We start from the raw sequence: 119115 nt of genomic DNA on the forward strand, positions 1-119115 counted from the left end.
TGAAGAGGAGGAGGCACACGAAAAGTGTCGAGACTACTTACGACCGTCAATACAGTCCACAACAAAATTATTTGATGATGAGAATGTTGATATTTCTGTGCTGGCCGATTTGGCAAGGATACAACTAGAGAATATCAAAGTCTACAATTCAGAAGGATTGGCTTTACTGAAAGCTGAGAACTTAAACGAGGCGAGGTTGCAGGAGATGTGCCATCATTACTTAAGATTCTACAAGGGAATAAGGAGTTTGAACTTGAAAATCGAAATTTTGAAATTTCACTTGACACACTCGCGGCGTGAACTTAAGAATTTGGTAGACAGATTTTCAGCAGCACTCGAAGGTGAACTCCGACAATATAAGGAGGAACTAGAGACCACCAGGTGCAAAGTGTATGAAATGATTACGGAGCAAACTCTAAGTAAGTCGCTTTCATGGTTACCTAATTCGTGGAAGAATATTTGTTTGTCTGCTATTATGAAGCCAATAATGTTGGGTGCGAGAGCAGAAGGATTAGAGAGATATATTAAGCTTCTTGATAGTCGCCGGAGCTATGTGAAAGACAAAAGCATCTAAACTTGTTTAAGTAGCTCGATGCTTATTAGTTCATTTCATTAATATTTTCCGTAGCTTTTCATGTATGATATTTTATTAACTTTCTTTTAATTGGATTTTTTATTTAAATGAAATTTTCTCTATTGTTTGATTGGATTCTCAGATCTAAATCTAATGGCTTGGGATTTTGCTCAAAGTTCATATTCACTGTGCCATATACTCCAGCTAGTTTCAACGAACACTACAATTTTTTTTTTGGAGCAATCAACGAACACCTTAATAAGTTTGTAGTGGTCAAAACTATTTGCATTCCTTTTACCAATTTGCGATTAATGGCACAAGTAAAAACCAATTTCCTTTGGGTATTTACAAAACTTGTTCCCAAATATATATATATATATATATATATATATTTCATTTCCTTAAAAATAAAAAATATATAAAAAATATATTAAAAGACTAAATTTTAAGAACAATAGATGAAGTAATGCCCACTAAGAACTAATGTTACTCAATTTTTGAAATTATAATGGTACATGAAGTTGAAAACTAGATCAAATATGAGTACATTCCGTTATCTACTCCGTTAGTTTCTATGTTTCCGTCATATTTCTAGGGGCAAACTCGTCTCCTCAATTATGATGATTTTTGTTTCCGATGGGTTCAATGATGATGATTGCCAAAAAAAAAAACATGCGAGATCGTCTCAAGTAGGAAGACACCAATCTGGAATCGGTATGTGGATTTGTTGCTGAGAGTATATCATACCTGGATTTTGATAAAATCGAATAATGAGGCACTGCATCAGATTTTCTAGTAAATTCTTATTTTCTTTTGCAATGCTCTCTATCGATTTTGAATTGAAGACAAAGATTGAAAGCATGGAAGGATAATAAGAGGGATGGAACTGACCTGCATTACCACCTATACAATCCACATACAACTCCATCAAGATTCAGAAATATAGATTGAAATATTGAAGTATGCTTTAAGCTTCCAAACCGCAATTGAAAAGGTAACAGTAACATAAAGTCCAACTCCAGTCAATGGGTGTTAACTCTTCCCGATCCCCAATCTGTAAAACACAACAACGCGACAATGAAGAGAGATCAGAGATTCTAAAGATTGATCATGAAGCGGATGAGGATATGAAGGAGGAGTGTTGTGAAATTTTAATTAAAACTCGCAAGCGCATAAATCGTGCTTAGTATAGTGTGCAAGTACGAGGTCGTTCTAACTAGAGATTCAGAATCGATTTAATCATAATTTAATTGATCTAAACTAAGAACATAGATTTTAGGTTTTCAAATAACAAATTATAAAAGAAACAAACAAGATAGAACCTAGGATATTAGAATCAACCACTAACAATCATATTTATGTATCAATGCAACTAATTGGATTATTTTGTATCTCTAGATGACAATTCCCGTATCTAAGTTCAAGTACGACACTTAAACCATAGTTTCCTTAAGTGTATGATACTCTCTAGGTACGGCAGATGTCGTATATCCTAACATGCAGTCTATCCAGGTACGTCATAAATTTAACATGAAAGACTCATTACGTTCTAGAAAACAAGAAAATCATGCAAACCATTACTTCATGTACGACAATAATGTAATTCACAACTCTTAATCACAAAAAGCTAAGTTAAATTATATTGCATGTATGCCTCAAATTCATCTTCTAATTACTATATGCAAAGCCCTAAGGTGGTCAATCAAAGAACTTAAACATAAAATATCAATTCAAATAGTGACTAATAATTCATATAAAGAAACTATAAATACATCAATTAAAACATTAAACTACACAAACAATCATGATAGAGCATTATCTTATCCCTAGAGAAAGGTTTAACAAATTACGACTAAGAAAAACATAACAAAAATAATAAAAGAATGGAATGGGAAGATAGATGGTCTCTGCTCCTTAGGCGTCTACATTGGACTCTCGAGACCTCATCTCATATGAAATTTGTGCTCCTTTATATAGAGAAGATTATTGCTCATCTTTAACTTCAGTTTCCTTGTAAGACTTGGTTTCTGACTCATATCTTGATATGGAATAAGAAAACTTTGAAATATCTTTTGTAAAAGTAGGAATCCATATAATATTTGCATATCCATCTGAATCATTGAACTTGATGTACTAAAATTGAATGAACTATGCAACCTCCATAAATGTTAGCAACCCCGGGTAGATTTCAGCTATGACCTCTCGTCACTCAAACGATCATAACTTCCTCTTAGAATATCGCAATTAAGATCCGTAATATCCTACATAAAATAGACATTCGTATATTTCTAATTGTATAAGGCTCATGGTCTGATTTGATCTGGAACTATCACAGTAGCTGAGCAAAGTTGGACGTTCTGCACTGGCAGATTCTGACAATGAAAAACATAATCGTCATTTAATCTTTATTAGCTCATTTTAGCATATTTTCTTCTCTTTTTGATACAAACCTATAAACACACTAAAATAATATAAATCAATCACAAGTTTGAAAACTAAAAAATAAACTAAGGATATGATGAATAAAAATATAAGATAATACGAACACATCAAGGAGCTGAGACGAGGGTTGGCGTCAATGACCTTGGAGGTCATGAAGATGTGAATCGTACATGGTCGGTGCGAAAACTAGTGAGGCTAGAGTTTAAAAGAGGATTACATATCTGGTGTCGGAGGAGATCGATGATCTTGAACTCCACTTGAGAGATTTGCTTGGTCGGAGCATTGTAAAAGATTAGGAATAAGGGTAATACATTTTTACCCTGCATTAATGGCATACTCTGTAACTCCTTGGTTAACGGCATGTATATAATCTTAGGGTTGGATTGGTTGGTATACCAGTCATAATTTTCTAATACCATATACCAACCAATATATATTTGGTATGAAAAATCCACAATTTATACCAACCAATAACGTTGGTATACCAATTAAGTGGTACAGTTGGTACTCGGTTGGTACGGTTGGTAATGGGCTTGTACCAACATATTTAAGGCCCAAAAATTTAAAGGCCCATTCCAAATAAGTGAATAAAAATTTACTAAATATAGACTCATAAATTAAACATTCCAAAGTCCGAATAGCCAAACTGTCAAAGTACTAACAAATTCTTAAAACGATTGAAAGTACTAACAAAGTTCATGAGTGTTGACATCTTGTAGGTGGTGGTGGTGGTGGTGCTACTGTTAGGCCATAAACCCCTAACGCTTGATGCCTAAGCATTTGTCTGACCAGAGCTGTTGCTACTTAGGCCGCCCCTTCCTGCCTCAAAGCTTTGTGTCAAAGCATTATCTACAACAATAGTATAAATATATAATTAAATCCAATAACAAATCAAAAACACCAACAAGTTTCTCCTCATTATGCAATAACATTCATTGATCCTATGCAATTTCATTAACAACAAACCATTTAGTAGCAAATTCAAAAGCATAGATTCAACTAAACTATATACTAATAATAATATATTACTTAATTTAACAAAAAATGTACCTCTCTCAAGATCCTCCAGCTCGTGGTAAATTATCAGATCATCTTCTGTTGGAGGTTCGTATAGGTTGAAATTTGCAGGTGCACATCTTAACCAATCTAAGGTGCAAACAAGGGCCTCAACTGTTTTTGGTGTCAAAGAAGCTCTGAATGGATCTACAACTCTTGATCCTAAGCTAAAAGCATTCTCCGAAGCCACAGTTGAGCATGGAACATCAAGTATGTCTTTTGCTAGCTTGGATAAAATCGAATAAGTTGTTTCTGCTCCCTTCCACCACTTGGCAATATCAAAATTTATGCCCGTAAGGCTGACATGCCTATCTGCTAAGTATTGATCAACCTCATTCCGAATGCATTGTGATTGCTCCGACATCCTCTCTCTAGCTATCTCCTTACTGACTTCATCAAGGTCCTCATAAGCAACTCCATCCAACGCTAAATCATCTTCGAGAGGCTGCTCAGCTTGCTCCATGCCCTCACAGCTTTTATACTCTTCATACATACTCAACAATATTTTCCTTAAATCCTCTTCTATCGACTGGATTGTAATTGGGCTTGCATTAATCTTTCTCATAGCCATCTTAGCATATTGAAGCTTGTACCTTGGGTCCAACACATTCCCTACCAAAATGATCTTGTTGATAGACTCAAAGCTACCCCAATACTTGTCAAATTTTGTCTTCATTGAGGCTGCGACTTTCTTCATAATAGGATCTTCTGAAATGCAAGCCTTGTTGATCTCACATTGCAAGGTGATCATCTCCATAAACAATACATTTGAAGTGATTGATTTCCAAGCACTAAGCTTTATGGTTGCAACATAAAACTTCTTCAAAAACACACAAAATGCTGCTGCATACCTCTAGTTTTCAGAAGTTGGAGGTCCAACTTTGTCCACAAAATAACTCTTGAATGCCTCATCCTCTTCGCCCATTTGGTTAAATGTCAACTCATACTTCAATGCAGCTTCAAGCATAAGATATGTGCTATTCCATTTTGTAATAACATCTAACGGGACATTGGCATTTGGCTTGCACTGTTCCAGAATTGCAAACTCCCTAAACTTGTCAAGTCTTTGGGATGAATTCCTCACATATTTGGCACAATTCCAAATGGCAGCAACCCCACTCTCTAACTCCTTCAAACCATCCTTCACAATCAAGTTGATAATATGACAAGCACATCTTAAATGTAGATACTCTCCATTAAACATTAAGGTTTGATAACTAGTAAGCCTCCTCTTCATATATTGGACAACCACATCATTTGCGCTAGCATTGTCTACTGTAATGGTAAATACTTTGTTGATCTCCCATTGTCTCAAACATTGCTCAAGTGTTCTCCTAATGTCCTCACCTTTGTGACTAGTAATATTGCAAAAGTTGATGATCCTTTTGTGTAGCACCCAATCGTGGTCCAAAAAATGCACAGTCACCACCATGTAATTAATATTTTGAATCGATGTCCAAGTGTCGGTGGTGATAGAGACTCTTGTGTCACTCCCCTTAAACTGACTCAACAAGATAGCCTTCTCCATGTTGAACCTTTCTAGCACGCCCTTAGCAACTTGCTTCATGTCCAAGACTGTCCATTGTGCTTCTAACTCATTGCATAAAGCCCTAAATCCCTCCTTCTCTACAAACCGAAATGGAAGCTCATCTTTGATAATCATCTCAATACACCTATCATCACACCTTTTCTTGTTCCACCTTCGGTATCCAGTGCCTCCACTCACATTATCTCGACTCAACCTCGCCTGAGTGGGATCACTTTCCTTTGTTTTTTGATAACATGGGTGCTTCTCACATTTCTTGCTATGATACAACATGGAGCTAGTCCCGTTCTTCTCTGCGAGGCACAACACTGTTTCTTGACAATAGTTGCAGGTGCAATATTTATGATCAATTTCACCATTTGGAAGTCTGCACCTTGTAAAGTACTGCCACATAGGGCTTTTGTTTGAGGGCTCTTTTCTCTTCCGAGATCGGCTGCCTTCATGAGTCCTTTCATTTGCACTGGATGAAAATGATGGTGTAGTTGGTGGCATAGGTGGCAAAGGTGGCAGAGGTGCAGCATATAAACTAGCAGTGGTATTTGCACTTGTACTGGATGTAACTGATGGTGTTGAACTTGAATAGCCCATAGTACCATCTTGTGACATGAAACAATCCATAGCCTACAATGTAGCAAGAATAAAACATCAATTATAAAGTTCACAAAACAGAAACTGATTTTACACAACACATATATTGAAATATACATGTACATTAATAAACCAATAGCTTGATATCAAGCAAACTAGTCTAGTTGCATGGACGGCTGTATAAGTTGGTTTCCCAGTTGTATAAGTTGATGAACCAGCATATGTTTTAGTTTCCCACTTGTATAAGTAAGATATAATCATAACTTAGTTCAGTTAGTTTTGATGTCATTACAGTAGCTAGCTAAGTGAGGTATTCTATGTAATGTAAGGTATTACTTCTAAGAGATATCATTGGATTAGTCAAGACACATGCATATAAAGAAATACTGCACCTAAATCGAAAGAAAGACACAATTGCTTTTGAAACTCAGACAATCAGTAATGTATACCATCACAGCAAAAGATGGTTCAAGTCACACGACATTGACATTTTAGAAATATACCATGCATGAATAGAACAACTTAGTACATCTTGCACAAGTCTTGCACAAGGACAGTCTAACACAGTTTAATACCATCCAGAGTTAGTACATCTTGCAGAAGGACAGTCTAACACAGTTTTAAACTTATTGACTTAAAACAGCACTCGGGGCCTCACAGTTCCTAGAGTTAGCAGACTCTTATTAATATAGGATCCTTCTTTTCGTCTGACACCAATAGTTTCTACTTTCGAGTTCTCAAAACCAGCGAGATCAATGAGGTTATGCACATATAATAGAAACATAGTAAGAAAGTTGAACTGAAAGTGAAAGATACAAGTATGAGTCCTCAATTTTGAATACTTACTAACTGCGATAGATTTATAGCTTCACCTTCACTATTTTCCCCACAAGGGCTACTCTCAATTTGCTGACAGTACTGAGTAAATTGAAATTTGTTGATCCAACATGCTTGTGCTCTGTTTTTAGCAACGATTAAGACTTGATCAGAAGTGAATGAACATTTCATGGAAGCAACAGAGGGATGAAAAAGATTGAAACTAAAAAAGTAAACACCCATTATCCCTTTAGTCAACTGAACAAATTAAAAGGTTCATTGAAACAACTCTATCTGAATCATATTTTTAGTTTTATATGTACTACTAAATCTAATTATTTATTGAACAATCTCAAAAAAAAAATTGAAGACCAAGGCTGACGATGGTTTGATGACCACATTGCCAACCTACATGTTAGTTGGCTATTAACAGATGATGATTTTGAAACATGCAAAGACTAACTGCAAGTATCAATGATGTACATTACTACATTACACTCCGACAGTGAATATTGTGTTAGGTTGGCAACATAAAACAGAAGTTGCAGTTTAGTTCATTGTTTTAAACCATTTCTACCACACTCTAGTGAAAAGTGAAAACCCTAAACAGGATTCCACTTTCTTTACTGAATCATATACTCATCTTTGATATATTATACACCACATTACAAACAGAGAAACCACACAAGATAATCAAATGGGGGTATTCATTTCAAAAAAATGAAAACAAAACCCATAAAATAATAAACCAGTACCTCTATCTCTGTATCAGTAACATCATACTCCAAGTTAGAGATGTATAACATGGTTCTCTCATCCACCTTCCCTTGAGGTTCAAATCCGAGGACACATATTTCATTTTCCCTGTTCCAGGCTGTCCTAGCATTAACTACATCAAAATCACCAACTCATATCAAAACCAAGCCTACTTTGATGTCCAACAAGACAATAGCAGAATGCCAGAATCTAAGCAATTATCAGAACCAATTTCTTATTACTTGAGTTAAAGATTGGCAAATTCTATAATACAATTTGTAGGCAGAATTAACAGAAATCAGCAACCATACTGTGGTATCTATTGTCTCATTACATCCAGCAGACTCCAAAGCAGCTTTCAACTCCTCAATAATTTGGAAAAGAGATATAAAAACACATATCAAAAGGACAAGAAGATTGAGTAGAAAATCCAAGTAACACTATCACACTCTCTCAGAGATCACAAATCACATATTATGCAACAGAAACTTGAAATCAAACTCACAGTGGTGACTCCATCACAAACTACTATCTCAAAACTTGTAATGAGAAACAGATATCAAATTCAACTAAGTCTAGGGCTCTAGGCAGAGATGTTTACCAAGTTTGGAATTGGATCTTGACCGGGTTTCTCTTCAAGGTTCAATCACTTGCCCCATAGTTGATGTCTGCAAAAGACAGAGACTTTCTTCATAGTTGACATCTTCGATTTATTCAAAACAAATTGAAGAAATTGAGATGAGAACATGACTGTACCTGACGAAGAAGACGGGAGAATGAGTGGGCGACGAACCAGAGAACGATAGAAGGGAGAGACCGAGATGACTGAGAGAGAACTCAAAGAGGCTGAGAAGGGAAGTAGGGATAAGGGATTAGGAAAAGTGTGAAACGAGTCTGACGCTGCAAGCTCTGGGAGGCTGAATGGCTGATCACCGATGGTTGATTCACTTGATTGTCTCTGAGAGTGGGACTGTGCGAGGCTGCGAGCTCTGGGAGGCTGAATGGCTTAGGGCTGGATTGAGATTAGATTAGGTTAGAAGATTTTCTACGGTTAGGATCTATTTCTCAAATAATCAACGGTTGGGCTTAAACGATATATATAAGTCGGTAGGTACAGTATACCGTGGTATTTAGAAAATCTATACCACATACCGTACCAACTTTAACATATGGTACAGTATATCGTACCGCGTACCGAGTACCAAGTATTTAGTATACTAACGTATTTAGTACGGTTGGTATACATATTGGTTGGAATGGTAATTTGTACCATTGCCACCCCTATATAATCTAAGTCGAATTCGTTAGTTCATGAATAATTGTGATAGTTTTAGAAATTGAATAATCATAACTTTTAGTGGGCAATACTACATGTGTTGTTCTTAAATTTTTCTCATAAAAAAAAATTGTGGGTACCAAACCACTGTCCTTCTTCTGTCAGCTCTGGTCTCCCTCCAGTCCACACCAATGGGAACCCAGTTCTCAATTTTTCTTCTTCATCATCCTCTAGGGTTAGGGTTCCCACAATGTCTCCTTCAACGACTTATAATTTCCTCTTCACTTTATTCCTCATCGTCTTGATCATCACCGCAGCCTCAGCCTTCTGCCCAGAATCAACCTTCCCCTCCAAGTTTCACCACCACTGCAGCGACGTCGTTCCCAACTCCCACGCCCCCAACTCTGAACTTGGCATCGATAATGGCTACTTCACCGGCGGCGACAGTCTTTTCAGCCAAACCCCAAACACAACCGCCTTGAATTTCCAGAGAAAAGTCTACTTCCAAGCCAAATACGACGGCCCAATCCTCAGAGGCTACTTAATTAATTCTCGCAAAAAATCCGCTCCGGGGACAACATGACTGTTTTCGCTCAACGACCACTATTCTGATTCCCTTAACAGGCTTTGTTTGGTTGGAGGCGGTTCTGTAGGTGTTGTTCTAAAGCTTAAATATCCCAAAAACTCGAGCATATTCGATAGTTTAGTGACGGGGACTCTAGAGTTCGTGTCTAGTGATGTGAGCTCTTTGAGACTTTGTCTCAATATTGGGGTTATCTCACAAGTCTGGTTATCAGTCCACATTCATTGGAGCGGTCGGATGAATAATGGCTCTTTGGTTGGTTCTGATAGAGGGGAGAGTTTGGGTATGGATAGCTTATCTCCGGAACCTATGGGTGGTTCGATGCATTGTCACAATCCCAAAATTTCGAATGATAAAAATCGAAATATAAGCCATGATTAAAATCATCTTATAATAATAATGTATTGAAACTGAGTTCATAGTACGACTTAGTTGACTTGATTAATACATAACAAGTTTGAAATTCAAGTAATATAACAAATGGAAATGTAAAATTCTTTAAATCCTCACCACAAATAGAAGAAATAAACTTCGACAATCTTCAAAGTAAGTCTTCTAATTCTGCTACACATGCAGAACTATTGCCTACACCATCGAATAAGTGTACCGGGATTGTAAACACAAACCCGGTAAGCTTTACAGCTCGTATGAGTAAACCAATAGTATAAAACACATCGCATACAAAAGAAAATACTGATGACATTTAAAGATAAATGTACTCATAAGACACTGGACGACCCATCTGGTTGTCAAATAATATCTGAAAATATGTGTACTCGTGAGACATTGGGCAACTCATCTGTTTACCCAAATTACATTTAAAATACGGGTACTCATGAGACCTAGGTACTCATATGTTACCCCTCATACAGTACGCCGACAGATACTGGGCAACCCATCTGTTACCCAATATCATACTAGGGGGATTATTCTCATAATATTTTCTTTTTCAGATAAAAAATAATTACTGAGCCGGTCCAAATTGACCGGAACAAAGAAAAATAAACCCGGTCCTTACTCCACAACTCTGAGAGTGCAGACAAAAGAGTAAAGCTCTCTCATTTGTCATCTAAAATAATCAAAAACATGGGTACTCATGAGACCCAGGTAACCCATCTTTTACCCCTCATGCAGTACACCAGTAGACAGACTAGAGCTCTAACTGAATCGTAACCGACACCTGGCAAGGTTTGGTTCCAATTACTGCCAACAACGTCCGAAGACCAGAAAACGTTTTAACAAAACTCAATGTTAAAACCACGTACAATATAACAATCATCACATATTTATTTTACTACAATCAAGCGACTCTTGCTCAATAATATAAATATAGTTGCCACAGTACAAACTCATTTGGAAATAAAAACGTAATAGTATATAATATAACAACCCATATATATGTATCGTATTTACCATTTTATACACTTACACAACCCACTATATTATATACATGTCATAGTTCGATCTTTTTAAGAAATCATAAATATGTGTCACCGCTAAGGGTAGACTCGTCATAGTGAGATTTACTCACCTTATTTCATACGTGCAATTTCCATGACACCGAGAGCGATTCTCTCACTCGTTTCATCGGTAACCTAATAGCATGATAAAGTGCTTAGAAAACAATACATAAAATCTTAGGTGCCGATTCAATACGACTGATTACTGTTCACGAAATTACTGTTCATAAAATTATTGTTCATGTATTTACTGTTCGCGACGACGAGTGGCGCTCACGCGACACCCACAGTAGCCGCGCGTGGGGCTCACGCACCGCCCAAACCGGCGCGCGTGACCTTAAACCCAGCCCCTAAAACCCCGTAATTTTTCCTTCTACACCTTTCTAAGTTGTTAGCCTAGCCCCTAGCACCCTCACCTCCTCCCACACGCCGCCACAGACGGCGACACGCACACCACCACCACCTCCGTCCAAACCTCACAAAATCAACAAACATTCAACATCAAAGATGAAGAGCATGAGGAGGAAATCACAACCATACCTTCAATTCGTCCCATGCCGGTCGGAAACCGCTGAAATTGCCGCCGCAAGATTTCGGATTGGGATTTGAAGATCGAAGTAGCTGCAGCTTGATTCAAGCCTCACCGCCGGTGGAATCGTGTTGAGGAGGAGGAGAGAGGAATCACAGTCGTGACCCTGAGCTCCAGCGTCGCTGGTGACGCCGCGTTTGCGATGCAGAGACTGTCCTCTCTCGGTGGCGCCGTGTCACGGCGCGGGGTGGTTCGCCGTTGCACTGGATTAGAGCGCCTTGGCCGTGCGATTCTAATGACACCGGCGGTGTCGTGCACGGTGGCTTGAGAATGGAGATCACCAGCATAGAAGAATCAGAGAGAAATGAGGGTCAGGGAGGGGAGAGAGAAAGTTGCGCAGGGGAGGGGTTTCCGTTTTGGGAAAATTAGGTTTTCCCAAAATTTTCTTTTATAGCCTTCTAAAATCGGAAACCAACTTTCGTCGATAATAACTTTTACATACGACATCCGATTAAGGTGCGTGGTGTGTCCACAAACTCGTATCGACGAGCTCTACAACTTCCGTGAATGAAGTTTTCAGAGACGAGCGACGAAATAAAAGTCGACTCTCGAGTCACTGAAAACGTAACGTTTTTCAATTAAAATTTCCGAGAAGAACGAAAAATGCGATTTTATTCAAATTCTAAGTTTAATAATCTACAAGAATTTATACGAATGAAACCCGAAAATTCGGGGTATTACATGCATAGTGTATGCAAATTTATTGGTGGTTTTAGAGTTGAAAATTATGAACTGGAGTATGAGAGTGGTTATGGAAATCTTGTTGGGGGAGATGTTGGATATGTATCTACATTGTTGGTTTCGGAGACTTGGTGTGAAGATGGGAAGATGCAGATGTTGCTGAGGTTCCTCAACTCGAGCGTTAGTGAAGGGTATAGTTTTCCCCTTTGAACCTAGAACAACTTTGATCGCTGAAGGGGATCGGAATGGATTGAGAAAGAGAATCGTGTGTTAGTTGTTGCGTGCCGGATTTTGAACTCATTAACTAATGCTGTTGTGGGAGATTGTTCGACAAGACTCAACTTTACTTTTCCTGCAAGGTTGTCTCTAAGAAATGGAGCTAGAATTGTTGGGCATATTTGGAGCAATAGAATAGTGGGTAATATTGGATTTCACACACTATCCGAACAGTCAACGGTGTTAAGTTTTTGATAAACTCATGAAGATGAAAGTTACAAACAAAGAAGAAGCAAAGAGAACGAAGAACCGGTATTGATAATATTGATATTTTTACAAAACGATTTGCAGTTGCATTGATTCTAGTGAGTATCTCTACTTATACTAAGTTGGACTAATATGAATTGGGACGTTTTATCTTAACATCCACCCCCCCCCCCCCCCCCCCCCCCTCCTCAAACTAGTGTTGGGATCCCCAAGCACTAGGTTGCAGCAAGAGAATAATGCGTTTCTAGAACAGTACATTAACCAGGAGGAATGAGAGGATATGATCGCCACAAACTGGTAGAAGCACACGCTTGCCTGCAATTCATTAGATGTCTGCTCTGGTAGTGATTCAAACCCGGCATTCCATCATTGCCGCGAACAGTTCGGAGTGCATCCCATCTTACATCATTCCTTTTCTGGGGCTTACACTGGTTATTGCTCAATACACTGGAGCAATCAACATTATCATCTATTCCAATGCTGCCACTACAGATATTGGTGTTTCTGCTTGCAGTAATCCCACAAAGATTAGTGGCCACACTTTCAGGTTCAATATAGTTCTCAATCATGGTTGAAGAAACTCTGTTTCTCCTCACAATTGAGAGTGGGGACAGAAGAATATATACTGTGCTGAGGGCTTGGACAAAGGGCAGTAGCAACTAAGTGAACATCTTTTACCTCATTAACTTTGACTTGACTGCACTCAACCTTATCCATGAAGTTGTCCTCAACAGACAAATGACAATGAAGTGGCAAAATATTTTTTTCCTTAGAGCAGCAGGCTGGATGCAATTTTAAATCATCAGAGATTGACTATTTTCCTCCCTCCCTTGGTTTGATAATTAGAACATGAGAAAGAGATGTCTGCGCAGTTTATCACACTGCCATTGGAGTAGCTTGTATCTGTAGGTGGAGAGAAACCAACTGATGGAGCAGGGTAATTGAACTGTGATAAATTAGAAATATGTGCATCCTTGCACCCATCATAAAATCCAGAACTTGAACCATTTGAGAAAACACAACCTACTAGCAATGTGTTTAAAGGAGATACAGACCCACAATCGGTGGTTGCAGATGTGGGAGTAGCATTGAAAAGACTTGTATGATTCATCTTAGTATCATCATTCATGTTAGAGAACACACCAGATGGCATACAACATCCATTTACAGAAAAGGGTTATATATGCTCTGATGTTGAGCAGCAATATGCATAGGCATGTAATATGACACAGTATTCTCATTCATATAGCCGTAACACAAACCTTGATTTCGAGTGATGTTAGGCCCACTAAAATGAACGTTTGGAAGAGCAGAATTTAACTGAACCACATCGAGGTATCATTGAAGTCAAAGATGATAATGTCATTGAACGCTGTAACTCGATCTCCATTTCAGCAGATAATAACAAAGATCTGACCTCTTCCATATGAATATTTATATTCTTATCGCCTCTGATAATTTGTCTAGTGGGACCATATTCAACAGGGAGTCCAAAAGAATAAAAATACTATACAAGAGGAGATATTTTGATGAGATTGATCATCAGTACGAGGACTCATAAATGTTTGTAGGAAGCAGCGTCTTGTAGTACATATGAACGATTTGATCACCAAATGTTCAATAAATTTGTTTCAAATTTTGCAAACCTTACATTACTGGACAACAATATGTTTTTCTGGACATGACTGGGCAACAATATTTTTATGCTGCGGTGGCCGATTTCATTTTTAATCTACGACATCACAAATTCAACCTGTTTGATGAGGTAATTGGATGTGCGTTAAAAGTTACAAGAAGATGTACTGCTCAATCTAATGTGTCATTTTCAGGCACTGATTGATGGAGATCGGCACAGTGCTGCTTAAACTCTTCCACGTCATGCTCGTACACAAAACGGTAACGAGCCTCACAACAGTCAGCACTTATCCCAGCATATGCAGAGAGGTCAGCAAAGAGGGCAGACTCACCATTTAACTGATGCAGAAACCAGCTTCGTGGTATGTAGGACAGCCAAAGGAATTTTCTAGATCGATGATGATGTGCGGCCAACGAATGCCACTTTAATTCTTCAGGAGTCATTAGAATTCGATACTCATTATTAGATGTCAAATCATTGATAATGGTGCGCAAACGACAGCCAAAGAGGTAAGAGGCAGAATTCTGAGCTGGAGAAAAATTATAAAATGATGCACAGAGAGCCAATCCTATCCAACTTTTGTCACTGCGTAGAGATGGTGCAGGTAGCTGGAGTTTCAGCTCCCACTCCCGCATCCACTCAAAGTACGAGCCCTGTCTCCGGGTCAGCGGAGTGTAACACCCAAACCAGCTCGGGATACTCAGACAAGTACGGGGAATTGCATTATATATAGAGTCCCGATCAAATTCCTATAATAATAAAAATAAATGAGAGAGAGAGAGAGAGAGAGAAAGAGGTACATCACCTTGATCTGTCCTTCAAGCATTGGAAAATTGCCACCTTTCCATTTACGTCCAATTTGCAACGTTTCTGGTACAGCAATATCCCGAATGCGAGGTAAATCATCAAAAAAAGAGGTACAGCATCCAGTTATTACTTTCCTGAAGCTCTCCTCCTCTTGTCGGTGCAAAAGATGGATACCACACGAACCCGCTTTCAAGATCGGGCAATTACTATACATTCTGGCCACCACATCACTAATCGCATTGAACTCCAACAGAAAAACACGGGGTATGTAGGTTACCCACACGAATCCACCACGATACAAATGCTCCAATAATTTTACTTTAGTGATGGAACACATTGGAATAGGGTTCAAGCAATAATCCTTCGATCTCAAGTGACACAGAAGTTTCACCACGGAGGGAAGTGGCACCCTGTCATTAACTGTGAATTTAGCACATATAACAAGTCCTCTCCAATTGTTATCATCACATAACTTCGGAGGTAAACTCATTTCTACCCTGGAACCATTAGAATAACGTCCACTGATGAAAAACAGTGGAAGTTCATGAGAGAGACAAATATTGTATGTGGAAGAAGGATTGAAATGCTTCAAAGCAGGAAGTGCATATCGTCTGTTACTGATACTGGCTGTCTTGGAATGCTGAAGCAACAACTCCAGACATCTTCTCCACTCTAGTGAAGTATAGGTTCCATACACTAGAGTCTCAACCATTACACATAAATGATTCAACAACGACGTTGTATCTTCTTCGGCAGCATACTCCTGGTTATCCCTGTTTTCAAAAAGACAGCCTCTGGAGTGGAATAATATGTTGAACTCAATAGAACCTTGATTTTGCTGGAAATAGCCTTTGTAATTCTGTAGCCGCTTTACTGATGAAGTAGAAGCTTGTTCTGGTAGTACTTGTATTGATCCCTCCACTCTATTGTCAGAACTTTTGGCAATTCCCTTCTTGTTCTCTGTTGTTTTTTTTATTTCACACCGATCGACAACTTGAGCTTCATTAATAGGATCTTCAACGACACGTATATGAGCCCCGGAACAAGGTTGAGCGACGACATGCTTTTCCCCTAATGTGCCTGCAGCAGCAGCCAATGAATGAATCAAGTCTGGCAAATCTCGCTCAAAGAGTAAACGGCTCCCACATACTTGAACCTCCATTTCCTGGTCAATAGATCTAAACAATGCACTAATACCCCGACATTGATTCAACCTTTGTTGAAAACATACACGTGGTAGATGTATTACAACAAGTTGATCTGATGTCCCAAGAAAACTGTCTAACTTGAGGGATCCTTTCAATACTATACTTGCATGATCATGACCACACAAATCAACATGAAACGGGTACTTTTAGCACCATCATTTGAAGCAGAAGCATGCCGAGTTAACATCACATATAGTTCCAGTCCCACCCATGTCTGATCATCAAGCAAGTTTCCAGTAAGTTGACAAATCGTTACATCCCCTGCATGGCCAGGAAATGAAATTACTGGAGCAGGAAAACCAAGATAGAAACAATTCTCACGTGCATTGCCTCCCTGTATAGATAGCATTATAATAGTAAATTATTTGGTCATCTATTCACAGAGGCTAGTGAAATAAAGCATTTTAAATTAGTTATAGGAAAGGAAATGAGACCTCATAGAGTATCAACAACTCTTCTCTGGGTTGGATGTTAAGGTTGTGTCTGCTCGAGCTAACTTCATTGAACGTTGAAGGAGAGCCTAGTTCCATCAATTCACCAGTCATTGTCTCATTCAATATGTACTTGCAATGATGATCAAAATTGGAATCGAGGTGTTGCATGGCAATCTGATTTCCAATTCCTTCTAAAAACTCTGCAGCGCCTTCCTCTGATATGAGAAGTATCCCACAACCTCTCACTTTTAAATTCGGTCTCTTTGTTGAAAATGTAGCTTGAAGTTGTGTGCTTAGCTTATCAAAAATCCCACCACATTTCCCCTCTCGTGGTTCATAGTGACAAAGTGCATATGATCCGGCCTTGAACCCTATGAAGTTTTGGAAAACTAGGCAATTATAATTTTCATGACCAATATCAGTGTCAAATTCACAGATAATTTCCACCAGTTCCCATGTCTTATTGAAATCGCCTTTCTCAAGGACTTCAAAAACAACAAACAAAGCAAATCCCATATACAAACTGTTACTGTCAGATAGCGGGATTGTTACCGAAGGGCCACTCATCCAATGACTCCATAGTTTTGGAATTCTCGCACTGTACGGAAAACGAATTTCAAATGGCTTTCTGGCATAAACTCGACTCTGTAAAGAAAGCGAGTTAAGAAACTCGATCAGTAAGATATGTGTGTGTGTGTGTGTGTGTGTGTGTGTGTGTGAGGAGAGAGAGCGAGAGACTGACCGCAGTGTATATAGGAAAAAGTAGTTCAATAGTCTTTGGGAACTGGAATTGGAACGTGGCTTGACTGATCATGATCCTGCTCAGATTTTTCGCAATGGATAAACCAGAACCCTTTTCCATAAGGGCGTACTGTTAAAATATCTGCATTATACTTCAACAGAGGACATTCTTGTGCGTGAACATGTTTTAGACTGAGGGGAAGATCATTTGGCAAGGACTGTAGATTACTACATCCAAACAAATGAAGTTCTTCGAGCCTAGAAAGGTTAGAAATGCTCTCAGGTAAACTCGCAAATTTGTTTTCACTCAAATTTAAAACCTGCAAATAGGTTAAGTGCCCAATTTCATGTGGTATGCTCAGTAGACTGTTTCCACCCAAATCCAATCGGTGCAAAGAGGATAAGCGACGAATGCCATCAGGAAAAGTCACCAAATTGTTCTCACCGAAATCCAAAATCTCCAGAGAGGATAAGTCACACAGGAGATCAAGGGCGTCCTTTGCTAGACCACACCTCCGTAGATTTAATGATGTCAAAGAGTTTAAATTTGAGAACCAAACGGGCAGCTGCAGACCTTTACATCCACAGAAAGATAACACTTGAACCTGTTCCAGGAACAAATACGACTGATGTATTCGTGTTATAGAAGTTTCAGAGGCATTAAACTCCTCCATATGTACCATGCGTTGCTGGTCAGATGGCAATCTTTTTATATCTCCGCAACCAGACAGATTGAGTGATTTCAGACTTGATGGGACTGGAATACTCCGAAGCCACCTGCAGCCAGACAGATTAATCGTAATAGGGCATTTCAAATGCGTACTCGGTATGGCCAGATACATTAACGCCGTTCCATCTAAATGCAATTCCGAAAAATGACTCATATCTCCATTGATATCTGGAAATCTTTCCAGTTTTGAACATCCTGAAAGAACAAATACTTCTAGAGATTTCAGGCTGATAGAATGAGGAAGGATCTCTAGATCTACACACCCTTTTAAACTCAAAAAGTTCAGATGTTGGAGACGCCCAACTGTTGAATGAACCTCATATAACTTTTCACAACCTTCAAGGTTCAGTTTCTTAAGATTTGGAACCCCATTCAAGTCAGGGATCTTCTTCAAGTCTTGGCAGTAGGAAAGATTGAGTTCTATCAGGTTTCTCAAACAAAACTGCATGCACGTGTAAAAGAGAGTAATTAGATAAATATCCAAAAGAGAAGTTCTTGAAACCACTATTGAACTCGACAATCAAACACAACGCATGTATATACAGGTAGACATTAAAAAAATCGATTGGTCCTTAACATGAGAGAGAGAGAGAAACCTTAAGAAGTTCAGGAAAGATTCCATCCTCCTCTGATTTTCGACAGTTTATAAAACTCAAGCCCTTCTGAGGCGAACGACCACGTACATCCAAATTTCTAAGACTTTCTGGAAGATCTCTTGACAACAACTGCAACTTGATACACTTATACAGAGAAATTTCTGTAAGCTCAGAAAGCTGAGAGATGCTCTTAGGTATGGTGGAAAAGTTGTTCTCGCTTAAATCCAGACTCTGTAGTGAGAATAAATCACCAATGTCATCAGGGATTGCTCCTTCTGCAAGATTACATCCACCTAGGTTTAGTGTTGTCAGAGATCTCAAACCTGAGAACTTTTTTGGCAACTCTAAACCTGTGAATCCAGTGCAGCCATGAAATACAATAATTTAAGATTCTTGAGGAGACAAATGGACTTGGGCACTTTTTTTATAGCAGTATAACACGCATCAAGCTCCTCCAGGTACTCCAAGCAGCCTATGTTATCCGGCAGATTCTCCATACTTGAGCACAGTGACAGATACAGAAATTTCATTGATGTCAAACTACTACATAGGATGCTTGGAAGTTCGTGAAGGTTCCTACAGCCACTTAGATTTAGCAAAACAAGGCCCTTCAAAAACTGGATTGATACAGGAAGCTCCTGTATAGCCGTGCCATTTAAATAAAGTTCTGCTAACGCATCCATGTTCTCCACAAACTCTGGAAATTGTTTGAGTTTTGAACATCCAGAGAGAATAAAAATTCGAAGAGATGTCATGCTGATGGAGTAGGGAAGGCTCTCTAGACTTGCGCAACCCTTCAGATTCAATAAATCCAGTTTCTTGAGAGCCCCAACTGATGGGTGAACTACTGATAACTCAGTACAACCTTCAAGGATCAATCTCTCAAGATTTGGAACCTTACTGAAGTCTGGGGTCGTGGCTAAAGATTGGCAGTGAGAAAGATCCATGAGTATTAGCTTTTCAAGAGATAGCTGTTACATAATACGAAAAGGAAAAAGTGAGAGACATTGGAAAAATTAACACATCGATCTTGGAAGAAAAGTCAACAGGTGTAAAAAAACATAGAGGACAAACCCAAAGCAAGAATATACCGTGCCATTCCATAGTTGTTTAATGCGGCTGTTAGGCATCTTGATTTCAACCAGATTCTCTGATGTAAACTCAGATGGCAGAAATTCTAGAGGACACTCGTGCCATTCCAGAAGTCGTAACTTTTTAGAGACGTATCTAAATTGCACATCGGGAAAGTTCACATTATAAATCTTCAGCAATCGCAAGTTGCTCAAGTTTGAGAACGGGTCATCCTTTAAAGACATTATTTCTTTTTCAGGCAAGCTTAAGAATAAGCCTTCAACAGCATTTGTCCCCTATACAAAAAACAGGGGAAGTTGATTAAATTATAGTTTGTAACATATATTTATCCTATAAGCAATGATATATTTAGAGGCGTAAATAAACTACGCAAACAGACTATTGACTCTTATCTCTTACCTGATTGTTCACGACCATGTTACAGGCATCTTCAAAACGCCATGAACTTCTGCCTGCGTTGTCGTCAAGCCACAACCTGCAGCGTTCACCCGGAGTATAAGATTTGTTACAAACAATATGCCAACCCAACCACCGTAGTAAATCATGCATCCACAGTTTACCCCTTTGAATTTTAATCAGAGACTTCTCGACGAGGTGTTTCTATTCCATATTCGAAAGTAAAGCCACAACCATTTAGTATCTTTCCTACACGAGACTTATCCTCGCCATTGAAGAAGCAAGCAATGTCTAGAAAGATCTCTTTATCTGTATCCTCTAATCCATCAAAACTTATTTGAAGCACCTTTAAAATGCCTTTATCCAGATCTTTATCATGTCTATCCAGTACCTCTGACCATATTTCTGCCTTTCTCCCAGACAAGTGTGACCCTAAAACTTTAAGAGCTAAAGGAAGGCCATCAGCATACTTTAGAAATCTCTTGGACAGCTCTTCAAACCCATATGGTGGATCGTTTTTCTTGAAGGCTTTCTGACACAATAGCTGAGAAGCTTCCTCCTCATTCAGTTTTTCAATCTCATATATTTTATCTTCTCGAACAAGGCACTCTGTCAATGTGCGCCTATCTCTAGTTGTTATAATGAGCCGGCTCCCTGAAGCCCAGGAATTCTCTTCATCCTGCATCCCCGGTGCTAAACCTTTGAGTTCATCGAGTTCATCAACATTATCTAGAACGATTAGCACCTTTTTCTTGTACAGTACCCTCTTTAACATCTTGATCCCTCTTCCAACAGTGTCTATATTGATGTCGCTGTCCCCGAAAAAGGATCCACAGAGAAGTTTTTGCAACTCGACTAGAGCTTCTTTTTCAGAATACGAGCTACCGTTGGAAATGGAAACAAAACCGCTAACATCAAATCGTTCATCACGCTTCATCTTATAGAAGACTTCTTTTGCCAGAGTTGACTTACCACTGCCCCCCATCCCCCAAATTCCAACGGCAAAAACATCACTTGACCTTAGATCCAAGTAAGACTCCATCATCTCAATACGCGCATCCATTCCAATTAAATCTGTGTCCGGCTCGTATAACACTGAATAGCATATGTCCCAAATCCTTTTAGCTATTTCCTGAATAACTTCAGATTCTCCCCTAAAAATTGACAAACAATTGCGTACTATTACTTAACAGTTCCTCACCTATAACTGGAAACATAGAACAATTGTATATTGATACTAGAAATCAACACGTCAACGTATTTCCTACTATGGCTATATCAAACTAACTTCAGTTAAACAAGAAAAGTGACTATAGAATTACCGATTATATGTCACATGCCATCCGGAGAGATTGACTACCTCCTTCAAAGCTTCCCTCCAATTATCAACCTTGGTGATATTGTCCTTGAAATTGGTCTGGTGCTCAGCAAATGCCTCGCCGTAGTTCCCAGTCTGCTTCCTGATCTCAGATGGCTCCACATGATAAAAAACAGGAAGAACTTCCAGTCCCCTCAGCTTATTGCATTTAACAATATGAGCCAGCTCATCAAGACACCAACTTGAAGTTGCATAGTTAGGCGAAAGAACCGCAACCACAAATCTGGACTCTTCAATTGCTTTCAGAAGCTCCGGCGAGATGGATTTCCCTTTCTGAAGCTTCTCCGTATCTCTAAATACGTTGATTCCTCTCTGATTCAACGCATAGTGCAAATGGTCCGTGAAACTATTCCGGGAGTCCTCTCCCCTAAAACTGAGGAACACGTCATATTTCCAAGTAGAGGGTGAAACAGATGATGATGAAGAAGGCACTGTTTGGGTGTTGGACGAAGATGACGAAGGCATATCCATATCAAGTTAGATGATGAAGCTACTAGCTTTGGTATTGTCTAGGTGGAACTGGTAGATGCACACTTTCATGTTCCGCTGGATGAAGAACAAAGGAAGACGAATACGCGTTTACCAGGAAATCAATAAAAACTTTCATTACTAGCTAGGAAGCAGATCTACTCAATCAAAATGAGTTGACCTTGACGTGCTAGCCAGCACATTCCAAAGCTGTAACTAAGTCAGTACTTTGGAAATGTAAAAATATATAAATAAATATCCATGTTCATAATAATTATAACAATCATTAAATTATCATTGCAAGCCCTTCATTCTACCAATTTTTTAAGATGTAGGTTGCAGCCGGGACTTTTATATGTAAATTGTTTTTCTATTACAAAAAAAAAATATATATATATATACGGATATAGAACCACCGATTTACAGAAATGCCAACTGAAGCTGATACATCAAATCCCAAAAAATCTCTGAATGATATATACCACTTCACCAGCAGTAATACTACATATTGCACCCTACTTACAAAAGAACATATTTACCGCGTAGATGCAAACTTCTGTACAAAAAAAAAATGTAAACAAGAACCACAGTGACAAAAGCTAATTACATGATGAGAATGAATTAATAGGTGATCGAGATTGGAGAGTTAAACTACTTATGTAGAGTCAGAATCACTAAAATAAAGTACTAAACTAGCCCAATGACTAATTCTCAGAAAAGAAATCCTGCTCGAGGGATTCACACCCATACCTAAACCACTCGGACGTTTCATTTCCGCAATCGTAAATCTAAATCCAATACAAAAGAATACGAATTTCTGGGGGCATAATAGAAGGGTTAAGATGGAACCTTCTTTCTCCGCGGTGGCGATCAATCGCGTTCCGGCGTTCGACTGTGGCGGGCGGCTGATTTGAGATTTGCATATAACCTGGGTATTTATAAGCAAACTACCTGCTTTAAACTAGAGCCGTTGGATTCACTTCTCTCCAATCTGACGGCCCCGAGACAAATAAGGTATGAAGCTACCACCACATACGGACAGTAACAATCACAAAAGAACACGGCGGTAAACACAGAGGGGCAAAATTGCCTTTTAAAGCATAGCTAATATTACTTATTGCCGTAAGTACAGCTGCTGAGATAAATGGGTGGTAACGTTACATTACTCGACATGTGAAATTGGATTGTTCACTACATCACAGGATCTATAACTGGCCAGTGGAATTGAACGCGCACCATTTAACTGATGCAGAAACCAGCGCCATGGTATGTAGGAAAACCAAATGAATCCTCCATGCCGATGACGACGGCTCTCGGCCCTCTTAGATTCTTCATTGCTCAGTTGATACTCGTGGAGGGATGATAAATTATTGGTTTCAGTGCGAAAACAACAGCCGAAGTAGTAAGAATCAGCTTTCGGTCATTTTCCATCGTTATCTGGATCAAGAACAACATATGATGCACATAGAGCCACTCCTATCCAACTTTTGTCACTGCATAGAGATGGTGCAGGTAACTGGAATTTTAAGTTCCGTAGGCGGGTCTCAAGGTCGTACTCAAACCAGCTTGGAATGTTCCTAGTAGGGGAAGTTGCATTATATACAAAGTCCCGATCAAAGTCCTACAAAAATTTATACAAATGAATGAATGAACGAGTGCTCAGTGAGAGAGAGAGAGAGAGAGAGAGAGAGAGAGACCTTGATTTGTCCTTCAAGCATCGTAAACTTGCCGCCTTTCCATTCATTTGCCAAATGACGAATGAGAGGTAAATTATCAAAGAAAGAGATCCAGCACCTGTTAATTACATTCCTAAATTCCTCCTCCTCTTGCTGGTGCAAAGAACGGATGCAACAGTTGGCCACTCTCAAGCCTGGGCAATTTACATAAATTCTGGCCTCTATTTCAGAAACAACACTGAACTCCGATAGCAAAACACGGGGTATGTAGGTCACCCAAATGAATCCACCAAGATAAAACGGCTCCAGTAATTTCTCTTTGGTGATGGAAAACATCGGAATAGAATTCAAGCAATAGTCCTTGGATTTCAAGTGACACAGAAATTTGACCATGGAGTCAAGTGAATGCTGATCATGAACTATAAAGGCAGCACATATTATAACTCCCCTCCAATGGTTATCATCAGACAACTTAGGAGGCAACCTCATTCCTACACTGGAACTAAACGACATGTGACCTCTCAACCACAGTGGAATTTCCTTGGCAGAGAGACAAATATTGTATGGGAAGGAAGGATTGAAATGCTCAAGGGCAGAAACTGCATGTTCATTTAAACTGATAGTGGTCACCTTGGAATATTGAAGCAACAACTCAAGACGTCTTTTCCAAAGTTGAGAACTGTCTCCGCAATTATACTACTACGTATATGATTACTAGCCAACAATGACCCCAAATCTTCTTCTGCAACATACTCTTGGTTGCTAGAACTGTCTTCTGAGAGACAACCTTTCGAGTGATGTAATATAGAAGGCAGCCCAACATAATTACCTTGATTATTCTGGAGATAGCATCTACAATTCTTTCATGATCATGAGCACACAAATCAACATGAAAGAAAAACTTATTATGCTCCTTACTCAAAGAAGATGTACACCGACCAAATACAACATATAGTTTCAATCCCACCCATCTCTGATCATCAAGTAAATTCGCAGTAATGTTACAAATGGTTACGTAGCCTGCATGGTGATAGATAAACCAGGTGGGAATTGAAATTACTGGAGAAGGAAAACAAAAGTGATAACTCTTCAGTCTCTTCGCATGTCCATTAAGCCCCTGAAACAAGCACAGAATCTAGTCATAAGTACTATATGACGAACCAAACTAGTGACCCTAGTGAAGTACTGAATGATAATGGGGGAGAAAAACAGACACAGACCTCATCTGGTGTTGATAGCTCTGCTCTGCATTGGATTTCAGAGTTACGATCCTAGTTCCCATAGATCCTGGTCTAGTTCCATCAGATCATCGGTTGTGGTCTCATCTAATATCTCCTCACAATGTTGAGCAAAATTGGCATCCAGGTGTTGAATAACAATCTGATTTGTTAAATTTTGAACAAATTCTGCAGCCTCTTGTTGGGATATTAGATGCATCCCACACCATCTCACTTTCAAATCTTTTATCTCAGCCAAATTGCAGGAATGAGCACTCTTGATTGTCAATGGATACAGCCTGTTTGGAGTCATCTTCACATGAGCAATAAGACCCCTTTGAGGATCATAAACTTCACAAACACCATCCCTCATTGTAGACACATAACCCTTCTCTTGAAGTTGACCAATACTCAATAAATTGCTTTTCAAGGCAGGAACATAATAGATATTTGAGATTGTTTCAACATGATCAGCTTTAGTTCTAATACGAATATCACCCTTCCCCATAACATTGACAGTAGAATTATCACCAAATCTCACAGCAGTACGAAATTCTTCATCCAAAACTGAAAAAGAGGACTTACTACCACACATATGATTGCTGCACCCGGAGTCTAAGTACCATGTATAAGCTTCAGGCTCCTCCTTCTCAAGATACGCCATTAATAGTGTCGCCTCTTCATCTTCCTTTTTCTCTGCAAAATGAGACTACTCACCGAACTTTTGTTTCTCTCTGTGAAACTTCGCATTACACTCATCCCGAAAGTGACCAAACCCATGACATCTGAAGCATTCCACCTTGGACTTATCAAAATATCCTCTACCTCTGCCTGAGGATTGATGTTCATGCTCTGATACCAACTGTCACGGGCTGACTTACTACGCAGCGGAATATGACCCGTGCGGCGCCAAGGTTACTCTTAACCAATGCCAGCCTAACTCAACATGCATCCATGATGCCAACTTTCTTTTCTCACTTGTGCGCTTCCCGTGTCATTCCGGTCTTTATCTCTTACATTTCTTTCTTATGAGGTTCCACCAATGAAAGCTACTCACGCATGAGTCTCACAACTTGTGACTTATCGATCGCTTCCTCGTGTCATGGTACTCCCATGCCACTCGCCCAACCGATAGGCTTCCATACCATCCACATATCGATCGCTTCCTCATGTCATGGTTTTCCCACGACACTCGCCCAAACGATAGGCTTCAATGCCAACCCCTTACCGATCGCTTCCTCGTGTCATGGTGCTCCCATGACACTCGCCCAACCGATAGGCTACCATGTCAACCCCTTACTAACAAGCGTGCACCTTGCACCTTGTAGCAGGCGGCATGACAGTAGGCCGAGACATTGATGGTCCTCGCTTCCATTCTATCTGACCGTCCCTCGGAAGCATACACACGTTACTTGCCTCATGAGCATCCATCATCGTGCTCACTCGGCATATAGGCATCATTTGTCACACTTCACCCATGGGGATAATCATATGGCCAACCCGGCCCTAGGGTGTTAACTTGTTGGGCGAGGCTCGCCTCCACAGCTTGCATCCCACATATCATCCCGACACATATCCGTCTTGCCAGCATACTCTTTCATAGGCCACTTGCCCGCATATGCCCATTATAGGCTTCCTTCCTTCTAGCACGAATGTCAGAGTATAAGAACTAGAAAGCAAGATAATTATAGAGAGTATTGGAGCTGAACTGCATTGATATTATTGACTGAAAGCAAAGCTCTCTTAAATAGAACGTACAAAACAAACTAAGCATAAATTCTGGAACGGCTAGCTGCTAACAAACCCTATTATAAAGGGATTCCTAAAGACTTGGTAAATCAACAAACTCCCAGTAGACTAGGACTAGGACTTATTCAATACTAATCCAAACTAAAACACTAACATTTCCCCCCTTAAACTGATAGCCATCAGCATATCAGTTTACACAAAAAACTCCAGCAACTTAGTCCACGTGCATCAGTAGAATAACCAATGACTTCCTTCAATGAACACACACCAAGTAGTTCCCGCAGCTTCAAGAAATTAGTAATCTTGAGTGGCTTGGTTAGGATATCATCAACTTGATCTTCACTTCTACAATGAACCAACTCAATAACACCATCTTTTGTCAAGTCACGAAGAAAATGATACCTTACATCAATGTGTTTGCTTCTCCCATGTAACACTGGATTCTTCGATAACTTGATGGCTGAGATATTATCACAATAAACAGCAGTAGATTCCAACTGAGGAAAATTTAATTCACCAAGCATTCTTCTTAACCACACTGCTTGACAAGCACATGCAGCTCCAGCAATAAACTCAGCCTCCGTCGTCGACAAAGAGACAACTTGCTACTTATTTGATGACCAAGAAACAGCTCCACTACCCATCATAAACACATAACCAGAAGTACTTTTTCTGTCATTCACATCTCCAGCATAATCACTATCAGTAAACCCCATAAGCTCTGACTTCTCTCCCTTCTTATAAAAAACACCATAATCAATTGTACCTTGCAAGTAGCGCATGACCCTTTTTGCAGCTAGAACATGTTTCTCAGATGGCTGCTCCATAAGCCTACTAATAACACTCACTGCAAACATTATATCAGGCCTTGTTGCAGTGAGGTACATCAAGCTACCAACCATTTGCTTGAAAAATATGTTGTCAGCTTTCTTGCCTTTAGGATCACTAGCCAACTTCAAACCCGGTTCTGCTGGGGTTGTTATTGAGTTGCAGCCATTCATCTCAAATTTCTCCAGTACCTCATGTGCATACTTCTTCTGTGTAATAAAGATCCCCGCAGCTGACTGAACTACTTCAATGCCAAGGAAGTAATGCATCATTCCCAAGTCTGTCATATCAAACTCCTTCATCATAGACCTCCACAACTCATCAAACATCTGCTCATCATTGCCGGTGTAAATCAAATCATCAACATACAAGCACACAAACAAATATTTCCCTGCAGCTCCGTTTTTGACATAAAGAGTATGCTCATATGGACACTTCTTGAACCCAACACCAGCAAAGTAGGCATCTATACGACTATACCAAGCTCTAGGTGCCTGTTTTAGTCCGTAAAGAGCTTTTTTCAGCTTGTACACCTTCTTCTCACTCCCCTCTTGCACATAACCAGTAGGTTGCTCAACATAAACATGCTCTTGCAACTCTCCATGTAAAAATGCAGATTTAACATCCAACTGGTATATAGGCCAATCATTTTGTGCTGCAACTGAGATCACCAACCTGATTGTGTCAAGCCTCACAAATGGAGCAAAAATCTCTTTATAATCAACACCAAACTCTTGCTTGTATCCCTTTGCAACCAGACGAGCTTTGTGCTTCTCCACTTCTCCCTTTGCATTCACCTTAGTCTTGAACACCCATTTCACTCCAATAGACTTCTGCCCTTTTGGAAGATCAGTAAGCTCCCAAGTATCATTCTTCTCTATTGCCATTATCTCAGCATCCATAGCATCCTTCCACTTCTTCTCTTTCATCGCATCCTCAAAAGTTAGAGGATCACAGTCTGCAAATAAAATCAAATGCGCAAGCTGATCATCATCAGAACCATCAGAAGCAGAAGTAAATTCACCTCCACTTTCATAATCAATCATCCATGCTGGCCTCTTTCTAGAACGAGGACTGGGAGGATCTGATGTCTGAGCTTCACTTTGTACAACTGGAACAACTGATAACTGAGGTTGCTATGGTGGCACTTGCTGCGGTGACTGAGGTTGCTGAATTTCATCTTCTTCAAGAGGCATAGGAATTTGCTGCTTCAAAGAACCATCATCACTCCACTTCCATATCTTTTCCTCATCAAATACCACATCCCGGTTGATCACAATCTTCTTAGTTACCGGATTATACAACTTGTAAGCTTTGGACTGCTCACTCACACCAAGAAATATGCACCTCTCACCCTTGTCATCAAGCTTCTTTCTTTTCTGATCTGGAATGTGAGCATAAGCAATACAACCGAAAATTTTGAAATGATCGACTGCAGGTTTACCTCCATGCCATGCCTCCTGAGGAGTCATGTTTTGAACAGCAAAAGTAGGGCTTCTGTTCAATATATGAATACTCCAATTCACTGCCTCCGGCCAAAAAGTCTTCTCAACACCTCCTCTTGCAAGCATATTACGTACCATATTAATGATAGTACGATTCTTCCTCTCACATACACCGTTTTGCTGCGGTGTATACACCGATTCTTCCTTATGCCATGCAACGCACAGAAACTCACAAACTCATGTGAGTTGTATTCTCCACCACGATCAGTCCATAAGATCTTAATTGGTCTGCCAGCCTCCTTCTCAACTAAAGCTTTAAAGCTTCTGAATGTAGCAAGAGCCTCTGACTTCTCTAACAAAAAATAAACCCAAGTCTTCCGGCTATAATCATCAACAAAAGAAATAAAGTATCTCTTTTTACCATTTGATTCTGGAGTGATAGGCCCACAAATGTCAGAGTGAACAAGCTCAAGTGGTGCACGGGCTCTCCAAGCTTTTCCTTTTGGGAATGACTCACGGTGTTATTTGCCAACACAACACTCTTCACACACCTTGTTGGAAGGAGAACTGATTTGGGGAAGACCAGTAACCATCTTCTTCTGATATAGTGTCTGCAAACGATTAAAATTCAAATGACCATAGCGGTAATGCCACAGCCATGTTGAATCTTTTATCTCAGCCAAATTGCAGGAATGAGCACTCTTGATTGTCAATGGATACAGCCTGTTTGGAGTCATCTTCACATGAGCAATAAGACCCCTTTGAGGATCATAAACTTCACAAACACCATCCCTCATTGTAGACACATAACCCTTCTCTTTAAGTTGACCAATACTCAATAAATTGCTTTTCAAGGCAGGAACATAATAGACATTTGAGATTGTTTCAACATGATCAGCTTTAGTTCTAATATGAATATCACCCTTCCCCATAACATTGACAGTAGAATTATCACCAAATCTCACAGCAGTACGAAATTCTTCATCCGAAACTGAAAAAGAGGACTTACTACCACACATATGATTGCTGCACCCGGAGTCTAAGTACCATGTATAAGCTTCAGGCTCCTCCTTCTCAAGATACGCCATTTATAGTGTCGCCTCTTCATCTTCCTTTTTCTCTGCAAAATGAGACTACTCACCGAACTTTTGTTTCTCTCTGTGAAGCTTCGCATTACACTCATCCCGAAAGTGACCAAACCCATGACATCTGAAGCATTCCACCTTGGACTTATCAAAATATCCTCTACCTCTGCCTGAGGATTGATGTTCATGCTTGAAACCTCCTCTACCACCTCTGCTATGAAAATCAGGGGATTGACCATCATGCTTTAGTCCGCTCCCACTGCCATATCTCATACTTCTGCCTTTTCCTCTCCATACGCCTCTGCCTCTGCCTCTAGCTGGAAAAGCACCATTTGTTGATATTTTTAGGGCTGCTGGCTCCTCTCCTCTACTCCGATTGAGTTTTTGCTCATGAACAAGCAATGAACTTTGTAGCTCATCGACTGACATCTCATCAATGTTCTTCGACTCTTCAATGGAGCAGGCTATATAGTTGAACTTCTCGGTCAAAGATTGAAGTATCTTATCCACCACAGTAGCATCATCCATCTGTTGACCGTGAGTCCGCATTCTATTTGCCACAGACATAACTCGAGAGTAATAATCTGTGACAGACTCACCAACTTTCAACTCAAGAATTTCAAAATCCTTGCGAAGTGCTTGAAGTTGAAAGCATTTCACCCTTGCATTCCCTTCATACTTCTTCTTCATGGAATCCCATATTTGCTTCGCAGTATCCTTTTGAAGGATTGTATCTAAGATCGTGCGGTCAATCGCCTGAAAGAGATAATTCTTCGCCTTTAGATCTTTCAGCTTCAACTCATCCAACGTCTTCCTCTGTGCTGCGGTTATCACCTCCCCCGCAGCAGGCTCAGTGAAGCCTGTCTCAATTAGGCTCCAATACTCCTTCGATCTCAGGAAGTTCTCCATTAATAAACTCCAGTGATCATAATGCCCATCAAAGCGTGGAATGGAGGGCTGCACATAGTTGTTATTCTCTGCCATTACCCTTGCTGCTGCAAGACACTCACACACAATACTGCTGCTTTTCACCTCAGGCCCAGTAGGGGCTCTGATACCACAATGTCAGAGTATAAGAACTAGAAAGCAAGAGAATTATAGAGAGTATTGGAGCTGAACCGCATCGATATTATTGACTGAAAGCAAAGCTCTCTTAAATAGAGCGTGCAAAACAAACTAAGCATAAATTCTGGAACGGCTAGCTGCTAACAAACCCTATTATAAAGGGATTCCTAAAGACTTGGTAAATCAACAAACTCCCAGTAGACTAGGACTAGGACTTATTCAATACTAATCCAAACTAAAACACTAACACATCCCAGACCATCTCAGTTTCAAATCCGGTCTCTTGGTTGAAACTGAAGCTCAAAGCAGTTGGTTTGCTTCATCCAACAACCAACCAAATTTTCCACTACGTGGTTCATAGCAACAAAGTCCATATGATCCGACAGTGAAATCTATGGAGCTTTGAAAAGCTAGAGAACTGACAGGACCAACACTGGTATGAAATTCACAGATAGTCTCTTTAGATTCAACTCTTGTCAAAATTGTCTTCCGGAAGGATCTCAAAAGCAATGAAGAGAGTGAGTCCCATCCATGTACCGTTTAGTCGGATTGTCACAGAAGGGCCACTCCTCCAACGACTGCAGATCTTCGGAATTCCTGTACCATGTGGAAAACGAATTTCAAATGGCTTTTTACCATAAATTTCATCTTGTACCATGAATTTCAAACGAATTTCAAATAACTATGCTCTCACAATTTCAAGCCTTTTTTCATAGAAGTATTTGTCACAGCGGCCCCTAATAATCCTGCATCTTCATTAATCTCCAAGGCATATTTACGTTGACTGATAAAGATGTCACGTTTCGAAGTTAAAACCTCGATGCCAAAAAAATACTTTAAGTCTCCAAGATCCTTGAAATGAAATTAACTATGCAAGAAAGTCTCAAGTGTATCACTTGTCTCCAAGTCATTCCCAGTAATCAATATATCATCAACATAAATCAAAAGTGCAGTAAATAAATTTCATTTCTGCTTATTGAACAATGAATAATCAGCTTTAGATTGACCATACCCGGCTGACTTTACTGCATCAAAAAACTTCTCAAACCACTGCCTTGAAGCTTGTTTCAAACCATACAGAGACTTGTGCAATCGACATATCAGATTCTCCTCCCCCTGTCGCGGAAGACCTGGCGGAGGAGATATATATATTTCCTCTGATAAATCACCATGAAGGAAAGTATTATCACATCCAGTTGGTGTAATTTCTAATGACGAGCAGCTGCTAAAGATAAGAGACAACGAACAGTAGTAATTTTAGTAGTAGGGGAAAAAGTCTCATGATAATCCACACCTTCTAACTGAGTGAAACCATTCGCAACCAACCGGGCTTTATAACGTTCAACAGAGCCGTCTGCTTTGTGCTTGATCTTATATACCCAACGACAGGCCGGAAGTATGGTAAGAGTCCATGTGCCATTAGCCTCGAGGGCTTGCAATTCAGAAAACATGGCTCACTGCCATGCCGGATGAACAACTGCCTCAGAGTAGGTGCGTGGCTCAATGACATGACTTATCTGAGCCAAGAAAGCCTGATGATGGGGCACACACCGATGGTAAGAGAGATAGCTAGCCAACGGGAAACGAGATCCTTTAGTCGGACCAGGTAACAAGAAAGACGACAGATCTGAGTGAATGGAGCGAACATTGTAAGTGAGGCGGTATGGTGGTGCGATTGGCGGCTGGAGCGACGGAGGGGGATGGGTACGGTGGTGGGTGGGGCGATTGATGTGGGAGGATCAAGCGGAGGTTGGGCAGAGAGTGGTGGACGGCGGGAGTATGTGCGGAACATAGGTGGTGGAGGCGGAGGTGGTGGCGGGGAGGGTGAAGGAGAGGGTGAAACTGTCGTGGATGGACATGGAGGAGAGTGAGGTGGTGAAGTTTGTGGCTCAAGTAAGGCCATATCGAAAATGAAGCCATTGATATCAGATGAAGGAAGGACCGGGTCGGGTTCGTGTATTTAAGCAAAAATTGGGCCGGGTTGGTGGCCCAAATGGTCTAAGGCTGTATAAGGGAAGATATCTTCATGGAAATTAACATCCCAACTGGTAAAAACTTTTTTTGTAGAAAAATCATAGAGCTTAAAAGCCTTTTGACCAACTAGATACCCGATAAAGAGGAATTGAGTAGCACGTTGATCAAACTTATGTGAAGGATGAACATTTGTGGCATAAGCTAGACACCCAAAAACACGAATATGAGAAAAAGAAGGAGGTTTGGAGTAGAGTAGTTCGAAATGAGTTTTGAAGGAAAGAAGAGGTGTGGGTAACCTATTGATGATGTGAACAGTTGTAAGTGCACAATCACCCCAAAATTTTGAGGGAATGTGAGCTTGGAATTTTAATGCCCGAGCAATTTGGAGTATATGACGATGCTTACGTTCCACAACCCCATTTTGTTGAGGTGTGTAAATGCAAGAATGGTGGAAAACAACTCCATTGTCAGAAAAGAAATGACGAAGTGAGATAAATTCAGCACCATTGTCATTGCCAAAAATTTGAATGCGAGAGTCGAATTGCGTAAGAGCATAGTTAAAAATGTTTTATGAGAGGTTGTGCTTCACTCTTATGTCGCATTAGAAAAATCCAAGTAAAACGTGAAAAGTCATTAACTATTGTGAGAAAATAATGAGCACCCAAAAGTGAAGGATGTTGATGACGACCCCAAATGTCACAATGAATAATTTCAAAAAAATTATTCGAGGAAATTTTGCTATTATAGAAAAGTAAACGATTCTGCTTTGCCATAGGACATATGTGGCAAGCTTTATTTGATTGAATGGGAAAATTCATAATATGTTTAACGATGAAACCTAAGCATGGTGAAGACACATGTCCGAGCCTATTGTGCCAGAGATCAGTGGAGGGTATAAAGAGGTTGTAAGTAGACTGTTTGGTTGTGGAGGTAGGTTGTTCATGGACTTCTCTGTTGCTAAGGCCACCAAATAGTATAATCCATCACGTTGTTCACCCAAACCAATCCTCCTTCTTGTAGTCAGATTTTGCAATATGCACCAATAAGGATAAAAAGTCACTGAACAATTCATGCCTCTTGTCAAACGACTAACTGACATCAAATCAACTTTAAATTTTGGCACAGATAACACATTATGGATGTAAAAATTGGAACTTAAGGGCAGTGATCCTTTTGCGACAATAGCAACTTTATCCCCACTTGGTAATAAGACCGGAGGCAAGAAACATCGATTATCAGCATGAATTAATTCAGTTGATGATGAAATATGATCGGTTGCCCCGCTATCGATGATCCAATTGCGGGAAGCAATCTTGGACAAACCTGGTTTAGTTGTAACATTAGTTTTCGGAGTTGTATTGGCATGAGAGTTGGATCTTGGAGACATACTGCTCACGGCTGCCATAAATTGATTAAATTGGGATTCAAATAAATTGACTGAAGGCCTATCATGAAAACTTACAACGCTAGAAACGTTGTTGGCAGATGGAACTCTAAAATCAGTGTTTGGATTCGACTTAGGAGTGGAAGTCTACTGAGTTTGCTTCACCTTTGGGTGACCAAGAGGATAACTGATCAGTTCAAAACAAGTCTGAGCCCAATGTCTAGGGTCTCCACAATAGACACATTGAGGGCGGCCTCTCTCTGATCCTTATCGCCGTTCTTGAGAACTAAATCTTCCAGAATGTGGTCGGGGTTTGGCTCAGATCTCCCCCTACCCTGATTGAAACTGGGCCTGCTACCTTGTTCTTAATTTGTGAATTTGCCAAAGTTTCGGACCGCCATGGCCGCACTACTGCTGGACTCCGCTGGATGTGTAGCACTGAGGAGACGCTGCTTTTCTTCTTGGGCAACAACAACGTAAGCTTGGCGGACTATAGGTAAATGGTTCATCAAAAGAATCTGACTATGAATAGAACTGTAAGTATCATTCAAACCCATCAGAAATTGCATTAGTCTTTGTTGATCTCCTTGGGAGCTGTGTGGAACCTCAGAATAGGAAGTCAATTCATCCCAAAAACCTTTGAGTTTTGTATAATAAGCTAAGATTGATTGTTGCTCTTGCTTATGACAAGCTACATCTCACTGAATCTCAAAAATTTGAGAGGCATTACCTTGTGAAAATCGTTCATGTAAGTCCTTCCATACCTCTTGAGCCGAAGAGTAATAGGTGAGACTCTTAGCAATGTCTTGACTGACAGTGTTGGTGATCCACTGCTGTACCAAGTCATTGACCCGAGTCCATGTCTTGTAGCCATCTGGATCAGTCTTTTCTGAAAGAGACTCAATTGTGTCATTGATATGCCTGGTGAAAAAACATCATCATCACCAGCCATGACGAATGTATCTAGGACAACAGGTTTGTGTATCTAGGAGGTTGATGTATCTAAGACAGTAGGTTGGTGTATCTAGGAGGTTGATGTATCTGGGACAGCATGTTGATGTATCTATGAGGTTGATGTATCTAGGACAACAGGTTGATGTATCTATGACGACATATGGCAGTGAGACTAGAAGTTAATGGACAGCAGATGGCAGTGAGACAGGAGGTTAATGGACAGCAGATGGCAGTGAGACAAGAGATTGATGTATCTACTGTTGGTACTGCAGCTTCACAATGCCAAAAGTGTTTCCAAACCGAGCATTGGACATATGAATATAAGAACGAACGTGTTTACATCTCAAGGCCATCTAGGACTCAGCAACTGAAAAATGTATGAAGAGAAGATGTTTTCTTGGCTCTGATACCATATAAAAGAGAAGAAGAGAAATGGTTGAAGTGTTTCTCATTGGTATTGCGCTATGAGCTTTATAGAGCAGTATGAATATTCAGATAACTCATACACAACATATTATTACACATAAGAAAATTTTACAACTCATACACAACTTATTACTACACATAAGGAAACTTTACAACTCATGCACAACCTATTACATTCAATATGACAGATTTGTTTCTCAACATAAAACCCCATTTCCTCCGATCATGTGAAGAATTTGTCAGCATAGGAGAGTAGCATAAATTTACATGTTTCAGATTCAATGGAACATCTTTTGGCAGCGACTGTAGTTTGCTACACCTAAACAGAGAAATTTCTGTAAGCTCGGAAAGTTGAGAGATGCTTTCAGGTATGGTGAAAAAGTTGTTTTCACTAAAATCCAAACTCTGCAGTGATAATAAATTGCCAATGTCATCAGGTATTGCTCCTTCTGCGAGATTGCATCTGCCTAGGTTTAGTCTTGTCAAAGATCTTAAACCAGACAATGAGCGTGGCAGCTCTAAACCTGTTGCTCTGCTGCATCCATGGAAACACAGCAGTTTAAGGTTCTTTAGATCTGAAATGGACTCCGGAACTATTCTAATAGCAGTATCACAGGCATCAAGCTCCTCCAAGTGTTTCAAACAGCCTATGTTTTCCGGAAGTTTTTCCATGCTTGAGCACAAAGACAGATAAAGAAATTTCAGTGATGTCAAGCTACTACAAAGGACACTGGGAAAACTCAGAAGGTTTTTGCAACTGCTCAAATTTAGAGAAACAAGGCCTCCCAAATGCTGGATTGATACAGGCAGCTCTCTAATAGCCGTGCCATCTAAACTATGTTGCACCGACACGGACACGGACACTGCGACACCGACACGGCGCGACACCGCGATACGGCAAATTTAAAAAACATAGATCCCGACACGGCGTCGACACGGCAATTTATATAAAATTTAATATATTTATTAATGCATAAAAGAAATATATAACACATGAAATAATGTCAAATTAAAGTTTCAAGTTCATTCCATTGCATAACAATTCAAAACAAATAAATATAAGGAAAGAAGAAAGGAAAAACAATGAGACTGAAATAAAATTTGGGTTTTTTTTCTATTTAGTTTTCATTTTCTGTTTTTATAATCTAAAATAATGACGTGACATATCAGAATTATGATGTAGCGTGTCGGTCAAAGTGTCGGGAAAGTGTCAAAAAAGTCAATATTGATGACACGCCACGTGGAGTGTCGGACACGGTGTCGGGAAGTGTCGGGCCGTGTCGGAGTGTCGGGAAGTGTCGGACACTTCGACACTCCAACCTTAGAAGTGTCGGTGCTACATAGCATCTAAACAAAGCTCTGATAAAGTATCCATGCGCCCTACGATCTCTGGAAAGCGTTTGAGTTTTGAACATCCTGAAAGAATCAAGGTTTGAAGAGATCCCAAGCTAATGGATTCAGGAAGGTTCTATAGAGTTTTACAACCTTTCAAGTTCAAGAAACCAAATGTTGGAGATTTCCCATAGTTGGGTGAACCTCCAATAACTCTATGCAACCTTTAAGGATCAATCTCTCAAGGTTTGGGGCCTTGCTGAAGTCCAGTGTCGTGGTCAAATACTGGCAGTCTGAAAGGTCCATGAGTATTAGCATTTTCAGAAGCTGTTATAAAACATGAAAGGAAAAGAGGAGTTACTATAAACAAGTCAATCAATATATGTTATGAGTAGTAAACTGATGACAAATATCAATCAAAGAAATACATACAAATATAAGTAAACTAGAATAATCTAACCTTTTCACTCCAAAGTTGTTTAATACAGCTGTTAGGCATCTTGAATTCAACAAGGTGATCTGTTTCAAAACAGGATGATAGAATTTCTAGAGGACATCCATGCCATTCCAAAAGCCATAAGTTTTTAGAGAGATATGTAAAGTTCACATTGCAAATTTTCAACAGCCTTAGGTTGCGCATGGCTAAGAACGGGTCATCAATCAAGCGCATTTCTGCCTTTTCAGGCAAGCTTAAGAAAGCCTTCAAATGCTGTTGTTCCCTACAAAAACAGATAATGTAAAGTTCAATTTTATACTTGTATAGCAGGAATCACTGAAGCTTGAGTATCAGAGGATGTATACAGATGTGAGTGAGTGTGTGTGATATATGTAGACCAACTCTTACTGTATATTCCTTTACAACAATGCAAGCATCCTCAGCGTGCCATGACATGCGGGCTGCATTATTTCTGTCATTGTGATAAAGCCACAACCGGCTACGATTCCCCGGGAAAGGAGATTCTCAACGAACAATATGCCAACCAACTGTTGTAATAAATCATGTATCCACAGTTTCTTCCTTTCAATCTTAATCAAAGATTTGTTAATGAGGTTAATTATGCCTATTCCGGAAGAAAAACCACAACTTTTCAATATCTTTTTTACACGAAGATGATCCTCACCATTGAAGAAACATGCAATGTCCAAAAAGATTTTCTTATCAGTCTCATGTATTCCGTCAAAAATTATTTGGAGCACACTGAAAATATCTTTATCCAGATCTTCGTCCAGCCTATACAATACCTCTAACCATTCATCTATCTCCCTTCCAGACACGTGTGACGCTAGAACTTTATGAGCTAAAGGAAGGCATGTTGTGTCAATGAGCTAGAACCATTCGTCCAGCATATTTTACAAAACTCTTAGACAGTCCTACAAACTCAACTGGTGGATCGTTTCTCTTGATGGCACGTTGACAGATGAGCTGAAGCGCTTCTATATCACTCAGTTTTTCGACCTCATATATTCTATACTCCAATACTCCACATTGTGTCAATGTGCACCTATCTCTGGTTGTTATAATGAGTCGACTTCCTGGAGCCCAAGAATTCTCTTCATTATGCATTCCAGGTGCCAAATCTTTCAGTTGTTTGAGTTCATCAATATCATCTAGAACAATTAGCACCTTTTTCTTGTACAGTACATTCTTTAATAACCTTATCCCTCTTTTGACAGTGTCTATCTTAATATTGCTATCCCCGAAAAAGGATCCACAAAGAAGTTTTTGCAATTCAACAAGAGCTTTCTCTTCTGAATACAATCTAACATTTGATACAAAGCCGCTAACATCGAACTGATTACGGATCTTTTTGAAAACTTCTTTTGCCAGAGTCGTCTTACCAATGCCCCCCATCCCCCAAATCCCTACAGCAAGAACATCATCTGACCTTAGATCCAAGTAACACTCCAATGTCTCAATACGTGCATCCATTCCAATTAAGTCTCTGTCCGGATTGGATAACGGGTTGTTCAATACGTCTGAAATCCCTTTAACTACTTCCTGAATAACTTCTGATTCTCCCCTAAAAAAATGAGAAACAATTGTGTACTATTATTTGAGTTCCTCAGCCATAACTAAAAAATTGAAACAGTTATAAATTGACACTAGAAATCTTCATCTATTACTTGTATCAAACTAGTTTTAGCTAAACAAGAAAAGTAGCTAGAATTACCTGTCATTGGTGACATGCCATCCGGAAAGACTAGCTATCTCCTTCAAAGCTTCCTTCCACTTGTTCACCTTTCTCTTCTTCTCCTCTAAATATGTCTCATGCATGGCAATCTCCATGCCTAACTCTCCAGCTTGCTTTCTAACCTGAGATGGCTCTACATGGAAAAATACCGGAATAACTTCCAGTCCCCTCACTTTCTGGCATTCAAGAATATAAGCAAGCTCATCTAGACACCAACTTGAAGCAGCATAGTTGGTCGAGAACAATAACTGCAAACCTTGACTCCTGGATTGCTTCCACAAGTTCCAGTGAAATGAATTTCCCCCTCGGAAGCTTCTCAGTGTCTCTGAAACTGTTGATTCTTCTCTGATTCAAAGCAAAATACAAATGGTCTGTAAAACCATGGCGGGTGTCCTCACCCCTGAAAATGAGGAAGACATCATGCTCCCAATAAGAGGGTGGACTAGATGACGAAGCAGACGAAGACGATGAAGCAGCTATTTCCATATGAAACGATGAAGAAGACACTAATGGAAGGTATAATTTGGACTCCAACCCCTCAAGGTTCAAGCTTCATTCTTGTTTTGGGTGTTGTTGGATGTGATGATCGAATTTATGGATTAATATGGGGCTGGTAAAATCGCCTGGAGTGAAGCCAGAAGAGAGGCCAATAGAAAGTGGCGGCAAAAACAACGATGGGTAATCTCTTCGAAGCTTATCGATCAAAACCATGGAAAGAGTTAGGCCGGCAGGATCATACCTAGTTAAGGCCGGCAGGATCAAAACCATGTAGAATGTAATTCAATTAAAAACCAAATGTTACAGAACCCTTTTTCGTACCGTTCTCTTCCAAATTAAATACTTCATGATGAACAGTGTGTTGATCATGACAAGATATAACACGAAAGAAATAGCGTGGATCATAACCAGATGAAACTAAACACACAATTGAAAGAATGGATCTGTGAATGAGTCATGTACTGCGAAAGATTGAGTATGCCCGAAGTTTTAGTTTTGTGAAGAGGTCATCGAAGAAACAAGGTAATGAGATCTTAGGTATGTGGCCAAGTCTGGCAAGGAGTTGTGGAACTTGCCATACACAACACCTCAGAACAGAGCTAACAACTCCGTTCACAAATCACCACTTGGCTCGAACTTTAGTTCAGAACAATACCGTAAACCACCATTGATCGAAAATAGTTTTCGAAATGAAAATACAGGCAGTTTCAGATTTTCAACACCATTTTCAAATCATATATGCCATTGGCATACATCAAATATATCAGAAATTGGAAGAGCATACTCCAGCAAACACGATAAGAATGGATCAAGAAATATTCATACACATTAACAATCAAAAAATCAGAAACAGATAATCGTTTGATCAGTAACTGTAAACAAGTGAGAGCTAAGAATCCGAGGGCGAACTTGTTTTCAGCCCATCTTGAACAAAGATCAACTACAAGTTCCGATTGGAACTATTTTCACTAACCGACCACCTTCTGAATGTGCAAGGAACAAAACTTCTACCTGAAAAAAACCCAAACTTTGTTCTAAACAACGTCAATGGATTATTGCTACTCGATGGAGCAATCGTAACCGCTACATTATCAAGTGGAAACTCCATCGAGCTTTCCACACCTCCACTCAAACCAGCACCAGCATCCAAAGGCACAATCTCTCCAGAATCCCAATTAACGGTCAATGATCCTCTCCTTTCTCGCAACCATTCCGCAACCTCGCCACTCACCCCTTTGCACTTCTTGACCTTAATCTTGGCCAAATTGGGGCAACCCCAAGCAAGCGTCTCAAGCCCCACATTCGAAATGGGGCACCCCTTAATACACAGCTTCTTCAATGCCACACATTTCGCAGCAATACAAGCAAACTCAGCATCTCCAACAGTCCCACTGCCGCAAAGCGCCAACCTCTCCAGCTTCTTGCAATTGGAAGCGATTGCAGTCAAGCTCAACGACGTCGGATTCACCCCAATCAACACGAGCTCCTGAATGTCGGGGCAGTCTCTAGCCACAGCAATCAAGCCCTCGTCCCCGATTCTATTAGTCCTCCATCCATCAATGTGGAGCTTCCTCAGCAACTTACAATGCTCAGCAACACAAATAAGCCCGAAATTCGAACACTCGGGGGCCTTAACAATATGCAACACCTCCAAATTCGAGCATTTCGCAATCGCCGAAAGCCCCAAATCAGTGACGTGAATCCTCTCCATGTGAATCTCAGTCAATCCTTTGTTTCCATTTCCGAGCATTTCAAAAACTCTATCCCAATCTCCCAAACACCTAAACAATTTCAACGTCTTTAGACTTTTCGAGCTCACCATCAACGGTCCAAAGCACTGACCGTTCAGTATCTCCTTCAGGCATATCGATTTCAGCCCCGCCGGCGTTTTCCCGGCTCCGATCTGCTCCGACGCGTCGTGGATCCCCCGGAGCCGCTTCACCGATAGCTCCTCCAGCGCCGCACAGTGCTCCAGGACGGCGTTCATGGCCTTGGCGCCGAACATGCAGCTCCCGACGGAGAGCTTCTTCAAGCCTTTGGAGTTCTGAGCGAACGCCGCCATCCCGAGGTCGGTGATCTCCTTGCAGCCCCGGAGCTTGAGGCGCGTGAGGTTCCTGCACTTGACGGAGATCAAGACCAGCGCGTCATCGTCGATGCTGATCGATTTCCGGTCACATCGGAGCGCGAGCTTCGTCACGGAATCGAACCGAGTAAAGATGCAAGGAATGAACGGCAAGATTCCGGCCTGCGCGTTCAAAGAGAGACGGTGGCGGTGCTCGCCGTCGACGCGGAGCCAGCGCTGGCAGACGAGGGAGCTTCTTTTCCGGTCGCCGGAGCCGAGGAAATGGAAAATGATCCCCAAGCACTCTTCGGGGAGATCCAAAGTGTAGTCGCGGCCGTCGACAGAGTCGGACCGGTCATATTCGTCATCGTTTTGGTCCGGCGGTGACATTACCGGTTCCTGCTTGAAGCTGAACCGTCGGCTCGGGGAGGCTTCTGGCTGCGGTGGAGACTCGGGAATTGAAGAGGACTGGCCCATCAGAGAGAGGCTGTTGGCTGTGGTTTCTGGTAGCGAGTGAGGATAACGCGCCGCCGAAATAGGAGAGGAGAGAGGGGGTGGTTGGGTTCTGAAATTTCTTGATTAATTCAAAGGGTGGGTGGTAATGTTGGTTATGAATGGTAGTGAGGGAAGCGGGCGGTGAAAGGATTATATAGTGGTTATAATAAGGCGCGTGACGCGTGTGACTGCTCGTCGTTGATTGATATTAATTTCAGTGGGATGGATGTGGTGTTCCATTTGGGTATATATATATATATATATATTTTTTTTTTTTTTTACCAAATTGGAAGGTTTGGACTTTGGATTACTCTTCCCTATTTCATGCTAATCCTTGGATTTACTAACATTGCGAGGAATCTAACAAATTTTTGGCCATGTAACTAATCTCCTGGAGGAAACTTTGTTCAAATATCCATCTCGTTTTTGATTTTGTGGTCTAATAAGGTAAGATCTTGATTTGACTCGATACCATATGATTCTAACTTGTGTTTAGAGCTTGATTTGACTCTATATTTCCAATACAACAAGGTGAGTTTAGACTACCGTTTGCAATTTGGATTGTTGAATCATCAATCGGAGAGCTTCTTTGATTTAGTTTCTTTCGGATTGAGTCGGTTATATTATTCATGGTCTTAGCCTGTCGTTTGTGGCGGTTACATTGATTTGGTCATAGAAATCGGTTTACACTAGAATTTAATGTGAATTGTGTTATTTTATAACCTAATTTAGAAGTAGTGAGGTGTAAGTCTAATGACTCTTAGATCAGGTTCGTTTTTCCCGTGATTGGTTAGAGTATATTAGCGGTTAGTAGAGCCGGTCATATTATGCTTCATCACAACTAGCTATGTCACGGTTTCATTACTTTCGTCATTGGATTTCGTTCTCCTTGGGTTGTAATGAAAATTGCGTATGTCCTTTTGGAAATAGTTACGGGAACTATCTCTTACATTATAATTGTTTTCTTGTGATCGATTCATGTATACTAGAGGCCATTGATCCCCATGCTGACTTTGGACTGATTAATGTGTGGAATCAACTAACTATCTCATGCACACGAGTCCAACAATGTCAATACTCCCCTCACTTTAATCACATGTTGAAACTCAAGGCCTTGTCATTAATGTGTGTAGACAGTGTAGTATCATTTACACTCTTATAACCAAAAGAGAGCTTACTAACTAAAACATAATTTTTTTACTAAAATGACCCTAATATATTAAAATACTTTACAATAGTTATAATCAACATGTCTAAAATAGTGATTAAATAAATAAAATAAAAATAATCTGAGATATTTTCCCACTATTTTGTAAGTTTGTAACTTCTCTTCACACACACACATCTAGAGTGTGTGTGTTGTGCTAGTTACTAATAACCCAATAATGACTCTTTATTTTTCTAAGGTGTGATTCTAAAAGACTCTAATTTGAGTCACAGATTTCCTACATTGATAATGAAAGTAACATATAAAGTATCGGTCGCTCTTTAGCAACCTGGTCATCTCTTTAAATTTGTTGTATCAAGCTATTTGAGATGCATTTCATCATGTCCCCAATTAATTCAGAATTTTCTTTCGGATATTCAATTGTCTTCCTACAAGTTTGAAAGGTTTCTATTTGAGAACATTATAAAAAAGAAAATTCTCCTCCTTGAGCAGCAACTTTAATTAACTAGGGTATAGTAGAGGGACTTTGCATAACAAATGTGTCACGACCCCAAAAGTTAGAGTATAAAACTCAAATTTCGAAGTCATGAAAAACTTTAAAACAATCTCAATAAATCGAAATCATTTTAATGTCACAGCGGATCATTTCTGAGTTCAAAATACAACCCAGTAAAACTAATTATTACAAACCAATTTTATAATTCAATATTATAACAAATGGATATGTAATAAATCCTCACAAAATCCTCACACAAACCACACAAAATCCTCACCACAAGATGGAAATAAACAACTTCGAGTCCTCAGAGTGGTCAGTCAATTCCCGCTAATCCACACCTGCGGAATTATCCCCTACACCATTGGATAGGTGCACCGGGATTGTAAACACAAACCCGGTAAGCTTTGCAACTCGTATGAGTAAAAACAACAAATACAACTCGCATAAAAATATATATGAAAATCCACAAGACATCAAATATAAATGCACTCATGACTCATTAGACAGCCCATCTGGTTGTCTAATAATGTGAAAATATATATGCTCATGAGAAGTTGGCCAACCCCTCTGTTTACTCAAATGCATATATAATTTGGGTACTCATGAGCGCTGGTACACCTCTGTTACCCCTCATGTAGTACACCGTCGACATTGGATAACCACTTGCTACCCAATATCAAAATATATGGGTACTCATAAGTCGATAACTCATCTGTTACCTCTTATGCCGTACCCCGGCAGACAGACTAGAGTTCTAACTGTATCGTAACTTTCGCCCGGCCAAAGGCTAGGTTCTGACATGCGAACATGTCTGAAGACTGGTCCGAAGACAGAAAACACGTCCGAAGACATAAAACTCGTCCGAAGACATAAACACGTCCGAAGACAAAAACACGTCCAAAGACAAAAACGTTTTAACAAACTCCATGTTAAAACCACATACAATAATCATCACATTATATTGTACAAATCGAGTCAACATGCTCAATATATAAATCTCAACACCAAATGAACTTATTCACAACGGAAGTTTCGATAGTATATAATATAGCAAACCATATATATATATATACATATTTACCATTTATACACATATACAATTCATTATATCAAATACGTATCATAGTTCGTTCATTAAACTTTAGCATATTCCTGAATCTCCGCAAGGGTAGATTCGTCATTGTGAGATTTTACTCACCTTATAATCTCGAGCGTAATTTTCACGATTCCAAAAGTAAATCTTTTACTTGAAGTATCGATCACCTTGAAAAGATAAGAAGTGGATTTAGAATCGTTACGTAAAACCATAAATGCCGAAACAGTAATAATATTTTACTGTCCAGCAAATTTCTAGTTTTTACGAAATTACTATTCACGTATTTACTATTCACGTATTTACGATTCATGTATTACTGTATAAATACATATTAATTACGTATTTCTGTATGAGTACATATTGTATACGTATTTATGTACATATGCATACTATTTAAATGTAAATACTGTCTTAGTAAATAATAATTACCGATTTATCCTTCCGAAATTACTTTTACAGAATGTAATTTATATTTACATTTACCGTTCGTAAAATAAATTTACATTTACTGTACGTAAATCACTTTTACATTTACCGTACGTAAAAATAAAATTTATAAAATTATTGTTTCAAAATCACTATTCATGCGCCGCCGCGTGGGGTACACGCGCCACCTCCGGCGACCGCGCGTGGGGCCCACCGTCGCCCCAAAACCTCTCCTTTTTCCTTCCTCTTCCTCCCCACGGCCCAAGGCCGCCCAATGCACCCCTCATGTGCCTTCACGCGCCGCCCTAGGCGGCAGTACCTCCCTCCTCTCCTCCTCCTCCTCCGATCATCCCTAAAATTCAACCAAAACAACCACAAACAATCGCAATAACCACACAAAGTTAATCCTCACCTCGATCGGACCTTAGAACCGTCGGATCGTCGCCGGAGACACTTGAGAGGCCGGCGGAGCTTGATTCTTCGGGGAGGCGTGTCGCGGCTCGAATCGCGTCTCAAACGTTCGCGTGTGACGTCAGAGGGCGGAGAGGGGTGAGAACCGCGAGCTTGCCTCGGCGGAGGAGCTGCTCAGACGGTGGAGGAATCGCACGAGCCTCGGGTCATCGCGCGGCTTCACGACGGCGAGGGGGACCGCGTCGAGTTCGAGGTTTGGAGTGGAGAGTCGTGCGGTGCTTCTGGGCTAGGCGGTGTGACCCATGGTGGGCTGGTCGGCGAGATCGCTGGCGAAGTTTCTGAGGGAGGGAGGGAGAATCGGGGAGAGAGCGAGAGAGAAGAGAGAGAAAGGGGGAAAGGGAGGCGGGGTGATGGATTTCCGAAAATGGAAATCCTAATCCCTCAATTTTCCCTTTTATACCCTTTTCAAAATCGGAAACTAACTTCCGTCGTTAATAACTTTCACGTACGACGTCCGATTAGAACGTGTGACATGCCCACGAACTCGTATCGACGAGCTCTACAACTTTCGTGAAGGAAGTTTTCACAAATGAGTGACGGAGTAAAAGTCGATTCTCACGTCGCGGAAACGTAACGTTTTTCTAAATAAAAGTTCCGATAACGTTTCCGTTTTCGTTTCACAACTTCGCAAGGTGAAACAAACATGTTTACTGAATTTCACAAACTTAATAAACTTAAAAACAATCCAATAACTCGTTCCGAAAAAATCGGGTTATTACAAAATGTTATCTTAAAAGCCAAATAATATTCTTGTTCTCTTTTCTTTGGGGTACGAAGGGTAAGTCTCCCCTCTAAAACGCACGCATTGACAACTCTAATTTGATAACCAGAACCACAACAAATAGAAATATAGAATGCAAATTTCAGGTGACACGAATAAGTCCATAGTTTAGTATATGTGTGCATCCTTTTAGGTACTTAAGACACAAGTTCTTATTAAGTTCTAAAGATCACGATCATTTTCAACTACAATCTCTAAGCAACGAACAAATGTCATCAATCACGTACTCATTACTCAACATTCACTAACTGTAAAATGTATAAACCCGACTCGATGAAACCCTAAAGAAATTAACAAGTTTCATACAAATACCACCTCCTTATAGAGTATAGACAAGACCAATGGCGGAGCCAGTATAGGACGAGTGTTGGCCTTTGCCCACACTCAAATTCTAATTTTAGTTCGATATGATGCAATTGTACCCTCAATGGATTTTGTAAAAGAATGGTTTTATCCATAATTAAGCATATATGTCTATATAAGGTAACCAAAGTGAAAAAAAATTAACAGCTCATGTGAAGGTTCTTCTATACTCTATTAATAAAAAGCTCATTTATCAAAACCTACAATCATCTCCCTTATGTATTCCAAGAGACCCCCAATACTCTAACCAAAGCTTTTGCGTGTGTTCCTCATACCCCAAAATTTCAATATTTTTAGATTAACAAGACTCTTGCTTCTAGGTGTTCTATCATTGTTTAGACGAATTGTAGTTGGATTATAAGGTTAGCTACCATCTTCTACTCTTCTCATTATCTTTTTATTGATTTCATTCTTCTATGTTTTTCAATTCTGAAAACCGTATACCTTTAGATAGATATGTTCAATGACATTGACAATGGAGTTATAATTCAACAATTTCAAAACATTGTCTCTCGTCGAGAACAACTATAAGCTGCTTAATCACTATTATTTCTGCTTTTAGTTATTTTTTACGTCGAAAACAATTATTGTATGATACATAGATATATATGAACTTCTTGAGATATATATACAATATTTGAATCGCAGCATTATCAATTATGAAAATCTTTTATGATATGATATGTATTTATTTGTCAAAAAAATTGTGTGCACAAAAAAAAGTACACCCAGTCACATTTCTTTCTCCCTCCGCCACTGGACAAGACTAATCATATATATACTATCCGCATCATAATACTTAATTTCCCAAAACATAATGCAACTTACAATGTAAGAAATGAAACACAACAAAATGGGATACTCCGTGACCTCCTCGCAATCTCCACGGCCGACCCTCCACCATATATTATCAACCTCATTATTCATGCCCCCTTGCCGGCCGGCCCCCTCAGACACCACCCTTATTATTTATTCTTCTTCATCATTTTCTCTCTTCCATTATTATTTTTTTCCATCTCGAAATTTCGACTCCACGCCATTCCTTAATAATTATATGTCTCTGCGGAATCAGACTGAATGTTAATTATGCAAGTCAGTGTTGTGTCTCTGTTCCTCTCTCATGGGTCTTGTCTGAATTATAAGCAATAGTTCCAGAAAGAAAGGAACGGAGGATTCCCTGAGCTGACCAGAAAGAAAAGAAAGAACAGAAACAGGCATTCCCTTTTGACTAAGACCTAGTCCAAAGCGCATGGGGTTAAAACAGCGGTTTTGATTTGCTAGAACAGACTTGGACCATTTTGTTTGGAATTGGAAAAATTTGGAGCAAGTCATTTTCGATTTCTTTCGAGTCTCTTGGACTACATGTTTGGATCCTCTTCCTTCGAATTCAAAGGGAAAAAAACATATGTTCAATAGTTAGAGACTATTCATGCATGGTTCGTCGTATTTTAATTTACCGACAATCAATTAGACGATTAGCTTCATGCGTTGATTAATAGATTAGTAACTTGGAATTCAGGCTATGTTTATATCGAACTAAATTTAGTTAAGGGGCGGAACTACTTTCGTAGATGAAGGGATCTGGACCCCCCCCCCCCCCCCATTTTTAAATATTACGTATTTTTTATCTTCATATATCTCGTAAATATACTGAAAATTAAACCACCCCCACAATCAAGGACATTCATGGAAATTTCACTCAATGTGTGCTAATTGCACCTAATTTGAAGATAAAAATACATAAATTTGCTTAAATTTAGAATATTTTGTAGCATTAGAGCAGTTATCCAAGATGAAAATGGCGTGTGCTTGGCAACTCTAGCTCGGTCTATGAACTATGTTGGTTCGGTGATTCATGCCGAAGAGGAAGCATTGAGGGCGGGTCTCTTACTAGCTATTCACCAAAGTTGGGACATGGTTGAGTTAGAGTCAGATTGTGCTTTGCTCATAGATGCTCTTAAGGGAGTTGGAGAATATTTATCTATGATAAGCCGTATCATTACAGATTGTAGAAGGTATTGATTGTCGGCATATCAACCGTGTAGCAAATAGTGTTGCTAATGAATTTTGGCGATGAAAAGAAAAACCAGATCCATTTATCAGAAAGAGAATTGAGCGTGATCTCCACTAATCTGATATTTTCTTTCTTTAGAAAAGCATGCATGATTCATACCATGTTCAAAGCCAATTTCTTTCAAACCCTACACTTATATTTTATGTAAAACGTGTAACGTGGATTCTAATTTTTTTTTGGTACAGTCCAAAGCACCAAAAGCAAACTAATTAATTCTGGGGGAATAGTTATGACTTGTGAACTCATGAGTCTTATGACTTTAGCTCCCCTACTACATTTCAGAACTAATTTCTAACGAAACCCTAGCCTACACTTCAAAACTAATTTCTCTGAAACCCAACACTCACGCTTTATGTAAAACGTGATACAGATTCTTACTTTTGGTGCAATCCAAATCACCAGAAGATATAACTCCATGAGATAACTATGAACGAATTGGCAAAGTCGCAGAGTAATGGGAGCCGATAAAGTAACTTACATACTTGATATACTGATACTTCCTTTAAGACTAATGTACATAAGATTGTAGATGCGATGTTTGTTGAAATATATATGGATGAATGCATGCGTGCGCAATATTACCACGTGATTACGTGAACAATAACGTACCAATAAGGCTAGATGAAAGTATGAAACAAAATGTTCGACGAAATACTTCAAAAAAATCAACATATTAATACGCGGATAATGTATAGTAAATTATCTAAACCTCTTCATCAGGTTATCATTTGTCAACAAGAAAATAATCTTCAATCCGCTGCAAATCCACCTTCTAGCCAACACCCTTATTGGATTATGCTCCTAATTGCAATATGTTACCAAATGTCTGGTAGACTCTTTGACAATATGATGGTACAGACCAATATTTTGTGCTTAACTTTTCTAATTTTCTTTGCTAAGACTTATTCCATGGTTACGACATGCCCAGGTGTTCCTCAACATTTATATACCAGAGGAAATATCGATCACAAACTTCCATCATGAATTCCTGTCCAAACATATAGATAATGGAGAAGAAGTAGTAGATTAAATGGGTAACAAGCACTCATGCTAGAAATAATATCTTCATCCAACGTTCAGGTTTTGAAGTCAAGATTTGAGCAAGCTAGTGTCGCATATTGCGGCCAGACCCAACAGAAACTAAGGAAATTACACCATTATATTCATGGGCAAAATTTGGTGTTTGCTGAATAATCGGCAATCCATGATTTCAACCACTGGTCAATTACGTATGATTTAACACCGACTCTTCGATTTCTTTTTTATGAACTGCTTCACTATATAATTTCCATATTTGAAACTTCTAAGATGATTGGAGAAATCTTATGGTTTTGGTCAATATACAATTAGTCTATGGACATTATATAGTGTCATACTGTGTGGCCACTATTTGTTCATATATTCAAAGGTATTCGTCAACTAACCATAAAATGCTGATAATTTTTTTAGATTGTTCTGTTTTTAAATTGTTGTGTGTGTTGTAGGATAAAATAATTCTGTATTATTGAATGATATGGGGGCCTATATATAGGCATTTACAACACCACAATCCCGTAGGATTCGGAGTCTTAATCTACTACGGAGATGCTAATCCATCTCCTAATGGGAAACCTATTAGGCTAAGACACACAAGGGTAGAATAATAATTTTCCCGGAACACTCCCCCTTGTGTCGGATGCCTAGGTTGCATGGTGCACACATCGTTGCCTCGGTAAAAACCTTGTCAAGCAAAATAAAAACCTCTTGGGTAAAAACAAAAGCTTGATCGAAGGGAAAAAGAGCACAACGCACCGTCTACATTTGATAGCATCATGTGAGGTAGACTCCCCCTGAAGTCTACGAAACAACTCCCCCTGATTAGTGCCATAATCATGGAGTACAAAGAACAACGTATACAACGTTCATTACATGCTTCTCAAACGTATTCTCAAACGTAGTATTGGGTTAATGATTAATCATTAATCTAGCCACACATCCTTAGATCATCCATGCTATACTTAGCCAAACTTAGATCTTAGGAAACAAGATTGCATAACAACTCAAAACAAGAGTTTGCAATGAAAATCAGATTCTCGGATAGAATGACGTTCACTCACTTAAACGGCCATAACTTCTTCGTCAAAATAGGTATCAGCGAACCGTAAAATGTTCTGAAAAGTAGACACCCGTGGCTTTCCAGTGACATAAGGTTCACAACCTCATCCGATCGGAGCAGTTCACAATGCTCTGTCGAAGTTGACTGACTTGCAAATTTCCGGACAGAACTGTCCTATTTTGCTAAAACGGCCATAACTCACTCAATATGATAGCTATGAATGAATGGTTGGTGTCCCTGGAAAGTAGACACATAGACCTTTCCAACGGTACTAATTTCACCATATTTCATCGAGCGAGCTGTCCTGTAGGTCTTGTTGAAGTTGACCTATGAAACTGGACAGATTCTGATTTGTCACATTTAATGTGTCTTTCGCGAAAAGAATGGGGGAATAGACCAATGAAGGACTGATTTTGGTCCAAGACGGAACCGTACGCATCCTCTACGCTACCAGTGTCGACTGCTACACCAAGGCGTACGTTGATGTTGCTGGAGCTGCTGGCGGCGTTGGTGTGGATAGGATTTGTGTTGGTTCACTAAGTGTAGAACTAAACCCATGTCAAAGAAGCAATGTAAGTCCAATGACAATGCATAGGCGCATAGTTAATCACGTCATAATGAAAGCAATAGTGTCCCAACAACACTAACATGTATGAATGTATAGCTCATTGAATCTCTTCATCATCTATACTTAGACGGAATAGAGAATCAAGAATTAGCTTCATATGAACACATATGGGTATGAGTTCTTGCAACCGATTGTACTACGTTCTCTCGAACGTCGCAATCTGATTACATAAGCTCTCCGTGGTCTGGAGGCATTTAAAGTCTCTCGGGCACTCTCATATCTGTGTCAAGATCCCTTTACAGATATTATATGACCACTATCATATGCTGCAAATCAGTTTTCATGGACACTACTACTGATCAAGTAGCGGAAAGCAATTATGTCCATAACGAGAGAATATAACTCATCGTAGTCAATACTAGGATAATGAGACAATCTTTGCGCCATAAGTCCTGCATATATCGCATGACTTCATCTTTCTCATTACACTTACGAACAACGACCAACATAACAAGTCTAGTTCAACCTGTATTGATTCTTTCCACTTCGGTCAAGTTGCTCATCGTTGATGCTTTACAACGGAATAAGAGCATAAGCGAATACATCATCAATCATGGGAAATCAATCCATTAAACACACGCGCGCGCTGTATACGATCAATTCATGAGATTTCTATTCTTCTCTAACATCAACAAAAGGAGTCTGTAGCGTCCCACAGAAACTTAGTTGATACACATGTTTAGAGAATATCTCTTGATGATGGGCAAAATACTTGTGCCTACGCAGCTCGCTTCTTTCTGGTTTTGATTCCAGAGAATAATGGTCTCCCCCTCATCTAGGCAGGAGCCAAGACCGAAGCTATGACCCTTACTAGTCCATCTTTGCGTTTGCCGCCCTTGTTTTGTGGTACAACGCCACGGGCGCCGACAACACCACAGCGTACGATGGTGCCATCGCCGGCTTCCTTCCCACTGTCAGAGATGGTGCCAACGGTGCTAGGACCAGGTCATATGAAATTCTCTCATATTCTGAGAGTTCCAACCTTACCGGCACATCACAGCATTTATGTGCGATCTCGTCACTTTCGCAATATCGGTAAAGTCATTGAGCATCGAATCTTTGACTTTCTGGAGGTCGATAATGCATTGCACATTTACTCACTTTGATTAGTGCGGGATCTTAATGAGACATAGTGCCACACCACATCAATTCCTGGCGTTAAAACCAGAATGGGAGCATTCCATATCTCCCCCTAACGACGGGAAGTATGTCTCATCAAAGTGACCGCCTGCTAATATCGCAGGATAGAGATCAACGGGTGTAGATTGGAAATAGCGGACAAGTGTTGGTGATTCATAAATCATAACCAACCAGAATACTTAATCGTTTCAAGTAGACCCATTGAGATAACTACACTAGAGGCACATACACAACTTTAACCAAATAGGCGTTAGTGAAAAGAACGTTGGGACCGTATCCAGTGACCATCTGGTACGCACTAAACGCTTGGCAAGTTGTGGGTTGAAACGAATAAGCGTCGCTGCATGCAACATCATTACATATCACCATGCAAAAATCGGCAGGTTAGTACCCATAACCAAGTCCGAGCTCTGCTAGATCGTGCAGTGAATGAACATGAGGAATAATATGTTCAACGACGATCCCAGTAGATATGCAAAACGAAATCATCAAAGTCGTGGAGGTGAACTCTCCAACGGTATCCAATCAAATAGATTTGAGAGGATAGGAGGGGTAGTGAGCCCTTAGTATGATGATCATAGCTAAAAACTTTTAGCGAATGCAGCGTTTCTTGTGGAAAGCAAAGCGACGTGTGACCAACGCGTCGATGCTCTTAACCTATACCATAAAATTACCGAAAAATGTCCGCATTCGGTTGGATAGGGTCCACTAATGTCACCTTAAATACTTTGTAAGAATGGAATGTTCTCGGTTGGAGCCTTAGCAAATAAGGACTTCCTTGAAATCTAGCAAAAGAACAAGCTTTGCAAAATGAGCGATGGGCATCAGAGATTGCCATGGAGGCATTAGAAAGCACGGGAGGCATCACAAGCTCCTATGAAGGAGGGGATGCCGCCACCGACGGCCTTAATGCCATGGAGCCGCCGAGAAAGGCAGACTCGGCCTCACCGTGCATGGCACGGATAGGCACGGCCTCACCGTGTGGAGCACGGGTGAGGTGGTCCTCCAATCGCTTCGTGAACATGAAAAATAGATGATAATGTGAATTTCAAAGAACTCGAATCATCATATCTTGTTTAAAATGACCAAAAAACGATCATGTCAAAACCGAGGAGACAGTAAAACTGAACCCATGAATCAAAAAATCTTGAGTTACATAAACTACTGCTGCAGGCAAGCAAAACTATGTCTGCAAGCTAACAAAGCTACTGTCGAAGCTTGAAAAAGATAATGTCAATGAAATCAGACAGATTTATTCCTCTCCATTATTAACACAAATATCAAGATGAAAATCCATCATTGGCATGTATGGCCTTTAAAACTTAGCAAGGCACGAAGATATACAACACAATCTCCGCACGAGATCCGTAAAACAACTACTTGCGCCGTAGGACAGTGTGGGTGGTTACGCAATTAGCAAGACACTCGATTTCACGGCGGGACATTCTCAAAATGAAGATTAAGAGAGTCAACGACGCGGTGAACTTCTCTACACAATACGCCGTAGGATATTGTAAGAGAGGGGATTGAAACAAATGGCAATCCCATCGAATGTATCACATGGCAATAGAACTACATTCTTCAACTCAAGAGTTGGAAAGACATGGTATTGGAGCAGTTGAATACCAAACAATTTGGGTGGTAAAGACCATCCAATTGGTGCGGGTGGTCACCAACAATAATAAAATCGTTTGAGCTATGAAACGACTTGGAGAAAACCGGAAAATTAACCGGAAAACCATGTCAAAATAACTCAAAACCGGGTGAAATTTGGACTCGGAAAACGTGCCAGTAAAAACTGCTGGAAATATGCCTGAAAAATAACGAGAAACGACGAATTGCCGGAAAACCGGCCGGCGGCGGCCGGAAACTGACCGGTATGAAGGCCGGAACTTCAGGTCCGACAGGGGACGCTGGTAGGAACCGGGTGGCGGTGCCGGAAACGCCGGAATATGGCCGGAAGATGGCGAATACGCCGGTAAACGCCGGAAAACGTTCCGGAAACGCCGGAACAGTAACCGGGAAAAACGACGTCAATTTTGACGTTCCGAGGTCCGTTTTCTAAATTTGAAGGTCCAAAATCACAATGTAGTGCTATTGGGGTCCCATGTAACCCAAAAGCGGCCAATTTAAAAACCACGTGAGTTGCAAACGTTGACCATGCATGCTAAGCCAAGGCAAATAAAATTCTCAGGAGTCCAAGAAAGACGAGAAATTTTATAGAATATGCCAATATTTAATACAACAGAAACAAGCTTCCAATTCCAATAGACGACTTAGGATAAAGTCGAGCAATAATCATGGCAATGCCAACGTCATACTTGAAAAATAGTAAGCAGAAAACATAGTCAAAATAGATTGACTAATCAAAAGTCCGTAGCAACAAAATCTTGCATATCGGATCGGGCGGAGCTTTAGCCTGAGGCTCAAAAATGTTTGCTTACTTGAGAATGGAAGAATGTTACTTTTCCATCTCCAAAATTCCCTCAAGAAATAGATACAGGTGCCAAAAATGGCATGTGTTTCTTGGATGTGGAGTATGCATCAAGGTCAACTTTGATAATACAACGTCATAGACATTCATTAAATCACTTTAAGTGTGTCCCATAGAATTCTTTATTTTTGGGATCTTTTGTCAGCAAATAGTGCTGCATCAGAGTAATGAATCAACTCAAATAAATGAGTACGTAGACCTTGGGATTATCGTTTATAGACATGAGTTTAAGAAAACTCAAACATTCAAATAACAGTTGCGATGACGACGCATCCATAAGAAACGAGGGTTGTATAGGTTTTGAATAATCGAAACTATTCAAGTATGTAACCGGAATTAGAAGGGTTGTGATGTATATGGTCACAAAATAATCGATGCATATCGGCGATTCTCATGATCGCACCCAAAACAGCGGTGCACTCAGGCGACCACACGAAATCGATATCTTCCTTTTTAAATAATAACGTGACTCCCCCAGGACCGTCACACGAAAAACATCGACCAAGAGGGGAATCATATCCCTCTTTGGTCTCATCAGCGTTATAAGAAAGGCCAGAAAAGAAGACATGAAAAAGGCTAATATCGCCCGATAATTTATATATATATGTTCAAAAGCAGCAACTTTAAGAAAAACATACTTGTTGGTCTGCTAAATAGACCGCATATAAGTAAATTGCTCTGCAAATCGATCGTCATGCATGAAGTTGCTTGTTGAATTCATTTTCGATCTTCGTCCGATGACATAAAAATCTTAGGAGGATACGATCGAAATCGTATGTAGATGACAAAAGTATCGTCCATCTCGGCATGAATGTCATCATCATAGTACGACGAGTGATCACTTTTCCTATGCAAGCACGTGAAACATAGTTAGAAAATGAAAACGTGCAAATAAACGATTTAATAACCAATAGGAAAAGAAAAAGGAAAAACAAGAAATAGTTTAAAGGCCCAAAAGGGTAGAGAAGACGGGAGTAGCTTCTCTTAAGCGAAGAGTTTGCTTGTGCACTTCGCGTTCCTTGCGTATATATGCGGGATGATCAATTTTGAATCCTCGGATGCGGGGTCTTGCGGGGCAAAAAGATGTTTTTGCGGAGCGAATGCGGAGGAGACCCTGCGGGCCTGCGGGGGCTGCGTGCGGGCGTGCAGGGGCAGCGTGCAGGGCTGCATGCGTGCGTGCAGAGGCACCGTGCGGGGCTGCAGGGGCAGCATGCAGGGGCGGCGCGCGGGGCTGCAGGGGCTGCGCGCGGGGCTGCAGGGGCAGCAGGCAGGGCTGCGCGCGGGGCTGCATGCAGGGCTGCGGGGGCAGCAGGCAGGGGCTGCGTGCGGGGCTGCGGGGGCAGCATGCAGGGGCTGCGTGCGGGGCTGCGGGGGCAGCATGCAGGGGCTGCGCGCGGGGCTGCGTGCGGGGCTGCGGGGGCAGCATGCAGGGGCTGCGCGCGGGGCTGCGGGGGCAGCATGCAGGGGCTGCGCGCGGGGCTGCGGGGGCAGCGTGCGGAAGAGAAGAAAAAAAATTTTCCGAGGGCTCAAAAAGTTCAGGGTTTTAGGGCAACGTGCTGATAACGTGTTGTAGGATGAAATAATTCTGTATTATTGAATGATATGGGGGCCTATATATAGGCATTTACAACACCACAATCTCGTAGGATTCGGAGTCCTAATCTAATACGGAGATGCTAATCCATCTCCTAATGGGAAACCTATTAGGCTAAGACACACAAGGGTAGAATAATAATTCTCCCGGAACAGTGTGTATATTCTTCCTTTGTTTTCCAAGAATCTGCCAAATCATTACTACTAATGCATATTCGATGATTTGGGCTTCATAGTAAACTCAAATCGAAGGATCGGTAGACTTCTACTCTTCTAGTGTGATACAACGAACTAGTGAAATTGCCTCCAAATTGTATTTGTATTTGCAAAACCACAACATTGAATATGAAAGCCACCAAATTAATTATGACAACATTTGTCGATGGCCATATTCGAAATTTTTAGTTGGTGGCTTCTTGAACTCACCATAATTGTTCCCTTTGACATTTGTGATGAGGTTGGTGTTTAGCTAAGAAACAGGTACTTAGCCAGAAACTTAAAAGGTAATTTATTTGTAATTCACTAATTTATTTACAATTATACTAATTAACGACATCAACAGCAGATACTTAAGTGAGAAACTCTAAGCTAATTTATTCATGATCACACCAATTGGCGGGATCTTTTGAAAGTTGGTGAGAAATAGCTTTCTAAAACTAAAATCTAAAGCTCTTAAGCTATCCCAATTTGGATACTAACCTATCCAAGTTGGATATAATTTAGTTTAAAAGCCAACTGCCGAATAATTAGAAAGCAGTATTATCCAATTAAGTCATACCATACCAATCATAATATGAATGTACTATATGTTTCCATTTCAATAAACTAACAACCTATACGAGTATATGAGTACAATATTCAATCTGCTTCTTATTTAAGCAGCTTCTTAAATAAATCGAGCATCTCAAATCTGCTTCTCAGTCTTGAAAAGCATCTTGATTCTACCGACAATTGTATGATGAACAATGACCACTTTCCAATTTCTCTTTCTCAAACTACTATAGCTTATAGAGTCGGTATTGATCACTAATCGGACTTTTTCTTGGGCTTCACTCTGTGCCAGAAAACCCAACAAAACTCGGGTAATCTATTGGGCTTTCAGTCTCTCACCAGTCAACGTACATGCATCCTCGTGTAAGTCGTGTTGTTTGATTCAGTCGACATCGACCACGTACAGAGAGGTAGAGAGGAGTATTAAGTTCTCATATGTAGACACTATAATCTACGTACACTGCTCGATTCTGTGTTTCTTGCAGAGATTCGTCTTAACTTTTAACCAAACTCATATAATAACTGGGTCTCTCTGTAAAATCCTGGATGCCTGCTCTGTTACGTTGCCAGTTAATAAATCAAACACGAAAAAGTTAAAGCCACAGTATCATTCTAGTGATTCTACTGCTTACGAAAGCTTAGCTCGATCTTGATGAAAACTTATTTAAATAAATTACGATACAGATATTAATTGTTCTTTCTCATTCGCGTGCAACACATATAGAACAAGAGCCGAAGCATTGGATTAAGATATATAGATGAACTGGTGAAGGTTATTCATATATATGGAATTGGAATCAGATAGAGATATCTCTGTTTCTATCTGACAATAGCGTTTACCCCCTAGCACGGTAATAAATCAGATGCGGCAGAGAGCAGAGGTTTGTTACTCACATACTCTAAACCTTTATGGCATAAAGATAAAGATGGTAGGATATTTGTTTTGAATATTGTACGTGCTTTCTACCGTAAAGACTTCGGAAACAATGGAAAGTACACAATGTATGATCTTTATGGTCTTTACCAGCTTTAAAAAGGAAAATGTACCATATGATGAATACAAAAGCATGGGAGGTAGATGACAGTGCAGGATTTTAAGAAGAAATCCTAGCTTTTTCGACTCCTTTGTATTGACTTAAGTTCTTGTAGGTTCTAGGGCTAAAGATGGATCATTTTAGACCAACCGCGGTAAAACAACAAGTGTTTCCCACCGACTACCGTATACTGCTTTATAAGTCAAGAAATTAATCTATCGACGTATGTAAAATGCACAAATTATGTATTGCAACATAGTGCTTGGACATTGTAACAGTTCAATTATGCATTGTAATATGACGTCATGAACTCTGTAACATTATTGAGACTCAAATTGAAGTTGGGGGCAAGGAACAAAATCTCCCCGATATATTCTCCGATATCTCCATTTTTCAGAAAAAAAAACGATATATCTTAGGGGTAAATATCTTATTTTTTCCAGTATCTGCGATATTTCTCCGATAACATAAAATATCTCCGATATTTCTCCGATATTTACGATATATCCGATATATCTTCGATATTTTAGAGAAATATTTGGAAATTTTCACTTAAAAATTTTTTAACTCAATTTGAGAATTCTCGGACTCTCCTTGACTTGGACTTTTTGATTAATTAATCAACTCGAGCCTCGAGAGATATAAAAAATAAGACTAGAAGAATAGTCATTCAATCGGCTAATTTTTAATTTTTCCTAAAAGATATCGAGATGAGGAGTGAAAGTTCAAGTCTTAACTCTTAAAAGTCAAGCCATATAAGTGACCAGTGCTCTCCTTAACCTTAAGGGAATTCAAAATAAAGGGTCACAACGTAGTCTCACACTCTCATGAAGGTCATAAGAGAATATTCAGAATTTTAATAACAAGTGTTCTCCTCAAGGAATATAGAAAGAGTAGTAATCTTTATCTCCTTGACGTCATCTCAAAAGATATCTAGATAAGAAGTGTTATCCTCGAGCACTAATAGGGAAAGTAAGAAAATATAAGTCACATTGTAGTCTTTGTCTCCTAGAAGTTCCCTCATACCTTCATAAATTGCTAGCAACCCGTGAACCCATCATGGAATGATGATAATATTGAAATTTGCCATGCGTATTTTAGCACAAACTGCTTCTTCTTCTGCTTGTGAAAGAAAGTTGAGTACTTTTGCTCTTATTCATACAAAGCAAAGGAACTGTCTGCATGTCAGAAGTTGGAAAAACTCGTATACTACTACTACAACATGAAGTTACGACTACGTATAAACGAGGAAAGGATAATGTGATCAATGAAAACAACTATATCGATCTACTTCATGTTGCTAGTGACCCACTTTAGAATGACATTGATCCTCGCCATGATTGGATTATGCATGCCCACCTCGATGATGAAGATGACAACCCTCCTGCACATGTTGTAGAAAAGACAACTGATTTTGGAATTGATGTAAACAAGGTATTATCTGATGAAGTTGGAGACCCGGGAGATGATTCTGATAATGCTAGTGTGTGGGGCGGTGTAGCAACTCCAGATAGTTCAGATAGTGATGATGATGGTGGTGGTGGTGCTGATGGTGGTAACGGTGATGGTAGTGGTGGAAGTCGACAAGGTGGTAGAGATACAAGGTTTGAATATGGACAATTTTATGTAGGTGGAAAATTTGAGCAGTTTACTTGTGAAAGTAATTTTGATCGTGCTACCCAAGATGAGAATTATGGATCTAGGTACAGGAGGAGGACAAGAGGAGCCATTGATACTCAAAATATTTCATCTGATGTTAGTTCAGTAGCCTTAAGTTTTGATTCTATCAGTTTAGGCACATAGCACAGTGGGATGTCAAACGAATCACATGAAGTCAACTATCAATTTGGCCATCTTATTTACAATTATGATCAGTTTGGAGACGTTTACGATCAATTATCGAGTTCGGTTCATCCTTACTATCCCATTCTCGGAGAAACTGTTAGTAGCTCAAACCATTACAATTCGTACTATATGGCTCGTATGTCTTGGTCAAAGTATTGTAGTTTTGTTGACCAACGTGCATATTTTCAAGCACCTAGAGCCTCTTTCTGGTACTAGATAAAATTAATAATTGTATTTGTCTGTATGTAATTCAATAATAAATAATTTCGAAAGAGGAACGATATTTTTTTCTAATATCCTCGATATATCTCTGATATCTCATTTTAAAAAAAAAACAATATAATTTCCCGATACCGATATTTTGAACCTTGAGTTGGGGGAACACACCCAACTCAGCAAGAATTACTGGGTCATTTGCAGCGAGAGGGTAAGTTTTAGACCAATGGTTAATGGCTTGAATTATCTGATGATATTGGTAATTCTAGCTCAGGTCTCTGCCACGATGAACACCCTTCACTTCCCTCACAAGAAAACGTACAAATCTGGGAAATGGGATTTGCTTTAATCACGCTTACAAGAACATATAACAACCAAGCACTCAAACAAAACTTACGGTAAATATAATTTACCTTTTCAGGTCAAATAAGCATCAATGTAATCAGACGATTGAGTAATGTGGTGGGTTGGACATTGATTGTTCCACATTTTTGAAACCAGAAACCACAGTAAATGACAAAGTAAATATTTATTTTTATTGGGGGGTCTCTCTCTGAGAATGGGGAACACCAAAGAGAAGCGTACGACTTGCGTTTCAGGCAGACAATACGGCGCCAATTATGACTCATCTTCACAAGAAAAACAGACACTGGAGGAGGATTGAGAAACAAAAGAAAACCCTATTCTTTATCTGCAACTAATGAGTTGTCACTTCTCCCCAATCTGATTTCATTGTGAAATTCAAAGCTAATTGGGTTGCTTCCAAAAGGACCAAAACAATGCATGTCTGGGAACTAGGAAATTTCATTTTGTTTTGGAAGCCATAGGCATCGAGGAGCTTCTCATTTCCTAAAAAAGAAGAGTTTGTTCTTAAGCTGATATGGCCCCTCCTGCATGGCCACCACGTCACATGCCTAAACATGATTTTTTTTTTTTGCTTTCCATGCCTGTGGGAAATTTCGCTTTCCCTTTATAAAGTGGGACTTATTGATAAGGTAGTTTTTATCTACAGATGCACTTCATCATTAACAGGTGCAAATCTTTCAAATTCAAACATACAGTTTTTGTCATTATGGTTAGTATTATTAGTTTATTTGCATACACGGCCATAAATTAGAAGAATTTATAGGACCCCCTGATATCAATTGAATTTGCATTTTAGTAAGATACAATTCAAGAGTATTGCTAGGTTTGGCTCTTCACTTAGAAATTCACTCAACGCAAGACAATAATCTCCGATGACGCCATATATTCACTTTTAACATGTCTCATGTACCAATATTACATGTACCCAATTTTTTTCCTAACTCGCGTGTTTAAGAGTTAAGACTGTTGTCAAACTGTTAAAGTCGCTACATTGTAGAAGAAAATGCTCAAATTTCTAAACTGAAGTCTAAGATTTCAATAATAAATCAAAAGTCACCCCATAACTATAGAAGCACATATATTAAATGTCTCGGTATGTTAACACAAATCAAAAGCAATTCTCATCTTAAGAAGGCTCATAACCTCTTTTCTATGAGACTGTTCATGTTGATAAAGGGTTGAGCTCTAAAATCTATAGCAACTACTCGACACAAGGCAAACTATTGCTCTGCTAGGGTTTCTCTAGCCGCAGCAAACAAATCTCCAAAATCTATGGCTAAGGCAAAAAAATTCCTTCTTTCCAGAGTTCTCTTCCCTTTGGTTGCTGTAATCTCTTTACTTTTTCTTCTTTCTGGTTTCATTGAAGGTTTTTGCGGTGGTGATGTTGATTTTGTGGATTTGAACAAATCTCATTTTTCGTTGGAGGTGGTGGCTTTGTTTCCACATAGACGAAGGAGAAAGAACAAATTTTACAATGGTGTGGTTGTTAAAATTTAATTCGGCTTCTACATCAATATGAGTAAATCTTGATTTTGATGGTTATTTTCACCTATGAATGACTAGTTTTTTGCTAGTGTTTCTTAGAGATAATTAGTTTATTTAAGTTAGAAGATATAGTTCTTTTTGTCAGGTTACTAAGTAGCACGGACACAGATATGAGTGTCCGTATTAGACACGATTCGATACGTGGACACGACATATATAAATCTTTTTGGACACGAACACGTGGTGGAAACGTTAATTAAATATTATTTTAATATATATATTTATTAAAAAATAATTTATAAATTTGAAAGTATTTAGATGTATATATATGTCAAAATGTGCATTAAAATGAAGAAAACATAACTTGTTGGAATGAATAAAGACTTGATCAATATCTTGGATAACTAAGGTTTCAATCACATCACAAACATTCTTATTTTTATCACGAGTTTATTTCCTTATATATATATACAGTCTTTATCCAGAGTGAAGCTTCACTCTGAAATTTCAGAGTGAAGTTCCAATTTAGGCACACTTTTTGGTCAAATTTTTTCAGCATAAGTGATTCAATATTTAGGTATGCTATTCAAGATCATCTCTACAAAATTTCATCTAATTCGACAATGATTTGAACTTTCAAAATTGAGATTTACACGAACGGTTCACGTTGAACAGTTTTAATTCATTCATTGATTTAATCTAATTTCAATACCTTAACGATGTCCGAATTAGATGAAATTTTGTAGAGATGATCTTGAATAACATACCTAAATATTGAATCGCTTATGCTGAAAATTTTTGACCGAAAAGTGTGCCAAAATTGGAACTTCACTCTGAAATTTCAGAGTGAAACTTCACTCTGGATAGAGACTATATATATATATATATATTAAAGTGCATAAATATAACAAAAACTGAATCTGTTTGAATGGTTGAGAAATTGTTGGGTGTCTTGGATGACCAAGGTTTGAATCTCACCATAAGCACTCTCACTTTTATCATGAGTTGGTGCGTGTCCGCGTGTCCTATACGGATACTCGTGTGCATGCCTCCGTGCTTCATATGTGTGTTATTTTAATTATGCATGTTGAAATACAAATGAATTAATTTTTATTAAAAAAACAATCCTTGTCTTGTTTCCGCCGTTATAAAACTATAGAACAGATTAGGGATGGATTGGTTGGTATACCAGTCTTAATTTTCCAATACCATATACCAACCAATATATATTTGGTAAGAAAAATCCACAATTTATACCAACCAATAACGTTGGTATACCAATTAAGTGGTACGGTTGGTAATGGGCTTGTACTAACATATTTAAGGCTCAAAAATTTAAAAGTCCAATCCAAATAAGTAATAACAAATAAGTGAAATAGCAATATAATTCCAAAGTCTTATATAAATTCAACAAAATTACCAAATATAAAGTCATAAATAGAAAGTCAAAGTCCAAATAGTCAAACTGTTAAAGTACTTATGAATTCTCAAAACAATTAAAAAAATAAATGATAAGTTTAAATGCGATATATGTTGATATGTTGTAAGTAGTAATGGTGCTACTGATAGGTCTAAGCATTTGTATTTGAGAATTCGATTGAATCGATTCATTCATAATTAAATAAAGAAATTGAAGACGAGAAAAAGAGTGTACTTGAGAAAGAAACTCAGAGAAATTAGATTAAGATTAGTAGATTTATACGGTTTGGATTTATTTTTCAATAAATCTACGGTTGAAATTTAAAGATATATATATATATTTTAATTGAATAATTTAATATAATATAAGTTGGTAGGTACGATATATCATGGTATATGGAAAATCTATACCACATATTTACCATATTTTTAATGTTAGTACGATATACTGTACCATATACCGTGTACTGAATATTTTGTATACCAACATATTTAGTACGATTAGTATACGAATTAGTCGGGATTGTTTTATATACCGTTGCGACCCTAGAACATATCAGATCACATATTTTCATGTTTCACGTTTCACGTTTTATCAACTTTGGGTTGGGGGGGGGGGGGGGGGTGTAAAATACAATTATGGTGTCATTGTAAAGAAAAGGACAGGCGTGAAAGTGAGCTTTCAGATAGAATCCTTCGTCCCCTTGCTGCATTTGGCGCTCGCTCCCTCTTAAAAGTCTGAGAGAGAGAGAGAGAGAGAGAGAGAGAACATATTCACATAAACCGGATATGGGCATGGGATTAAGCTTCTCTCTTTTCCTATAATGAACCAAGCTTTCAGTTTCTTCTTCTCAGAAGAAGATGTCTCTCCAACAACAAGATTCCTCCCTAAACCCACCAATGCTTTTAGCTGCTTTATTCTGTGAAGAAGGACTTGAGGGAGAAGCAGAAGCAGAAGTAGACAATGGTGTTGAAGAACAGAGTGAGAGCTGCTTTGAGACTTCGGAGAAACAGTCAAAAGGTGACCTGTTTTGGGAAGAAGATGAACTTGTCTCTTTAATCTCAAAAGAGAGACAAACCCATGTCTGTTTCAGTGGTTCAATCTCAGATGGGTCTTTAATGTTGGCTAGGAAGGAAGCATTGGTCTGGATTTTGAATGTGAAATCACATTATGGGTTCTCTTGTTTGACTGCTGTTCTAGCAATGAACTACTTTGATCGGTTCAGTTCAAGCTCGGTGTTTCAAAAGAACAAGCCTTGGATGAGTCAACTCACTGCTGTGGCTTGTCTCTCTCTGGCTGCCAAAATGGAAGAGACCCAAGTGCCCCTTCTTCTGGATTTCCAAGTAAGTGTCTTTGTAGTGTGCTAATAATTCAATTTGGGTGTTTGTTGAATTGGTAGACTAGTGTGTGTGTCTTGGTTTTTGACTCTTTTCTGATCAATGTAGATGTATTATGGTGTTGTTTTGCTCAGGTGGAGGGATCAAAGTTTGTGTTTGAGGCAAGGACTATTCAAAGAATGGAGCTTTTGGTGCTTTCAACTCTTGAATGGAGGATGAATCCAGTAACCCCAAATTCATTCTTTGATCACATGATCAGGAGGCTTTGTTTGAAGATCGATTTGCATTTGGAGTTTCTGTGGAGATGTGAGCGCCTCCTTCTCTCTGTCATTGCAGGTGAGCAATCAGATAGGTTTTCAAATTTCAAGTGTGTTGATATCAATCCTACACCAAATTAAAAGAAATGTACTCTTAATGATATGATATGAAATGGTACTACATTCTTATCTTCAATTGTGGATTTTGTTTTTGCAGACTCCAGATTTCTAGTCTTTCTACCGTCTATAGTAGCTGCTGCGATTATGCTGTATATCATTAATGAAATTGAAACATTCAATCCTGTGGATTATCAGAATCAGGTTTTGAGTGTACTCAAAGTCAGCCAGGTTTGTACTCAATACGGGGGTTTCTCTCTCATTAAGTAGTTTGTTGTTCACTGTTTTGCAAATATAATGCCATCAAAACTCAATGTCCCAAGTAGTTGAATGCAGTGACTTCTTGTACAGGACACAGTCAGTGAATGCTACAAGCTCATCTTGGTAGTATCAGCCAGCACTGTGCAAAACCAAGGGCATAAACGCAAGCATTCCTCCATACCTAGCAGCCCAAGTGGTGTTATAGATATATCTTTCAGCTCTGATACCTCAAATGATTCGTGGGCTGTGGCTTCACCGGTCTCATCTTTGCCAGACCCTCGATTTAAAAGGAGCAGACATCAGGACCAGCAGATGCGGCTGCCCTCGTTAAATCGTGTATCAGTTGATGTGCTTAGCAGGCACTCGATAATGTCGTCTTTTATCTAATATTAAACGTGGTAGTGCACACAATCCTCCTATTATATCTTATGGTGCTATCTGTTTAATATGTGCAATCTTATTATGTTCTAATGGTATAGTTCATTTTGTAGCCAAACCTATTAAAATGAATTGATGTTCAGATCAAACTCCACTTCTGTCTTTCAATTTTCATTATTTGAATTGAGAGTTGGTACGTTAAAGAGCGGGTTTATAGACATACACGCATGACGATTTTATGTTATCACTCCTTGAGTTTGTTCAAAATGCGGTCTTTATCAGGAGGTGTTGTTGCATACATCCATCGCTCGTATATAGCTTGAACTTAAACCCTAGGTGTAATAACCCGAATTTTTAGAAACTAAATGTCGAGTATTTTTTTAAGTGTTAAACTTGTGAAATTAATTCAAGACGACAATTGGAGGTTTGCGACATTTCAAAACAAAAACGGAAACGTTCTTGGATCGTTTAATTAGAAAACGTAACGTTACCGCAACGTATAGATCGACTTTTATTCCGTCGCTCGGTTGCAAAAACTTCCTTCACGAAAGTCGTAGAGCTCATCGATACGAATTCGTGGACATGTCATGCGTTCGAATCGGACGTCGGATGCAAAAGTTATTAACGTCGGAAGTTCGTTTCCGATTTTGGAAATAGTATAAAAGGAAGGAAAGGAGATTAAAAATCAGATTTTTCTAAAAATCAGCTCGGGTTACTGTTCACCCGACCCAAAAAAACTTCTCCGGCCGATTTCTCCACCATCCGACATCGCCTCGTGTCGTGCCACCTATCAAACTGACGGGCTCGACGAGCTCCATCTTTTGGGCTATGCCTTGCACTCCGGCGACAACCACACACGGTGTAGCAACCGCCGGAAGTTACTGCTGTGGCGGCGCCGCCTCCTCCGGACACCATGGCTCGAGATTCTTGGGGGGTTTTGCTTGTCTCAGTCCCAGCAACATTCCCACAAAAGGAATCGAGCCAAATCGAAGTGTAAGTACCCGAATCAAAATTTCAATTTCTAGGGTTTGTGAATAGTGCCGAATATATGTTCTTCGGTGTTTGGACTGTTTAGGCTCGGATTTAGAACTTTGTGTCAACTAGGAAGTTGTTGGAAATGTTGTTTAGGTTGTGGTGATGAAATTTGGTGATGATTGGTGGCGGTCGGTGAACAGTAACGCCGCATGAATAGTGACTGTGAATAGTACCGGTGAATAGTACAATCGCACGAATAGTGGTCTGTAACAGTAACTGTGAATAGTAAACTGTACCAGTAATTTGAACAGTGACATGGTAAACAGTAACTGTGAACAGTGTTTTGGTAAAACAGTAACTGTGAACAGTGGTTTAGTAAAAACAGTGATTAGTAACCATGAACAGTGTTCCGTGAACAATGTTTTATGAACAACATTTAGCTGTGCTGAACTCGTCACCTGATATTTTAAGTATCATTTTCTAAGTATTTATCGTGCTATTAGGTGACTGACGAAACGAGTGAGGAAATTACTTTCAGGGTCGTGGAAGTTGCACGCAGGAAAGAAGGTGAGTCAAATCTCACTTATTTACGAATCTACCCTTGCGGTGATTCCAAGATTTTTGCAAGAGTTTTTAATATTGAATTACGACACGTATACAATATAGTGGATTACGTATATATCGTATAAATGGTAATAAGTACATATATATATAGTTTGCTATATTATATACTGTTATGAATTCGTTGGAATTGGTCATTTCGAATGACGAGAATTAAATGTTGAGCATGTGATGTGATTTTTGTACAATATGAGGTGTGATTATTGTACGTGGTTTTAACATGAGTTTGTTAAAATGTTTTGTCTTCGGACGAGTTTTGTCTTCGGACGAGTTTTTGTCGTCGGACGTGTTTATAAAATATGACATGTATACGATATAATGGATTATATATATATTGTATAAATGGTAAATATGTACATATATATATAGTTTGCTATATAATATACTGTTATGATTTTATCGTGATTTATGTCATTTCGATGACGAGATTTAAATATCGAGCATGTAATTTTGATTTGTACAATATGATGTGAGATTATTGTACGTGATTTTAACATTGAGTTTGTTAAAATGTTGATTTGTCTTCGGACATGATTTTTGGTACAATATGATGTGAGATTATTGTACGTGATTTTAACATTGAGATTGTTAAAATGTTGATTTTGTCTTCGGACATGATTTTTGGTACAATATGATGTGAGATTATTGTACGTGATTTTTAACATTGAGATTGTTAAAATGTTGATTTGTCTTCGGACGTGATTGGTACAATATGATGTGAGATTATTGTACGTGTTTGGCAAGTCGGAACCTAGTCTTTGGCCGGGCGAAAGTTACGATACAGTTAGAGCTCTAGTCTGTCTGCCTTAGTACTGCATGTGAGGTAACGGGTGGTTATCTGCTCATGGGTACTCAGATTGTTTTGGATGTTGGGTAGCGGGTGGCTATCCAATATCGACGGTGTATTACGAGAGGGGTAACAGATGTGTACCAGCGTTCTTGGTACCCGTATTATAAATGCATTTGGGTAACCAGAAGGGTTACTTAATTTCTCATGAGCGCTTATTTTCATATTTCTTTGGGACAACCAGATGGGCCGTCCATTGACTCATGAGTGCATTTATATTTGTTTGATTTGTGGATTTTCGTATATATATATATATTAATATGCGAGTTATATTTTCATTTTACTCATACGAGCTGTAAAGCTTACCGGGTTTGTGTTTACAATCCCGGTGCACCAATTCGATGGTGTAGTGGATAACTCCGCAGGTGTGGATTAGCGGGAATTGACGGACCGCTCAGAGGACTTGAAGTTATTTATCTCCAGCTTGTGTGAGGATTTTGTGTGACTATCTTGTGAGTTTGTTGTGAGAATTACGCAATTCCATTTGTTATAATATTGTATTATAATTTGGGTTGTAATAATTGGTTCTTCTGAGTTGTATTGAGAACTCAGTAATGATCCGTTGGGCATTTTAAATGATTTCGTTTTCAGTGAAATTGTTTAGTGTTTAACGACTTTGGAATTTTGAGTTTTTAGGCTCAGAATTTTGGGGTCGTTACACTAGGGGTCAACAACACTTGTTTATCTGAACACCAATGTTGTTTATCTATCGGTTTCAGTAACACACACATGAATATATGTTATCACTTCTTCAGTTTGTTTGTATTTGTAATGGTTATCAAGAAAGATAACTCCAGCACTTCCTGTTTATGTAAATACTGCTGTGCAGCTATCTATATACCAATCTCATTTTTTAGCTTGAATTCAAACCAGAGATGTCCATGGGCTTTTAGCTCTAGGGGCTCTGGGGTGGGGTAAAGACTAGATTCTAGAATTCTAGGCTCAATTCCTTTTGTTATATAAAAAAAAAAGGACAGTGTAAAAGCTAGAGATGGACATGGAGATGGAGTGATGGACAGCTTGTCTTTGAAACTTTTTATCAAACCATACAAGATGAATGAATGATGGGGTGCATAGGTCTTTGGTTGTTTGCAAAATTGAACAAGCCAATGAATGTGGATTTTGGACTTTTCCAAGATTAGTTAGGAGAATAATGAGCAGTTAGCTTATTTAGACCTAAACTTCTATTTCAATAGGATCAAATTCAATAGAAGTCTTTCTAATGATTGGGAGCTCTTTTGATAGGATCAAACTAGATAATAGAAGTCTATCTAAACAGCAAATTAGCTTTTACTTGTTCCTGTGTTGGCATGTTTTTGTGTTGTTTGTATATGTAAAACCATTTATCGTACTAACCAGTATAGTAAACAGGGTGTTATACATCATCTCAAACGTAGTATGGTAATGCCTTTCACCTATTCTGCTTTGTCATTTGGAATACATCTTGTGAGAACCTCTTACAGGTTTGTCTCCTAAAGTTGAAGTAAGTGTCTTTATATTTGTTGGCATTGACTTGTTGCTGTTTGTGTCTCCTTGAACATTGAAATGCCCTATCAAACTCTAATCTACCTTGTGTATATGAATCCTATCTGTCTAATTCTTCAAAGAATGAGAAGTTTATCTATAAGTTGCATAAGAAGTCGGATTCTGCAAGTTTAAGCACCTAGTTTTTACTGTTTTTTTCATGGTACATTTGCCACTGTATTTTCTGCTATTCCAATTTCTTGTATTCTGGTTTTCATTTCCACAGGAAATTGACACCATCAAACTCTAATCTCTCATGAAAAGTACTGTGTGAAAGAAGTGGGACTTCTGTGTTGAATGTTTATACTTGGTAAACATTATACCCAGTAAATAATTGAATATAGAAGATGAGCTATGGTTGAGCATCATAGCATGGATAAATGTTCTGTGTGGGGAAGCCGTCAAATTGTAATGCACTAATGCAGGAGGATAATAGACTATTCAGGATGCTCTCTTTTTTTTGAAATTGGATTTGCAATTTTTTCATAGATGCGAAACTGTGAGCACTTTGTTGTTGTTGTTGTCTGTGGTCCTTCCATGCCCTGCCTTTTTTTCTTTCTTTTTCACGACTACTTTAGCTATAACTATTTTTATCCTGAAAACAAGATTGTATTTGATAAAGTGATTTGAGGTTCACGTCTAAAATCAATTGACAATAGATGAATTTACTCAAACCCTTATAAACTCACAAGTTATGTCATAATTCCTAATGTGGTATGTATATTCTCAACACACCTCCGCACGTATGACAAATTTTCAAGTCATACACGTGGATAACATTTTGAGTGACGTAGAGTCCGTGTGGCTATTTGAGCTTCACACATAGAAGTGGGTAACCCACTTTGATACCATGATAAAGTGATATGAGGTTTATATCTAAAATCAGTTGGCAATGGATGAAGTTGTCTAAACCCTTATAAATTCACAAATTAGGTCTAAATTCTCAACGTAAGATGTATATTCTCAACAATATTGATCAAAAAATCATAACCTTATGCATCTTTTCTGAAGCCATTTATGACTTATGAATAAGGACTGCTGAATTTTGAAGCTTTATAGTGTCCCTGAGTATTGGAATACTGAATCATTGTTCCTCAACGATGAGCTAACTTCGTATTTGTTACTGTTTGCGGTGTGTCTCACACAATGAGCTAACTTGATTTCAGATCGAGAAACTTGGTCAAGGTCAAGATTTGTAACTGGAGAATTAAATACCCCAACAGCCAGATGGTAAGCACCAATTGTGACAATTCCATCAATCTCAGTTATCTCACCAAAACACTTTATAACTTGGATGCCAGAGAGCGCAGACCGGACCGAAGTCCATGTTTGGTTTGGTTTGTAATGAATATATGTTTTCAATGCCACTATTAATGTAGAGAATACATCATTGCATCTAATTGTGAACATAACTAACCAAAATTCGTACAAACAGATGATGAATATGTAGGCAATGCGGAATCAGAGCCATGGATTTGCAGGTTTGAACCTTCTGGAGGGCTCTAAAGGAATATGGGTAGGAGGAAAGTAAATGGGAAAGTAATTATATCAGTTTGGAAATTTATCGAAACATAAATATGTTCATCCACAATATTTACTCAACAGGGGACTTCTTGGTTCTTATGTTTGTATTTTGGAATCCGTCTGAGCAGGAATCTGGGATGAGGTTGGTTGTTCCCATCAATAAGCTTTGATCAATGCAAATATTGTATGCATTTTTTGCAGCTTTATGTTGCGTGGTCGTCTCCGGGGTAGGCCCAAATCTACGTAGCACAAAACAAATCCTCGTGATCCGATTAATCTGCACAAAACTGGGGTTAGAGTCGAGAGTAAGCGGTGCACCGGCCTTTGACTCTCCGAAGTTTTATGTTAGTTACTGTAGAGAAATTTAAGCTCAAAAGTTAAGAACACCTAGGAGGTTTTCTCCATTCTGGCGACCTTCCCCCCCCCCCCCCCCTCTTCGGCGGCGCCTGAGGGGGGCGCTCTCGTTGGCCACGGTGGTTTGACCCACTGGACGGGTTCCTGGCCCTGCTGGGTCGGTCCAAATATGTCCAATGGTCGGAATAAGAGGGAATTCCGCCGGGAATCTCCCCGTAAAGAGGGAGGTGTTAACATTTTATATAACGTAATTTTATTGACATAGAATATGGAGATGAGATGATATATAATGATTACCTGAAACATATTGTAAGGAGAACTTAGTGTCTTTACATAAACACGTGTTACGTATTGGTCTGAAGGTCAAATTTTAAATGAACATATGATATTTTGGATTTATAATATATCGGCAAAAAAAAAAATGAACAAATGCTTGTATGTAAATTCCAAAAACACCTTCGCTAGTTCTTGAATAGAAGCAATTCATGTGGCGTAGAGTATTAAATATAACATTTGTGAATCAAACCTCCATGTATGCGGCCACAAAGACAAAGAAGTTCCTAAACTGAAAAAGCAAATTAATGGTTTACTTTGCCTAGTACCCTATACTTTCTTCATTTGATCGAAAATGTTTGCATTTACATCAAGTTTGAAAATATCATTTGATATGATTTAGCAAGTATATAAGGCCAAATAAAATCTGAAATCAAAAGTTCAAAACCATGATATTGATATATCGATAAGGCATTGGAAATTGGGGAAACAAGAGTGTACTGGCTGGGTAGATGGGAGATGATTAGTACAAGTACATGTGAGAGAACAGTGTGGAAATAGTTGTTGAGAACGGTAGGAAGCTTTGTTTCTGGTATCGTTTATGTAGAAATTGTCAAAGCACAGAAGTGAAGTACTCTGTTGTTTCTTTCTAGAGTTGCACTTGAAATGGGAACCCTTCGAAAGCTATATCAGCAGGAAAGTTCATAGAGTCTTTCTTCTTCCTTGTTTTCTCTGATTTTGATTTCCTTCTTTCACAAGTAGTTGGCACAACTTATTTAGTCTCTTTCATATTTGGTATGTTCATCAGGTCTAAGCATACACTCATGTTGATCTTGATCAAATTCATGGGGCGAATCAGAGGGTAATGAAAATTATGTAACACAAGTTATCTATGTGGTTGTGGGTTTATGTAACAGAAGTTATCTAGTAGAACAGTTGGTATGCGGACAATGCGGTTTATGCATGATTCGCATGAGTTTACATGGTTGCCACTTAATTATGTGAATCAAAACGATAAAGGGCAGAGGTAGATGTTTTTGCACAACCAAGTCAGTTAAAGAGAATGGTGAGAAGGATTAATATCAGATCCTCTCTCTTAGCATCTTAATATCTTATGAACATTAAGAAAATTGATATCGAAAACAAAATGTCGTCTGATTTTTGCTGAACCATCAAAACAACTTATCGTTGGGATGACCGGATGAGGGGTCTTGGGAATATTGTTTTACATGCAAAATTGTGTTTTTCATGTTGGAACTAATGTGAAGGCAGTACCACTACCGTCGTTTAAAGCGTATGTCGCACCAAGATTACATCCAATGTAACAAATGCTAGATATCTACATTAGGTCACTACTCACTAGCAACAAAATTTGTGAGAAAGAATTCCCCCTTCTTCCTCTTCTCTTTGCCTTCTCTCATTCTTCTTGGACAAATGATCAATATATGCAAGTAATGCAATTAATCACATATATTGTATTGTTTATATTGTTTAGAGGATACAGAAGAAAGATCACACAGACAAATATGAAAAGTTCATTAAGCTTATTCTACATATTTATGAAAATTTAAACTTATACTACATATTTCACATCATGCAAAAGGATTCCCCATATTACCTTATAATCAAATACTGGCCTCAGAAGCGTGCAGCTTATCATGTTTTGCCTGAGATGTTGCTGGATAACCAATCAAGACCCTCGTAAAGTCCTTGCCCAGACGGGGCACAAGCAGCCTGAATGTACCTATATTAAGAAGAAGCGAATGTAAGCGCAACAGTTAATATCAAATAATTTGTGACTATTGTGTTTGCACATATTTATGTTTGATTTCTTTGTTACCAGCGGCGCTGGCGGAGTGAATGCAGACCAAGCTTATCAGTGATTTCAGAAACACTCATGGCATTTGGAAGATCTTGCTTGTTGGCAAATACAAGCAGTGTTGCATTGGTGAGCTCATCCTACAAAAAGAAAATGATTCACTTCTATATAGAAATTTTCCAATAAAATTTGTATGGTGAAACTTCAAGGAGAAACTATAATGAACGTACCTCACTTAGCATTCGATGGAGCTCGTCTTTAGCTTCTGAAACTCTGTCTCTGTCATTGCTATCCACCACAAAGATAAGACCTTGAGTGTTCTGAAAATAGTGTCTCCAAAGTGGTCGAATCTGTATAGGACATTGTTTGCTTGAGATTAAGTATTCTTGTTAATTCACGGATATTATATATGTGGCATGAAATATCACTCAGTGGAAGAATAAGAATCGAAATTAGTACCTTGTCTTGTCCTCCTACATCCCAGACAGTGAAGCTTACATTTTTGTATTCCACAGTTTCCACATTGAACCCTGCAGTTAATTCAGAATTTCTTCATTCCAGTTTGAATAGCAAGTTTATGGTATGATATATCTTTCTTTTCTTATGAGCTTGGAAGAGCTTCACCAGCTTGTCCAGCTATGTGAAAATGTCCAACTCATTAGCTAGCTTGTACATATTATAAGTTGATCATATTCATTCCCCATATTAGATTGTAATTTGCTTTGTTCGAATTTTATGATCCAACACACTGATACATATGAGTATAGAATGATAACTTCAGAGTCAAGCAAGTCATAAAATCAAATGATCTAATTGGAACACAACTAAAATGAGACACATATGTAGATGAAGCCACACCCACACACACACACACACACACACACAATAATGAGGGGTTTAATGGATGAGTAGCAGATAGTACCAATTGTGGGTATGGTAGTGACAACCTCTCCAAGTTTGAGCTTGTAGAGGATGGTGGTTTTACCAGCAGCATCAAGACCCACCATTAGTATTCTCATTTCTTTCCTTGCAAACAGCATCTTCACCATCCTAGATATTGCCATACCCATTTTTTATTGAACTGCTTGAACCACAGACAATAGGACAAGATGAGAGACCAAAAAATATGTAAACAAAACCAATATTATTGTTGAAGGAAGAATTTTACCAGGATAGAAAATCAGGCGAATCGATGAGATTGGGAGGTGATGTCTTCAAAGGTTGAGAGGCATTGGTCTACACTATATAACGAGTGAAATTAGACAGTGGGAGAAAAGAGAATAACGGAAAAAAGAATAGGATTCTGATCATGAAAGAATCAAGAACAATAGCTTTAGATTGGTATACTTTCGGTGGAATAGTGGTCATATTCATTCTCCTTTCATAGCAATTTTTATGCTACAGCTTTGTTGGAATTGAGATGGGAATTTATGTAATACAGTCCATCAGCCATCCTTGAGATAATCATCAGAAAACATGTTACTAAACTTAGACACTCTGGAACTAAATAGACTGCTAACTTCTGTACAACTGAATACTATGAATATATTTTTCAGCTGATCAGAGGATTAGTATCCAGGGACTCTTATACATAACCTAGCTAGTATATAAAAAATCATTCAATGATTCAAATACCAAATTGCCTTGCAACTCAAGCACCAAAGCGAATTTCTTCTACATGAACTAGGAAAAGAAAGTCTTGATTCACACCACTAATATGGGATTTGAATCTAATTATCAAATTTCTTTTGAAAGAACTACCTAACTACTTTGCACCAAGACCTTCTCCTTCAAGTAGTCCACAAATTCATCGACGAGATAGGGCCAGGAGTCTCCTTCATCAAAATTAGACAGGGATGGATTAACCTTCCTTACAAAATAACAAAAAGCAACAGTTGAGTCCATGTGTCCTTAGCAATTGCCAGCTTGTGCCTCTCCTCCAAGAACTCACACCATTGATCAACATAAGGCCACTTCGGCGACATTTCGGCAAACAGCAATTGCCACATCCCAATTGCAGTCTCCAGATGCAAAGACTTCTGGCCCTTTTCCTTTGCCCAGACAAAACTAAAATTATACACCTCCTCAAACTTGTTTTTGTCCTTCAGCTCAGATCTCATAGCCGGTATCGCGCTTCGAAACTTCTCAATGGAATCAGCCTTCAGCTTTTTTAGACCATTGAAGAACTCTTGCTTTGAAAACTCGCACATGGTGGCTGCCTTCATGTGCCATGACATAACCAACATGACAATATCTTGCGGATCCACCTGGAGATCAGTACAGAGGCGATTGATACCCTCAGCCATGATAATATCTTCATATTCATGCTTATATCTTCGGTATAGTTGCTCCATACATGTCTGATTAGGTTGGTTATCCAAGTTTGTAGAGTAATTAGGGTTCTGGACACGATATCTTTGAGTCGCTAGCTCGACATTCCAATCCCACTGCTCCAACATCTTTCGAGCAATTGTTCTGGATGCTCCAGTTTTGGCCAGGAAGGCCTCAACCTTTGCTTCCCGGCTTTTACTCAACTTCGGCATTCTCTGACCTATGATGATGAAGACCCTAATTTCACACAAATTCTCCCTGGTTCGGGATCTCTTAAGTATGCTATTTATAGGGTTTGAAAAGCTCGTATCTCTGACTACGAATAGGAGTGTGCTCTAAGTTTTGCTAGGAAAGGTATACGTATACGATCGATAAAATCCGTGAGCAACTATGACAATTTGGTATGCAGCTGGACGACAAAGCAATCCTTGCTGAGTAATAGGCCCGGACCTGAGGTGAGCCTAAAGAGGCAACAGCCTCAGGCACCGAGGCATCTGGGGGATTCTGGGGCACCATTTTGAGATGATGTTAATTATAATGTTAATTAAATGTCATATTACTAGCAACAATTAAGTTGATATCGGTGTTGATTGATGACCATATTAAATTAGCAAGGACACAAGAAACTTTATAAATGAGTGATTAGTTTCTTAAAATTGCTTAAAGTGTTTTTGACAACTCATTGTTTAATTTTTTTCCGTATGACCAATTGACCATATTAGATGGCGCCAATTTTAAAACTCGCCGCCTCAGGTCTTTAAATCTTAGATCCGGACATGCTGAGTAAGGAATCATATCTACTACCCATACTTGGGATAAAAAATTTGGGAGGTCGGAAATTTGGCTTAGGTGAAGCATGCAAATATGGATTATGACCTTTATTGTAAATTGATACGTTTTGAAATGTTTCAAGGTTCGTGACCAAATACTATGTAAAATGTTGCATAATTAGATAAAATCAACTGCATTGCTTTTCAGGTCCAAAAGGAAAAGAATATCCGAGGAGCAACAACAACATTATACATCCACTAAATCACAACCATTTACAGTTAACAGTACAGATCTTAAATCAAATATTTACAACATAATATTACATGTACATGTATATATATTAAAGGTGTAGGTTAGTGAATGGAAGTGCTAATCATTTTTTGAGATGGCCTCCTTGGCGGACTTTAGGGTGGATGCCACAGCTGCTGCAGCACCGGTCAGGACTCCCCCGCTTGTATTTGGAATCGGCGAGGGATGTGACTGGTGAATCACCTGCACATTTCTTTGCTCTTGGCCTTGTCCCGCCGACGAACGGTTATCTACTTTGTTCACCTTTGTCTCTTTAGCACTTGCTTCTTCATTCCTTGCCTTGATTTCCTAATTCCACTCGAACACAAGTGTGATTTAGAAAATGGAAGAATGACAAAGCTTCATTTCAATGGAAAAACCACCAAAGAAAACGAAAGAAGAGTAGAAGATTTGGAATCGTACCTTAATTGCTTGTGCGTTCATTTTGAAGGAAAGATGGTTGATGGTATATTTGATTTTACTCACTCAGGTTTTTGGGAAATCAAGTATTTATCACGTCTCTCTCATACTTGTGATGTTGTTTACCTATTCTTTGAAGACGGTTGCTTAGCCGAAGGAGGAGGGCCTTTCATTGGGATCATGCTCAAATTGTCAATGCCTGTATATATATCCACTAGTTACCCTATTACATCTTCGGACCCGATTTATTTTCTTTTATTAGATAAAACGAACATATATATTCGGGCTCCATTTCTATCATTGGTAAGGTAATTTCTAAATGCCAGGGACAAATAACCACATTTCTCTGGTGATGTTCACATGTTAAAGATGCATTGTGGAACAATAGAAATCATCTCTACTTAGTCTCTAACTCTATGCCGGACCCAAAGTCAAATACTCAACTAGAGCAAGGCACTGTCCTCGTCACTTTTGCAATGTTGGCTGAACACTTTACTCTCTTCCGGTATCGCTAATAACACATGACAATCTAAACCTTAGCAGATAGTTTTTCCCATTGCTTAATGACTCGTAACAGCCCTCATATTTGCTAACTCTAGGGAGTTGATACTCACCCCATACCTGCATATTTCTTGTCTAGGGTGGAAGATATAGAACTAAACACAACTACCAAAGGCTATTGGCCTACTGTGACATTTATAAAACCAAACCAAAGAGCGAATATTAAAACAAAGAGCAGCTCTATTATAATACTGGAGGATGACATCTGAGTTTCTACTGTATAAGCATGATGAACTAACACTCCTGAAGCAGGAAATGATAGCATTTCATCATCTTCTACCTTTTACAACATAAGAGCAGGAGACTGGAGATGTTTTAATACAATAGTGTATTAATATCTCATGTCCACACCATTACTTGTACTACATTTTGACATATAACGCATTACCAAAATATATGGGGGAGCAATAGGTTCGATGGAAAATTGTGGTCTGTAAAGATGAAACCGAGAGATTACATCCACCACACAACTAGCAGATCAACAAGTCATCAGGGGTGACCCACTGCAATGGACATCAGAAGCATCAGAGACCCTTTGCCTCGGAGATAATGTTGCCATGGCAGCAGCATCCACATCAAAATTGTTTATGGATTTCCTCTTCTGATTCTCAGAACTTGCTTTCTCATCTGAAGCCTCAGCAATAGGACTCAATGGCTCAGCAATGGGACTTGTGGGCTCTGCTTCCTTTGGGGGAGCAGACAACATGGCTTGAGCTTGTGCCACCACTGTTGCATCATCATCTGTAGCATACAGAATCTTCTGTATAGCACCAACAACCTGCAAAAAGAGTTAAAAGTTAGAAACTGCTGCATTATGAATTTTTTTTTTTGTGTGGTCATTCTGAAAACAAAAACAAAGGGGAAAACACATTACAGGTAGGTGTTCAATTTCAGGAGTCTGGCATAGTATCTCGATATCTCTGAGCTTTCCAAAGTAGAAATCCCTCTCCTTCTCAAGGCTATCCACCGATAACTTCAACTCTGTGATCTACATTCAAATTAATAACAGTCAATAAGACTAGAGTACCCACGTTACTAGATAGACATTTTCTCAACCCAGCACTTAAAAAATTGTGCATGTACCTGTTCATCATGTGCAGGAGGAGCAGGGCCTCCACTAGAAGAAGGTCTTGAGGTCTTTCCTGATTGATTTGTGGAGTTTCCAGAAGGTGGTACATCATTTCTTCTAGTAGTGTGTGAGGTATGGGCTCTTTGAGAGGTTGATGTACCCTTAGCAGATGACTGTGATTGCACAGCTCTCTTGCTCACTTCTCTACCACCCTTGCAAGCTTCTCTCCTCTCCACAGCATTGTAGCTAAAATAAACAAGAGCGTATTATACAAACAAACCAAATTCAATATTATGTAGAATTCATCCGAAAGAGCAAAGAATTAGTCGCTAAAATAAACATCTATCTTAACCAACACAGAGAAAGGAAAGAAATAGGCAGCAAGTAAGACTAAATGATAGAGAGCAAACGATACATGCATTCTAATTTGTATGTCGAAGAAGACTTGTTATACACAAGATGCATAAGAATAAACAATATTTGCTGAAATGCAGCATCTCATGAAACTCTACTTGTCGAGAAAAGTGAAGACAACACCACAATCATTTCATCTAATATATCTGTACAGAATTCATTTAATGAATATTCCCCTTAGATGGATTTAAAGCTCAATCATATCTTTTAACCACAAAGAAAACACTGACAGGAATTCAGCAAAGTTATTCGGTTAACAAATATATTACACACACTTGATAGTTCAGTTCCACATCTAAACATAATTGTTGTAGTTTAAGCACACAGATAGCAGTTACGACAACGCAGATGACAATCAAAGAAAATATGAAGACAACAATGAAATTAGCACGATAACTTACTTAGTGCAACCATTGATAGAGTCACAGTAGTGCTTCATCCACTGCGTGAACTCCAAATTATCAAGCGGCCTTCCTTTCACAAGCTTGCTCACCTCAATATGCTAAAATCCACAAACACAACAACAAAAACAAAGTAAACAGACAGAAACTGGACCTCCAACTAAATTTCCAAGCCTCACAAAACGAAACAACCAACACTTTTCGGAGCGAAATCACCTCCGAATTGAAATTCAACAGTTACGAAAAGCGAAAATAGCGAACCGGACCTTGGTGATCTTGAGTTTGTTGAACACATCTTGAAGAACCTTGTAATTCTGGATCATCTCATACTCGCTCTTGGCGTCGAAATTGACCTTGTGCATCGGAACCATCCCCGGATGCGCCGCATCCATCAGCTGGCAGTGCACCGCTCCGCTGCAAGCCTGAAACACACAGATCGGAGCTGTTACCGGCCAAAATCGAACATCACAAACGAAAATCCCAAATTGAAAAAGCTAGGGTTTGAATTTGGGGGGAAAAAGATAGAGAAAACGAACCTCCTCGACTTTGTTGAGATGGAGTTGGAGAGTGGAGTTAATCCAGGCGAGGATCTCAGATCTGCCGACGAAGTAGGCGCCGTCCATCATGCCGTTACTGGTCGCCATTGGAATTTGGTGTGAGTGTGAATCTGAGATTGGAGTGGGTTGTTGTTATAAAAAGAAGGAAGAAGTGAAAATGGTGAAGTGATTTGAGTGAGTTGTGATACGAAATGGCTCTGGTTTTTTAGGTTTGGGGGTTTCAAAGTGTGCAGTGGGAGGGACTAGAGAGTAGAGAGAGCGGAGCGGGACCTTTTAAAAATTCAAAATGTGAGGACCAGAAAACTGGATTACCTTCTCCTGTATTCGGGCTTTTCTTTTATTGGGTCGGCCCAATTCTCAGTGGTCCATAAACAGAATAACCGAGAAAATATTTGCATCCGAACTTGTATATATGTTTATATCTGGTCCACTCTTATTTACATACCTTCAAAAATTAATGTGAAAAAAAATCATTTACATCAAACAAATAAACAGTTTAATGTGATTGTTTGAAATCTGAGTTGATTAAACACGGTGAGCATGAAAAATGTACAGGTACAATACTATTAGCTAAGAGTAATCTCGACATATGCTTAGAAGATTAGTTTCGACAGAAATTGATGATACCATTTAGCTTTTTCAAACCTCAGCACCGTACCGTTAAAGATGCCCTCTAGACATTCACTCACCCAGAAAAAAAACGTAACTTACCCGAGTTATTATGTTGGTAGTGATGGATCACACTGCCAAAATGATGAGATTTTTCCATGCGAGTCACTATCAAACTCAGGAGTTTTGACTTGGTGAAGAGAAGCTATATCATTCAGACATTGATTGACATGTAAATTATAGCATGGTTCACCCATTTTAGCAAAGAGAACATTATGTTTCTCTAGGTAGTATTGTTATAATACTATAAGATCATGCACAATTATGGGGACTTAATATCACCATATAATATTGCAGACCAAATATTATTTCAACTCCACGAGTTCCAATCAAGGAACCAAAAAATGTGAATTCTCAACTCCCTATCGGCGACTACTACACGATTATTAGGATATCATTACTTGAAATGTGCAGGATGAACCAACTACAGAGGCTTAAGAGGAATCAAATAGATAAACTACTAGTCAATCATACATACAACTCTCTACAAATTATTTATAAGTGGCCATAATAATACGATGATGAAGGTGAACATGGAAATTTCTCAAGAACTTGTAGAGCTTCTTTCATTGCTGGTCTCTTTGGTGGGACTGGTGATGCACAACTGTACCCTAACTTGAACAGTGCCAACAAGGGTTCCTCTTTCCCCTCCAACTCGCCTCTTATCGCCATATCCGCCATCCGTAAAGCACGGTTCGGATCATCGACTGGGAGCCCAAGACCTTGGCCCAACTCATCCACAACCACAACTTTCCCCGTTATCAACTCGAGCAATATGACCCCAAACGAGTACACATCCCACTTGGGGTGGGGCTTTAGGCTCCGAAGCGACTCGGGCGCATGATAGGGCGAAGTCCCCATCGCACTAGGGCTCGGACTTGGCCCCGGGCTAGGCCCAAGTGCAAAATCTTGAAAGCTATCGCGCGAAGCCGTTGATCTCTTGCTTCCGAAATTTCTCGTTGAGCTCCCAATCTTGTAACTCGTGTCACCGGATAAGAGCTTTTCAAGTCCAAAATCGCCAATTTTTGGCTCCATATCAACACCGAGGAGAATATTGGTGGGCTTGAGATTCCCATGGACGTGCTTCTTCTCGTGGAGGTACCCGAGCCCACGGGCCACCCCCTTGGCTATCCTCAACCTTGCTTCCCATGGTAGATGACAAGGCGACGAGCCCACCTTCCCTGAAACATTTTCACAGACGCCAGAATCAGGAACAACCTTTAAATTATAGCTCGAGTATTGTCGTAAGTTAACCAAAAAAAACAAGTATTGTCGGAACCAGAGTCAGATTGTCACATTTGTGAACTCTCATATCAGAACAAATATAAGATGACATGAATGGAAAGTGACGAAGAGCAAACACAGCATACTAGGTGTTCCTAAAATAATTGGCTCCGGTTGACTTCAGTCAGTTAAACCCTACTCCACCATCAACGTCCAATGCACAACTTAGCAAAACCCTACTCAATTCAACTAACGTGCACACAGAAAAACAGAGCAGAAACAAAAACAGAGGAAAAACAGAGTAGAACAGAGAGACGAAGCTTACTGTAACGAGCATTGGCGAGGCAGCCATTTGGGACGAAATCATAGATAATGAGCTTTTCATCAACTCCCCAGAAAAATCCACGAATTCGAACCAAATTCGGGTGCACCAATTTCGCTACGAGTCGGATTTGATTCTCGAAATCCTTGAACCTATCGACACCATGCTCTCCGATTCTCCGAACAGCTAAACTACTCCCGTCTTCAAGAACCGCCTTGTACATTATACTAGAACCAGTAGCACCCAAAATGTAGGCAGAAGCTTTCAGCAGAGTCTCGAGCTCAAGCTTCTTTTCGCCGTCGAGAGTCACCAATGTGCCTCCTTTGCTCTGTTCCTGCTCTGTTTGCCGCTTACTCTCACTACCCTTGTGACCACTCTGCTCCATTTGAGCTTCTTCACTATCAGAGCTGCTGGAATCGGAGCTCTCCTCCTCTGCTTCGCCCTTCTTATTTCTCAAACAAGACCACCGTGTAAACCCTCTTGATTCTGATGAAGAAGAAGACCAATCCGTCACTACTGGGTTGTTGGGTTCGTTCTTCAACGTATTGACGTCGCTGCTTGTTGCCTTCTCCTTCTCCTTCTTCTTCTTCCTCAACCTGATTACGTACAAGAACACCATCGCAATAACGGCAATCCCAGCGACGTCGCCGGCGACAATTCCGACAATGGTAGCGGTTTTCAGCCCTGTCTGGGATTTTCCCGACGACGCATTAGCCGATCCCGGTGAAACAGAATCTGGGTTGGTCGAGTTCAACCTCGGAATCGCGGCAAAAGCCGGAGGAGAATTCGGCGAGTTGGACGCCGGCGAAGAAGGAATAGGGCATGGGTTGTGCTCGGTTTCCTCGCCGCAAAGATCGGGGTTGCCCCGGAACGACGCCGTTTCTTGGTTCAAGAAAATCTGAGACTTGGGGATTGCGCCGGTGAGGTTGTTGAATGAGAAATCAAGGGTCACATTAATCGGTATTCTCTCCGCAAACTTCGCAGGGATTTCGCCGGAAAGTCCGTTGTGGGAGACGTTAAAGTAACGGAGACGGTCCCCGCCGAAATCCGAGGGCAGAGATCCATTGATCAGATTGGACGACAGATCAAGAACCTCCACGGCTTCAAAACCAGCCGGAATTTCACCGGAGAAGTAGTTATTCTTTAAATAAACGACCGTCAAGTTGGTCAGAGAACCAAGACTAGTGGGTATCTTACCCTCCAAGGCATTGTCAGAGAGGTTAAGAAGACTGAGACTTCTGGGTAGCTCTGTATGGGGAAGCACGCCAGCTATTCGATTGAATGCCAAGTCCAAAGCTTGAAGGTTTGTTGAGTTGAACAGAGACAGTGGGAGAGACCCATTAAGGGAATTGTTGGAAAGATTGAGGCTTTGGAGCTGTTCGATCATGCCAAGATTGGAAGGGATCGAACCCACGAGCTGGGAGCTTGGGAGGTTTAGGGAAACGACTCTAGGGTAGAAGATGTTCTCAGGAGGAGTGAGAATTGTGGCGCAGGTGACACCTCGCCATGAGCATGGTGTTTCGTCGTAGGGGCTCCATGTTTGGAGGACTTGTTGAGGGTCTTGGAGGATGGAGAGTTTGAAAGAGAGGAGAAGAAGACCATCTGTGTTGAGCCCAAGAGAGCATTGAGGTAGAAGAGTGAAAACAAGAACAAGAAGAAGAATGGGGTTTAGGGAAGTCATCATGGTTATTGTGGAGAGTAGTGGTGGTTCATAACCAAAACCATAAGCATAACCCAAAGCTCTCTCTTGAAGAAGAAGAGAGGCCATGTGAAAAGGGGGTTTGATAACAAGTACTACAGCTAGGCTTTGGTACCAAAATGCTCTGTAAATTATGGAGGGAGGTGTGTGATCTGCTGCAGATGAAACATGTATAAAATTAAGAGCTCTCTGAGAAATGATTAAATGCACTGAGAGGATGGTTTGTTTTGTTGCTTGACTCACATTTAAGAAGCAAAGAAAAGATCTTTTCTCCACACAAAAAAAAACAAAGAAAAGGGGAGCGGGCGAGCGAATAGCATCTTGGCTACATGACAATGTGGGTGGAGTTGGGAGGTTACAGAACCCCCTCCTCTCTAAGATTTAGATTGACTTTTTGCAAAGCCCTCTTGTAATATTTTACTAAGACCTCACCTGCAGTATGATATTTTACTGGCTGCAGCGTTTGAGTAAAATTTACTAATCGCTAAATGCCTAAATGCGATCTCCATAAAGTTACATTTTTATAAATTCTTCAATTAACCTGAAATTCTTGTCCATCAATAGATGAGTTATCTTTTATTTATTTACTAATCACATTTGAGATATCTCTTCCGTGTTTGAAATATTTCAACAAACATCTTATTTGAATTCCAAGTATTGAGTAATTAATAAGTAATTTCCTTAATAGTTCACGATTTATGTTTGAATTCCAACTATTTCACCAAGTCTGTCCTAGACTCCTAGTCATAATTCCTAAGTAATATAATTAAATTGGTCAGAGGATTCAGGACATTATCATTAACTGTTGGGATATTAAGAAATGTTGGACTAGCAGGTATTAGATAATTAGGAACTGCGTTTATGGAGGCATGTATTGTAGCAAAGGTACCCAACTCTATAAGACTATAATTGCAGACTTGCAGAGTATACCAATGGTAATAACTGAAGCCTAGTAAACAAGGGCACATTGATTAAAATAGCACAAGTAATACACCTTACTGCACAATGGGGACCCAAAGCTTTGTGATGAAGAAATTAGGCACAATGTAGAAGAAGAAGTCTGCTTTCAATTTCCAGAAGTCACAAGGGGTCCTGGCTATCATGTTCTTAGCTCCAACCTGTCCTCATTTTGATGGTACACAGGCTCTAAAGGACCACCATATCTTTTTTTGTTCTTATATTATAATTCTAGAAATATCACACCCATTGAATTTATTGGGCACCAACCCTAATTTTGGAGTCCCTCACTGCATTAAGGAATCTCCTTTGCTATTTCACTATGGAATGCATTATTACACTTCTTTGATTACCTTTGCTTTCTATTGTTCTTTATGTGACATCAGCTTTACTAACCCTTTTGGATCTTTATAGGAAAAATTACTCAATAAAAGTGAGTAGGTGATCAGTTTTGGATTTAATTAGACCAAGATTTGAGAAGTGGACCATTCTTGCATGAACAACAAAGACTGGAATAGTGAGATATAGTAGACTTTGTTAACAAAGGCTCCTTTTACCCATAAGCTCCTAAGAGCTTACAGATCTATCTGTTTCTTGATTCAAGCTAGGAATAAAATTCTGGGCTGAAATGCTCCAAAAGCAAAACCTATCTTTTTCTTTGTTTTTAGAAAGCAGGTAACACATAGATGGAAGAAAAAGCCAGGAATGGTGCACTGCGGAAGTTGGTGGTTGGGCCATGGTTGTTTTGAGGAAGACCACCAAAAGAAGTAGCTTTCCCAAAGGTCTATTTAGAAACCACCAAAGCCAAGCTAGAACAATGACATCTTGACAATGAACAATATATCTTATGACTGATAAATTAGAATCTTCTTTGGTTCGTTTGCTTTAACTCTAATGTGTCAAACAATTCCTAGTTTAATTATGGATACCATGATAACCTAGATAAACATTTCCTCTACGTTTGTTGTTCAACGTTGACAATCCTCTAAATATGAAAATTTAATATGGATGATGTGCATTTGTGTTACTTGTGTTTGGTAAAATGGAAGTGTAGACGCTAGAAAGTCATGAGCTTAATACTGTAAGGTCTAGTATCTAAGGTTATCCTCGTTTAGAAAGTCGTATCTGATTCTATTATACTCTAAGAAGTATGAACGTTAATTAGTATATATCACTATAAACAAATATTGTATAATGTAACTCTTGCAAGAAATATATATATTACGACATATTTTGCAGATTTTTCTTTTTCTTTATTATTCAAAGACAGATCATCAGCTCTATGAACTTGTTGTTCAATATTCACTATAAATAAAGTCTTTTCTATTCGAGCTGCTTTCGCCTTCTTTTTTGCTTGTTCGTTTTTGTCTCCCACAGCTGAAGTTACAAGAAAATTTAGTACTCGACCATGTGATCGAGATAGCAAGCAATCGACTAGACCTTTCTCCCCACAATGAACGGATCAGCTTCGTCATTCTACTTCGTGGCACGCTATAGTGACATCTCTAGCCACGGGCGGAACCAGGAACTTATATGAGTTGGGGCAAATAATTATTCTTATTTATGTGAAGTATAATTTTTTTTACTATGTTATTCTTAAATTATGTATGTCGATATTTGTCATCAAATTAATGTTTTTCAAATTAATCTCTACACGTCTCTGTTTTGAATTTTTCATTTTGTATAAGAGGAGAATATATTTCGCATGATGTTCATTTATAAAATCACTCAATCTCAACTGCAAATTTAAATAAAAAGAACATATTTATCTAATGAATAAGTCATGAATTTAAAAACTAAACTAATAAACACTAAAGAGAAGAGTCCAACATAATAAAAATGAGAAGAGTATAAGGTTTTTTTCGTAAATAATCTGATATGTACTTTATAAAATAAATAAGAAAGTTTGAGTATTAAACTCATCGACTATCGAGAGTTGGGTTTTTAAGTTAACCATTTAGGAAAAAGAACAGAAAAAAAACCATAAAATCTGAGTGGGGCCCTAAACCCTAAACCCTCGTGCCTTTGTCTCTAGCTATATCTATTTGTCTTATTTGTATAGGTAAGGTCGGACTACGGGGTCGGCAACTGAGAGTAAAACCAATTAATACAGAGAAGTCACGAGTTTCTGGAGAGCAATTCATCGATATATAGAAGAGGTAATTTTTTCACAAGCAAGAGATATATGAGAAGAAGAATTTGTACGTTCTTTAACGAGTTAACTATATATTGTCGTCGGGTTAATATCTTGTCGATCAGTTCTCATGTGTACATACAATTGTAATATCAAACCAGAGCAGTGATAGGTTTATGCATGGCTAGCTCTGCGTTTAGTCTTCTTGTTCTCATTCTTCTTCACCAGTGCTAAGTTTCACTATCTTCTTCTTCTTCTTCTTGTGATCCATTTTCTCAGTGAGTAACTGAGTAAAAGCAACTTAATGCAACCACGAGCAATCATGCACGATCGATCAGAGGCTCGATCTTTCTGATCGATAGTAAGGATTTGATCGAACATAACTAGATCCTATATACAGTACTACGTACCCTTTCGCAATCACTAGAGCACGTACCTGTATGGCATGCTGGGAACTATATTGCACAGGTGTGCATGGTTCATCAAGGATCTAAATAGTTCAAATATGGGAAAGGCAATGTACGTTAATCACGGTTAATATGGCTCCTCAATAGGGAAAGAATGATTGTTGTCCATGCATTGATTGCGTCTACCCTGTTAGTCTATGAGTGTAAACAAAGTTATAATCCAAAATGATAAGCCAATCATCAAAAGAGTTAAATCTGTACTTTACCTAGCTATCTTCGATCGAGAAGATCAGAAAAGCAAATTTACATCACAAAGAATTCGGTGAAAAAAACAGTGACTAATTACTGACGAGCTGTGGAACCATCTTCATCAGGAAATGAAAACACGAGGCTGAACACTTGCAATAATTCCAAAAGAAGAAATAGATGGTTCGAAGAAGCACTGATGAAGAAGAAGAAGAACACTTGCAATAATTCCAAACAGAAACAATACTCTTGGGTCTTGGCCCCCAGAAAACCACAAGTAGGCTGCTGGGATGCTCAGGTGATTTCCTGATTGGTGGGGCAGTCAGCATTCGTCCTTGCCTTTATATTTTTCGTAGTACTCATTACTCGAAAGAAAATTTTACCAGACATCACTTGCATTTTCTACGGTTCTCGTTTTTTGTTATAGTTACGGTACTCTGGCTTGAGCTTTAATGGTGGTTTGTATGCTATCGTTTTGATGACGGGTTTTCATATGATTTGGGCATTGCAATTAGATTGTCATCTAGTGCTCGGGCATTACAGCTCCGATTTTGTACTCATCGATCATCACCTTGCTGCTTGTTACGATGGTGGCGGCATTGCCTACTAACATTGGTGTTGAGTGTGGTGGATTTATTATTATGTTATCAATTATAAGGCTTTCGGCCAATAGATTAGTGAGTCACTGAGTTGTAGGTTTCCTCATACTCCTTTTAGCTTGACCGAGTTGGAAACTTGTGCTATTTGTATTAGTTACTTTTCAGCCTAGTTGTTATGCATGTCTTGTAATTGGGTTTATCTCTTGATGATGAAATTTATTCATTTTTCTCTAAAAAAAATCATATTGCTATTCACAATCGAAAATAATCATTACGCTTAAATTATTAAGTTTTGTTTCTAACGCGCGCATATATTCTTTAGCCAAAGAAACTTCCACGTGATTAACAACAAATTTTTATTACGTATGTTTGGAACCAAATAAATGGTTTTTCAGAAAATGTCTAAACATAAGTGTTAAGTATAACCTTCCGGGACTATAGATAGGTCGGTGTAACTTGCAAGAACTCTAATTGCCCTTATAAACCATGCTTTATACTCCATCAGTATGGGGACGAATTTGGTGGGACAAGATTGATCTTCAAGTTTATAATCGATGAAACATTGAAACATGCATAACCTACAACAACAAACAACAAACCCTAAATTATTAGACACGTATCCAAGTGTCCGGTACAACTCTTACACTACATTATGCATGAAGGAGAATCCAGATATGCCCACAGAAATTCACCCACTAAGATTATCCCAACGAAAAGTCTAATCTCAATTAGCTGTAATATCACGTGGTAGGTCACGTTCTACTTACGCTTTTAAGCATGTGCTTATCAATATCAAATCCAGAAGAGAATGGAAAATGGAGACAGTACGCGAAGATTCAAGTGTGTTGGGAAACTTGAGGTGAGGTGGTCAAGCTTCGATAAATGAAGTCGACCCCGTGAATAGCTACTGCAAATAATTCACAACTCGGAATTAAGTACAGAACAACCGGGTCATACGGCGGTGCTTATATATTTTTTTATAGACTTTGCTTAACACAAATTCTGATAATCTTGGTGAGCAACATGGTTTTGCTTGCAGCTTTATCTGATATACTTTGTCTTAGCTTCTGTCAACTTATTGGGGATTAACAATGATTAGTTTAGATTATTGGCTGAAATCTTCAACACATATGAATGCAAACCTAGCTGATATTATGTCATTGATCCTGGGAATCACAATTCCAATCCCTTGGGGAATAAAGTAATCTTCTGTATTCTCTGGTGTGTATACTTTATGAAGACCTGAATTAATTTAATTCCCAATATGATGTCCTGTAGTCAGAAATGTGGGTTAAATTATTGAACTGGGGAATGTTTAGCTATATTTGTGTAGATGCTGAGTTAGTTTTAAAGGTAAATTTTTGGTATTGTCTATATGACTATTTGGACAATTTGATACTTAATCTTTGAAAACATATAGTTTAATATCATAAGTTCTCAATTATCATCCAATTTTGTACTTCTATCAAATTTGACTATATTTTGAAAGTTATTTTCGTCATTATAGATATAAACTCATTAATTCACACTCTACTTCATTTTTTCTCATTATCTCCAAATAGTCTTTACAAATTATCACAAAAAAATTTCATAGAACTGTTTCACTTAGCATTTGTATGATTTTATATCTAAATTTAAATTTTCTTAAAATAGCCATCACATCTATTTTATTACCAGTTTTAAGTAATTTTAAAAAAATTGAATAAAAAAATTGAGATTGCATAAAGACAATCTATTTCATTCGCGAATTTTTTATATTTTCGATATATGCGAAAGGGATGATTAACGGAGGAGATATATTAATTCTATTATCTCCAAAGGGAGGCAATTATAGGAAAATATATATATATATATATATATATATATAATGTGGATTTAGGGAGTTTAATGTTAAATGACGAAAATAACCCTAAATATATTATTAAAATTAATAGAGGTACGATAATGACTTACAAATGAAAACTTCACTCTTCAGGTATCAAATTATCCGTTTTCATACATTAGATACCAAATTATCCAAATAGTCATACATCAAGTTTATATGAGGAATTTCCCATTCTTTTAACTACCGCTATGCTTGATTATCATTGGAGGAGAGTAACTATTACCTAGTTTGTCACTGAAAGTAGCACATTCTTGTCAAAAAAATAAATTAGAAAGGATCAAACGAATTGAATCGGACAAATTGATCCCTGATGAATAAACAGAAGCTAAAAGCACTATTATACTGCTGGAAAGTATAGGTGTATATGGGTGATTTGTGTTCATGGCGCAAGTTTCAAGTTTTTCATTTGTGAAAGTACACCTTTTATAGGCCTTTTTTTTTTTTGCTCTAACAAGATTTTGGCTCAGATGGTCTGGCACATACTGAGATTATTACAGATTCAGATACTGACCTAGTGTTGAAAGAAAAAAAAAATGAAGACGAAGATCATTGAGAATTTCAGAGTGATATTAGTGCTCCGACAAAAACAAAAGATTAATAGAGCAATAACTGCAATTCAGCCAACGACAGAAGCCTAAAATGATCACAAGGTAGCAGAGCCCATGGTGAATTGGCCCACATTTCTGACTGCATTCGCAACGTGCCTATAAAATTTCCAGATAAGGTTGGAATTGGAGCTGTGTTTCTTATTTACATGCAGATATTGTCTACACCATTCACTTCATTACACTAATCCTTCCCCAAGTGTTTATATCCCAGACTAATGGCCCTTATTCGATAGGCCAACAAACCTAGCTGGACTAAACCTACTGAGATCGACAATGCTAGCTTGACCATCAAGTACAAGCTCAGCCATTGCAACACCAGTGGCAGGACCATTGAGAATTCCCCAACAATTGTGCCCAGTGGCCACATAACACCCTTTGATCCCTGGAAGCTCCCCAATCACAGGCGCACCATCATCAGTACAAGGCAGGAAGCATGCCTGCTCTGCCTTGACCTCTGCCTCTCCTTCCCTCAAATGGCTTGAGACACTGCTTGCCACCCTCTTCAGTGCTTCTATTGATTCTGGTTCTCCCGTTATTTCCTCTGGATTGTCCGGTATCTCTTCCGTAGATGACATCCCACATATGTATACCTCTCCTGCAAATCCACCAATCCAATCAACCATTTAGTCACTACACTTCAAAAGCTTATGTCAATTTTGAAATCAAATAAACTCTTGCACTTCAGTTATTGTCCTGAAGTGCTACGTTATCACTTTTGTTGCCGAATCTCGCTACAAAAATTGCATCAAATATTGAGCCACTACAAATACAAAGCTTCTAACCGATGTCATGCTTCATGCCAAATAAGCCTTGTCAAGCTAAATTATTGCTTTGAAGCACAATGCACCGTCTTCTTGGCAAACTATAAGTGCATACAGATGAAACAATTGATCAAAGCACAACATTTCACATAAACACTCAAAATGTATATCAAACAAACCGAGACAATGGATAGCCAGTTAACACAATTATCCAAGTTCCGCCACTGTGGATTGACAAGACAACGATTCAAAATGTGTCATCTCTACCAAAATAGACCCAAAAACTAAAATGCTTACATAGTCATGACCCATGACAACAATCCAACTTCAAGATGCTCATTTTAAAACGCTATACCAAATTAGCGCTTCTTGACTTGCACACTATAGCACTATGCTTCATGGCAAAATTTCAAAGCAGTTTTTCAACATTATCAAATGCATAAATGGATACCAACATATTATCAAAGCCAAATTACAATAGACACATGATACGAATACTCGTATACGAAAAATCGACCTAGTCAAGTTTCGAAATGTGGTACCTGTGGGGCGTGGATACACTTCTGGGTCCAAAGGCTTTCCTCCTTGAGCTGGGTGATAACTCAAGAACAGAGCATGAGGTGTAATAGCCTCAGGTTCTTTAGGCCTCAACACAATGCTATGTGCTTTCAGACCATACACTCTAAACAAAGACGACAGCATGTCAAACTTCCCACACCAAGGCCCAAGTGCCAAAACGACGGCGTCTGAGTTTATAACTCGCCCTCCTTCCAACACGACCGAGTCAACTCGCTCATCCACGACTCTGACCTCCGCCACTTTTCCGATCACTACTTCTACGCCGTAATCCTCAACGGCTTTGGAAATTAGGGTACGGGAGAAGAGCTGCGGGTGGAGCTGGGCCGTGGTCGCGGTGGTCCCGATCGTTCTGGGGCTCCGAGCCGACCCGTCGACCCAAGCTGGCAAATTGGACTTGCCGGAGTGCGGTTCGGAGGCCTGGGATTCAGTTACGGTGAGGCTGAGAGTGTTGAGCGGCCGATAGCCGTAGGATTCGGGGCCGCCGAGCTCGGAGGCGAGGGAGCGGTGGAGATTGAAGCTGGCGCGTGCGAGGGACTCGAGGGGCCCGCCGTCGCACCAGTCGAGGGCGAGGAATCCGCCGGATTTTCCTGAGGCGGCGCATGCGACGGAGGATTTCTCGACGAGAGTGACGGCGGCGCCGTTTTTGGCGAGGAAGTACGCGGTGCAGACGCCGATTACGCCGCCGCCGCAGACTACCACGCGCTTGGGGCGAGAGTGAGAGTCCATTGGTGGTGGTGCTGACGAGGATGATCGGATCCGAATCGGGTTGGGGGTTCGGGTTGGTCGGAGAAATGGAGGGAGTGATAGTGTTAAGGTTAAAAGCGGTGGCGCCATATCCGTGACCACTGGTTTTGATAGGTGATGAAGTGACACGTGTGTTCAGTTCGGTGCACCGAAGAAAATGGATAAATGAAGGCCCAAAAGAGAACTAAACTAGATGTGATGGGCCGGGCCGGGCCACTGGCATATTGTTTGATTCATTTGTTCAAAAAGAGTTGCACGGATTTGAACTTCGTATGCAACATTTGGTCAGTAATTGATCAACACACAGTACTCGATCACCTTAGCTGTAAGTTCAACGGCGTAAATAATAGTTTTGAAGTTGAGTTAATTACGTCGAAAGCTTTGATTGAACGAAGCATTTCCATCAGTCTACAGTTACAAGCCTATGTATATATGAACCCCTTGGACTCTTGGAGTACAAGTGATCGACACATTCTGCAGTCTCTGCATTGCATGCTTAATATCATCAACAAGCTAGTTAGCTAGTGGCCCAAGAGTATGATCTTTGACACTTTAGCAAAGACTCACAAATGGTTTCGGTACAATATGTTACTCTCACTCTCTGCGTTAATAAATTTACATTATGCATTTGACCAGAGTAGATCAAGTCCAAATCATCACGATTACGAAGAGCCATCAACACTGTTTAGGCAGTTTAGCTGAGCCACTGTGCGCAATCGGGCTAGCAAAGGCAGCGATAAACTGCCTGTAAGTTTGTAACACGCCATATCTTGTGAAGACTTAATAATCTTTGATTGCTAAATACATTATCGTGTACTACTGTACTAGCTGATCGAGTTGCTTCATAATTACAAAATATGATTGATATGTACATGCATTTCACTTTCCATGACTAATGTTGTACGAGTCTTGGCATTCAATGGTGTTATCAATGAAACAAGTTTTCCTGAAATTACACTATCGGTACTTAGCCATGCATGCGCACGGTTCTTGGTCAGATTTCACTATCGTTGAAATTCTGTTCCTAATTTCCATCACTATGGCCCAACAATCTGCATTTTCTCTAACTAAGTTCAATTATTTGAGGCTGATGCTAGGATATTTTCTATTGAATAAATCAAACTAATTAGAAAATCAAGAAATAATTGTCCATGTAAAAGTACCCCAATCATACTTAGTTCAAACAAATGATGCCTAGTTACCACCGAAGATGGAGGAGAGCTTTCGGCCAATGGGGTTGGTGATCTATTACGTACCTTTACAAAAGTTTTTGTTTTCAACACACAATCAAAAATCTTAAACAGTGCTAATCGGTCATTTTGTAGTCCACAGTCCAGAAAGCAAAGAAACTCACAACGGGTGCTCACCAGTTACCACAAATCATAAAGCAAAGTCAAGCAACGAATATGATGTAGGGTTATGCCCAACAACATGATTCAAAAGACAACTGGAAATGATCGTAGAAGGAAATTAAGATGAAGCAAGCAGTTAGAAGTCAGTATCAGAAGCAAAAGATGCAAGAAGAAAACTCCAATAATTATAAGGCTCAGCGGCCACAAACGAACAAGGAAGAAGAACCATCCTAAGAGATGTAGGTAAACATAAGACCCTACAATTCATTCCGGACCAACAAAGAATCGGAGAAGTGCTGAAGAGAATATAAATTTTTCAATCTAAACGTCCCTCCAAGATAACCAAACCCACCGTCCAGTCTAGTGGCCTGAAAAATCATGACTGAGTTGAGTTTGGCTTTGTTAGGCGCCTTTCTTGACTTGGTAAGAGTAATCATTGTGGTACTCACAATTGGTTTTATGGTTTCCGAATAATTAAAAGCTCCGGCATTGGAAAAGGAAAGAAGAAAACTTGACATTTAACGAACTTCATTTTTCAGTTCTAGCTAACCGAAGGATCCAACTCAGATCGATGGTGTTAGCGTTCAAAGCAAATGTTTCTTTGCTGATCGACTTGCTGTGAGATACGACTTGTGCTGCGCTCACTTACGTTCATGTTCGTAAACGCACTTGAATAATTCGTGCGCGCTTAGTGAAGGTAATTCCTAACTAATTAGAAAGTGTGTTTATATCAATTATATGTATTACTGATCACGAATGAAATAGTTTGTAATTAAACATTCTTACTTTTGCTCGATCGCTTATCATGCTCTTATATGAGAAACTCATAATTGATTTAAGGGAATGTGGCCGTCCATAAAAGCTAGGGCAAGATGCTCAACGGATTGAGTAATTGTCCAAAACAAATTATATTGTACGTATAACCGATTTTATATCCATCTGCTGACGCCTTTTGTACCCAAATAAACTTGCCTACATTAGACATGAATCATGAATGCCAAAATGCATATGATTGATGAAATATACATACCTACACAGATACATTGAAATATGAATGAATTTGGATGGAAAACACATCTTGTTTGCATATATGTACTGGGATAAGGGATCTGTCTATGGTGCAGCGCTGCACACCATGCAGCACATAATCATCACCGTTTAAATTCAAACTTCTAAAATCTTGTGGTTCTCATGACATTTTGAAGTCAATTTTTTGATTGACTTTTTTTTTCATACATACACAAAACAGTCTGCATAGTGTGCAGCACTGCATAATAGACTTTTCCCTGGGATGAGAACTGTTATCTAAAGAAAGACCATACACACTCCAATCACATATGCACCTATTTATATTTTTGCTCTGAACTGTCATCATTAACATACGATGCGTACATCTTAGGAGTTCCAATTAATTTTTCAGATGCATTGCATGCTTTGTATTTTATATATATATATATATATATATATATTCTCAAATAAGGAGGTCTGCACCAATGATTTTGGTGCCGGTTTCCATTTTTGAACCACTTTTCGGTCGAATTTCCTCATCTCCACCGTTTAATATCTATATAATATTGTGTAGATCATTTCTACAAACTTTTAGACAATTTGATGATCGTTAAGGTTCTCAAAATCGAAAAACAAATGGACGGACTGAATTTTGTCAAACATGAACCGTTCATGTTTTTAACAGAAAAACACAAGTTTGAGGGTCTTAACGATCACTAAATGGGCTGAAATTTTTCAGAGATGATCTACACAATATTATCTAGATACTAGACGGTAGAGATGAAGAAATTCGATTGAAAAGTGGTGCAAAAATATAAATATGTACCAAAACAGTGGTGCGGACCTCCGCAACCAAGAATGGATATATATATATATATATATAATTATGAGTAGACCATAAGTGTAGCTATGAGCTCGCAGACCTCCAACCTAACCAAAGTTCCCAAGGGGATTGACCCCTTGGGACTAGTACCAAAAATCATTGAGAGGCTAATAATTTTAGCTTCTTTCACAAGACCCTGTTCTTTATCCTAATTATTAAAGGTAGGTATTAATTTTATATCTCATTAGTCATTACTATAAACTAAACTACCTTAAAATAAGACGTGTATAATGTTGTACCACTTACAAACAAGGTTCTAAAACTCGCTACTCGGTAGTCGGTCGGCCGGCCAGTGAGTAGCGAGTAGAGGAGTATTCGGATTCTAATTTCTGGATTTTTTTATTATTTTTAAAACATATAATCTAATATATAATGTCCAAAATAATAAAATAGTTCATAAAATATTACAATATTTAAGAGATAATAATGTATAAAAAATAAAAACAACCATTAGTCCATTACAATAACATAAGTAATAAAAGCAAACCAAATTCAATTCTTGCAAATAATCCAAAGCATATGTAACTATGCCTCAAATTCTTCTTCTCCATATCCATCTTGTACTCCCTCCGAATCCGACTCAAAATCAAAACTCAAGTCATCTATTTCCTCTTCATCATCGGATATAAAATCATCCTCATCAAGTTCCCTAATTTCTTGGATTCTAGGACCTCTTCTAGGCTCTAAGCCACCATCCACTCCCAATTCCTCTCCAACCCTTTCACTAGGAAGATTCGAAACAACCCTAAAATCTTGCTTTTTTTTGACCGAGTTGACCGATTTAGACCCGAGTTGGACTGAGTTGGACCGAGTACTCGGCCGATTTTCTTCCCGCCGAGTAGAGGCATTGAATAGGTCAAAATCGCCTCAGTTACCAGCCGAGTACTCGGGTTGACCGAGTTTTAGAACATTGCTTACAAACCAAGACTAGCTCTATTAATATTGCGCAGCTACAATGTTTTCCTTTTTAAATAGTGATGTATATATTGTTAATTTAAACTACTGGTCGGATGGATTAGTAATTGATAAATAATGTCCGGTACTCGGGTTGGTTTGGCAACATGAATTGATGTATACATAACAATTGAATAGAATCTTATAGGTAGCTACCAGTATGAAGGATGTTCTCATTTCACCATTTCACAAGAAGTAATCAATGTTATCACTCGATCGATTCGGCCCTGTGTATTCATTAAGTACGTGCTTATTCACTATCTTATCTTATCTATTTCTCTTTTGAATCAAATAGATGAATAACTCACAAGATCGATGGTTACAATCATGTTGCAGTGCATCCAGAAATCAGAATACATTCTAGTGGGAAGAGTTAATTAGCATAACTATTAACTAATCAATTATATATACCTTGATAAGCCTCAAAACCTCTTTGATTATCTTATAATATGGGAAGAGTTGGCAAAGATGCAAAATGTACAATTACACAGCCAAAATAATGGAAGTATATGATTGTACCTATCAGTAGTTACATAATTACGGCTTTTTTGTTGTGAAGTAAGCTTAGAGTGAGAACTATCTTAATTTTCTTATAAGATGAAACCCTTTTCTGCAACCTCTTCTTCGTACATATTAGAAGAGCGACATCACCAATGTGGTAATGGTTGTAATGTACTGGTGAGCTAGCTTACCCTCCAATCCTCCATAGAAGACATGCACTTGAATTTCGAAGACATTATATTAAAGTGCCTTGTAGGTAATGCTTCAGAAAGTAGAGAGGATATATAGATCATATATAAATCCAATGTTAAGACTTGAATTTCGAAGACATTATATTAAAGTGCCTTGTAGGTAATGCTTCAGAAAGTAGAGAGGATATATAGATCATATATAAATCCAATGTTAAGATTAATAATGGGGAGCAGTGTTGCTTAGATTCCATCAGTGTATCTAATTGCTTGGTCGCAGTAGGAAAGAAATGCCACCAAGTTTTCAGTTGGAAATAAAGCAGATAAGTAGCTAGGAGGATTATATTAGTTAAAGTGATCTTCATGTATATGTTTAATCAATCATAAGCTAGAATTAAGTTGGCCTTGCAAGCCTGCAAGGTGTGGTCTAGAAATCATATATAACTATTATAGGCTTCATCAACTAGTAATTTTGTATGAGCAAAGCAACATATACAGACTGAATTGACTGCCCCACCCACAAACTCTTTTAGGAGGTGATCCATTCAAATTATGGATTGTGTCATTGTATTCCTCAAAGTCATGCATATATAATGCCATACAACTGTAAGATGTATCCTCAAAGTATGATCTAATTAAGTAATGATACATTAGTAGGCTCGATTATCCAGAAATAAGGATAAAGATTCAAAGTACCGACGTGCACTAATATGAATAGACGGTTAGATTACACTACGTACATTGTTGTTCGACACATCAAGAGTTGAACTTCGAGGCTTTGATTTGTTGAGTTTCATCACATTTAGAGGTTCGTAAATTTTACTGCTGATGCTTTCATTCAAATCGGTCATCATGTATGAGCTAGTGAATAGCTGGACAACTATTTTTCCTTCTGATCTGTCGCAGAGGATCATAAGTTTGACATCATCCCCCCTGCCGCCCCGGCCACAATAGTATATCCACTTCTTATCGGAATGGCTCTGATAAAACTTATGTTTTTTATAGCCCGTGTTGTTTATCAGGTAGTTAAATATGATGTGCGATAGGATGTTAATTGGGAACTCTCATAGTCTCATTCATGATTCATGAGGAAGTTGTGCGAGTAATTTTCAATTATGCAATCATAATCATTATTAATCAGCCAACTGTTCTGGATATGATCATCTACAGTTTTATAATTCAGTTGATGCGTGTTTGAACTTGTTTGACCATCTTTGTCCCCGTAGAATTCCGACGGGGCTATAATCTTGAGCATTATGGGAAAGTCTACTATCTCCGGCAACCTACAAATCATAAGCAAGACGGTGTTAAGGTTGAAGACCGAGCTTGTCAACCTTCAATTCTCGGATGCATAAGTTAGCTACATGATGATATATTGTATGAGTAAAGTGGAGAATGAAGACTTACCCAAATGGAGGGGGATGCCTATTCATAGTCAAGGAGTGAGTGTGTGTTCAGTGAAATGGCCAGAATGTCCCCAGTGAGAAATGTGAAGTTAGGACATGTTTTAAGGCCCAATGGAAGCCCAAAGTTGCGTAGTAGGCTCTGGTGACTATGTTACGGCGAGTGGTCCCAATGTTTATTATGCTGCCTAAATGGTCTCTCAATTATAACCCTTTTTGTGCATTGTAGTATATGATAAAGTAGGGTATCGTTCTAAGCTATGGATTGAGGGTGCTTCTTGTCAATTACACGTCAAAGATATGTTATATTAACAAGTATGAGATATTTACAAATTACAGAGATAAGGGGGATTTTAAAGAGTATGTATACTAACCTAACTACTCTAATCCTAAAATAGAGATGAAACGTAGGAACAAGAATCTCTACCACTATTACATTCTAATCGAGTTATTAAACCCTAGATAACTTTACTATGTCGTGAGAAGATTTCAACCGGCAAACAAAGATCGTCGCAAGCAAAGTTCACACATGACTTTCCTTTACTAACCTAATCCGACGTCGCGCCTAGACTAAGTCCTTTTAAATATGCAATCAAGGTATAGTAGCTATCCTATCAATAACATATCTAAAGCATTACGAACATGTGAAAGTTTGGTCGAAAATTGTGTCAATCCTAGTACAAAGTAGCATGTCTAATCAATAACACAAATTGATTGATCTTGGCTATTGTTCATAGCTTTTACTAATTGTGAATTCGGTTCCAAGACTATTAGGTGAATTGTAAACCTAATTCTAGCTCCAATTACATGCAATTATCATAAGTTGCGGACCAAAGAATAAGAACATGCAAAAGTTCTCCATAACACGAAATCAATCAATCATCACACATAGAGACATAGTTAAAAGAAATCCACAAATTAATAAGCAAAATTGTCACATAAATAGGGTAGTGAAACTATCCCTTAACGTCATGTTAACTAGAATTCATAGTACTACAAACCAAACAAAGGAATTTATATAGAAAAAGATAGAATACACCATGAACGATGGATGATAAAGCCTTGAAACGTCGAAGCAATTTGCTAGAGACATCACAAGGGTGGATGGTGGCTAGGAACTTGATGTGTTGCATGGCTTCCTCTCCTCTTCTTGGTTGAAAAGGCAGAACTAGAAGACTAGAGAATGGAGAGAAAGATGGAAGTGATGGAGATGTTTGGAGGGAGAGAGGTGGAATGGACGAGTGAAGGAATGGTTTTCTAATCTCTCTTGCCCTCTATATATAGAGCACGAATTGGACTGCATAGGGTCTGATTTGGATGTCCAAAGTATCCTTCAACCAATGAGAAAGCTTCTTTTTGTGTGGAGAACAAGTTAGCAAAACCCTGAATCCACCTAGACCTCTTTGCAGATCACCTTGTGTCTCCCTTTCTTTAGGATTTCGATTCTGATAATATTTCTCTATATGCTCCTTCGTTATCATGTATATTTCTAAGATAAATACCAAGAAATATCCAAATGATCTTCAATTGCACACAAAGTCTCTTTCCTTTAGGATTTTTGAAATCGGCAGAACTGACCTCCACGTAATGATTCCGTCATAACTTTCTCTGGGTAATAGATATCGATGTGATTCTAAATCCTACGGAAACTAGACTCACACGACTTTCTATCCATATATGGCACATTTTCTGATTCAATGTGCACTGTCTTGAGGAGTCTGTCGAAGTTGGATGACGTGTACAGACAGATTTCCTGATTCTTGTAGGATTTGACTTTCCTTGCATATCTTCTTCCTCCTTGATATTTCCCTTCTAGGATTCGACATATGATGAGGTTTCCTATTCCAAATAGGACTCTTCTTCACCTTTGATGATTCGAAACCTTCACAGTTCTCATGGTCACAACATAAATCTTAGTCCTTTCAGCATTTGCATTCCTTCTTTCCTTCTTTGGCTCCATTTATGGGTTTTAAGCTCCTTTTTATTCTTCTTGCATCTTCTGACCTATTAACAACTATATGAGTTATAATTGTTCCGGGAGAATTATTATTTTACCCTTGTGTGTGTCTTACCCTTATTAGGTTTCATGTTATGAGATAAATTAGCATCTCCATTATAGATTAGGACTCCGAATCCTACGAGATTGTGGTTTTGTAATGCCTATATATAGGCCCCCATATCATTCAATAATACACAATTTTGCATCATGCATCACGTTATCACGCACTTTGTCCTAAAACCCTGAAATTTTAGAGCCATAGATTTTTTTTTCTCTCCACCGCCGGCCGCCTTAGTCTTCGGCCTCCGGCATCTTCTCGTCGGCGACCGCTGCTGCTTGCCGCCGCTGCAGACCCCTGCAGCCACCGCAACCCCCTGCACGTAGCCTCCGCAGCCCCTGCACGCAGCCTTCACAGCCCCGCAGGGTCTCCTCCGCATTCGCTCCACAAAAACATCTTTTTGCCCCGCAAGTCCCCGCATCAAAGCATTCAACATTTCTTCCCCTGCATATTCATGCAAGAAACACGAAGTTCATAAGCAAAGTCTTCGCTCAAGAGAAGCTACTCCCGTCTTCTACAAACCTTCAAAGGTAAATTTTTCATAAACGTTCCCGCTTTTGAACATATATATATATAAATTATCGGGCGCTATTAGCCTTCTTCATGTCTCTTTTGTGGCCTTCTTATAACGCCGATGAGACCAAAGAGGGATATAATTACCCTCTTGGTCGACGTTTTTCGTGTGACGGTCCTGGGGAAGTCACGTTATTATTTAAAGGGAAGAAATCGATTTCGTGTGGTTGTCTGAGTACACCGCTGTTTTGGGTGCGATCATGAGAATCGCCGATATGCATCGATTATTTTGTGACCATATGCATCACAACCCTTCTAATTCCGGTTACATATTTGAATATTTCGATTATTCGAAACCAATACAACCCTCGTTTCTCATGGATGCGTCGTCATCGCGACTGTTATTTGAATGTTTGAGTGTTCTTAAACTCATGTCTATAAATGATAATCTCAAGGTCTACGTACTCATTTATTTGAGTTGATTCATTACTCTGATACAACACTATTTGCTAACAAAAGATCCCTTAAATAACACATTCTATGGGACACACTTAAAGTGATTCAAGTAACGTCTATGGCGTTGTATTAGCAGAGTTGACTTTGAACCATACTCCACATCCGAGAAAAACATGTCATTTTTGGCACCTGTATCCAATGGTCTAAATATCGTTTTCGGCATCGTATCGGTCGAGAGGTAAAACGATATATCGGGGGATATATCGGTTTTACCGGATTTGCTTATTTTCAATAAAATTTATAAAATTATACTTCAATATGTACCAAATAAACTAAAAAAACGGTACTAAGTAAACTAAAGAAAATAAATACTTGATTTAATGACAATTAAAGTACACGAACGACATCTAATAATAAAATTAGATATTTAAGAATGATTATTTAGACTTGAAATTCATCATATATATTTAAAATTTATATAAATTAAAAATATATATGAAAAAATGAAAAAAAATATAAGTTTTTCAAAAAAAAAGAGGAAATAAATATTAAAAAATTAAACAAAAATGGAAAAAATAATAAAAAATCAAAGTTTGACCGATATTTGACCGTTGACCATCATTTTTGCGTTGACCGATAAATTTTGACCGATATGCTATTATCGTATCGGATTCGAAATATCAGCGATATATCGGGGATATATCGGGGATATATCGGCCATATCGCCGATATTTCGAACAGAGCTTGTATCTATTTCTTGAGGGAATTTGGGAGATGGAAACGTAACATTCTTCCATTCTCAAGTAAGCACATTTTTTAGCCTCAGGCTATGGCTCCGCCCGATCCGATATGCAAGATTTTGTTGCTACGGACTTTTGATTAGTCAATCTTTTTTACTATATTTTATGCTTACTATTTTTCAAGTATGACATTTGCATTACTATGTTTCTTGCTCGATTTTAACTTAAGTTGTCTATTGGAATTGGAAGTTTGTTTGTGTTGTATTAAATATTGACATATTCGATAAAATTTCTCGTATTCCTTGTTTACAAGATGATCTCGTGAGAATTTTATTTGCCTTGACTTAGCATGAATGGTCAACGTTTACAACTCACGTGATTTTTAAATTGGCCACTTTTGGGTTACATCGGACCCCAATAGCACTACATTATGAATTTAGAACTTAAATTTTGGAAAACGGACCTCGGAACGTCAAAATTGACGTCATTTTTCCCGGTTATTGTTCCGGAGTTTCCGAAATATTTTACGGCATTTTACCGCCGTATTGGTTGCCTTCGGCAACTTGCCGGCGTTTCTGGCGCCACCAACCAGTTCTTTCTGGCGTCCCCTGTCGGACAGCAGCCCAGGCCTCCTTGTCGGCCATCTCCGACTGCCGCCGGTTCCGGCGAGTTTTCAACTATTTTTTCGTCGTTTCTCATCATTTTTCCGGCATATTTCCCGCAGTTTTTACTGCCACATTTTCCCAGTCTAAATTTCACCCGGTTTTGAGTTATTTTGATATGGTTTTCCGGTTAATTTTCTAGTTTTCTCCAAGTCGTTTCATAGCTCAAACGATTTTATTATTATTGGTGACCACCCGCACCAAATGGATGGTTTTCCACCCTAATTGTTTGGTATTCAACTGCTCCAATACCATGTTTTTCCCACTCTTAAGTTGAACAATGTAGTTCTATTGCCATGTGATACACTCGATGTGATTGCACATTTGTTTCAATCCCCCCTCTTACAATATCCTACGACGTATTGTCTAGAGAAGTTCACCGCGTCGTTGACTCTCTTAATTTTATTTTGAGCATGTCCCGCAGTTAAATCGAGTGTCTTGCTAAATGTGTAACCACCCACACTGTTCTACGGCGCATGTAGTTGTTTTACGGATCTCGTGCGGAGATTTTGTTTTATATCTTCGTTTCTTGCTAAGTTTTAAAAGGCCATACATGCCAATGATGGATTTTCATCTTGATATTTGTGTTAAGAATGGAGAGGAATAAATCTGTCATATTTCATTGACAATAGCTTTTTTCAAGCTTAGATAGTAGATTTGTTAGCCTGCATGACATTTCATATTTCAGTTTTGCTGTCTCCTCGGTTTTGACATGATCATTTTTTCTTTTGGTCATTTTGAACGAGATATGATGATTCGAGTTCTTTGAAATTCACATGATCATCTATTTTTCATGTTCACGAAGCGATTGGAGGATCACCTCACCCGTGCTCCACACGGTGAGGCTGTGCCTATACGTGCCATACACGGTGAGGCCGAGCGTGCCCCTCTCGGCAGCTCCATGGAATTTCGGCCGTCAGTGGCGGCATCCCGTCCTTCATAGGAGCTTGTGATGCATCCCGTGTTTTCTAATGCCTCCATGGAAATCTCTAATGCCCATCGCTCATTTTCCAAAGCTTGTTATCTTGCTAGATTTCAAGAAAATCCTTATTGACTAACGCTCTAACCGAGCACATTCCATTCTTACAAAGTATTTAAAGTGACATTAGTGGACCGTATCCAACCGAATGCGGACATTTTTTGGTATTTTTATGGTATAGGTTAAGAGCATCAACGCATTGGTCACACGTCGCTTTGCTTGGAACACTGCATTTGCTAAATTTTTAGCTATGATCATCATACTAAGGGCTCACCACTCTTCCCATCCTCTCAAATCTATTTGATTGGATACCGCTGGAGAGTTCACCTCCACGACTTTGATGATTTTGTTTGCATATCTACTGGGATCGTCATTGAACATATTATTCCGCTACTTGATCAGTAGTAGTGTCCATGAAAACTGATTTGCAGCATATGATATTGGTTATAGAATATCTGTAAAGGGATCTTGACGCAGGTATGAGAGTGCCCGAGGGACTTTAAATGCCTCCAGACCACGGAGAGCTTATGTAATCAGATTGCAATGTTCGAGAGAATGTAGTACAATCGATTGCAAGAACTCATACCCATATATGTTTATATGAAAACTAATTCTTGATTCTCTATTTCATCTAACTAAAGATGATGAAGAGATTCAATGAGCTATAGATTCATATATGTAAGTGTTGTTGGGATACTATTTCTTTCATTATGACATGATTAACTCTGCGCCTATGCATCGTCATTGGACTTGCATTGCTCATTTGAACCAACACAAATCTTATCCACACCAACGCCGCCAGTAGCTCTAGTAACATCAACGTACGCCTTGGTGTAGCAGTCGACACTGGTAGCATAAAGGATACATACGGTTCCGCTTCGGACCAAAATCAGTCTTTCATTGGTTCATTCCCCCATTTATTTGTGAAAGACACATTGAATGTGACAAATCAGAATCTGTCTAGTTTCGTAGGTAAACTTCAACGAGACTTACAAGACAGCTCGCTCAATGAAATATGGTGAAATCAGTACCGTTGAAAATGTTTATATGTCTACTTTTTAAGGACACCAACCATTTATTTTTAGCTATCATATGTAGTGAGTTATGGCCGTTTTAGAAAAATAGGACAGTTCTGTCCGGAAATTTGCAAGTCAGTCAACTTCGACAGAGCACTGTGAACTACTCCGGTCGAATTAGGTTGTGAACTTTATGTTATTGGAAAGCAACGGGTGTCTACTTTCCAGAAAATTTTACGGTTCGGTGATACCTATTTTGATGAAGAAGTTATGGCCATTTAAGTTAGTGGAGGTCATTCTACCCGAGAATCTAATTTTCATTGCAAACTCTTGTTTTGAGTTGTTATGCAATCTTGTTTCCTAAGATCTAAATTTGGCTAAGTATAGCATGTATGATCTAAAGATGTGTGGCTAGATTAATGATTAATCATTAGCCCAAGACTACATTTGAGAAACATATAATGAATGTTGTATACGTTGTTCTTTGTACTCCATGATTATGGCGCTAATCAGGGGGAGTCTACCTCATATGATGCTATCAAATGTAGGCGGTACGTTGTGCTCTTTTTCCCTTCGTTCAAGCTTTTGTTTTTACCCAAGAGGTTTTTATTTTGCTTGACAAGGTTTTTACCGAGGCAACGATGTGTGCACCATGCAACCTAGGCATGCGACACAAGGGGGAGTGTTCCGGGAGAATTATTATTCTACCCTTGTGTGTCTTAGCCTTATTAGGTTTTCTGTTAGGAGATAGATTAGCATCTCTGTTATAGATTAGGACTATGAATCCTACGAGATTGTGGTTTTGTAATGCTTATATATATAGGCCCCCATATCATTCAATAATACGCAATTTTTCATCTTGCATCAATAATCAATATTATTAAGGAATTACAGACACTAAATATGGGGAATAATGTACTAAAAATATGGATATTTATACTCTCATTAGTTTAGCCCCATAAAGGGCATGATGTTAACAAGTCTCCGGTCAAAAGACTCTCTTGGGTGGGGAATTTATCAATAAAGAGACATTGGAAGTGCGAGCCTAAATGGGTGTCGGAGCACCAAATGACGACACTACCAATCCCCTAGTCCCTCAAGTCCCCATGCAAGAGAGGAGATGGACCGGGTAGCGCTACCTTATGGTTAATAGCCACAAGCTATGACCAGCTGTGCTATTCCAACATGTGGAAAGAGATGTGTCCAATGATGCAGGGTCTTGGATAGATCTTATAAAGAGATAAGTATGGTCCTGGGAGGACCGAAGTTAAGGCATAGAGGTGAATGTCACGATCTAGGGGAGCATGTGATTGCGTATACAACATGTGGTTATGGTCCGGGGGAACCTATAATGGCGTATATGATGTGTGGTCATGATCCGGGGGATCATATGGCAATGTATACGATGTGTGGTCATAATCCGAGGGATCATATTACGATGTGTACGATGTGCAATTGTCTCTACGTAAGTGCTAGTGTGCTTACATACTCATGCATGAGATCAAACCAACCATAGGTCACTTGGAAATAAGCTTGATCGTGTCGGGGAGTGTTGGGGACTCACCTCGATTGGCATGGCGAGGTCGTGTCGAGGCGGCATGTCATGATCATGGAGATGTTTCAATGGAGCAAGTCGTGAGGAGTGATGGTAAGAAGAAATTAAACACCATGTCATTAAGGCCTAATAAGATACCACTGAAGCAGAGTTGAGAATATCGCAGATGCATAGAAAGAATATCACTGAATCATAGATATAATGCCACTGAACCATAGGAGAGGATCAACTCTGAATCATGGAAATAATGTCGCTGAAGTATAGATATAATAATGCTGAAGTATATAAGAGACCCTTCACCGCTGAAACATGAGAACTTGGATATGATACTAAAGTGCAGACAGATGTCGCTGAAGCATAGGTGATAGAACCCTGAAGTGGATACAAGGCGATGTAGAGACCCGGATAACACTGGGTGTATGTACATATCACTAAAGTAGATGTAAGATGATGCTGAGACTCGAATAACACTAAGTGACTAAGGCGTATGGTGAAGCCAAGGTACAAAATCTTCCCGATATTTCCGATATATCCTCTGATATCTCCTTTTTAAAAAAACGATATATCTTAGGGATAAATATCTTAATTTTTCCCGTATTTACGATATTTCTCCAATAACATAAAATATCTCTGATATTTCTCAGATATTTACGATATATTTGATATATCTTCGATATATTAGAGAAATAGTTGAAAAGTTTTACTTAAAAATTTTAACTCAATTTGAGGATGTCTCAGACTCTTCTTGACCTGGAGTTTTTGATTAATTAATCACCTTGAGCCTTGAGGGATATAAAAAATAAGATTAGAAGAGTAGTCTTTCAATCGACTAATTTTTAATTTTTCGTAAAAAATATCAAGATGAGGAGTGAAAGTTCAAGTCTTAACTCTTAAAAGTCAAGTCATATCAGTGACCAGTGCTCTCCTTGACCTCGAGGGAATCTAAAATAAAGGGTCACAACGTAGTCTCACACTCTCATGAAAGTCATAAGAGAATATCCAGAATTCCAGATGAATAGTGAGTTTTCGAGTAATTTCAATAACAATTGTTTTCCTCAAGGAATATAGAAAGAGTAGTAATTTTTATCTCCTCGTATGTCTTGGGCAGAGTATTGTAGTTTTGTTGACTAACGTGCATCTTTTCAAGCATATAGAGCATCTTTCTGGTACTAGATAAAATTAATAATTGTATTGGTTTGTATGTAATTCAATAATAAATAAATAAATAATTTCAGAAGATGAACGATATTTTATTTTTCCAATATTTCTGATATATCCGATATCTCCATTTAAAAAAATGATATATCCCCCGATATCGATAGTTTGAACCTTGGGTGAAGCATGATGAGCATGCAAGTAAGGAATGATGGGTATGCATATGATGCATGATGAATATGTGTCGTGGGTAGGATGCAGAAGCTCCCCAGTCATTGGGTCACGTGGTGTGTATGCACTCGCTCGAGTCATAGGGTGAAAACCGAGCCGGGAGTGAGTCTATATACCCGTTTGGGTAAAGTAGAAGTCGGGACACGGAGTGTAAGTACTCGCCCGGGTGGAGAACTAGAAATTGTGTTGGGGAGTGTAAGTGCTCGCCAAGTGGTGAAGTGGAAGTTGTGGGGTTTATGTACTCCCTCTGAGTGATTGCATAGGAAACCGTGCCGGGAAGCATGCACACTCGCCGCATTTCGTTTGGAAAGGTGTTGGCATTCTTTGGTTGGAGTATATTTGGGTGTTGGCCCCAAGGTTCAAAATCCCCCTCCCCCCCCCCCCCCAATATATCTTCTGATATCTCCATTAAAAAAACGATATATCTTAGGGGTAAATATTTTATTATTTCCCGTATCTGCGATATTTCTCCGATAACATAAAATATCTCTGACATTTACAATTTATCCGATATATCTTTGATATTTTAGAGAAATATCCGAAAAAAATTATTTAAATTTTTTTTATCTCAACTTGAGGATGTCTCAAACTCTCAGAGATAAGTTTTTGATTAATTAATCACCTCGAACCTCGAAATATATCCAAAAAAAAGAGTAGAAGAGTAGTCCCTCAATCAACTAATTTTTAATTTTTCATAAAAGAAATCTGGATGAGGAGTAAATGTTCAAGTTTTAACTCTTAAGAGTCAAACCATATCAGTGACAAGTGCTCTCCTTGACCTCAATGATGAAAATGATAACTCTCATTCAGACGTTGTAGAAAAGGCAACTGATTTTGGAATTGATGTAAACAAGGTATTATCTATATGAAGTTGAGACCCGGAAAATGATTCTAATAATGCTAGTGTGTGAGGCGGCGTAGCAACTCCAGATAGTTCAGATGATGATAGTGATGGTGGTGGTGGTGGTGGTAGTAGTGGTGGTAGTAATGGTAATGGTACTGGTGGAAGTCGACAAGGTGGTGGAGATAAAAGGTTTGAATATGGACAATTTTATGTATGTGGAGGATTTGAGCAGTTTACTCATGAAAGTAATTTTAAACTTGGCCCATTTTGGAGAGTAAGTCGTGGGTGTTAAATCCCTTTGGAGAATAAGTAGTGGGTGTTAAAACTTGTGGAGAGTAAACTGTGGGTACTAGAACCCGTGGGGAGTAAACCATGGGTACTAAAACCCGTGGAGAGTGAACCGTGGGGAATGAGTTTACATGATGACATGGAAATGACGTAAAAGATAAACCGTGGAGGGAAACCATGTAAATGAACCGCTCGTGGAGAGAATAATCATCAAGAGAGAGCAAGGTAAGTAATCATGTAAAAATACCAACAAAGGCAATCATACAAATAAGCATGAAAAGTAGTCATTTGGAGTACACATAAAGACAAGTTGCAAGGGATCAACATAGGTATGTAGCCATCTGGTAGTCTTTTCGGGGGACCTGTTTTAGGTGTTTAGCTATGAGACATTACCATGTGGTGTAACCGTAAGGTTTTACCGTTTAGCATGACTCATGTAAATTATGTACATATGTAACAAGCATGTTCAAGAATAATGTAGCATATATGTCATGGTGTATTTCATGGCAATAACTCAATTAATAATATAAGCAAGAATGTACCGGAAGCCGTTGAATATATCATAATTATAATAGAAAGAATTGAGTTAATGTACGGGACAAAGCTCTTTTTGCTCATATAAGAAAGTCCCGGTGGTAGTTGTAGCTCATCTGAAAAATATATAAGTGTGCGTTGATAAATCCATGACACTTAAACTAGGTAATTGTCAAGAAAAACCCCGTTGACATATGTAATTGTCCATTTGTTCATATGATGGATGCAGTGGCGTGGCACCGACATGAATCGAAAAGTACTTTCAAGAACCACTAAAGCATTTGGGCTTTGCTAAAAATACATTGATCTGCAAGGGGAAAATAGAAATCGATATGCATAGGTGTCCATAGTGTATTCATCATTTTTGCAATATGTAGGGGCAATAATCTTTGTTTGACTGGTGCGGTGGCCAAATCAATTAGTATCAAGTAGTTGACTATTGACCCGGCTCCTTCTGATGTCTCTTCCTCTTTTTATTCCAATCAAAGCAAAGCCCCAGGCTCCTAGGTGCCAAACACCCCGAAAGAGAGAGAACCAAAAACAAAGGAAAGCCTCCGACTGTTGGAGACGGACATGTTTTATGGTCCGGCGGGTGAGTTCTTCTAGGCGGGAGAGCAGCCGAATCGAGGGAGTTGAGGCGTTTGAGCCGGGCCGGTGAAGGAGGTGTTGTGCGAATGCGAGAAGCCGGGCGGGGTCATAGTGCCGACCGGGGCATGGGGCTGGTTGAATAGCTGTGACATGGAGCATTGTTGATACGACCCAAATATTTTTCACTCCCTAGCGGTTTTTAGCTTCCTCTTTTACTCATATAGAGAGTCATACTATGTGTAGCAACTTTTAAAGTCGACTTTTCGATGCGTAAGTTTTTCGAGAAAACTTCATTCACAAAAGTTGTAGAGCTCGTCGATATGAGTTCGTAGACACGCGGCATGCCAAATCAGAGTTCGTATGAAAAGTTACGAAGCAGAAAGTGTTTTTTGGTCATAGTATAAATAAGGGTAAAAATGAGAGAAAATAAGAAAAAAATCACAAAATTCATAAATTCTTTCGTGCCACTGTTCACGCAATTTTTCACGGAAAAGTTCTTCGCTGCCCCACCACCGAGGAGCACCACATGTCATGTTTGAACCGTCTCACCATTCTTAGTCGTTTGGGGCAAGCCTCGACACCCGTCGACCGTTGTGCACAGCGCAACAACGCCCGCAAGATCAGGCTGAAAGTCAACGCAGTTATGCGGCCTTTTCCGGTGACTTCGGAGCTCGGGACTGCTGCAAAATGACGTCTTTCTTCCCTCTGTGATTGAATCGATCAGTTTCGGATAACGTCAAGATTTCAAAGTCGGTGTACTGTTCCAATTGCAGTGATGATTTCCGGTCACTTCTCGACCGATTTGGACTTCAGTGCATGTATGAAAGATGTTTGTTTTCGTGTGATCTACAACTTTCATGTTGAAGTCAAGTGATTTTGGAGAGGTTTGGGAGTTGTGGCGTGTACGGAGGTCTTTGGAGCAATGAGTTGTTTTATCGAGTAGCATTCGTACCCAACGACATATACTTTGTCGAATTCGGTTATAGTATGAGCGTGTGGGGAGCTTTCTAAGTTGAGGTTTACAAAATTGTGAACATTGATGAATACAAATTGTTGTTTATGTGTTGTTCGATGATTCAGGACGACATACAGACGCATCACTTGACTAGCATCCTCACACCGGATGATACTAGCTATAATTTGTGAGTGAACCTTGTTTATAAATATATGTATATATATAGATATATGCATGAGATTTATTTTTAGAATGATCGTTAAATTTCTTGTGTTGATAATGATGGTTGTTGTGTGTTTGCTTGGTGAATAATTGATATGAAGATAGATATGTGTGTCAGTTTTAGTGATGTGGTTGTGGGCTTTGTTGTCGGATAAGATTATGTATCGTGTGTATTTGTTATATATTATGGGGGCGTGTTCTTGAGAGTTTGAATCCGAAAAAGGGGGCTAGATATATGTTATGAGTGAGACTCGGGGTTATGTCATAAGGCTTGTGTTAGAGACTTTGGGGGTGAGTGTAGAGACACTAGAAGAGAGGGGATGAACTAGTGGCCTTTTAAGATTATAGAACCGGAAGAGAGAGAATAAACCGGCAGGGTGATGAGACCCTAGAAAATAGGGGATGAATTAGTGGTCTCTATAGATTATAGAACCGGAAGAGATGAGATGAACCGGCAGGGTGAATGGACACTAGAGGAGATGGGATGAACTAGTGGCCTCTTTAGATTATAGAACCGGAAGAGAGGGGATGTACCGGCAGTTAGTGATAGGTTTGTAGAGACGCTAGAAAAAAGTGATGAATTAGTGTTCTCTTGAGACAATAGAATCAGAAAAAAGGGATGTACTGGCAACTCGAGATATATGTTACTGAGACACTATAAGAGAGAGGATGAACTAGTGGTCTCTTGAAAGTAGAACTAGAAGAGAGGGGATGTACCGAAAATATTATAGATGTTGCTGAGTCGCTAGAAGAGAAGGGGTGTACTAGTGGACCTTTGATATATACTTAGAGAGTGAGGGAATGCACGTGGGGTTTGTAGGGGTGTTGTGATCTCATATTTTTTATGAGTGATGAGACGGTCATGTGTGTGATGTATCGGTGTTACCTTATTATTATGTTGACTACTTCTGGTTCTTGGGATTGACAGTTGGTAATTGATAGTACTTGCTAGATCTCATATTTAATTGGGGTTTGTTAAATGAAATCCTTGATGGAAATATTTGAAATTACTTTATTTATAAACTTATAAATCGCATGTTGGATTACTAAAATAAATTGGGGAAGCATTACGTGACCTTTATTCATACTTCAATTGTTGTAAGCTGAACTATTATTTTTATACACTCACTCTAACGTGTTTTTTTCTAAATACTTTCTCCTGGGTTCTTCGGTTTCCAATGCCCAGTCCGCAGATCGTCCGGTTCAGCTTAGTAGGAGTTGAGGTGGGGCTTCCCTTTTCTCTGCCGCAGTTCTATAGTAGGTTGCGATCAACTTACTTGTTTATTTATTCAATTGTACTCCGCTAGACTGCTTTGAGAACCGTAGAATTTGTAGTTGTGATATTCTAAGTTGTATGGTAAATTCGGATTGTTGGTTTTGATTATAGAGATGAGTTTTTATGGGGAGCACGATGGCTCCAGGTGTTGTGGTTGGACTGGTATTTATAGAAGTGTTGTTTTTTGGAAGTAGGGTTAGCTACTTTCAAGTGAGACTATGTTGAAATTTTGTTATAACTCCTAAGATAATGGTCCCCACACAATTTACTCAAGTTATTAGATTAATATGTAAGACGGGTCATGTCAATCACTGAGCCGGCTGATGAGCTTCGGGTAAGAGACGCGAGTGAAGGATGGCCGACCGGGGCATGGGGCCGAGCAATGTCATAGGTTTTGGCTGGTGAAGGAGTGTCTGATCGGGGCATGGGGCCAAGTAAGGAGCTGTTGGGCCGAAAGAAAAGGCAATTAGGGCAGGGGAGTCGCCGGATGAGGGTAGTCAGCCGGGTGAAAAAGGTTTATGGCCAGGTGAGTTATTCCCGGATGGTGGTGGAGTTGTTGACCGAGTGAGAGCTTTCGGGCCGAGAGTAGCCAGATTAGAAGGCTGCGAGGCCGGTTGGGGTAGTAAGACCGGCCACGGGTGCAAGGCCGGCTGGGTGAGTGCTCTGTGTCTGGAGAACAAGAGGTAAACACGAGGTAATTAACAGAGTGTGTGGTGGAGATAAGCTCATGATGTGTGCACAGAGGTAAACACGAGAGTATAGAGAGAATAAGTTGCCTTGTATGACTATAGAGAGACAAACTCATATCTACTTTCTCTCCCACAAACTCTTCGCAAATCTGAAAACCCATAAGCTAAATCTTGAAGTCCCAGGAGATAAAAAGCCCAATATTCATGCAAGAAAGGTGATAATCATGAATAATATGTGAGGGCTCGAGCTTGTCAGGTGTGACTGTGTGAGCAAAGGGAAACTCAAGAGGAGAGAGAAACATTCGGTGGTGGGAAAAAAAATTCCCACAAATTCCAGCCGAATGGTGGGGTTGCTCACATTGAGCTATGAGGGTGGTGCCATTGGGGGCCATCGTTCTAGCGCCAAATGTTACTGTGGGATTCCGACGGGACTAGAATCTTGAGCATCATGGGAAAATGCATAATCTCTGGCAACCTGCAAATGAGCAAGACAATGTTAAGGGAGAAGACCGAATTGGCCGGCCTTCAACACTCCGCTGCCTAAGTCAGCTACATGATAATGTAGAGTATGTATGAGTATAGTGGAGAATGTAGACTTATCCAAATGGAGAGGGGGGAATGCCTATTTATAGGCGAGTGTGTGTTTAGTGAATGGCCATAATGTCCTTATGGGGCAATGTGAAGTTAGAACATGTTATACGGCTCGATCGAAGCCCAAAGTAGTGTAATAGGCTCCGGTGACTATGTTACGGCGAATGATCCAGATGTTTAGTCTCATAAAAGGCGTGATGTTAACACAAACATTGATGTCAAACTAAGTAGTAGTTTTCATAAGTGCATGGAGTCATTGCTCATTATAAAAGACAATATGGATGATTTCATTCCCATATGTACCTATTCATAGATTTAGTGGAGGACAACTGGTAGACTCATATCGAAAGGGACTGGATTCTCATCTGGATATATGATCATATGTTATCAGAGCCATATATACATGCATGAAGCCATGAAGATACTATTGGTTGGTTCATGCAAAACTGCAGTTAACTATTACTGATGATCAGTTCATCGACCAGTCCTTCTCTTTGTATATAATTGATTTGATTGGCGTTGAAGAATTGCAAGAAAGGTTGTTTGAAGAAAAGATGACGCATCATATTCTTGTGTGTTTGAACTATTATTCCAGAAATTACCAAAGGAAACCTAATTTGCACAAGAACAATGAGGGTACTTTTGCATGGCCCACCACTAATATATATACCAAAGCTATTGAGAGCAACGGACAATGATTTCTCACTATGAAAGAGAGATCGAACACAACCAAAGCCTACGAGATAGATTAATTCTAGAATAATTTACGATTTATTTGCATCACATAAAATAGTTGTTGACATATATGTCAATTTCATAATTCGCTGTGTGGCTATAATTTTATAGAAGTAGTAGCAAGAGTTTAATTATAAGAGATTATTAGCAGCAGTTGAGAATATTTTCCTTGCAAGTCTACATCCACTATATCTCAAAACAGTAAGCTAAACAAAGGCAACTTATTGGATTCATATTTACTAATTAGGTCATATCTCACGCACTACGTGATTCACGATTTATTCGATGAAAACATGCATACGAAATAATAAATCGTATTGCGATGCAATAATATAACGTGTGAACTTGCTCTAGTTCCGACGGGTTGTTGCCCTAAGTTGGGATGGTGACGACGTTTGGAGCTAGGACGTTCGACTCAGGCGGAGCAAGAAGACAAGGAGTGGAGGGTGGTACGGTGGGAAGGTGGATGCATACGGCCGAGTATAGCCGGGAATCATGCGGTGGACTCCAAAGCACACACATACAAAGACATACCAAAAACCAAAGTAGGCGATACGCTGTCGTTTTCGAGGTAATGCGTTATAGCTGGCTAAGCCCTCATGACGTGGCGTCCCATCGCGCCCTTATCCTATTGACCGTTTCAAAAGGGACAGTAACAGATTTTCCTCTCTTTGATTAACGGTGGTGCCACGTCATGTAAGGAGGGGTAGGATGGGAACTTCAGGTTTTATATGGGGACACGTGGGCGGCAGTTCTGCAGTTGGAGCTCAACGTCTGGGTCGAGGGTGTCGTTTTTTGTCTCTGTCTGGAAGCGGTGCCTAAGCTCGTTTTGCACGTGATGGGAGTAATGATTAGGAGGTTAATTATCCGGGCGTGGTAAGTGAAGCGGGTCGGGTTTTTTCGCGCTAAAGGGTTAGGCTAATCGGTTATGGATCCTCGAGTTTGTTACTGGCGTACCATGTCATTTACTCATTTACCATGCATCGTTAATTTTGTTGCCACCCATAGCTCTGCAACGTATCCAATCCATCATTCTATGTCCTTGTTTTCAAATAACAAAAATATTATAATATCCGAAATAACATACAGTAACTTGACACATTATGCTACATTATTTTAAGAAAAAGTTTTAATTTCGGTTGTTTGATATATCAGTTTTGTGCATGCATTTCACCCATCACATAAACTACAACTTATCTTCGTATATAGAAGTTAGAACCCACCTGGCTAGCATTGAATATTGTATGTACAAGTTTCAATGTCCTTCAATATTGAACACGATCTCTCTTATACTCAAATTTCTTTACATATTGATTCCTAACTGCTAAACTAAGCTCCATCGATCCATGCTAATTCCATAAACATTGATATATTTTCAGACGTACACGTCCTAAAGAGATATCATAGTTTAACCAAATATGAACATATACATCACCTATATATATCATACATTTTTCTTCATCTAGCCATATCATCCTCATTTTGGTCAATAAATTACGTACACCTTTCTTGATATAGCAGGGAGGATTTGATTGTTGCTTTGGAGGATGCAAACCTCACGTGTGTTCCCTCTGTCGGAGGCGCCACCATGTGATAAAGGTTGTGCGACACATGCTCCGGCGGTTCAAGATAAAAAGCTGGTTCTTGTGCGTGTTAAGAGTTGATCGATCGTAATCAAATTCATCCATAGAAACATATAATTTTGAACAGGTAATTTTGGCTTGTCGCCGCTCTCTCCCTAAAAGTCTAACCCAACTGCTTGTCCAACTGCGCCATCATGCCTACGACGGCCGGCGTGCGGCGAGCGTGGTTGGACGGGCCTCGTGATCTAGAGTTGCTGAACATTTGAGTACAAGTTCCAAAAGTTGTGGAAGAATAATCCAAAGAAAGGTGAGCGGCGTGATACTTCTAAGATCCATCTCAGATCAAAACCGATTTGGATGGTGGGATGAGGAGAGGTTCTGCGGCAGTGATGGTGTTTGAAAGGACCGCTCATGGGTGCATAGGTGGAACTTTGTTGTGTTTCACCCTCTGGGGTTGAGAAGATCTAAGGGTGGTTGGGGTATTCGATCCCGTCGTGTTTCAGGTTCCTTATTGGGATCAGAGACAAGGGAGATCTGGCAG

The 119115-nt window shown here is 39.2% G+C and overlaps 11 protein-coding genes and 1 pseudogene across 13 annotated transcripts; 1 reads left to right on the forward strand and 11 right to left on the reverse strand.

The window, feature by feature from the left end:
- Window positions 1-14200: 14200 nt before the first annotated feature.
- Window positions 14201-17575, reverse strand: LOC126784244 (uncharacterized). Of its 2 annotated transcripts, none has more exons than XM_050509732.1 (3): window positions 16936-17575; window positions 15292-16762; window positions 14201-15235 (listed from the first exon to the last, which is right to left on the reverse strand). In XM_050509732.1, the coding sequence occupies exons 2-3, from the start codon at window positions 16453-16455 to the stop codon at window positions 14657-14659; spliced, it is 1743 nt and encodes a 580-aa protein (XP_050365689.1). In that variant the 5' UTR covers window positions 16456-16762; window positions 16936-17575; the 3' UTR covers window positions 14201-14656. The 2 variants fall into 2 exon arrangements, with proteins under 2 accessions (XP_050365689.1, XP_050365684.1); XM_050509727.1 differs by having other exon boundaries at window positions 15292-16835.
- Window positions 17576-19197: 1622 nt separating this feature from the next.
- Window positions 19198-22528, reverse strand: LOC126784225 (disease resistance protein RPV1-like). Its single transcript, XM_050509709.1, is given in 5 exon segments — window positions 19198-19973; window positions 20094-20369; window positions 20494-20694; window positions 20696-21644; window positions 21813-22528. Coding segments are annotated over 5 exon segments (2580 nt in total). The 5' UTR covers window positions 22340-22528; the 3' UTR covers window positions 19198-19346.
- A 7856-nt stretch (window positions 22529-30384) lies between these two features.
- LOC126801169 (retrovirus-related Pol polyprotein from transposon TNT 1-94) lies at window positions 30385-35711 on the reverse strand. Its single transcript, XM_050528640.1, has 3 exons — window positions 35524-35711; window positions 31939-31998; window positions 30385-31387 (listed from the first exon to the last, which is right to left on the reverse strand). Exons 1-3 carry the CDS (start codon window positions 35709-35711, stop codon window positions 30385-30387), a joined length of 1251 nt encoding a protein of 416 aa, XP_050384597.1.
- Window positions 35712-38664: 2953 nt separating this feature from the next.
- Window positions 38665-40149, reverse strand: LOC126801180 (disease resistance protein RPV1-like). The gene is made up of 3 exons (XM_050528652.1): window positions 39920-40149; window positions 39643-39879; window positions 38665-39492 (listed from the first exon to the last, which is right to left on the reverse strand). Exons 1-3 carry the CDS (start codon window positions 40147-40149, stop codon window positions 38790-38792), a joined length of 1170 nt encoding a protein of 389 aa, XP_050384609.1. The 3' UTR covers window positions 38665-38789.
- Window positions 40150-40845: 696 nt separating this feature from the next.
- On the reverse strand, window positions 40846-42826 carry LOC126784277 (F-box protein SKIP2). The gene has a single exon (XM_050509754.1). It carries the CDS (start codon window positions 42698-42700, stop codon window positions 41102-41104), a length of 1599 nt encoding a protein of 532 aa, XP_050365711.1. The 5' UTR covers window positions 42701-42826; the 3' UTR covers window positions 40846-41101.
- Window positions 42827-65445: 22619 nt separating this feature from the next.
- On the forward strand, window positions 65446-67070 carry LOC126784344 (cyclin-D3-3). Its single transcript, XM_050509810.1, has 4 exons — window positions 65446-66026; window positions 66155-66356; window positions 66495-66625; window positions 66746-67070. The coding sequence occupies exons 1-4, from the start codon at window positions 65544-65546 to the stop codon at window positions 67040-67042; spliced, it is 1113 nt and encodes a 370-aa protein (XP_050365767.1). The 5' UTR covers window positions 65446-65543; the 3' UTR covers window positions 67043-67070.
- Window positions 67071-72519: 5449 nt separating this feature from the next.
- LOC126782586 (ADP-ribosylation factor 2-B-like) lies at window positions 72520-76184 on the reverse strand. 2 transcript variants are annotated; one of them, XM_050507871.1, is made up of 7 exons: window positions 76139-76184; window positions 75893-76051; window positions 75430-75500; window positions 75201-75320; window positions 74992-75110; window positions 74770-74895; window positions 72520-72801 (listed from the first exon to the last, which is right to left on the reverse strand). In XM_050507871.1, exons 2-6 carry the CDS (start codon window positions 76038-76040, stop codon window positions 74808-74810), a joined length of 546 nt encoding a protein of 181 aa, XP_050363828.1. In that variant the 5' UTR covers window positions 76041-76051; window positions 76139-76184; the 3' UTR covers window positions 72520-72801; window positions 74770-74807. The 2 variants fall into 2 exon arrangements, with proteins under 2 accessions (XP_050363828.1, XP_050363821.1); XM_050507864.1 differs by lacking the exon at window positions 72520-72801 and having other exon boundaries at window positions 74604-74895.
- Window positions 76185-76731: 547 nt separating this feature from the next.
- On the reverse strand, window positions 76732-77513 carry LOC126801191 (uncharacterized; annotated as a pseudogene).
- A 928-nt stretch (window positions 77514-78441) lies between these two features.
- LOC126801197 (uncharacterized) lies at window positions 78442-78804 on the reverse strand. The gene is made up of 2 exons (XM_050528671.1): window positions 78784-78804; window positions 78442-78669 (listed from the first exon to the last, which is right to left on the reverse strand). Exons 1-2 carry the CDS (start codon window positions 78802-78804, stop codon window positions 78442-78444), a joined length of 249 nt encoding a protein of 82 aa, XP_050384628.1.
- A 711-nt stretch (window positions 78805-79515) lies between these two features.
- LOC126791108 (microtubule-associated protein RP/EB family member 1C) lies at window positions 79516-81985 on the reverse strand. Its single transcript, XM_050517516.1, has 6 exons — window positions 81762-81985; window positions 81492-81647; window positions 81226-81326; window positions 80425-80656; window positions 80216-80329; window positions 79516-80119 (listed from the first exon to the last, which is right to left on the reverse strand). Exons 1-6 carry the CDS (start codon window positions 81867-81869, stop codon window positions 79820-79822), a joined length of 1011 nt encoding a protein of 336 aa, XP_050373473.1. The 5' UTR covers window positions 81870-81985; the 3' UTR covers window positions 79516-79819.
- Window positions 81986-82885: 900 nt separating this feature from the next.
- LOC126782153 (probable LRR receptor-like serine/threonine-protein kinase At4g37250) lies at window positions 82886-85895 on the reverse strand. Its single transcript, XM_050507334.1, has 2 exons — window positions 84001-85895; window positions 82886-83632 (listed from the first exon to the last, which is right to left on the reverse strand). The coding sequence occupies exons 1-2, from the start codon at window positions 85763-85765 to the stop codon at window positions 82947-82949; spliced, it is 2451 nt and encodes an 816-aa protein (XP_050363291.1). The 5' UTR covers window positions 85766-85895; the 3' UTR covers window positions 82886-82946.
- A 6634-nt stretch (window positions 85896-92529) lies between these two features.
- LOC126790848 (putative oxidoreductase TDA3) lies at window positions 92530-94721 on the reverse strand. Its single transcript, XM_050517201.1, has 2 exons — window positions 93836-94721; window positions 92530-93127 (listed from the first exon to the last, which is right to left on the reverse strand). Exons 1-2 carry the CDS (start codon window positions 94704-94706, stop codon window positions 92745-92747), a joined length of 1254 nt encoding a protein of 417 aa, XP_050373158.1. The 5' UTR covers window positions 94707-94721; the 3' UTR covers window positions 92530-92744.
- Between the last annotated feature and the right edge of the window lie 24394 nt (window positions 94722-119115).

Source organism: Argentina anserina, chromosome 1, assembly GCF_933775445.1.
Source record: "Argentina anserina chromosome 1, drPotAnse1.1, whole genome shotgun sequence".
Lineage (NCBI taxonomy): Eukaryota > Viridiplantae > Streptophyta > Magnoliopsida > Rosales > Rosaceae > Argentina > Argentina anserina.

What these genes read in the sequence shown, in the direction of transcription:
- LOC126790848 (XM_050517201.1), bottom strand. Translation starts at nt 94,706, where the DNA reads ATGGCGCCACCGCTTTTAACCTTAACACTATCACTCCCTCCATTTCTC. An exon ending in AGTGTATCCACGCCCCACAG is followed by an intron (nt 93,128 to 93,835) that starts GTACCACATTTC and finishes GTGGATTTGCAG; the next exon opens with GAGAGGTATACATATGTGGG.
- LOC126801197 (XM_050528671.1), bottom strand. Translation starts at nt 78,804, where the DNA reads ATGAACGCACAAGCAATTAAG. An exon ending in TGAACGCACAAGCAATTAAG is followed by an intron (nt 78,670 to 78,783) that starts GTACGATTCCAA and finishes GAGTGGAATTAG; the next exon opens with GAAATCAAGGCAAGGAATGA.
- LOC126791108 (XM_050517516.1), bottom strand. Translation starts at nt 81,869, where the DNA reads ATGGCGACCAGTAACGGCATGATGGACGGCGCCTACTTCGTCGGCAGA. An exon ending in TCTATCAATGGTTGCACTAA is followed by an intron (nt 80,657 to 81,225) that starts GTAAGTTATCGT and finishes TGTTTATTTTAG; the next exon opens with CTACAATGCTGTGGAGAGGA. An exon ending in CTCCTGCACATGATGAACAG is followed by an intron (nt 80,330 to 80,424) that starts GTACATGCACAA and finishes ATTTGAATGTAG; the next exon opens with ATCACAGAGTTGAAGTTATC.
- LOC126784277 (XM_050509754.1), bottom strand. Translation starts at nt 42,700, where the DNA reads ATGGGCCAGTCCTCTTCAATTCCCGAGTCTCCACCGCAGCCAGAAGCC.
- LOC126801169 (XM_050528640.1), bottom strand. Translation starts at nt 35,711, where the DNA reads ATGGCTGGTGATGATGATGTTTTTTCACCAGGCATATCAATGACACAA. An exon ending in ATTACTCTTCGGCTCAAGAG is followed by an intron (nt 31,999 to 35,523) that starts GTATGGAAGGAC and finishes CACATGGTACAG; the next exon opens with GAATTCCGAAGATCTGCAGT. An exon ending in TGTGACAATCCGACTAAACG is followed by an intron (nt 31,388 to 31,938) that starts GTACATGGATGG and finishes TTGTGGTATCAG; the next exon opens with AGCCCCTACTGGGCCTGAGG.
- LOC126782586 (XM_050507871.1), bottom strand. Translation starts at nt 76,040, where the DNA reads ATGGGTATGGCAATATCTAGGATGGTGAAGATGCTGTTTGCAAGGAAA. An exon ending in CACTACCATACCCACAATTG is followed by an intron (nt 75,501 to 75,892) that starts GTACTATCTGCT and finishes AATTAACTGCAG; the next exon opens with GGTTCAATGTGGAAACTGTG. An exon ending in ATGTAGGAGGACAAGACAAG is followed by an intron (nt 75,321 to 75,429) that starts GTACTAATTTCG and finishes TGTCCTATACAG; the next exon opens with ATTCGACCACTTTGGAGACA.
- LOC126801180 (XM_050528652.1), bottom strand. Translation starts at nt 40,149, where the DNA reads ATGGAAATAGCTGCTTCATCGTCTTCGTCTGCTTCGTCATCTAGTCCA. An exon ending in GAAGCAATCCAGGAGTCAAG is followed by an intron (nt 39,880 to 39,919) that starts GTTTGCAGTTAT and finishes TGCTGCTTCAAG; the next exon opens with TTGGTGTCTAGATGAGCTTG. An exon ending in TGGCATGTCACCAATGACAG is followed by an intron (nt 39,493 to 39,642) that starts GTAATTCTAGCT and finishes TCATTTTTTTAG; the next exon opens with GGGAGAATCAGAAGTTATTC.
- LOC126784344 (XM_050509810.1), top strand. Translation starts at nt 65,544, where the DNA reads ATGTCTCTCCAACAACAAGATTCCTCCCTAAACCCACCAATGCTTTTA. An exon ending in CCTTCTCTCTGTCATTGCAG is followed by an intron (nt 66,357 to 66,494) that starts GTGAGCAATCAG and finishes TTGTTTTTGCAG; the next exon opens with ACTCCAGATTTCTAGTCTTT. An exon ending in GTGTACTCAAAGTCAGCCAG is followed by an intron (nt 66,626 to 66,745) that starts GTTTGTACTCAA and finishes CTTCTTGTACAG; the next exon opens with GACACAGTCAGTGAATGCTA.
- LOC126782153 (XM_050507334.1), bottom strand. Translation starts at nt 85,765, where the DNA reads ATGGCCTCTCTTCTTCTTCAAGAGAGAGCTTTGGGTTATGCTTATGGT. An exon ending in CCTCGCCAATGCTCGTTACA is followed by an intron (nt 83,633 to 84,000) that starts GTAAGCTTCGTC and finishes AAAATGTTTCAG; the next exon opens with GGAAGGTGGGCTCGTCGCCT.
- LOC126784244 (XM_050509732.1), bottom strand. Translation starts at nt 16,455, where the DNA reads ATGGAGGTTCAAGTATGTGGGAGCCGTTTACTCTTTGAGCGAGATTTG. An exon ending in TGCTTGAAGGACAGATCAAG is followed by an intron (nt 15,236 to 15,291) that starts GTGATGTACCTC and finishes TTATTATTATAG; the next exon opens with GAATTTGATCGGGACTCTAT.